Source organism: Salvelinus alpinus, chromosome 25 (genome assembly GCF_045679555.1).
Source record: "Salvelinus alpinus chromosome 25, SLU_Salpinus.1, whole genome shotgun sequence".
In the NCBI taxonomy this organism is placed as follows: Eukaryota; Metazoa; Chordata; class Actinopteri; order Salmoniformes; family Salmonidae; genus Salvelinus; species Salvelinus alpinus.
The window spans coordinates 15,073,380-15,217,558 of record NC_092110.1 but is presented as its reverse complement, the minus strand read 5'-3'; the positions used below and the strand labels follow the sequence as shown (position 1 = coordinate 15,217,558).

Here is a 144,179-nt window from a genome sequence, read left to right as displayed (position 1 = left end):
TATAACCAATACTCAACTTCCAAGGAAATAGGGTATTTGATGCAAACATAAGTATACTTTTCCATTGTATAAATTTCCATTAAAGTATTTATAGATACAAAGTGCTTTCATTTCTAAACGGTAAAACAAAGTTGTATGAAAATACCCTCAAATAAAAGGTCACATTCTGTACTATTGCCTCAGATGAAACATTTTATTTCAAATCCAAAGTGAGTATAGAGCCAAATTAAACATTTTAGCTACACTTTCCAAATAAATAGAGGGGAGTGTATGTTCGCTGTCAGCTGGTGGCTACTATAGGGAAGTTACAATCTAATGAAGCATTTTGTTAAATAACAAATTATTTTAGTCCAGGGGTCATGTTAACCCAGGATTCTGCGTTTTTTATGCAGAAAAGGAAAGAAACTGCTTTTACAAAAAAAAAGGGCTTTTCTCCGTTAAAATGGAAGATTAACATTAGGAAGTGTAGCTGGCTACATTCTTTCTATGATTAACATTAGAATTATAATTGCCATGCATTGTTTTTACAAAAATACTAATTAACTTGTGTGGCACATCTGTCTGTTGTCATTTGATGAAAATATTTTTTTGCTGAAATGTGTTTCACAAAATGAAAAGATGAAATGTCTTGTCAATAAGTATTCAACCCTTTTGTAATGACCATCCTAAATAAGTTCAGTAACAATGTGCGTAACAAGTCACATAAGTTGCATGAACTCTGTGTGCAATAATTGTTTTTAACATGATTTTTAAATGACTACCCCATATCTGTACCCCACACATACAATTATCTGTAAGATCCCTCAGTTGAGCAGTGAATTTCAAGCCCAGATTCAACCACAAAAACCAGGGAGGTTTTCCAATGGTTCGCAAAGAAGGGCACCTATTGATAGATGGGTAAAACAAATAAAAAAGCAGACATTGAATATCCCTTTGAGCATGGTGCAGTTATTAATTCACTTTGGATGATATCAATACACCCAGTCACTACAAAGATACAGACACCCTTCCTAAATCAGTTGCAAAAAAATATATATATATATAAGGAAACCACTAAGGGATTCCACCCTGAGGCCAATGGTGATTTTAAAACAGTTAGAGTTTAGTGGCTGTGATAGGAGATAACTGAGGATGGAACAACAACATTGTAGTTCCTCCACAATATAGAAAATAAATAAATAATAATACAAATATTCCAAACCATGCATACTGTTTCCAATATGGCAAAAAAATTAACTTTTTGTCCAGAATACAAAGCATTATGTTTGGGGCATATCTAACACAACACATCACAGAGAACATATTTTCAAGCATGGTGGTGGCTGCATCATGTTATGGGTATGCTTATCATTGGCAAGGACTAGGGAGTTTTTTAGGATAAAAAGAAACAGAATGGAGTTAAGTACAGGCAAAATCCTAGAGAAAAAAAACATGGGAATTGCAAAGGAAATTCATATTTCAGACTGTCCAATAAAAATAAAAGATAGGCAAAAGAACAGACACTGGACAGAGGAACTCATCCTAGAAGGCCAGCATCCCGAGGTCGCCTCTTCACTGTTGACGTTGTGACGGGTGTTTTGTGGGTACTATTTAATGAAGCTGCCAGTTGAGGACTTATGAGGCGTCTGTTTCTCAAACTAGACACTCTAAAGTACTTGACCTCTTGCTCAGTTGTGCACCGGGGCCTCCCACTCTTTCTATTCTGGTTAGAGACAGTTTGATCTGTTCTGTGAAGGGAGTAGTACACAGCGTTGTATGAGATCTTCAGTTTCTTGGCAATTTCTCGCATGGAATAGCCTTCATTTCTCAGAACAAGAATAGACTGACGAGTTTCAGAAGAAAGTTATTTGTTTCTAGACATTTTCAGCTTGTAATCGAACCCACAAATGCTGATGGTCATAGATACTCAATTAGTCTAAAGAAGGCCAGTTTTATTGCTTCTTTAATAAGCACAACAGTTTTCAGCTGTGCTAACATAATTGCAAAAGGGTTTTCTAATGATCAATTAGCCTTTTAAAATGATAAACTTGGATTAGCTAACACAGCGTGCCATTGGAACACAGGAGTGATGGTTGCTGATAATGGGCCTCTGTACGCCTATGAAGATATTCCTTAAAAAAATCTGCTGTTTCCAGCTACAATAGTCATTTACAACATTAACAATGTCTATACTGTATTTCTGATCAATTTGATGTTATTTTAATGGACAAAAAATGTGTGTTTCTTTCAAAAACAAGGACATTTCTAAGTGACCCCAAACTTTTGAATGGTAGTGTATGTTCCTGAGTGGCCTAGTTACAGTTTTGACTTAAATTGTCCTGAAAATCTTCAGCAAGACTTGAAAATGGCTGTCTAGCAATGATTAACAACCAACTTGACAGAGCTTGAATTTAAGTAATATTGGGCTAATACTGTACAATCCAGGTGTGCAAAGTTCATAGACTTATCCAGAAAGACTCACAGCTGTAATTGCTGCCAAAGGTGATTCTAACATGTATTGACTCGGCGGTTTTAATCATTATCTAATCAAGATACTGTATATTAGTGTTTTATTTTCCATACATTTTGTTAGATTTTTTCCCACTTTCACATTAGAGTATTTTGCGTAGATCATTGACAAGAAACTACAATTAAATCCATTTTAATCACACTTTCTAACACAAAAACAAAAAAATGTGGAAAAAGTCATGGGTGTGAATACTTTCTGAATGCACTGTATGTGACATCGTGTTCACTTTTCAGATACCCTTTTTGGCTCTTGAGTGCTACTTTTAAAGCTACTGGCTTAAAGTATACACTACCTCTACATCATTCTTTTTTTAAGTGACACTACTCATAATGCAAGATGTTGCATCCAGTTGCATGACCTCGTGCCTTCCATGTCATGTGTCGTGACTCATGATGACTAACTATTGTATTGTACTCACTGACCTTTGCATTTGCATACACAATCATATGTGTGTAGACACACATACTAAACCTAACCCTAGCTCCTAACCCCAACACTAATTCTAACCTTAACCCTAAACCCCTTAGAAATAGCATTGTGGGGACTAACAAAATGTCCCCAGTTGGTCAAATTAGTGTTTGTTTACTATTCTTGTGGGGACACGTTCACTCAGAGAAATCTCTGCTGGGTCACCTCATTTGCTCCTTTCACTCTTTCTGTACCACAACCCCCCTTTTCCTCTCTCTCCTTCTGTCTCACCCCCTCTTCCCTGTCAGAGGGTGGGCTCATTAGCACCTGGGCCGGAGCACTGATGGGGGGATTGATTGATACCTCTAGGGGAATGTTCTCCCCCCTTCTGACAGCCAGCATTTGTAAAATGTCTCCCACTCCAGTGCCCAATACTGATGGCTCACCAGGGAACTAAACATAGAGAGAGGGCCAGAGCTGTACAGAATCAGAGAGATGGAGAGAGAAAGACAGAATCAGAGAGAGTGATAAAGACCGACAGAGAGAGAGAGAGGCCAGATACACAGCTGTATTGCAGGGTAATGGGGACCCTGTAGAGGGAGGAAAATGGAACAGAACACTCAGGACAATGGGCGTGTTAGGGGCGGGAACGCCTCAGCGAGATGGCATCAGTTGCTATGCAACCGGGTGCCGAAGCTATTTATACACAAGTCCCCTTTTTCCTCTCCTGGCGAAGACGCTGCTTATCATGAGTTGTAGATCTAAGGCAGAGACGGGGCGAGGATTCTGTAGGGGTCCTAGGGTGGGGTGGGAGGAGTGGTGAATATCGTCAGAATAGCTCCTAGTGCCAACATTATTATTTAGCTGCATTTGTACAGGATGTACTCAATATCCTTTACTTTTGCTGCAGTAACAATGTGTTTGGTATATTTGTACCAAGGTTACTATTTGATGTAGGGAGTATGAACATATAAATTATTAAACTGTTTTGAATGTTGAATCCAATAATCAAATAGGCCTATTTTGAATGTAAGGTCTTAAATACATCTTGTTAAATTAGATCAATTGTTCTCAACATTTAGGCTGTCATTTTCATCCCTAACATGAATTGTCTGTTAAAACGTCTACAGCAACACAATTGAATCATGTGTGTGTTAACAATAACATCAATGCAGTGTCAGGGATTGAAATGAAAGACATTGCCAAATGTTCTCCTCTCCACAGAAGGGGGACAATAGATATGATTGAGCAGACAAATAAATTACATTATTGCATTTTAATAACAACTCTCTCTGAGCAACTGTAGAACATGCAATTACCTGCCGTTAGACAAAGCACGTATGTGTACGGCTATACGGCGTAGTATGGGCAGGAACAACTAGAATTGACAGACGACTGGAATTGAAATGTCTTATCAGGACTGTTTCACACCGGCTGAAAGATGGTCCTAAGTGGCCATCAGCGCACCCATCCCTGGCTCCCTCCACAGACAGATCCCCCTGTCTGTCTCGCCCTGGCAGGCTCAGCCCATATGGAGAGGGACGTAATTATCCACCCGCAATGAATGAATCAACATTTGATTATAGGCTTCCTCAGGCCAAGTTCAAAAGCTCCGTTCAAAAACCAGTTGAGCGTCTTTTTTATGGTAATCAAGAATAGCACTGAGTAAAGGCTTATTTTTTTCTCAATAATGGTAAACATTTTTCTCCAGGTTATATAAAATCTATTTAAAAATAATCTCTGAAAAATCGTCTAATTTGTAGGATGTGTGAACGTGCTTTGGTGATGAAATTTCACTTCCTTATGCTATAAAATACATTTTACCAAGACAAATGATAATTATTCATGTTCGGAATCGTTAAGTGATGTTTTGTCTCTAACGTAACATTAACATATCCAAAAAGTCAGATTTCGTAAACTAATACATCCGATAATAACCACTGAGCGCTGTTGATATAGCGGTGAAGGTCTCTCGTAACAGCTTTTGAGAATTTTACATTTTGTGGTCATCTTCAAAGTAATATCAGCGGGTCGAAAAAACTAACATTATCATGACAGAGCTAAATTAAATTAAAGACTTTGAAAATAAAAAGCTTTCTTATACGCTGAGTGCTCTGTTGACATTTCAGAGTTAAGTTTGTTTTGGTGAGAAATCTTCGAAAACGAACAGGAATTTCAAATTAATATGCTAATCGTATACTAAAATACTACGTCGTGTCTCAAAATCGATATCCTTCCGATTCGAGAAGAAATATGACCAGTTCAATGCGAAAGTGTCAGTGCCTGTCAGGTAGCCAGTAGCCTTAATACTAGCACATAATCCAGCCTGAAGCGATTACATTTTCTGATTAATTCTTTTTTTTACCACTTTTTTCCCCGTTTGGCCTCTTGATTTAGTCACCCTAATTCTGGCCACGCTACAATGGTAAAAACTCCAATAACTTTTGAACGGATTATGATAGAGAAATGAGGTTGGAACCTTTGATTTTCTTAGAGGATTGTCTACACAATTTGTCATTGGTCAAACTGTGTTTTTGATTAGACACCCTATAATTTGCACTTTTGATCTTTAAACCATTGTAACTCATAACATTTGATACATGCTTTTGTAGAAGTGAATGTGAAATAGAATGAGCTTCAAAAGTATTGGGAAAGTGACATATTTTGTTGTTTTGGATTTGAAATGATACAATGACTGAGGTTAAAGTATAGACGTCAGCCACTCCTCAGCTTTAGAAATGTAGAAATTACAGCTTTTAAAAAAAATCATAGTCCCCCGCCCATTTTAGGGGACCGAAAGTATTGGAACAAATTCACTTATGTGTATTAAAGTAGTAAAAGGTTTAGAATTTGGTCCCATATTCATTGCACGCAATGACTACATAAATATTGTGACTATAAATTGGTTGGATGAATGCTGTTTGTTTTGGTTGTGTTTCTGATTATTTTGTGCCCAATAGAAATTAATGGTAAATAATGTATTGTCATTTTGGAGTCACTTTTTAAAAATGTTATACATTTTTTTTTTTAAATGTAGCCCCCTTTTTTCTCCCCAATTTCGTGGTATCCAATTGGTAGTAGTTACTGTCTTGTCTCATCGCTGCAACTCCCGTACGGACTCGGGAGAGGCGAAGGTCGAGAGCCATGCGTCCTCCGAAACACAACCCAACCAAGCCGCACTGCTTCTTGACACAGCGCACATCCAACCCGGAAGCCAGCTGCATCAATGTGTCGGAGGAAACACCGTAAACCTAGCGACTTGGTGCACTGAGCCAGGCCCGCCACAGGAGTCGCTAGTGCACGATGAGACAAGGATATCCCTGCCGGCCAAACCCTCCCTAACCCGGACGACGCTGGGCCAATTGTGCGCCACCCCACGGGCCTCCCGGTCGCGGCCAGCTACAACAGAGCCTGGGCTCGAACCCAGAATCTCTGGTGGCACAGCTAGCACAATTGGGTGATGCATTTTGGAGTCCCTTTTATTGTAAATAAGAATATAATATGTTTCTAAACACTTCTACATGGATGTGGACGCTAACCTGATTTTGAATAATCCTGAGCGAGAAAGTTAGACGCACAAATATATATGCTAACCTCCCCTCTTATTGTAATGGTGAGAGGTTAGGATGTTTTTGGGGTATGATATGTGTGGCTGTAACTTTTGGTCCCCTAAAATGGGGAGACTATGTACAAAGAGACTGTCATTTCTTAACGGTTCACCCGATATGGATGAAAATACCCTCAAATTAAAGCAGATATCCACAGACTTCCAGTCATTGCTCTAACGCTTGTTAGTATTGGCTCATGAAACTACCTTTAACTTGCTTCATACTGGAGACATAAAAATGGTATCCACTAGTTCATCTGACTAGGGAAGTAGATAAAGGGCCTCATTGCCAAAATCCCAAAGTATCCTTTTAACCTCGTTGTATCATATTTAAATCCAAATTGCTGGAGTACAGAGTCAAAACAACAAAATGTGTCACTGTCCAATACCTTTGGAGCTCACTGTATGTGTTAAATTGGATGTTTTATTGATGTCATAAAGTGTGTTTTTCTCCTCTGCAGCCAGCGGAACCTGGCTGAAATCACAGAGCTCATCCACACGGCTTTCCTGGTGCACCGTGGGATTGTCAACCTCAAGGATTGGACCACCTCAGACGGACCCCTGAAGGACATGCAGTTTGGAAACAAGATGGCCGTTCTCAGTGGGGACTTCTTGCTCGCTAACGCCTGCACCGGACTGGCCCAGCTAAACAATACTAAGGTATGAAATAGTCATCATATAACAAATTCTGTTGGAGATAGAAAGATTTCTTGCCCTGGAGCTTTTTTGTTCAGCCTTCAAATGAGTCTTCCAAAATGCAATCTGAATTCAGCATTTATATGTCTGAGGTCTCAATAGTTTTTCAGTGAGATGAAATGATACTTGACAATGTTGAGGTTGTTGCAGTATGGCAAACGATATTGATGAGAACACAAACCGTCTAAGCGGAGGAGTTTAAACACCACTCAATTTTTCCTGGCTGTTGTGGATTGATTGAATCAACAAATCTATTCTCTCACTTAGACCTCTGGCAGGCAAACAGATACTCACACACATAGATAAATAAAAATATGTTTGGGTGGGAATAATGCACCCGCATATACACAGTATGTAGAAGAGGTTGCGTTCTCTTACGGCCTTCTACTTATTCTTACCAAGCACTTCTGCAGATTATGTGTGTCTGTGCGTGCATGTGTCCGTGTCTGGGTGCAGGCATGGGTGTCACAGATCACTTCCAGTGTGTACGCTGGCAACCCATTGCTGACATAATCTGTGACCAAGCTCAACTGTCAGAATGTGGCTGCACAAAATAATCTAAATAACCTATTTTCTCTCTGCTTTGCGATCTTACAAAATTCTCCTCCCTGCATCAGCTCAGATGGTTCATGCTCAGATAGAAAAACGGGCATTTAAAATGCCACCTCAGGTCATGGTGATCATGATCAAAGGGATAGTAGAAGTACTTTTTCCCCCCTCAAATACATGTGGGCATATTACAGCAAAAACATCTGGCAGCTTTCAGAGGTTGTCAGTGACAGTAAACATAGGCATTATTACACCTTCACCTTATTACACTTTCATGTGTTTTGCAGTGTTCTTAATATCTTATTTTTCACCATTTCATCACATTCTAGAGCTCCCCCTGCTGGACAGACATGCATGTCAAAAATATGTTTGGGTGGGAATAATGCACCCCTATATACACAGTAAGTAGAACAGGTTGCTTACTCGTATGGCCTAGTACTCATTCTTACCAAGTAACCACTCTTCCCCTCAAATGAAATCAAATCAAATGTTTATGGTCGCATACACATATTTAGCAGATGTTAACACAGGTGCATCAAAATGCTTATGTTTATAGCTCAAAGTGCAGTATACCTAACAATATACCTAAATTAAAGAATGTGAAATGCCAGAATAATAGTAGAGAGAATTATTTATTTCAGCTTTTTTTTCTTAGATCACATTCCCAGTGGGTCAGAAGTTTACATACACCCAATTAGTATTTGGAAGCATTGCCATTCAATTGTTTAACTTAGGTCAAACGTTTCGGGTAGCCTTCTACAAGCTTCCCACAATAAGTTGGGTGAATTTTGGCCAATTCCTCCTGATCGATCTGGTGTAACTGAGTCTGGTTTTTAGGCCTTCTTGCTCGCACACACCTTTTCAGTTCTGCCCACAAATTTTCTATAGGATTTAGGTCAGAGCTTTGTGATGGCCACTCCAAAATCTTGACTTTGTTGTCCTTAAGCCATTTTGCCACAACTTTGGAAGTATGCTTGGGGTCATTGTCCATTTGGAAGACCCATTTGCGACCAAGCTTTAACTTCTTGACTGATGTCTTGATGTTGCTTCAATATATCCACATAATTTTCCATCCTCATGATGCCATCTATTTTGTGAAGTGCACTAGTCCCTCCTGCAGCAAAGCACCCCCACAACATGATGCTGCCACCCCTGTGCTTCACGGTTGGGATGGTGTTCTTCGGCTTGCAAGCATCCCCCTTTTTCCTCCAAACATAACGATGGTCATTATGGCCAAACAGTTCTATTTTTGTTTCATCAGACCAGAGGACATTTCTCCAAAAAGTAGGATCTTTGTCCCCATGTGCAGTTGCAAACCGTAGTCTGGCTTTTATATTGACAGTTTTGGAGCAGTGGCTTCCTCCTTGCTCAGCGGCCTTTCAGGTTATGTTTATACTTGCGTACTATTGTTTGTACAGATGAACATGGTACCTTCAGGCATTTGGAAATTGTTCCCAAGGATGAACCAGACTTGTGGAGGTCTACAATTTTTTTTCGGAGGGGTTTTCTTTTTGATTTTCCCATGATGTCATGCAAAGAGGCACTGAATTTGAAGGTAGGCCTTGAAATACATCCACAAGTACACCTCCAATTGACTCAAATTATATCAAATAGCCTATCAGAAGCTTCTAAAGCCATGACAATTTTCTGGAATTTTCCGAGCTGTTTAAAAGCACAGTAAACTTAGTGTATGTAAACTTCTGAACCACTGGAATTGTGATACAGTGAATTATAAGTGAAAAAATCTGTCTGTAAATAATTGTGTCAGTACAGATCTGGGGAAGGGTACCAAAACATTTCTGCAGCACTGAAGTTCCCCAAGAACACAGTGACCTCCTCCATTCCTAGAGCTGGCCGCCCGGCCAAACTGAGCAGTCGGGGGAGAAGGGCCTTGGTCAGGGAGGTGACCGTAGAGCTCCGAGACAGGATTGTGTCGAGGCACAGAGCTGGAGAAGGGTACCAGATCTGTGTCTCCCCAAGAACACAGAGGCCTCCATCATTCTTAAATGGAAAAAGTTTGGAACCACCAAGACTCTTCCTAGAGCTGGCCAAACTGAGCAATCGGGGGAGAAGGGCCTTGGTCAGGGAACTATCTCTGTATCACTCCACCAAACAGGCCTTCATGGTAATGTCCAAACGGAAGCCACTCTTCAGTAAAATGCACATGACAGCCCGGTTGGAGTTTGCCAAAAAGGCACCTAAAGGACTCTCAGACCATGAGAAACAAGAATCTCTGGACTTTTGAAACCAATATTGAACCCCTTGGCCTGAATGCCAAGTGTCATGTCTGGTGGAAACCTGGCACCATCCCTACGGTGAATCATGGTGGTGGCAGCATCATGCTGTGGGGATGGGACTGGGAGACTGGTCAGGATCGTAACAAAGATGAATGGAGCAAAGTACAGAGAGATCCTTGATGAAAACCTCATCCAGAGCTCTGTCTGCCCTCAGACTGGGGTGAAGGTTCACCTTTCAACAGGACCAGAACCCTAAGCACACACCAAGACAACGTAGGTGTGGCTTCGGGACATGTCCTGAATGTCCTTGAGTGGCCCAGCCAGGGCCCGGACTTGAACCCGATCGTAGAAACCTGAAAATAGCTGTGCAGCAACGCTCCCCATCCATCCTGACAGAGCTTGAGAGGATCTGCAGAGAAGAATGGGAGAAACTCCCCCAAATACAGGCGTGCCAAGCTTGTAGCATCATACCCAAGAAGACTCGAGGCTGTAATCGCTGACAAAGGTGCTTCAACAAAGTACTGAGTAAAGGGTCTGAATACTTAAGTAAATGTGATTTCGGTTTACTTTTTTCCCCTCTAAAAACCTGTTTTTGCTTTGTCAAAATGGGTTAGTGTGTAGGTTGATGAGGGGAAAATGTATTTAATTAATTTTAGAATAAGGCTTTAACGTAACAAAATGTAGAAAAAGACAAGGGGTCTGAATAATTTCCGAAAGCACTGTATGTTGTGGGTAAAACATAATGTAAACATTATTAAAGTGACCAGTGTTCAATGACTATGTGCAGCAGGGTAGAGTACCGGGTGGTAGCTGGCTAGTAACAGTTACTAAGTTCAGGGCAGGGTACTGGGCAGAGGCCGGCTTGTGGTGACTATTTAACAGTCTAATAGCCTGGAGATAGAAGCTGTTTCTCTCTGTCCCAGCTTTGATGCACCTGTAACGTCTCCGCCGTCTAGATGCTAGCAGGGTGAACAGGCCGGGTGGCTGAGGTCCTTGATGATCTTGTTGGTCTTCCTGTGATACCGGGTGCTGTAGATGTCCTGAAGGGCATGCAGTGTGCCCCCTGTGATGCGTTGGGCTGACTGCTCCAACCTTTGGAGAGCCCTACGATTGTGGACAGTGCAGTTGCCATACCAGGCGGTGATACAGGCCGACAGGATTCCCTCATTGGTGCATCTGTAGAAATGTGTTTGTCTTAGAGACCAAGCCAATTTTCTACAGCCTTCAAAAGGTTGAAGATGTGCTTTCTTCACCACACTGTCTGTGTGGATGGACCATTTCAGGTTGTCAGTGATGTGCACACCGAGGAACTTGAAGCTTTTCACCCTCTTCACTGCGGCCCTGTGGATGAGGGGGGGTGCTTCCTCTGCTGTCTCCTGAAGTCCACGATCAGCTTCTTCTTCTTAAACCACTCCCCCAGGGCCCTCACCTCCTCCCTGTAGGCTGTGTCATCGTGGTTGGTAATTAGGCCTACCACGGTTGTCTTCAGCAAACTTCATAATTGAGTTGGAGACGTGAGTGGCCACGCACTTATGGGTTAACAGGGAGTACAGGAGGTAAAAGTTTCACAAGCATGGGATAGCATAGCCTAGGTGAAATGTTGAAATCAAATTTTATTGGTCACATAACATCTGCAAAATGTGTATTGCAGGTGTAGCGAAATGCTTGTGTTCCTAGCTCCAAAAGTGCAGTAATATCTAACAATTCACAACAATACAAACAAATCTAAAAGTAAAAGAACGGAATTAAGAAATATATAAATATTAGATCGAGCAATGTCGGAATGGCATTGACTAAAATACAGTAGAATAGAATACAGTATATACATATGAGATGAGTAAAGCAGTATGTCAACATTAGTAAAGTGACTAGTGTTTCATTATTATAGTGACCAGTGATTCCATGTCTATGTATATGGGGCAGCAGCCTCTAAGGTGCAGGGTTGCGTAACCTGGTGGAAGCCAGCTAGTGATGGCTACTTAACAGTCTGATGGCCTTGAGATAGAAGCTGTTTTTCAGTCTCTCGGTACCAGCTTTGATGCACCTTTACTGACCTCGCCTTCTGGATGATAGCGGGGTGAACAGGCCGTGGCTCGTGTGGTTGATCTCCTTGATAATCTTTTTGGCCTTCCTCTGACATGGGGTGCTGTAGATGTCATGGAGGGAAGGTAGTTTGCCCCAGTGATGCGTTGGGCAGACCGCACCACCCTCTGGAGAGCCCTGCATTTGAAGTTGCCATACCAGGCAGTGATACAGCCCGACAGGATGCTCTCAATTGTGCATCTGTAAACATTTTAGGGGCCAAGCCAAATTTCTTCAGCCTCCTGAGGTTGTAAAGGCTCTGTTGCACCTTCTTCACCATACTGTATGTGTGGGTGGACGATTTCAGATCGTCAGTGATGTGTACGCCAAGGAACTTGAAGCTTTCCACCTTCTCCACTGCGATCTGGTCGATGTGGATAGGGGCGTTCTCCCTCTGCTGTTTCCTAAATTCCACCATCAGCTCGTTTTGTTGAGTGAGGTCTCGTCATTGTTGGTAATCAGGCCTACTACTGTTGTCGTCTGCAAACTTGAGTTGAGTTGGAGGCGTGGGTGAACATGGAGTACAGGAGGGGGCTGAGCACGCACCCTTTCAGCGAAGTGGTTCAGTTACCTTTGCTTTCTTGGGTACAAGAACAATGGTGGCCATCTTGAAACAAGTGTGGACAGCAGACTGGGATAGGGGAGGGATTGAATATGTCCGTAAACACTCCAGCCAGCTGGTCTGTGCATGCTCTGAGGCTAGGGATGCCGTCTGGACCGGCAGCCTTGCGAGGGTTAACACGCTTAAATGTCTTACTCACGTCGGCCATGGAGAAGGAAAGCCCACAGCAATACCCTTGGTAGCGGGCCATGTCAGTGGCACTGTGTTATCCTCAAAGCGGGCAAAGAAGGTGTTTAGCTTGTCCGGAAGCAAGACGTCGGTGTCTGCGACGTGGCTGGTTTCCCTTTGTAGTCCGTGATTGTCTGTAGACCCTGTCACATGCGTCTCGTGTCTGAGCCGTTTGATTGTGACTCCACTGTGTGTCCGTACTGACATTTGGCTCTTTAAAAAATGTTTGCCTTACGGAGGGAATAACTACGCTGTTTGTTTGTATTCGGTTATATTCCCAGTCACCTTGCCATGGTTAAATGCGGTGGTTCAGTTTTGCATGAATGCTGCCATCTATCCAGGGTTTCTGGTTTGGGTTGGTTTTAATAGTCACAGTGGGTACATCATCTCCTATACATTTCCTGAAACTCAGTCACCATATCCGTGTATTCGTCGATGTTATTCTCAGAGGCTACCCGGAACATATCAAAACAATTAGTACTCACACTTGTGTCTAAACTATGTTCATGACACTGCCTATTAAACCAAAGGACAATGACAAATAGAGAACCCTATTCAATCCTTAAAGGAGAATAAAATGTTTTAAACTCACCAATTGCTTGAGGTGTAATGATGTTAAATTGTATTTTTTTGTTTTGTGTTTGTGTTTCACCAAGACAGACATGACTGTAGTAGCAGTCGTAGCATTAGCACTGTGGTTTGGCAAAATATATTTTTTTAGGAGAGCAATTCATCTGGATTATGTGTCCCGGCTTTGAGAGGAATCCTAGGCTGGTACTTGTATAAATGGTAAAGTGATCTCAGAGCCCAGCTCCGGTTTCTCTCCCTCACAGACCTGTCGGCAAAACACGATCCGCCTGGATTTGGGAATAGAGTAAGGGGGAGGCGGGGGCTTATCTGATACTTTCCCCAAAAATGTTCCTCATACCCAGCCTAACAAAGATAGCACATCTGGTAGCACTTTAGGTGCATTGTCCTTTGGGGCCTTTTGTGAGGCTGGTTACCCAGAGGTCACTACTAAGACTAGAGACAGACAGTGCAACCACTTTTAAATTATGAAAAAACGACTTGAATGTATTGAGGGAGTACAACGTATGAATTCTCTTTTTCTTATCATCTACGTAGACCTGTAAATGTTTGCCCATACACGGTCCTTTCTGAAATTGGTTGTGAAAGATGATAAAGCTAACCTTTGTAAAAATCATGGTTTGAGATCTAAACTCAGTCACTGGTTTGAACAATCATAAATTAAGGTGTCTGATTGATTTTTACTTTGGAGGATTAGTATCACGTGTGAGCAAGGGTGCTATTTAAAATGTAGTCATGGATGCCCCCTGCAAGAGGGATATTGCAACTGCAGACAGATGACACAAAAGTTTAGTGGAGCTTAATGAGACAAAGCTGTTCAGCCTCCCAAAGATCTTTGACTTGGCACCCCAAAGGTCACAATTTTACCTGGGGCAAGTTGAATCTTAAATAAGAAAATAAAAAATGAAGTAAGAAGAACCTTTTAATTTTGGACCATTTATTCCACTACATGCCCGCACACCTGGACCTAGTAGAATTCCTCGAAGGCGAGGGAGGGTGCTAGTGAAGAACATCTTGATCATGATGAACGTACGATACCACCCAGCAACACACTGTTGAACAGAGTGAAGTTATATCTAAAACAAGAAGAAGGTATCAATACCGAGTTAGGTTTTTAATGACAAAGATCCACAGCAACAGATGTCAGACCACTGCTCAAGAGCCTCATCCATCCTCACAGCCCCCATGACATTTCCTGATTTCTGCCTTGCCATCTGCCTTTCAGCTCCTCAGACTTGACACCTGATAAAGCCTCATAATTCAGTTTAAACTGGAGGTCGCTATAAATAAAATAAAAATGGAAAAAGCTCAGTCTGGGTGTACTTAAAGAAAACAGCAGGCAGTCCTCAGCCAGTCCACACTGGTCTGATAATGTGAGGAGTTAGAGCTGGTCAATTCACAGCCCAGACACCCACTAAGTCTCAACCCTTATGTTTACAGCCACCCCCTTAGTCTAGAGGATGGGAATCCTCTATACTAAGGATCAACAACTAAATTCAGCCGTGGGACAATTTTTTTCTTGATGATGGTCAGGGCACCGGAACATAATTACAAATAATTTGTAGACTGCACATTTTCTGCAAGAAGCCCAAACAGATTTAATATTTGGGTAACACTTTACTTGACACCCAGCGTCATAACACATTGACACGTCATAACACTGTCATGACCCATATATTTACAACTTATGTGACATATTGCATTATTTTATGGCTGGTTATGACACCTGCATAAGTGTCAAAACCCACATTTATTCAAATGTGTTTTTTCCCTTTTTCCCTTGTGCGCAATTACAATTTAATATGGTCAATTTCATGAAATGTTGTGCGACATAAACGTACTGTTGACATGTAGGCTATGGTGTAATGGAATATTTTGCGTTGTGTGGTAGGTTTTGACACTCTTATGAAGGTGTCATAACCAGCCGTAAAATAATGCAATATGTCACGACAATATTATGACGCTGGGTGTCAAGTAAAGTGTTACCCAATGACTAAAACAATCATTTCAAACCTTGCTTACATTTGTATACGAGCACACATCTCTTTATGCGTGGAAATACTTTGGGGAACAGATTTCCAACATTAAAACACCAGCTCCAAGTGATTTTAGTCTTTTATGTCCAACAATAAAAATGTAAAAAATACATATACAGTACCAGTCAAACATTTGGACACGCCTGCTCATTCAAAGGTTTAAATTTTTTATTATTTTCTACATTGCAGAATAATAGTGAAGACATCAAAACTATGGAATAACCAAAAAAGTCTTAAACGAATCAAAATACATTCTCTCAACCAGCTTCACCGGGAATGCTTTTCCAACAGTCTTGAAGGAGTTCCCACATATGCTGAGCACTTGTTGGCTGCATTTCCTTCACTCTGCGGTCCATACCATCTCAATTGTGTTGAGGTCGGGTGGTTGTGGAGGCCAGGTCATTTGATGCAGAACTCCATCACTCCTTCTTGGTCAAATAGCCCTTACACAGCCTGGAGGTGTGTTGGTTAATTTGTCCTGTTGAAAAACAAATTATAGTCCCACTAAGCCAAAACCAGATGGGATGGCATATTGCTGCAGAATGCTGTGGTAGCCACACTGGTTAAGTGTGCCTTGAACTCTAAATAAACCACTGACAGTAACACCAGCAAAACACCATCACACCTCCTACTCCATGCTTCATGGTGGGAACCACACATGCGGAGATCATCCGTTCACCTACTCTGCGTCTCACAAAGACACGGCGGTTGGAACCAAAAATAAAACATTTGGTTTCATCAGACCAAAGGACAGATTTCCACCAGTCTAATGTCCATTGCTCATGTTTCTTGGCCCAAGCAAGTCTCTTCTTCTTATTGGTGACCTTTAGTAGTGGTTTCTTTGCAGCAATTCGACCATGAAGGCCTGATTCACACAGTTGATGTTGAGATGTGAATGTTACTTGAACACTGAAGCATTTATTTGGGCTTCCATTTCTGAGGCTGGTAACGCTAATGAACTCTGGGTCTTCCTTTCCTGTTGCGGTCCTCATGTACTTTAAATTTGTGTGTATTGCTGTGAAATTGTTAGATATTACTGCACGGTTAGAGCTAGAAACACAAGCATTTCATATCTGCTAAACACGTATGTGAAATTAAATTTGAAGGCCAGTTTCATCATAGAGCTTGATGGTTTTTGCGACTGCACTTGAAGAAGCATTAAACTTTTTTGAAATGTTTCGCATTAAGACATGAAGGTCAGTCAAAGTAATGATTGTCATTTCTCTTTGCTTAGTTGAGCTGTTCTTGCCATAATATGGACTTAGCCCTATTTGGTAAATGACCATCTTCTGTATACCACCCCTACCTTGTTACAACACAGCTGATTGGCTCAAATGCATTAAGAAGGAAAGAAATTCCACAAATTAACTTAAGGCACACCTGTTAATTGAAATGCATTCCAGGTGGCTACCTCATGAAACTGGTTGAGAGAATGCCAAGAGTGTGCAAAGCTGTCATCAAGGCAAAGGGTGGCTACTTTGAAGAATCTCAAATATAAAATAAATACAAATTGTTTAACACTTTTGTTTTCTACATGATTCCATATGTGTTATTTAATAGTTTGTCTTCACTATTATTCTACAATGTAGAAAATAAGAAAAAGTAAGAAATACCCTTGAATTAGATTTTTTTTGCTGTTGTTGCTCAGAAAACTTGGGGTCCAAATACAATCCTGTTGGGGAACCCTGCCCTATACCATCTCTCTTTAGAGCAATTTCAATACTACATAAAGTGCTTTCAAGGTGGTTAACCAAAGCTTTTTTATTTTGCATTTGACAGGTTGTGGAGTTGATCTCAAGTGCCATTGGTGACTTGGTGCAGGGAATCTACCATGAGATGCCCAACAGTTTGGAGGTAAGACCATTTCCATACCACTACCAGGGACAGTGTAGCTAGTTAGCTGTAAACTCACCTAAACAAACTGCACTGTCAATTTAGGAGTCTACAATCTCACCATGTTCAACCTGCAGATCGATGTGCCTCACAGAGTGGAGTCTTAACATACGCAACAGCAGATACACTTTTGAGGAGATAGGGAGACGTTGTCCATGCTACATCAATGGGCCACACAGTGCATTCTGGGACAAGGAGCAAATGGGAGTCTATTGGTCACTAGCTCAAAAACCCAACATTAGCTTGAATTTCGTCAACAAGAAGTACAACATTACAAACCTTTTCTGAGATGTTAGATAATTAACTTGCTCTCTGTAATATCGAATAGCTTTGGAATCATGACATTACGTACTTTCGAGGAACATAGGCACGTTTCTTCGACATATACACCGACTTTGAGAAGGGATTGCGTGACGATTAGCAAACACGTGACGTAGCATGACAATGTGAACGTGATTGGTCGACAGTCTGCTGTGTGTGGCTTTATACTTTCCTTCATACCTCTGGCAGCGCACCGTGGACTAAAGAGGCAAATAGGAAACATGCTAGACCCTCCATTAAATTACACATTTCTCAAGGTAGGAATATCGCAAAAATATGATCAATGGCTCATTCGAGAGAAGACATCCTCCTGTGTTATGACATCGGACAGTATTGAAGTCTGACATGTATGGTAAATGTTTTCATGATCTAGAAGTTGTATTCCTATTAACTTCCAGTGTAGTGAGAGCGAATTTATCACAGTGCTACGTCATACTGGCCAGATTTATGCCTGCTTGAACGCCAATAAGTCAGATGCACATGAAATGAGAGTTGCACAAAACATTCAAAGTGGGTGAACCTTTCCTTTAAGTATGTCTTATATAATCATAAACATAACATCATACTAATTTGAGTGTCTCATATTGAGCTTTACTATGTTACGTCCAGCCTGTGAGACCAGGCTGCCAGAAAGGTACATTAGCAGGCCACTCATTATGTATTTTGTCAAGATGTAGCCCAGTGTTAAGATTGGCATATAGGAAAATATGGGCTTCTCCTCTCCAACTTCCCGCCCATTCTTAATGCTGTAGGCTATTTTACATTCAGCAAGCAATAGCAATCATGCGTCTATCGTCCAATAAGCTATTAGTAGGTTAAAGAAAATAAGTCAAAATAAGTGTCCAACAAGCTTTTGTAGGCTAGTATAGCTTTTCCTGGGACTCCACAATATTTAAGAAAAGCTGTGTAAATGTAACGCTAAATATGTGTGCTCACAAAAATTGAGATTTATTAACTTGGCGCAGGCCATACATACACACGTTTCACTTTATTAATCAGACCTGTTGTGAAAGTGTGCACACGTGAACTAGCATTATAATTCCACCTTAAAAACACCCATCATTCACCTTTTATGGTGACAAAGCCCTTATTTGCTGTATACAGTGCATTCGGAAAGTATTTAGACCCCTTGACCGTTTCCACATTTTGTTACGTTACAGCCATATTCCCCCAAAAATCTACACACAATAACAAAGTGAAAACAGGTTTGTAGTTATTTTTGCACATAAAAACTGAAATGCATTATTTACATAAGTATTCAGACCCTTTTGATATGAGACTCGAAATTGAGCTCCGGTGCATCCTGTTTCCGTTGATCATCCTTGATGTTTCTACAACTTGATTGGAGTCCACCTGTGGTAAATTCAATTGATCGGACATGATTTGGAAAGGCACTAATTTAATCCTTTTTAGAAATAGGCATCTATTTCCTATTATTTATTTAATTTCCATGAACATTGCGGAATAAATATCTCACCTTTTCTGTGATGGTTTCCTATTGGCAAAATAGCCTATAGGCCTAGAACAAGTTAGGATAGGCTACCATTCGTCCCATCTTTCATTTAATTGGACACACTTCACAGTAGTAAATAGATAAGCTATTTCAAGTATTTTGCTCTATTTGATACGATCCGAAGCGCAGTTTAAAATCCTTAAGAGCCTTGATGCACCTGTGCGTCAATCTAAGTAACATAATAAAACAAATGTCAATTTAATCTAAAAATATTTTTTTTGCATGGGCTGCGTCTCAATCCATCGCATCCGTTTATGTCGGCCTTCGCATCTGCGGTGGAAGGTGGCCGAGCTACAGCAGTGTTAATCAGACCATCCCGAAAATCCGCAGTGTCTTTGTGAGACGCAGAGTAGGTGAACGGATTATCTCCGCATGTGTGGTTCTTACCATGAAGCATGGAGCTGGTGGCGTGAGGGTGCTTTGCTGGTGACATTGTCAGTGATTTATTTAGAATTCAAGGCACACTTAACCAGCATGGCTACCACAGCATTCTGCAGCAATACGCCATCCCATCTCGTTTGCGCTTAGTGGGACTATAATTTGTTTTTCAACAGGACAATGACCCAAAACACACCTCAAGGCTGTGTACGTGCTATTTGACCAAGGAGAGTGATGGAGTGCTGCATCAGATGACCTGGCCTCCAATCACCCGACCTCAACCCAATTGAGATGGTTTGGGATGAGTTGGACCGCAGAGTGAAGGAAAAGCAGCCAACAAGTGCTCAGTATATGTGGGAACTCCTTCAAGACTGTTGTAAAAGCATTCCAGGTGAAGCTGGTTGAGAGAATACCAAGACTGCAAAGCTGTCATCAAGTCAAGGGGTGGCTACTTTGAAGAATCTCAAATAGAAAATATTTTGATTTGTTTAACACTTATGGTTAATACATGATTCCATATGTGTTATTTCATAGCTTCGATGTCTTCACTATTACTGTACAATGTAGAAAATAGTAAAAATAAAGAAAAACCCTTGAATGAGTAGGTGTCCAAACTTTGCAGAATAAATTCCTTACCTTTTCTGGCTATGATGAGTTCATATTCCCGAAGAAGCCATAGAACATATTACTATGCACATCTCTCATTGTGCCTATTGTATATTATAATTTAACGTTTCCTCAAAAACTGGTGACAATGTAGGCTATTTATGCCACCTGTTGTTTTTGCAATCTCTTGATTTGTGATGATTTTGGTGCAAAAATCTTATGACCATTCCCATCACTCATGTTTGCATATTTGATGTATTTTCCAGACATGTTACTGTTAATATATACATACAGTACATTATACACACACATATACAGTACCAGTCAAAAGTTGACACCTACTCATTCAAGGGTTTTTCTTAATTTTTTATTATTTTCTAGAATGTATTCAGACCCCTTGACTTTTTCCACATTTTTTTTGTGTTACAGCCTTATCCTAAAATGTATTAAATCGTTTCCCCCCTCATCAATCTACACACAATACCCCATAATGACAAAGCAAAAACAGGTTTTTAGAAATGTTGGCAAATTTATTAGAAACAAAAATACAAATGTACGTAAGTAGTCAGATCTTTTACTTAGTACTTTGTTGAAGCACCTTTAGCAGCGATTACATCCTTGTGTCTTCTTGGGTATGACGCTACAAGCTTGGCACACCTGTATTCGGGGAGTTTCTCCCATTCTTCTCTGCAGATCCTCTCAAGTTAGATGGGGAGCGTCACTGCACAGCTATTTTCAGATCTCTCCAGAGATTTTAGATTGGGTTGAAGTCCAGGCTCTGGCTAGGCCACTCAAGGACATTCAGAGACTTGTCCCGAAGCCACTCCTGCGTTGTCTTGGCTGTGTGCTTAGAGTTGTTGTCCTGTTGGAAGGTGAACATTCGAACCAGTCTGAGGTCCTGAGCGGTCTGGAGCAGATTTTCATCAAAGATCTCTATGTACTTTAGTCAGGATCGAGGGAAAGAGCAGTCTCCCAGTCCCTGCCGCTGAAAAATATCCCCACAGCATGATGCTGCCACCACCATGCTTCACCGTAGGGATGGTGCCAGATTTCCTCCAGACGTGACGCTTGGCATCCAGAGAATCTTGTTTTTCATGGTCAGAGTCCTTTAGGTGACTTGACAAACTCCAAGTGGGACTGTCATATCTTTTACTGAGGAGTGGCTTCCGTCTGGGCACTCTACCATGAAGGCTTGATTGGTGGAGTGCTACAGAGATGGTTGTCCTTGTGTAAGGTTCTCCCATCTCCACAGAGGAGCTCTGTATGAGTGTCCATTGGGTTTTTGGTCACCTCCCTGATGAAGGCCCTTCTTACAGTGTATTCAGACCCCTTGACTTTTCCCACATTTTGTTACAGCCTTATTCTAATTATTTTAGAATGCGAAGATAAAATAAATGTTTTTGCTCTTCTCACTAACAGCAAATGATTGCATCTTATTCTATTAAGCTACTTGTTTATTTTGTCATGAATAAGAGCGTCATCATATATTCCTGCAAAAGACTACTACTAGGATAAAAATGTACTTCCACACAATGGGAACAGACAGAACTGAATACATAACGTTTGATGTAAACTGCTATTTTCAGGACAAGAGCCTGACTGATGACATCAACATGGTTACGTGGGAGGAGCAGAGGTTCTTGTCCCATGGTGCCTTGCTGGCGAAAAGCTGTCAGGCAGCGATGGAGCTCGCCAAACATGACAAAGATGCCCAAGGACTGGCCTACAAATACGGCAAGCATCTATCACTGGGCCACAAGGCAAGTACTGCATGTTATGTCTCGTGGGTTTTGTCTTTATAACAATTCAATAATGATGAGACAGAAGGGGCCTCCTGAGTGGCGCAGCGGTCTGAGGCAGTGCTAAAGGCATCACTACAGACCCGGGTTCGATCCCAGGCTGTCACACAAAGGGCCGTGATTGGGAGTCCCATAGGGCGGTGCACAATTGACCCAGCCACATCCGGGTTAGGGGAGGGTTTGGCCGGAGGGGCTTTACTTGGCTCATCACGCTCTTGCGACTCCTTGTGGTGGGCCGGGCACCTGCAGGCTGACCTCGGTCTTCAAGGTGAGCGGTGTTTCCTCCGACACATTGGTGCAGTTGGCTTCCGGCTTAAGCGGGTGGGTTTTAAGAAGCGTGGTTTGGTGGGTCATGTTTCGGGGGGATGCATGACTCGTTCTTTCGCCGCCCAAGCCCATTGGGGAGTTGCAGAGATGAGACAAGATCGCAACTGGGGATGGGCAGAAAATTGAGACCGAAGACCGGAATCAGTTCAACCATTATCTAGAATAGGGATGGGCAACTTTTAAAGGGTGGTGGGGGCCACTCATCATGAGGGTCTGCAGTGGCTCGGGGATCCATACACACACATGCAGTCAGAGCCGGCCTTAGCCTTTTGGGGGCCCTCCCTCCCCCACCTAGAGGAGCAAAACTTTTTAGCTGCCCCCGTCTTGACAGCGGAGATACTTTAAAAGAAATTGAGTTAATTTCCTGCAATTCTACTAATTTTGCCATGGGGCGGAGAGAACATGTTTGCAGTTTAATATCATCTGAGTATCTTTTTGTAGAGGGTACTATGCTGCATACAGACCCCGCTGCGCACTCAATGTTGCGGGGAAACTGAAGTGAGCTTTAGCCTATTGTCTGAGTCTTAGAAAAAAGAAAATGTAACATCGTCTATTTTCTGCTTTTCAATCAATCATGTAGCTGTTCTTTAGGCTATGGCCTAAGATAAATGTGTTCATATGGGCAGAATATTATATTTTGTAGCGTAGGCTACCGCATTTATGAAAATAACCAGTTCATGTGAAAATATTCGGATCTGGTAAAAGGCTGACATTTGCTTGTTTCAATAAAATAAAAAAGACTGTCACATGACAATGGAAACTGATTTTAGAGACAAAGTAACAATAGCCTCTACAATTAAAGGGATCAGAGTCCATCTTATTGGGCTCTTACCATTATTTATATCTTTCAAATTCACCAAACAATTTTGTTTAAAAGCCCTCTAGGCTACTCATTTGTTAAATGTTTTTGGATAATAGAAAGGAAAATGCTGTTGGGTGTTAATGTAATTGCCTATCCTACACAGTACCCTACTGTACCTCAGTGTCCAATCCGATACACAGAAACATATGAAAACATTACCTTGATGCTTTCTCTGTTAAATCTTCTAGACCCTGCTGTACCTCAAGGAGACGAGCAGATAATCAACAAATGTAGGGGTATTGGATCCAACACGGATCACAACTCCCTTCACTGGCGCAACAAACGAGACAACATATTCTGGACATTCTTCTGAACGCTGTTTTGGCATCATGTGCTATATCACAACAGCTGTGTGTCACTCGACTGTCATTCAGAAACATATTTCCTGGATTAGCTGATGATGGCCTAACTAAACAGCTGGATACTAAATGTGCATCCAACAAGTAGGTCTAGCCTACCATAGCCTATAGAAGAACCACAAAAGTTAGGTGACTTTCGGTTAGAAGCATTCGATTTTGCAACCGCATACATTTTGGATTTACCAACCCTGTTTTATTTATTCTGTCTAAAAGGAATGCAACACATTTTTATTTATACAATATTCTGCCCATATGTTTTTAAATTATTTTAGTGCATAAGGGAACCAATATATGAGAACCTTCAGACCGGTTTAAACAAGTTTCCTCATGGAGCCATTGCATTTTTATTTATTTTACTCAATATTCTGCCCATATTAATTAATTTATATAAAATATTTTGCCCATTTTAACAAATTTATTTTAGGGCATAAGTGAACCAATATATGACTGGGTTGCGCCGTGAGGAAACTTGTTTAAACCCTTCAGACGGGTTTAAACAAGTTTCCTCACGGCGCAACCCAGTTGTTCCCCAGCCTGCGTGTGTGAAAAAGTCGCCGACAAAGGAGTTTGCTTCTGCCTCAGCCTTCGCTGTAAAATATTACTCATTACGGCGGTGGTTCGCACACTCCGAGTAAGAGTGACTAACAATGGGGGCCCCCTGGTCGGTAATTCGACCATGATTACTACAAATTGAGATCGCTGGCCGCTAGACTAACTTGCCAGTCAAAAAAATGTAGTTGACATGGGCTAATTGAGTGACTGACATAAGAGGAAAAACTGCTGATGCACAATCAAATTTAGAAATTGCACCTTGTGTATTCTGCTATTCTAAGTTGAGACCAGACTTCCCAAAAACCATTTTACATTTTTACTGATCTGCGGGCCTACAAAAGGGGCCAGTTGCCCATCCCTGATCTAGAAGTGCTTGGTCTCAACACATACAACCCCCATGATGCTCCGCTGCACAACCCCAATACACCACATATCTTCCCCTCCTACCTAAATTGTCCCCATTATGAACAATAGTCCTGAGAAGCTGACTGAGCCCCTATAGGTGACTGCTGGGTCAGGGTGTCAACCAATAACAGTTCCGGACCACTCCTGACTGGTGGTTCTGTCGGTGTTGCGGGACCAGTTTGAGCAATGCCTGTAGCAGGAACCCACTTTGGTCCATTGAGGTAGTTCCTAACTAAGACAGTTTCTCCAGGATTGAAAGCTCTGTCTTTTGTTCTCAGTTCACGACTTGACTCTCCTGTTGACGTCACACTCCTTTTCCTTCTGAGGTTTGAGTAGGTCGAAGCTTGTGCTTAGCACCCTCTGAGTAGCAAAGCAGGGAAGCCTTGTTTGTTGCATGAGGCTTGTTCCTTTAGGATAGCAGGAAGCTGTTCAAGCGTTGGTGCAACGTCCCTTGACCATAACACTTTCAATGCATGTTTCATGGTCTGTATGAACCTCAACGCCAGCCAGTTTATAGATGGATGATACGGGGCGGGCCTGATGTGCTGTACGCCATTCACCTGTAGGAACGTAGCCATTTATTGGGACACTAGGTGTGGTCCATTGTCGCTAACGAGTTGGAGTGGCGATCCGAACCGACTACACTTCCCCAAGTTTATCGATGCTGTTCTCTGCAGTAGTAGACCTCATGATGGCAACATCTGGCTACTTGCTATGAGCATCCACAACCACAAGAAACATGGTCTTCAAATGGACCTGCGAAGATGCGTTGCCACGCCTCCTCTGGCCAATCCCACAGATGAAGAGGTGCAATTTGAGGTATGTTTGCGAACCTTCTGACATGAGGAACACGCTTTCTCCTCCATCCAATCCATCAGAGGTAGCTTTGTGCAATTACCTGAGTGTAGCTGGTAAATTTTCCACTTGTCTGGAGTAGAAGTCCACTTGGCGGGACTCTGGCTTGACCACAGGTAGTGGTAACCTGGAAGAACTGCAATGCAGATGGATTTAACTTGCGGCTTTTGATGTCCTTTGCAGCAAGTGACTGAATCCCAGTATGCAGTCCAAAGATGCTCGTCAGCGGACGATGATCTGTAAAACTCCTGTACAGCTACTAGTGAAATTTACGCCCTCCAAAAACAAATGCCTAGGGATTCTCATTCTATTTGTGCATAGTTCGTTTTGGCTTTGTTTAATGTCCTTGACGCGAAAGCGATAGACTTCACCTGAAGGCATGATATGGGACACGACTGCACCCGCACTATAGGTACTAGCATCACAAGCTAGTTGGATGGGCAATGACAGGTCGAAGTGCATCAGATTTCAGAAGTGTTTCCTTGGTTTTCACGAATGCTTCCTCGGATTGTTCTGTCCATTTACATGTTTTGTCTTGACAAAACAACTAATGCAGCAGCTTCAGCTTCATTGCTAAGCTCGGAATAAATCGTCCTTAGTAATTCAGTAACCCCAGGAAAGAACATAGTTGGCTTACGTTCTGAGGAGCTGGGGTCCAAGATAGTCTTGACCTTGGACGGAGCCCTGTGAAGGCCCACTGCGTTGATGACGTGTCCAAGGTATTCAACCGGTGATTGAAAGAATGCACCCCCCCTCCCATCAATCTTTTTTTTTTAAATGTCACCTTTATTTAACCAGGTACGCAAGTTGAGAACAAGTTTTCATTTACAATTGCGACCCAGAAACTCCCCAAATACAGGTGTGCCATACCCAAGTAGACTCGAGGCTGTAATTACTGCCAATGGGGCTTCAAAGTACTGAGTAAAGAGTCTGAAGACTTATGTAATATTTTTTTATAAAGTCTAAAAAACTGTTTTTACTTTGTCATTATGGGTTATGTGTAGCTTGATGAGGACAAAAAATATATAATAAATTTTAGAATGAGGCTGAAAAGTCAAGGGGTCTGAATACTTTCTGAATGCACTGTATATCCAAAACTAGGTGGACACCCCTTCAAATTCGTGAATCCGGCTATTTCAGCCACACCCGTTGCTGACAGGTGTATAAAATCGAGCACACAGCTATGCAATCTCCATAGTCAAACATTGGCAGGAGAATGGCCTTACTGAAGAGCTCAGACTTTCAACATGGCACCGTCATAGGATGCCACCTTTCCAACAAGTCAGTTCGTCAAATTTCTGACCTGTTAGGCCACACAAGCTCACAGAACGGGACCGCCGAGTGCTAAATCGTGTAGCGTGTAAGAATCGTAGGTCTTCGGTTGCAACACACACTACCGAGTTCCAAACTGCATATGGAAGCAACGTCAACACGAGAAATGTTTGTGACACTAAGATCACCATGCGCAATGCCAAGCGTCGGCTGGATTGTGGAGCAGTGGAAACACGTTCTCTGTAGTGATGAATCACGCTTCATCTGGCAGTCTGACGGACAAATCTGGGGTTGGCAGATGCCAGGAGAATGCTACCTGCCCCAATGCAAAGTTTGGTGGTGGAGGAATAATGGTCTGGGGCTGTTTTTCATGGTTCGGGCTAGGCACCCTGTTCCAATGAAGGGAAATCTTAATGCAACAGCATACAATTACATTCTAAACGATTGTGGGAATCCAACTTTGTAGCAACAGTTGGGGAAGGTCCTTTCCTGTTTCAGCAGTGCACAAAGTCCATACAGAAATGGTTTGTCAAGATTAGTGTGGAAGAACATGACTGGCCTGCACAGAGCTCTGACCTCAACCCCATCAAACACCTTTGGGTTGAATTGGACCGCCGACTGCGAGCCAGGCCTAATCGCTCAACATCAGTGCCCGACTTCACTAATGCTCGTGTGGCTGAATGGAAGCAAGTCCCCGCAGCAATGTTCCAACCTCTAGTGGAAAAACCTTTCCAGAAGAGTAGAGGCTATTTTTGGGGACCAACTCCATATTAATGCCCATGATTTTGGAATGAGATGGTCGACGAGCAGGTGTCCACATGCTTTTGGTTATGTAGTATATGTTCTTACGAACTCGTCTGTAATGTAGTGTATGTCCTTACGAACTCCTAGTCCGTAGTACTTCAATCTCTGTAAGGTCTTCTTCGTCTTTCCCGGTAACGAGGTGTCATCCAGGTAGCATTGTACTCCTGGCAAGATCTTGTCATTCGCCCTCTAGAACAGCGCTGGCGCACTTGGGATTCCAAATGGTACACGAGAGTACTTGAAGAGCCTCGTGTGTCACGATGGTCAGAAGCTCCATTGACTTTTCATCCATGTGCATCTGCAAGTAGGCCTGGCAGAGGTCGATCTTGCTGAACTTTTGACCCCAGATAATCCTGTGAAAAGGTTGTGTATGTGTGGTAGCGGATTCTGCTTAGTGGACAACACGGGGTTAACAGTAAAGTTAGTCTCCACATATCCTAATTCCTCCACCTTTTTTTAAGGACTGGTACGATGGGTGTTGCCCATTCACTCACGCTGACCGGCTACAGTGTCCAAGTCAGCCTTGACTTTTGGTCTTATAGCATAAGGTACGAGTCGTGCTTTCAGAAACATTGGTGTGCTGTCTAGCTTAATGCTAAGCTTCAATGTAATGTATTTCATGCTACACAACTCTCCATTAAAGACCTCTCTGATTTTCAGTTGCAACTCCCTGCACTTTTCCTGATGAACTCAACTACTGAGCCTCTTTAGCAGCTAGTTCCATGGACACACGGACTTCAATGTCCTTTGCCAGTGTCAGATTACATGCAGTCAATAGTCTCTTTTGTGTAGCTTCACGCCATAGCCCACATACTATGTCTCTAATGGTGTCATTTAGAACATCATTAAACTCAGTACTCTGATCGCTTCTTTAACGAAGCAGCAAACATTATCACTGATTCTCCCTCTTCCTGATTTCTTCTGTGGAACCTAAACTTTTCAGCAATAACTAGTGGTTTTGGTGAAAAGTGTCCTTTCAGTATTTCCACAATATCCCCATATGTCTTATTATCTGGCCTGTGTGGCTGTAGCAGACCGCATAGTCAATTAAATGTCTTTAAACAAAAAAATGTAGGCACAATTTTGTCCTCAATGTCATTTGCAAGAACTAAATATTCAAACCGTTGTGTATATGAGCTCCACACGTTCATTAAACTGTCCAATGTTTCCAAAAATTCGAGGAATTTTTCATTTCTCAATTGGCTCCTGATTGTCAATTACTTTAATATTTTCCTCAGTCACGTGATCTTCATCCACTTCACTTGACGTTTCATCCTTAATTTCCCCAGTTCTTCCTCGCATGTCCATTCCTCCCTTTTTAATCACTTTGTTTCCTCGCTTCGACGTCCGTCTCAAATCCTTTTCTGCCGTCCATGACAATGCAAACTCTCTCTCTCTTAGCTAGCTCGACTATGCACTTGCCTCTACTAGCAATACACTGTCCTAACATTAGCCTTAAACTTGTTAAAACCGACTTCTTCCAGACAGAATAGTTCCCATAGGTTGACTCGTTGCCAATGTTTTGTTATTTCTCGTGAGTTTCATAATAATGAGACGGGAATCAATTCAACCATTTATCTAGAATATGCTCAGTCTCAACACATAAAGCCCCATGATGCTATGTGGCACAACCCCAATACATCACACTGCAGAAAACCTGAAAGATTGGCTTTGCTGAAAAGGAATCATGCTGAAATGTGAAAATGTGAGTGAAAAGGACATAATAGTACAGCTGATTCAAATAGTCAACTCCTCATCAAGCGTTGATTATTTTAATCAGCTGGGTAACACTAGGATAACAAAACATCCACCCCTTGGGGTCCCCAGGACCAAGTTTGGGAAACGCTGTAGTTGGTGAGATGTAACATGTAAGGATCATGATTAGGCTGTCATGACTGACTAATGCTGTCATTTCCCACTCTTTAGTTGAACTCTGACCTGCAGCCATTTGTGAAGAACAGTTCAGCAGGCCCAGTAACATTCAGTTTGAACTCTGCTCCTGTGGTTTTCCACCGGCAGATTGTGGGGCAGGAGAGATGGCGTCATCAGCTGCAACAGGTACTGAACCACTTATCCCGTGCCATTACTTTTTCCCTGACAGTTTAATTGGTGTATATATATATAGCCACAAGGTAAAGATCTACACCGAGTGTACAAAACGTTATGAACACCTTCCTAATATTGAATTGCACCTCTTTTGCCCTCAGAACAGCCTCAATTCGTCAGGGCGTGGTCTCTACAAGGTGTCAAAAGCGTTCCACAGGGATGCTAGCCCATAGTCTCCAATGCTTCTCACAGTTGTCAAGTTGGCTGGATGTCCTTTGGGTAGAGGACCATTATTGAAACATACGGGAAACTGTTGAGCGTGAAAAACCCAGCAGCGTTGCAGTTCTTGACACCTACTAACATACCCCGTTCAAAGGCCCTCAAGTATTTTGTTTTGCCCATTCACCCTCTGAATTGTACACATACACAATCCATGTCTCAAGGCTTAAAAATCCTTATTTAACCTGTCTCCTCCCCTTCATCTTCACTGTTGAAGTGTATGTCACAAGTGACATCATTAAGGGATCATAGCTTTCACCTGGTCAGTCTGTCATGGAAAGAGCATGTTGTATACTTAAATGTCTTTCCCTTTTTCTCGCTCTGTGAACAGGCAAAAACTATTGGAACTATTGACTATACAAAGGTAAGCAGGGTGGATATCCACTGTATGTATGTTTATTATTGTGGTATGGTAGCAAGGTGGGTTGCAAGACTAAGATGCTTAGAAACGGTTGACATCCGCTCTATAACCAACTGTAAGTTAGAAATTTCCTTCCCAAAGTCAGTTGGAGGGAAAGGAGGGGACAGACGGGGCGCAGGAAGAAACAGAGGTGGTGGTGGGGGGAAATCTCTGGTCACGTCTGAAACCAGATCGTGGAGGATTAGGTACCTAGGACTATTTGTGGAGGAGACAGCGACATTGTCAGAATCTCCTTCATAAGGACAGGAGGGGGGATATGGGGAGAATGTATCCTCCTTAACTACACCCCAGTTATTGTAGTTACTCTAACTCCCATTTCCATATAGATTAGTACTTAGAATAGAATACATTTGTTCTGCTTGCCTGGGCTTTTACTCTGAAATGTATATTGTGTCAAACACTAGGTGTACCCTGTGCACTGCTCCTCTTAGTCTTAATGTAATGCAGTCTGAAACCATGAAGATGGTCTGTCAGACCATATTTTGGAAATATCTGCCACCTGTTGTTCGACATAGGAAAGAAAGTGGTGGACAGGGCCTTTCTGGGAAGTAATGGAGTGTGGAGAAGACCCTTGGAGTGTGCTGTGTCCCTGTTTTGAAACTGACAAGTGTGCACACACATTAGCGCAGTGGAGCAACGCTCCTTGCCTGCTGTTTTTTTAAGCGAAGGCCCACAGGGGTTTTTCGGTCTCAGAATTCATTAGGTAGAACGCCCTGAGCAAAAAATATGCCCTGACAGAGCTAGAGCAGCAGGGGGGATAGACACCTAAGATTACTCAGTGTGTCTGAGATGAGGGGTTCTAATGACCAATGTACAGTTTTGTTATGACCGCTGCTCATTTCAACATTTGCTTACATAAAAAAATGCTGTTGTCCTATGGTCTCTTCCTGCAACAGCTGCGGTCCACGATCAAGTTGGAGGAAGGTGTCACCTCGACAATGGACCTGTGTCGTTACCACGGCAACAAAGCTCTGGAGTCCATCCAGTGTTTCCCTTCCTCTGAGGCACGCTCAGCTTTGGAGAACATCGCTAGCACTGTTACAAAGTTCTGACCACCCCCCCATTACCCTGTGGCCTCAGGACAAATTGCACAATCAATTGATGCTCAAACACACAAAAACAATCTTTGTTCTATTTAAGCCAATCAGTGAGCAGAACTAAGTCCTATAGACGTTTACCAGAAATGAAACTACAGATTGCCCTTTTCAAAACGCCATTTAACTGTTTGCTATTAAAACAGTTCCCATCCAGTCATCTGAGTTATTTTATTGTGTTTGCTGCTATGTCCCTGTGCAATAGCAAAATAAAATCTAGGTGGGGAAAAATGTCAAAGCTTTCCTTGGCCCTGCCACGAGAAGCACACTTGAAGCTCCGCAAGCAGTAATTATTAATGAGGTCCAATCCCGTGACCTGCAGCAAATGGACAGGAAATGCAAGGGTATTGATTGGGCCGCTGTGCGCTGCGGGCTGGCGCCAGGGTGGTGGCCTGTGGTTTCCCAGGCACTCTCGGCGGGGACAGCCAAGGTGTGAAACTGGGTGGAGGAGCGTCACCACTACCAACAGTGTCTGTCACATGCGGCCCGGCCTGAAGGGCACGCGGCACAGGGGAAGGAGGGGGAAAGGTCTGAGGCTGATCCAGGAATGCAGAGGGCATTTCAAATACAAATTTGGATCTCATTCGATGGTAGTTTGTGTCCACTCCCGCTATGTTTTTGGCTCTGTTAGGTTCCTTCATTCAGTGTGTACAAGGGCAAGCCTCCAGCCATTGATGAAATATTCATCCATGCTGTGCGCAGACAGGAGGAAAGAAACATGGGAAGTTAAAGGTACCTGTTTTGGGTCTTCTTCAAATAACTAAAACTAAGAACATCTTTGACTGAGAACATTTACCTGTTCTTGAGATCCTTGCTACAGGGCCTGAATTACATGTGTGGATCTCTAGTTAGAATTGGGTCCTTACAGATTAGTGATAACTTCAAGGCAGGGAGGTTGCATTTTAGAAGGCTCCATACAGAGCCACAGCTCCATGTACAGTATCATACATCTGAAACCCAAGACTGGTATTATTCATAGAGAGGATTTTTGTGGTTTGCTGTCTGTCACACCCAGACTGCTCGGCTGTCAAGAGGGCTGAGTTTACATAAATGTTGGCGGGGGCATCAGCTACCCCCCGTGGGTGGGTGTCTGTGTTGTAATTACAGATGGGGCGCAGTGGAGAGCTAGCCAGCGCAGCAAAACAGATTCCATTACAGCGTCCCCACATCATGCTCCTACAGACAGAGGACAATACCACTTCAAAGTCCACAAAACAGAGAGACTTCAGACTTCAGTGAGAGTGTCTTCGAGGGGCAGAATCTTCAAATGCCACTCAAATGAAGATGAGTACTCTGGCCTTGTCTACTAACGTCACAGCATATTTGAAGGAAACCTCTACTCTGACAGGTGTGTCCCAAAAAGGGGGGGGGGGACATCCATCCATTGGTTTGCCTGCATTCTAGACACACTGAAGACCTAGGCTACCCCTTTGCCTTGCATTTATTATTATATTTTGTGTGCATTGAAAACATGATATGTAAAAAGAAATCTGATCCATAACAGTGGGATATTAGACTTAATTTGTATATATTTTTTTACAAGTGAACACCTGTTAATAACATCACATGGCTGACTGATGGATGAAATCACTCAGCGCAATAGGAGCAATATGGTATTCTCTCTTCTACAGAAATGAGCATATTGTCCAAAAATTGCATTTTAACGAGCACTTCTCAGTGTTAAGTGCTGAATCCCAGACCCTCTTTGCAAGCCTTCGCTTCAGTGATCCGACTCTGCTTTCCAGCACAGGTCTCGCGCTTATTGGCTGACAGATCAGACTGCTGCGCCACACACTGCCACTGAACCAGCTCATTACCCAAATAATGACTGTCGCACCATCTCGGTTGCAGTGTCTTGTTATATACCCAACAGACACATTTGTGACCAGTCAGTGCTAGAACATTGGGTACTAGAGTGCGCGTGGATGTTAGATATATGTTCTCTACAGAAAGAGATCAAGTTGTGCTCCCTACATTGTGACGGCACCAATTAATTACATTGCTTTGTTAACTTGCAGAATCCATATGTAATGCCATGGAATTTGGGTCTGGGATTTGGAACCTGTCCAATATGGTCATTTCTGGACAATTATTTATATCCATTAGGTGACCCATTTTGCCTCGAGCAACCCAGGAGTGATAGGTTCTTATGGGGAGATTAATTGGTATTGCTTGCCTCTTCATCTCGCCTCCTTTTGAGGAAGGTCAAAAGGTAATCGAGGGGAGGAAACGTAGAAAGAAAAGCACTTGTGTTAAATTACTCCTTGTCCGCTAGCGCGTCATCATGCAAATACATTTTTTACAGAGAAGGAATCCCAAAATATGAGTCGTGGTCAAAATAAATGTAGCTAGTTGTGCCAGACATTTTAGAGATTAAAAATGATAGGGTACTTATCTTTTTTAACATGCACATGCTTTTCTAATCCGATATAACAACCGCAGTTTCAAAGGGGGTGAGGTAGATTTCAAAACTCTTGCGCATCCTCCGCCAGAGGAGGTAATTGAGGAGAGGAGCAAACTTCTCCGTTCGCCTATTAATGAATTTACACTTCTACATATGGCTTTCAGTTTCCGGGTAACGGAGGATGGACTTTTATCCAATTGAGAATCTCCCATTGCCTCCTCTTGTATAGCCTCTTTAGCTTTAAAGGGGAGTTCAAATAATTTAAAATGGTAGAATAGTAGTTGCCTTTGTCTACATAATGACTTAGGGCTCTATTTGATCTGAAGCGTTATAGATTCCGCTATAGAAAATTAAAGCCAGTGTTTACTGTGAATGCAGTCACCGCTAAAACAGGAGCATTGCCTTTAAAATTCAAATCACAGATTTCAGTGATGCGGATTGAATAGAGCCCTTAAAGCCTCTTGTCCTCAGAGACAGGTTGCTGTCCACATGCATGAATGACCTTACAAAACTGGATTTGTATTGTTAGATGCTGACATATTCCTTAGATCAAAGGGTAATGATGTTGGATTTCGGGCATTTTAAGTGAGAAATAAATAAGTTAAACAGCACATATCCCTGACCTAACAAGTATAATAAGATATTTAAGTTCGGCTGACTTAAAGGGCCATGGGAATCTAACGTGGGCCATGGGAATCTAACGTGGACCCCATAGAACCATTTCATTACCTCCACCCTCTGTTGTAAATACAATTTTGTTTAAAACCACAGTAGGGTCACACACCATATAGTACTGTTCAATTTGCAAGTGGAGCTGAAAAGGGGGTTGTTGATTGCAATGTGTATTAAAGGGGTTTATAAATCAATTTCATTGATGTTTTCATTGTCGTAGAATGGTTTATAAACAAATGATGCATTCGATCACAAATGTTTAGGTATGCTATATAGTATCATGGAATGTCATTCCATAATAACACTATAATTTACTTTGTGCAGGTGAAAATGTCATGGGATGCATTTTCTCCATTGTTTACATTTAGTTTGTGGCCCACTCTGTGAAGGAAAAGGTGTTTAACAGTTTTTATAGACCCCCACCCCAGAAAATAATAGTAATCGAATACGTCAGCCACTCAGCCAGACTTCCGATCACTGTCCATGGTGCTGAAATTGCTACTTTTATGCGGCTGCTTATCGAATTGATGATAGGCTTTCTGTGGTGCCAGGGCATGTAGCCTATAGCTTTTCTTTAGCTAATGGATAATTGGTAGGCCTATTTGGTCGTCATTTTCTCATGTTAAGCCTAACATTTCAAGAAGCTGTTCACGGTGTCGTAATGCTGGCTGGCGGCAATAATGTAATTACTTGTTCAGTAATTAAAGTTGGATAAAAAAAAAAAAATTAAATGTACTTTTTACACATTCTCCTCCCCAATTTTCGTGATATCCAGTTGGTAGTTAGTTGTGTCCCATCGCTGCAACTCCTGTATGGTCTAGGGAGAGGCGAAGGTCGAGAGCCATGCGTCCACCGAAACACGACCCTGCCAAGCCACACTGCTGGCTTAACCCAGCCGCACAAATGTGTTAGAGCGCGATGGAACAAGGACATCCCGGCCGGCCAAACGCTTCCCTAACCTGGATGACGCTGGGAGAATTGTGCGTCGCCTCATGGGTCTCCCGGTCACGGCCAGCATGGGTCGCCTCATGGGTCTCCCGGTCACACAGCCCGGGATCAAACACGGATCTATAGTGACTAGTGACGCCTCAAGCACTGCCTTAGACCACTGCGCCTCTCGGCAGGCCCATAAAGTTGGAAATTCAAACAATGTAGATTGTAAAATACATTTCATGCAACAGCATACTAATCAGCTACTGTACCAATTGTCCTGTATAGCATATCTGAACCTGCATGACATGAGCCGTCCTCGCGCTCTCGCCCAGCTTCCATAGAAAGGTGTGGTGCATAAAACAAGTCTAACGCCAACCAATAGTCAGTCCACCCTCAAAGCACTAGCTTGCTAGGGATTATTTCATTATGCAGTGTAGCCTACTATCTATATAGCTATATAAAGTATTAAGCTGCTATATAAAAATGACATCAAATAGCCTAAAAATGATCCTGAAGTGTTTCCTTTTGTTTCTTTCTCTTAGAAATACGTTTGTGTCTTTGCTCTTTTTTTTCGCTCCTACGTGGAGAGCTACAGTATGCGACTGCATTGCCTTACATTTTTCTGTGCAAATGTTTTCACTACGGCCTGTAGGCCTAGGTTGCGGTCCCAACTTTTCTATAACAATTATTGATAACTGTGTTTTTTGATCAGTTTAATAACATGCTTAGGGAATGTGATTTTGGAAAGAGGTCATCTTAATGGGAGATTTTAATATTAATTATGAAGACAAGTCTTGTAGGAAAACCCTGAAATGGATCACTAACACCTTTGACCTTTCACAGCTAGTTAAAGGGCCAACCAGGGTGACTTGTTGCTCTAAAACACAGATTGATTTGGTGTTCAGTAATAAACCATTCAATATGGTTACTGGGCTATCTGATCATAATCTGACACTTATAGCCAGAAAGCTGTCTAAGAGCAGGTTTAACCTCTCTACTGTTAGAAAGCCGGATCAACTAAGAATAATTAAGAGTGAATTAAACTATTTTGAAAACGCAATTAAGGGAATTAACTGGAATGATCTCTTGTCCTATACAGACGTGGAAGCTGATAGTCAGGTTTTTCTATCCACAATCCAGACTACAATAAATGGTTTCCTAAAGAAAATCAAATCCAAACCTGGCCAAAAGAGCACTCTTCCTTGGCTAAATGGAGAAATCTGGAAATTGATGAAAGAACGAGATTATGCTCTAAAAATAGCCCTAAGATCCAAATTAGAGCATGACAGACGTAGGTTTACCATGTTGAGAAACAAGGTGATGAAAGAAATCACAGGCCAAGGCAAACTTTTTTTATTAAAATAATTGGTGAAGCAAAGGGAAATTCTAAAAAAGTTAACAGGGAAAGACCATAGTAACCCTGCAAAAAGACTAGAAATCATGGTGAATAACAATCTAACACAGGATGCAGTTGAAACAGCAATAGCCTTCAATTCCTACTTTATTGACTCTGTCAGGGTACTAACACAGAACCCCTCCACTGGTTTCTTGGGCTCAGTGCTAGTAAATGACACTAAACCTGTCTTCATCATAAGGGAGGTTTCTGAGTCAAAGGTGAACAAGGTGATTAGCTCACTGAAGAACTCTAAAGCCAAAGATGTGTTTGGGCTGGACTCTACCTTTCTTAAAAACTACAAAGAGTCACTCATTGGCCCCATTACTAAGGTCACCAACACATCTATTGGTCTCGGGGTGTTTCCAAGGGTATTGAAGTCGGCCATAATAACGGCTATCTTTAAATCGGGCGACCCTGCTGACGTGAGTAACTACAGGCCCATTAGTATACTACCTGTGGTGTCAAAGGTTGTTGAAAAGTGTGTAGCAGAACAACTGATTGCCCACCTCAACAGCCCCTTCACATTACACTCCATGCAGTTTGGCTTCAGAGCGAAACACTCTACAGAAACGGCCAACTGCTTTCTTCTGGAAAATGTGAAGTCCAAGATGGACAAAGGGGGTGTTGTTGGGGCTGTGTTTCTGGACCTAAGGAAGGCTTTTGATAAGGTTAACCATGAGATTCTCATCACAAAATTGTCCAAGTTCAACTTTTCCCCCGATGCCTTGAGATGGATGAAATCATACCTTGAAGGCAGAACTCAGTGTGTCAGAGCTATGATGTGGGCGTGCCCCAAGGGTCAATACTGGGGCCCCTCCTGTTCAGCCTGTACATTAATGCCTTCTGTCTGTACTGGGTCTGAAGTTCAAATGTATGCAGATGACACAGTGATATGTGCATGCAAAGAGCAAACAACAAGCTGCACAAGAACTCACTACTGTAATGGTCCAGGTTACAAAGTGGCTCAGTGACTCGTGTTTGCATCTCAATGTGAAAAAAACTGTTTGCATGTTCTTCACAAAGAGGGCAACAGATGCTACGGAGCCAGATGTCTATGTGTCAGGGGAGAAGCTCCAGGTGGTATCTGATTTTAAGTACCTTGGCATCATACTTGATTCCAACCTCTCTTTTAAAAAGCATGTGAAAAAGGTAATTCAGATAACCAAATTCAACCTAGCTAATTTCCAAATTTATACGGAATTGTTTGACTACAGAGGTAGCAAAACTGTACTTCAAATCTATGATACTCCCCCACTTAACATACTGCTTGACTAGTTGGGCCCAAGTTTGCTGTACAACATTAAACCTATTCAGTCTGTCTACAAACAGGCTCTCAAAGTGCTTGATAGGAAGCCCAATAGCCATCATCACTGTTACATCCTCAGAAAGCATGAGCTCCTGAGTTGGGAAAATCTTGTGCAATACACCGACACGTCTTGTATTCAAGATCCTAAATGGCCTGGCTCCCCCTCCACTCAGTATTTTTGTTAAACAGAAAACCCAAACATATGGCAGCAGATCCACAAGGTCTGCCATGAGAGGTGACTGTTAGTAAATCCGCTTTCTCTGTGAGAGCTTCCCATGTCTGGAATACACTGCCATCAGACACACATATCACACTTTCACAAAATGCATGAAGACATGGCTAAAGGTCAATCAGATTTGTGAACATAATCCCTAGCTGTGTATTGCCGCGTTCCATGTTGTCTGTTGTCTGTAGCTTGTGAGGTGTGGAAACACTTTGTTGCTTTTATGAATTTTGTCTTGCTGCTTTTTGTTCTATGTTGCTCTGTCTGTATGCTACGTCTTGCTTGTCCTATGTTGCCCTGTGTGTGCTCACTGCTCAATGATTGTCTATATTGTAATTGTTTTTAATAACCTGCCCAGGGACTGCGGTTGAAAATTAGCCGGCTGGCTAAAACCGGCACTTTTACTGAAATGTTGATTAATGTGCACTGTCCCTGTAAAAATAAAATAAACTCAACTCTTTCCTGAGACACTATGCATTATATTGTGCAAGTGTTCCAAAGGCTTGCTGGCCTATGTTGACTCCAATGCTTCCCACAGTTGTGTCAAGTTGGCTGGATGTCCTTTAGGTGGTGGACCATTCTTGATGCACATGAAACTGTTGAGCATGAAAAACCCAGCAGCGTCTGGCACCTACTACAATACCCCGTTCAAAGGCACTTAAATATTTTGTCTTGCCCATTCACCCTTTAATGTCACATATACACAATCCATGCCTCAACTGTCTCAAGGCTTAACAATCTTTCTTTAACCTGTCTCCTCCCCTTCATCTACACTGGTTTAACAAGTGACATCAATAAGGGATCAAAGCTTTCACCTGGTCAGTCTGTCATGGAAAGAACAGGTGCTCATAAGGTTTTGTGTACTCAGTGCATGTCCATTGCGCTGCACACAAGTTATGCATGCTAAGGTATACCAGAGACTGTTGATATTGCAACCACTAAACTCAAGCGCCGGTTCACCAGTATGAACGAAATCGGAAACCGCTTGTTTTGTTTGAGCCCTCAAGAACTGTTGTCCGCTAAAGATGATCATCTGTTTGCATCTGCCACTTTATTGGCTGTCCAGTATCCAAACGACCTGTCCCCAGAGTTTCCTATACAGTTCATTGGTTTCTGTAACGTGGTGAGGCCGGCAATTAAGAATAATGAGAGGCTCAATTAAAGATGTTTCAGAACTGCTTATTTGAAGTTTCCCTGATGTTGCTATGGCAATCATGCTGTTTTTAACCATCCCTGTAACTTGCTTCTGCTGCGAGACCATTTTCTCAACTAAAACTTAAGAACTAGGCCTACCTAAGAAGCATTAGGCTCTCGGTCTGATATGCACTTTTGTATTGCTGCCACTCAAACAAATATTTTAAGATAAGCTCACGTTATTACGAAATAATTCTTATGAGAAAGATGTCAAAACGAAATAATCCGGTTGCATGTCATGAGAAATAGCCTTTTATGCTGAAACGGTAGCATATGGTACTTGGCAAGCAAGGCATCCTCTCATGCACAGGTTGACATTATGGCTGGTTTGCTTGAGTTGATCAACTTTTATTTTCTCCTCCGTTTGAGGCATTGGGAGATATGTGTCGTTGAGCAATATAGATGGTGTTATAATTAGTTTACGGAGAATTCTGAGTTCCAGGCTCTACAGCAGACGGAAAAAACTAATCTGACCTCCTTGACCGACATGGGAAGCTTCATGGATACAAACTGATGCGGGATATATGGTTACCCAAAATGCAGTCTGGTGTTCACATCATATTCTAGACCCCCATGGAGTGAGTATTTGGGCGGAAGTCTTACTTTCACAACCATGATGACAGAGGAACATCTTAGGTAGGTGTCCTTTTTGTCTTGTAATTTCACATTTGGAAGGAGCATTGAAATAATTAGCTAGCATGATATAATTTCTAGAACAGACATATCTAGCTAGCAAGCTATATGAATGATGCACTGAAATTAACTACTCGAGGGGGATCACTATGATAGCTATTCTCAAGAACAAGCAAGCCCCTACCTGAGAAGCATGTCCGCAATGCATCAAGCATTCTACTCAATGTATTGTCAATGAGCGCTGATTATCAAAAGTGCATTATAGTGGCTTGGAAATAAAATGACATCGCAAAAGGAGGCATAAAATTAGTAAGAAAACCTTTTTGACATCGTCAGATTGACAGTATAACTAACCCAAGATTAGACCACAGACTGTAATTTCCAATGTGAACAAATGGGTCATAGTGGACAGAACAAGCAAGGAGGGGGGCAGAGACATGCACGAGCTAGCAAGAGCCTATTGGTGCATTCTAGCATGTACAGTATTTGCATATTTCCATATTAACCCTTGCACTCCTAAACAACTTAAATTATTTTATGTTGGCAAAGGGTCACATCTACAAAATATAGTCCACTCTGTTTGTAACAGATTCTAGTGTTGGGAAAGGAAAACAGTATTAAGATCAAATGTTTCATCAATGAAAAAATTAGCATAATGCCAGGTAAAACGGTAAATTTCTCAGGCTCAGATATTAGAATATACATATAATTGACAGATTAGGATAGAAAACACTCTAAAGTTTCCAAAACGGTCAATATTGTCTGTGAGTATAACAGAACTAATTTTGCAGGCGAAAACCTGAGGAACTCCAACCCGGAAGTGCATTTATTTTTATTTTTATCCCTGTTCCATTGCTTGCCCCTCCATTTAAAGGGGTATCAACCAGATTCCTTTCCCAATGGCTTCCTCAGGCTGTGACCAGGCTTTAGACATAGTTTCAAGCTTTTATCTTGAAAAATGAGCGAGATTTATCAAAACGCGTCAGGTGTCCTTTGTTTAGTTCCTGCGCAGGAGAGGTGTGGCTCGACATTTTCTTTCTCTGTAGTATTGAACACTTTACCGTCCGGTTGAAATATGATCGATTATGTATGTTAAAAACAACCTGAGGATTGATTATAAAAAACCTTTGACATGTTTCTAGAACATTACGGATACTTTCTGGAATTTGTGTCTGCCCTTCAGGACCGGAACGAGCTTGTGGTTTTCTGAACATAACGCGCAAACCAAATGGCGGTTTTTGGTTATAAAACTAATCTTTATCGAAGAAAAATAACATTTATTGTGTAACTGGGAGTCTCGTGAGTGCAAACATCCGAAGATTATCAAAGGTAAGCGATTCATTTTATTGCGTTTCTGACTTTCGTGACCAAGCTAATTTAAGGCTAGCTGTTCTAGCAGTGATTGATACACTCACAAACGCTTGGATTGCTTTCGCTGTAAAGAATATTTTCAAAATCTGACACGATAGGTGGATTAACAATTTGGTATATTTCACTTGTGATTTCATGATTATAAATATTTTTAGTATTTTTTTTTTTTAATTTGGCGCGCTGCAGTTTAGCGGTTGTTGTTGATAAATGATCCCGGTAACGGGATCCGTAGTATCAAGAAGTTAACTGACTTTCCTATTTAAATAAAGGTTAAATAAATAAAAAGTGAGTGGAAACGCCAACCAGATACTTCCCACTTAAACATCCGGTGAAATATCTGGCTCATTGTTCTGTGGTATAACGTTTATAGCTAGCTAACATTGAGGGGACACCACTGGATGTTAGCTAGCTAACATTCCTAGCTATTTTTGACAAATTTGTCACCCCTCCCTAGGATGTCTGGAGAATTTTGTACTGCAAAAATGGGTTGAATGGTCCGCTGGGAGTGATTTTGATTGGATGTTACATTTAAAGAACCCCCCTCCCCCACACGCCCGTAGAAGGTGTGCTGTGTGTTATATAAAGTTGAAGTCGGAAGTTTACATACACCTTAGCAAAATGCATTTAAACTCAGTTTCACAATTCTCGACATTTAATCCTAGTAAGAATTGCCTGTCTTAGGTCAGTTAGGATCACCACTATTTTAAGAATGTGAAATGTCAGAATAATAGAGTGATTTATTTCAGCTTTTATTTCTTTCATCACATTCCCAGTGGGTCAAAAGTTTACATACACTCAATTAGCATTTGTTAGCATTGCCTTAAACAATTTAAACTTGGGTCAAACGTTTAGGGTAGCCTTCCACAAGCTTCCCACAATAATTTGGGTGCATTTTGGCCCATTCCTTCTGACAGACCTGGTGTAACTGAGTCAGGTTTGTAAGCCTCCTTGCTCGCACACGCTTTTTCAGTTCTGCCCACAAATGTTCTATGGGATTGAGGTCAGGGCTCTCTGATGGCCACTCCAATACCTTGACTTTGTTGTCCTGCAGCCATTTTGCCACAACTTTGGAAGTATGCTTGGGGTCATTGTCCATTTGCAACCAAGCTTTAACTTCCTGACCGATGTCTTGAGATGTTGCCTCAATATATCCACATAATTCTCCTTCCTCATGATGCCATGTATTTTGTGAAGTGCACCAGTGCCTCCTGGTTGGGATGGTGTTCTTCGGCTTGCAAGCCTCCCCCTTTTTCCTCCAAACATAACGATGGTCGTTATGACCAAACAGTTCTATTTTTGTTTCATCAGACCAGAGGACATCTCTCCAAAAAGTATGATCTTTGTCCCCATGTACAGTTGCAAACCATAGTCTGGCTTTTTATGGCAGTTTTGGAGCAGTGACTTCTTCCTTGCTGAGCAGCCTTTCAGGTTATGTCGATATAGGACTCGTTTTACTGTGGATATAGATACTTTGTACCTGTTTCCTCCAGCAACTTCACAAGGTCCTTTGCTGTTGTTCTGGGATTGATTTGCACTTTTCGCACCAAAATACGTTAATCTCTAGGAGACAGAACGTGTCTCCTTCCTGAGCGGTATAATGGCTGCGTGGTCCAATGGTGTTTATACTTGCGTACTATTGTTTGTACAGATGAACGTGGTACCTTCAGGCATTTGGAAATTGTTGGAAAAATTACTTGTGTCATGCACAAAGTAGATGTCCTAACCGACTTGCCAAAACTATAGCTTGTTAACAAGAAATTTGTGGAGTGGTTCAAAAACGAGTTAATGCTCCAACCTAAGTGTATGTAAATGTCCGACTTCAACTGTAAGTCACCGTCCGGGTAGGACACATTTTGTAGAGAATTGATGCATATGCTCATTTCAAGTTATCAAATGTGGCCGACAGTCTGCAATTAATATTTATTGAAAGTGGATTATGCTGGTGAAGTCAAACGTCACAACAGGTTCTAAAACCGCTCTTGGTTCTATTTTTTGACACGCTGCAAGTCCCGCCTCTCCCATCTCCTCATTGATTTTTAGAAGCATATACCCACGTGGGTGATTTTAAGATGAACTGAGGTCCACACTCCAGTCCAGTTGGTGATGGTAATGCACCTTAAAGTTGGTTGCAACTGCCATATAAAGTCCAAGAAGAAGACCGAACGAGGAAATATTACTAGAAACTAACTCAGTTTACCCTTTTATCTGTGGAATAATTGTCAGAGTAGAGGACCTTGTGCATTTCAGGTAAAATAGCAACCCAATGTTTAAATTCTATGAAAAATTACCTAGCAACAGCAAGCTAGCTAAATGGCCCTGAGTGTTTCGCTCTTTCCCCAAATTAATTTAGTTGCTTCAGAGTTCGTTTTGATATTTCAACATGCGTGTCCTGATCGTGTCTGGTGTGAATGGACAAAATCGACATGCACATGCAGACGCTCGCCCAGTCTAGTCTAGTCGGCATGTAATGAAGCCTGTTTTTTGTCCTCAGATATGGAAAGCTGTGAGACTGTTTGCAGCTGAAGAGAGGTCCCAATGAAAAATCTAATCAAACTATTTGTCACATGCACCGAATACAAGTGTAGACCTTACCGTGAAATGCTTACTTACAAGCACTTAACCAACAGTGCAGTTCAAGAAGAGTTAAGAAAACATTTACCAAATAGAAATTATTTAACTTTTGCTTAAGTAATACAATAACATAACAATTGTGGAAGGATCACCAGAGGGCAGGCTGGGCTCACGGATAGTAGCCCAACAAGGCATGGGAGACAAGGTAACCAGAGGCAATTAAGCACAGCTGATGGTACTAATGACATATTCCCCTTCCCCTATAAGAGAGAGTATGGAACCAGCAGAGATGGGGAAAATACTATCTCTGGAAGATGGCCACCGAGACAGAGGAGCTATCCATGAAGAACCACTAAGTCGGTGACAATCCCGTGACTTTTGTTGTAGTTTAAAGATAATCGTATTGTGTTCCTGTTTGATCTGGAGAAGAAGATGTATGTTTTTTTTCCTTGGGAGATTTTCATTGATTATGTTGGAGTGTTTGTGTTGACCAAATACCCTCAATAGAGAACTGTGTTCAATCAAGAAAACCTACTCCTGACTCATTTGTTCCACCTTTCCGCTTTAGAGTGACGCCCAATTACTTGGTCCGCTCACACAATAATGAGGCTATATACAGGGGGTACTGGGACCGAGTCAGTGTGCGGGGGTACAGGTTAGTTGAGGTAATTTGTACATGTAGGTAGGGGGAAGTGACTATGCATAGTTAATGAACAGCGAGTAACAGCAGTGTACAAAACAAATGGAGGGGGGGGTCAATGTAAATAGTCCGGTGGCCAGTTGATTAATTTTTCAGCAGTCTTATGGCTTGGGGGTAGGAGCTTTTAGGTCCTAGACTTGGCGCTTTGGTACCGCTTGCGGAGCGGTAGCAGAGAAAACAGTCTATGACTTGGGTGACTGGAGTCTCTGACAATTTTATGTGCTGTCCTCTGACACCGCCTATTATATAGGTCCTGGATGGCAGGAAGCTTGGCCCCACTGATGTACTGGGCCGTACGCACTACCCTCTGTAGCACGTTACGGTCAGATGCCGAGCAGTTGCCATACCAGGCGGTGATGCAACCGATCAGGATGCTCTCGATGGTGCAGCTGTAGAATTTGAGGATCTGGGGACCCATGCCAAATCCTTTCAGTCTCCAGAGGGGGAAAAGGTTTTGTCGTGCCGTCTTCACAACTGTCTTGGTGTGTTTGGATCATGATAGTTTGTTGGTGATGTGGACACCAAGGAACTTGAAACTCTCGACCCGCTCCACTGCATTGCCCTCCGAGGGGTGCACGTTTTGGTTTGACCACGTCATTTGTTCATCAAACATCTGCGACTCCTACAAAACCATCCACCACCCCCACTTCGGCCAATCAGATCACATCTCGGTTCCTACTCCCCGCCTACAAGCAACAACTCAAGAGGGAGCCACCAACACAGAGAATAGTGAGGTGCTGGACAGAGGAGGCAGACTTAATGCTGCAATCAAAAGATTGTTTTGAGAATACTGATCGACTTTGGTCACATCTGAAAATATGGCGACGTACTGGATGGCCGCCGTTTTGCTAGCGCAGACCCAAGTTCGCTATTTTGTGATTATTTTGTCATTTATTTCGTACTTTATTTTTTCAATCTATCCGCTACTATTTCTTACAACCGATATTAACTTTTGAAAATAAGATTGGCAGTTACCTCAATTCTGGCTTCAACTTCGACTCATCTGCCCTGGGCTCTTTCTGTAATTCCGACCCAAGAGGAAATTTGACGTTAGAGGCAGGAGAGGGGGGATTCCTGCAAGATTAAGGTGAAGGGAGAACCGTCCACCTCTTCCCTCCATTCTACTTGCCAGTCACTTGATAATAAGATGGATGACCTCCGATTGCAGATTTGCTATCAACAGGACTCTCAAACTGCAATATTCTCTGCTTTTCTGAAACATGGCTCTTGGACAAGATATCCCCCATGGCTATCCAACTCGAATTCTTAATTAACCGTGCTGACAGGACAGTGGAGTCTTGGAAATCGAGGGGAAGGGGTTTGCCTCTTCATCAACAACTGGTGTGCTGACTCGAGAATGGTGGAAGTGTCGACCCATTGTTCACCCGTCTTGGAATACCTGATGGTCAAATGCCGACCCTTTTACCTCCTGAAGGATTTTTCAGATGTTATCGTGACTATTGTACACATTCCATCTCAGGACAAGAAAAATTATGAACTGGCACTTAAACTGTATGAGGCTATAACTTTTCTGGTTGCCGGCAATTTTAATTCCACGTCATTAAGATACGTGATGCCCAACTTCCATCAACACGTCTCCCTGGCCACTAGGGGCAATAAAGCCGTAGACCACTATTATTCTACCCACAAGCAAGCATACAAGGCCCTCCCACATCCGCCATTTGGCAAATCAGATCGTGACTCTGTACTCCTGCTTCCTGTTTAAAAACAGAAACTCAAACAGAAATTACCTGTGACTCGCTCCGTTGAGAAATGGTCTCCAGAATTAGATATACAACAGGACTGCTTTGCTCGCGCTGTTTGGATTATGTTTCGGGACTCCGCCGATAACATTGACGAGCTAACCACCTCCGTCAATGGCTTCATTAGGAAATGCATTGGCGACGTTGTCCCCACAGTTAAGGTTCGCTGCTTCCCCAATCAAAATCTTTGGATTAACACTGAGGTTGGCACTAAACTAAAAGGATAGGGCTACTGCACACAGAGCTTTCGCAGACAACCCTGAGGCTACAGCTGAGGACAGGAACAAGTACTGCTATGACCTACTCACAATACTCACCAAGACAACAGCTGAGATGGCATCCCTGGCTGTGTCCTCAGAGTGTGCTGACAAGCGTCTTCTCGTATATCTTCAACCTGTCTCTGTCCCAGACAGTTACGCCAGTTTAAATGTTATGCCAGTTAAAGGGCTCTGGGCTATTCCTGTTGATGCACTGGTCTAAGAGTAAAATAATCAGGTAGCTTTTGAGTGGACATTGTTACTTTTTGCTTTAAGGAGACCACCATTGTCCCAGTGCCAAAGAAAAACAAGGTGACATGCCCAAATGACTTTCACCCAGTCGCACTCACCTCGGTCATCATGAAGTGCTTCGAGAGGTTGGTCATGGCTCACATCAAGGCATGCATGCCAGACACACTGGACCCACTCCAATTTGCCTACTGCTCCAACAGATCCATGCAATATGCCATTTCCATCGCCATTCACACGGCTGTAACACATCTGGACAAGAGGAACACCTATGTGAGAATGCTGCAAGCTCGACAAGCTCAGATCCCTGGGTCTGGACAACACCCTCTGCAACTGGATCCTGGACTTCCTGATGGGCATCCCACAAGCGGTGAGGATTGGCAACAACACCTCCACACTGACTCTTAAGTCCTCAGTCCTCTGCTGTACTCCCACGACTACGTGGCTTTACACGAAACCGACTCCATCATGTTTGGTGACGATACCCCGGCTGTAGGCCTGATAACCAACAACGACAGTCAGTCTATAGGGAGTAGGTATTTGAACGGGCATTGTAGTGTCATGACAAAAACCTCTCCCTCAACATCAGCAAAAGAAAGTTGTTGATGTTGACATCAGGAAGCAGAGGAGGGAACATGCCCCGATCCACATCAATGGGACTGTAGTAGAGAGAGTCACACATTTTTATTTCCTATGCGTCCACATCACCCCAGCCACGAGCTGTTATCTCCCTTACCATCGGGCAGACGGTGTCAGAGCATGAGGTCTGACAAACTGTCTCTGAACCTGTTGGTATATACAAGCCATCAGACTGCTGAACACTTGAACTGGACTGACCACCTGTCCTTCACCTGCTCTGATTCTCTGATTCTCTGCACCTTAACACACATCACAACTGCAGCTATCAGACTTCTATTATATTGCTCAATTTATACACTTGCCCCCCCATTTCGCCCTTCCCCAATACACATGTAAATATTGCCTTCCTGTATTACACTTATGCTAAAATGTTTATTCTATTGCTGCCATTTACTTTGTATACTCATGTTTTAAATCAAGAATCAAATCAAATTGTATTTGTCACATGCGCTGAATACAACAGGTGTAGACCTTACAGTGAAATGCTTACTTACAAGCCCTTAACAAACAATGCAGTTAAGAAAATACCCCCAAAAAGTAAGAGATAGAAAAACAAATAATTAAAGAGCAGCAGCAAATAACAATAGCGGGGCTATATACAGGGGGTACCGGTTCAGAGTCAATGTGCGGGGGAACCGGTGTCGAGGTAGTCGAGGTAATTATGTACATGCAGGTAGGGTTATTAAAGTGGCTATGCATAGATAACAGTGAGTAGCAGGGGGTGCAAATAGTCTGCGTAGCCATTTGATAAGCTGTTCAGGAGTCTAATGGCTTGGGGGTGGAAGCTGTTTAGAAGCCTCTTGAACCTAGACTTGGCACTTCAGTACCGCTTGCCGTGCGGTAGCAGAGAGAACAGTGTATGACTAGGGTGGCTGGAGTCTGTGACAATTTTTTGGGCCTTTCTTTGACACTGCCTGGTATAGACATCCTGGATGGCAGGAAGCTTGGTGCCGGTGATGTACTGGGCCGTAAACACTACCCTCTGTAGTGCCTTGCGGTCGGAGGCCGAGCAGTTGCCATACCAGGCAGTGATGCAACCCATCAGGATACTCATGATGGTGCAGCTGTAAAACCGTTTTAGGATCTGAGGACCCATGCCAAATCGTTTCAGTCTCCTGAGGGGGAATAGGTTTTGTTGTGCCCTCTTCACGACTGTCTTGGTGTGCTTGGACCATGCTCATTTGTTGGTGATGTGGATGCCAAGGAACTTGACAAGCTCTCAACCTGCTCCACTACAGCCCCGTCGATGAGAATGGGGGCGTGCCCGGTCCTCCTTTTCCTGTAGTCCACAATCATCTCCTCTTGTCTTGATCGCGTTGAGGGAGAGGTTGTTGTCCTTGCACCAAACGGTCAGGTCTCTGATCTCCTCCCTATAGGCTGTCTCGTCGTTGACGGTGATCAGGCCTACCACTGTTGTGTCATCAGCAAACTTAATGATGGTGTTGGAGTCGTGCCTGGCCATGCAGTCGTGGGTGAACAGGGAGTACAGGAGGGGACTGAGCACGCACCCGAGAGGGGCGCCTGTGTTGAGGATCAGCGTTGCGGATGTGTTGTTACTTACCCTTACCACCTGGGGGCATCCCGTCAGTAAGTCTAGGATCCAGTTGCAGAGGGAGGTGTTTAGTCCCAGGGTCTTTAGCTTAGTGATGAGATTTGAGGGCACTATGGTGTTGAACGCTGAGCTGTAGTCAATGAATAGCATTCCCACATAGATGTTCCTTTTGTCCAGGTGGGAAAGGGCAGTGTGGAGTGCAATAGAGATTGCATCATCTGTGGATCTGTTGGTGCTGTATGCACATTGGAGTGGGTCTAGGGTTTCTAGAATAATGGTGTTGATGTAAGCCATGACCAGCCTTTCAAAGCATTTCATGGCTACAGACGTGAGTGCTACGGGTCAGTAGTCATTTAGGCAGGTTACCTTTGTGTTCTTGGGCACAGGGACTATGGTGGTCTGCTTAAAACATGTTGGTATTACAGACTCGGACAAGGAGAGGTTGAAAATGTCAGTGAAGACACGTGCCAGTTGGTCAGCGCATGCTCGGAGTACACGTCCTGGTAATCTGTCTGGGCCAGCGGGCTTGTGAATGTTGACCTGTTTAAAGGTCTTACTCACATCGGCTGCGGAGAGCGTGATCACAGTCGTCCGGAACAGCTGATGCTCTCATGCATGTTTCAGTGTTACTTGCCTCGAAGCGAGCATATAAGTTATTTCGCTTGTCTGGTGGGCTTGTGTCACTGGGCAGCTCTCAGCTGTGGTTCCCTTTAGAAGTCTGTAATAGTTTGCAAGCCCTGCCACATCCGATGAGCGTCGGGGCCGGTGTAGTACGATTCCATCTTAGTCCTGTATTGATGCTTTGCCTGTTTGATGGTTTGACCAACTGGCAAGTGTCTTCTTATAAGCTTCCGGGTTAGAGTCCCGCTCCTTGAAAGCGGCAGCTCTACCCTTTAGCTTAGTGGGAATGTTGCCTGTAATCCATGGCTTCTGGTTGGGGAATGTACGTACTATTTCTTATTGTTGTTGCCTTGTCAAGAAGGAACCTGCAAGTAAGCATTTCGTTGGATGATGTATCCCATACATACTAGTAAACCAACTTGCGCACAATTTAGGCCATCGTTTCTCGGTCATCATGCACACGGCCACCTTTGTGACGCTAACCACAATAAGTATAAATCACAATAATGGAATTTGCGGTTCGCCTTCTAAATAAATATCCCCCTTTGAAAATGATCCAAATACTGGAATAATGCTAAACAAGGTTGGAATGTTATATAACTTAAAAATGAATACAATAATTAATTAATTTCACAAGAAACTGTAAACAACGTTCAAATCCCACTGTGAATGTATAAGACTGCATAATTGTATTGGGGGCATACATACAGTTATTCAATATACAGCCTAGCCCTCAAACTCAAGGTGGCATTCTGCCTTATCCCTACAGTTTTCATCCATTAGCTTTTCCCACGACTACAATCCCAACACTGTGTTTTAACGTTTAGAAATGCCAATAATCGTTGCTTGCGGTACGTCTTTAGAAACATATGGGCCTCATCTTTCATCAGAAAGAATCCTTTAAATAAAAATGATTAACTTACTGTAGTAGTTTTGCACATATCCATAAAGCTATGGGTACCTCCATCCACGAAACTACGCTTCTGCTACACTCCCCGAGTTATGCTTACACACAGGTGTTCGGAGCATGCTAGATAGGTAATTAGCACAGGTGGTCGTTCGCCTCATGTCTTCCGTAAACAAGCATTGTAACATGAAAATATGGCCGTGTGGGAACACTAACCCTATCAAGGTGTGTATCAATTTAACTTTTTTTTTTTTAAATATATAATTTCTCGCTGATATGAAATATAAGGTCCTTATGCTTTCAAAACCGTACCGCAAGCGACAGTTGTTAATGTTCAGATTGAGCGTTGGGGCTCTTAACAAAACTCCCCGTACAGAAGACGCCTTCGTCCAATGACTCTTATGTGTAACGTAATGGAACTGAGTCATATCAAGGGCTATGTGCAGCCTTAACTATGGAAATGAGGTATCAGCCTTGTCAGTGACACACACAGATTACAATCCCAAAGAGTTTACACAAATATTAGCATCATAGTTTATTGCAAAACACAACACAATTATGCAGTCTAATACACTTTGAAGGCAAATCGCAAATTCCTCTTTTGTGGCTAATCCTTATTGTCGCTAGCCTCACAGGCCACACCGCCACACAAGACACATCCACAGCTGTGCGGAAATGACACTGCAGGCGCGCGCCCCGACACGTCACGCGAGACGACAAAGACCCCCCCCCCTCCAAAAAAGGAGAAACACGAACAGTGTGAAATTCCCACGGCAGAGATGTTGACCACGTCTTCCATTACTGCAAAGGACTACATTAAACCGTAAAGGTGAGTTCGAGCTAAAGCATCTGTGTTTTCATTTTGACAATTCCACGAAGAGTGGGGAAAACTCGTACAAGGATATACACTGACGCGTCACGAAATGATAAGCTAGCTGTAATGCGAAGTAGAAATATATATTTTCTGTGTATTCAAATACATGTCATAGCGTTTTTTAATTGCCACGAAAGGCTGAAGTTTTTATTTCCAGTGGGAAAAGTAAAACAGTTGTGTGTGTGTGTGTGTGTGTGTGTGTTCATGTTTTGGTTCATGGGCTTCTAGTGTAGAAGAATGAGGAAGTGGATGGGACAGAAACCGAAGGGGGCGAGTGAAGCAAATCATATAAAGCCTCCACAGACTGAGTCCTCTTGCATCAGAGAACACAAAACTCACACACTGTTAGAAGTTAAACAAAAGAGCACAAGTTAGTGTCTTATATTGAATTGTAAAATTAACGTAGCTTACTGCGACGCTGTCCAATATTTTCGTTAAGTAAACATGCGCCCAAGCAGCTGATCAAATAGCACGGGTTCAGAATATCATCCATGTATGCCTATGAACATATAAAGCGGTGCAGTAGACAAGGGCCTGATTGATTCCAACAATATTACATCAAATGCTTTGCTTTTTCTATGGAACAACAATCACAGTTGTTGTTGAAGCATAGAATGTGACTTTTAATTTGAAAGATGAAGTCTCCAACAATATAACAACATTAGGACAATGCAATCAAAGTAATGTGCCTATTTAGAGAAATTACCACAGTCAAGGTTATTTTCCAGTGCAGTGACATTGGAATTCTGAAAATGGCATAAACAGTGATGTTGCAGGTTTTATTTATTTTGATTCTATTGTTTTACTATAGGATATGAATTCCTCTGACCATAGGGAAAACTCAGATGGCGAAATGCTTGAGATAGGTAAGTATAAACCATTTAATATTCTACTGTTATTGCAACTATTCACTTCCAAACTGTTTGGATTTAGCAACAGCTAAAGTGGGGAAATCTAATCAAGCTGTATATTGGAAATAACAACAATGATTTGAAATGTTTATTTTCTGCAGAGCGAGAACCCATTCAAGACATCAAGACGGAGACAGATGAATGTACTATTAGTGAGACAACTGAAGGACCCCGAAGATGGTACCTTGGAACTAGTGAGGCCACCAGGAAACGTACTGCCAAGGACATGGGCTGTGACGCACACAATTCTGAATTGCTTCAGTCTACCAGCGGGAAAAGAGTCAGGGTCTCTAGGGAGGTAAATTAATGAAATGGCATAATCTATGATTATGACTAACTTAATTTGGTAAATAGACAAATGTCATCAAATAGACATAGGCTTGCTTATTCCTGTTTTTATTTACAGGACATTAAAAATACATTCTTTTTTTATTTGAGATAAGAAATGCATAATGTTGTTGTTGTCTCTGTGTAGGCAGGGCGGCGCTTGCTGAGGAGATTGCCTGAAGAGTCCACGAGGCCACAATCCCTCTGCCTGACATCTGCGGAGAAGGACCCTGCCCAGGAGAAGACTATAGCCTCTTACAGGAAGCCTCTCTACAGCATCTCTCACAGAATCACAGAGAAGAAGCACACATCAAGCCTGGACCAGCAGGCTCAGCATGATGGAGGAGTGCAGCTAAGCTACAGCAATCTCTTATCCCCTCAACTGGTCAATACAGGGGAGCACAGCCGAAGTGAACCCCTCTCTGCCCTGGGGGCAGCAGGGTCCATGTCTTCAACAGACTCTAATCTATACTCCCTCATTGAGAAGATGTTTTTCATCCTCAATACGCTCAACTCAAGCATGACCCAACTGCACAGCAAGGTGGATCTACTTTCCCTGGAGGTCACTCGCATCAAAAAACAGATCAAACCCTCAGAGATGGCAACTGAGTTCCAGCCTCCTCCAGAATACCTGTTGACAAGTGAGGAGCTGAGTCAACTGATGGAGCAGACATCAAATGCTGGCGAGTTGGGTTGTCGACTGCTAGTACATCTCTTCCCAGAACTTTTTAAAGCCAAGGAGTGCACTCCTGGTTGTATCGCCAACAAGAGAACGTTGGATTCCCTACAGCTGCAGCTAATACGCAACTATGTGAAGGTGTGTTTTCCTCTGGTAAAGAATAACAACATTTGGCAGGATGAATGCCTATTACAGATTAATAACTTCTTTAACCGCTTCTGGGCTCAGAAGGATATGGAGAGTGGGCCACAGTCATGTGGGAGACAGACTATTACAGACTTGGGTTTAAAAGCTGAACGGAACCAGCCCTGCCATTTTATAAATGAGGGGCAAGAAGTGCACCTCGAATTAGACTCCAATAGTGACCACACCAACAATAAAGTAGTAGTGCCAGACCTTGTGTTTGACACTCAGGAGGTTGGAGAGGATCTTGATAAACTCTCCTCCCCTGAAGACTTTATGTTTCTTGTAAACAGAGTTTTCCCAGAGGTTTTTGAGGAGGGGAAATTCCTAGAGGGTAGTGTGGGAAAGATGATCCTGGACTCGGACAGGATAGAGATTATCCGTAAGTACATGGAAGCTAATTTTCCTGACGTCCCAGAGGATAGTTGGCTGCATGTGTGTGTGCAGCACATAGAAGATGCAATAGAGGGTTATCACAATAACAGTAATGGCAGTGAGCCTGAGAACATGAATGATGAGAGCTATGACTCCACAAGCCTCCCTGATGATGTCTCTATCATCAAGATCAGTGACATGTGTGACTACGAGAGACCAGGTCGTAGGTCAAAAAAGTCGTTGCTCGTGCCAGTCGATTTTGAACAACTTGAGATCCCCCTACCAGATTTCAGTGTGCCTCAAGAGTATCTGCTCTCTAGGGAGCAACTGAGGAACAACTATGACTGTAGCTTGTCAATTGGGAACTTTGCCTCTCGCCTCTTGGTACTTACATTCCCTGAGCTCTTCACCTACGAGAACACACGGAAGCATTACAACTGTAGTGGCTCTCTCGGGAAGAAACAGCTTGACCCTGTGCGGGTCAACCTTATTCGCCACTATGTACAGCTACTATATCCACAGGCCAAGAATGACAGAGTGTGGACCCTGGAATTTGTGGGTAAACTGGACGAGCGGTGCAGGCGACGAGACACGGAACAACGGCGGTCGTACCAGCAGCAACCCAAAGTCTATGCTCCTGAGTTGGAGCAAGGGCCTGTGGACTTTGTGGCTGCTTGCCAAGTGAACCAGCTTAACACAGAGCACTTGGAGGACTTTGAGATCCCTCCACTACCCCCTGAAAAAAGTAGCAAAGACTTCTGCATGATCCCCCTGGAGGAATTGACGGTGTCGATTCCAGACTTCCCAGTGCCTTTGGTCTACTTGCTCTCAGACACTGAGGTGCGAGAGATTGTCCAGCAGAGCCTTTCAGTGGGAAACTTTGCCGCCCGCCTACTGGTGCGCCTCTTCCCTGAGCTCTTCACTCAGGAGAACCTGCGGCTTCAGTATAACCACTCAGGCGCCTGCAACAAGAAGCAGCTGGATCCAGTGCGTCTCAGGCTCATCCGCCACTATGTAGAAGCCGTGTACCCAGTTGAGAAGATGGAGGAGGTCTGGCATTATGAATGTGTGCCAAGCATAGATGAGCGATGCCGGCGGCCCAACCGCAAGAAGTGTGACATACTGAAGGCCAAGAGATCAAATACTGTGTCCTAGTAGCAAAGCTAAAGACAATTTTTATATTTTATTCTAAATATTTGCACAAGTACAGAAGCTGAATAGCATAGTGGAGCCTTTGCACACTGTTCTGTGTAGGATATGGCCAACTTGTAAAGGCTTTTCATTAGTACTCAATGTATTTGTAATATTGAACTACAGTATTAGACAGTTTAGTTTTTCATCGTCTGCTTGTTTGAGATTATAGACTGTATGTATACACCAAAACAAGTGTCATAGCTCATCTAATTTACCCTGTATATAAGATGTGTAGCCTTAAAAACAATAACCATGTAAATATTACAAAGACAGTAGATCACAGGCAAAGATGGATAAAAATGGTGATCGTTTTTTCCATTGCTTATTTGTCGCATTGTGGCACTACTTGTCTTTTATAACAATGTTATACCTTCTTATAGAAGTTTGTATTATAAATATGTATTAAACCATGGCAACAGATCCCATTAAGCCATTTGTAATCAAGTCAGTCGATTTTCAGCATTTCACTTTATTAGCATTTAGCACTCCATAACTTATCCATCCCCTTGCATCTGATTCAAACCATGACCATCCATTTCATAATTACATAGTAATATTGAGAATGAGTCTTACTAATATTTGTTAATAGAAAATTGTGTCAAGGCCCAAGGCCATTTGAAACCAGATAAGCCAATGATGACACATACCAAGAAGACTATGTTTAAAAAAAATGCACCATTACTTTGATGTAACATCATGCATAGACATAGATATTCCAAATCCCTTGTCAATGAATGGTATATTCAGTATTGTACACAAACTCATTGTTTAAAGGCATTCTGCTTGGGAAGTTCTATGTTTTTCCAGCGCCTCAGAACAACTTTGTACCGGTCTCCATCCTTGGATTCACCCAATTCCTTCTTAATGATGACTCTCAAAAGCATGACAGTGTCTGTTTCTTTGTTCTCTGACAATACCAGGTCCAAGGTGTCCCCAACTTTAACCTGAAGAGAGAACCAAAGATGGGTACAATTAAGAAAGTTAGGGTTTGATTCAATCCATATTGCTGAAGATCTGCGTTATCTACTGATCAAAAATATATAACACAACATGTAAAGTGTTGATCCCATGTTTCATGAGCTGAAATAAAAGATCAGAAATGTTTCATACACACAAAACACTTATCTCAATGTTTACATCCCTGTTAGTGAGCAATTCTCCTTTACAAAGATAAACCAGCCAGCTGACAGGTGTGGCATATCAAGAAGCTGATTAAACACCGATCATTACACAAGTGCACTTTGTGCTGTGGACAAAAGGCCACTAAAATGTGCAGTTGTCACAGCACAATACCACACAGATGTCTAAAGTTGAGGGAGCGTGCAATTGGCATGCTGACTGCAGAAATGTCCAGTGGTGTTGCCAGAGAAGTGAAAGTTAATTTCTTTACCATAAGCCACCTCAAATGTAATTTTAGAGAATTTGGTAGTACGTTCAACTAGCCTCACAACCATGTGTAACCACGCCAGCCCAGGACCTCCACTTCCGGCTATTTCACCTGCAGGATCGCCTGAGGGGGTGCCGAGGAGTATTTCTGTCTGTAATAATGCCCTTTTGTGGGGAAAAAACTAGTCTGATTGGCCAGGCCTGGCTCCCAAGTGGGTGGGCCTATGCCCACCCATGGCTGCACCCTTGCCCAGTCATGTGAAATTAATATATTTGGGCCTAATACATTTATTTAAATTGCCAGATTTCCTTATATGAATTGTAACGGGTAAAATCTTTGAAATTGGTGCATGTTGTGTTTTTATTTTTGTTCAGTATAGATTTGTTTATATAGCGCTTATCATACAGAATCTGTCGATTTAAAAAATAAAATAAACTTCAGGGAGCTGGCAGTTCATGGGAGATGGTCTTCTACAGCTGGATGATGATGCAGTTCATTAAAGAAGTAGCTTGGGTGGAGGTGGTGTCGATGGTCAGGGAGGGAGAAACATGAATCAGGCAGGCAGGCCCGGAGCTGTTTCTGAAGTTCAGTTACTCCTCCTCTCTAGGTAGGCTTTAACAGCTACTCCATGAAAAGTGCAGCACCCATATGGGTGATGCTTCGGCTGGTATTACAAGCACAATTTAAAAATTAAGGTTATTTACCGTAAATGCAGTCTCCGAACGAGGAAACATTGCCTTTAAATTTCAGTCGCGCTATAGTGCGGATATTCAGTGCTACGGATTGAATCGAGCCCTTAGACTTGTCCCTGAAAATCCAGTTGGTTAGACTGCTCTACCACTTCAGTTCACAGGGGGTGGGTTTGGATCCTAAGAGTCCTGTAAGATGTTGAAGGTTGACAGAAATATTGTTTATTTTATACATCATTACTAGGCACAAAAGTAACTCACCAATTTACTTTTCTTGACAAGTTTCTGTCCATTTAGCCAAAGCTTGTTGCCATAGAATGCATCCTCCACTTTGCTGAAATAAAGACAACAAAAAAATCAATTGGCCACTGAGGATAGGCCTAGATTAGAGCCTTTTAAGTAATTCCATATCAATCAAATAATTTGACCTCATCTCTTCATTGAAGCTTTCAGGAGAGGTGCTCAAAGTCGACCCATTTGGATTCCCTCAAATTGTTATCAATATTGATGCCAAATATTAATGATACAATAACCCAACCCTCTTTATCTCCTTGAGTGCATCCATTTGAAAACAAAGGCATATCTCTGTAACAACTCACTTGCGTGCTATGTCAAGGCCAGCTTTCATGATAACATCATATCGAAAGGACTGCACATATTTCTCTATGTCTTTGTAGTCTTTTGGCACACTGGGGTCATCCTCAGGTTCATCTTCATAGTCACTGTCCTCCAGGTCCTTTTCATCATCTTCTTCCTCTTCCTGTACGACCTTTGCGCCTCCTTTCTTCTTGCTGCTTTTGAACCTCACGTGATGAAGAACCAACTTGCTCCTAGCTGAATTCCAGCGTTTAGGAAGCTTGTGTGTCCCAAGGGTCAGGAAAGAGGGGGAACCACACAGCTGGCGGGTGTGTAGTGTCCTTGGGCACCATTCTGTCCAGTAAGGTCCCAGTCCAGGGTTCAGCAGCTTTCGGGTACTCAGCCTTCCCAACTGTCTCAGGGCCAGTGCCTGTATCAACAATCCCTGCATGCTGTAGCTCCTCCTTGTGACTTGAAAAAAGTAGACAGTCGTTTACAACAATAGAGTTATAAAGAGCAGTTGAATGTGGATTTTTGGTACAACAAGCCTTTAGGAAATCAATAACTATATATGTAATATAGATAGGATACATTGTCAAGTTATGTTGGTGGCCCACTATGGTAATGGTATGCCTCCAGAGTCGTGCAGCGGTCTAAGGCACTGCATCTCAGTGATGGAGGCGTCACTACAGACCCTGATTAAATTCCAGGCTGTATCACAACCGGCCGTGATTGGGAGTCGCATAATTGGCTCAGCGTTGTCCGGGTTAGGCCGTCATTGTAAATAAGAATTTGTTCTTAACTGACATGCCTAGTTTAATAAAGGTTAAATTAAAATGTATGTGGGGGTGGGGCCATAAGAGCAGCATTCATTAGGGTTGAATAGCTTTAACTAGTGCACAAGCTACTGTTACCTCGTTTGTTTTTAACTAAGGTTAACTAGTTGACATGCAGTAGCTAGCTACATAATCACATTGTTTATATTATGCAGTGTACTCAACCTCTTCTCGTCCTCAGCTAGGGTACATGATATGTAGCTAGCTAACATAAGTCTAAAAAAAAATAACACTACAAATAATTGTTTTCTTCAACCTAGGCTAAAGTGAGCTTACTTTGTAATGTGTCACATTAGTTTAGCTAACGTTGCTAACTGAAATAAATACCTTGCTATAGAGATAAGCAATACAGCTAGTAGCTAATAAACGTTGTTTCCCCTCATGATTACTGGTTGTAGCTAAGCCCATTCATGTCGTAGTTACCTTAATTTTGAGATGAGTCTCCTTCATTCAGTTAGCTTGATAGCTAGCTAGGTACTTATAACATGACCCGCGTGAAGGTCAGCAGCAGTAATATCACTTCCACGTCAAATTAGACAATCCTTCAAATTAAAGGTCCGCTGTATTTTTTTAATTTAACCTTTATTTAACTAGGCAAGTCCGTAAGGAACAAATTCTTATTTACAATGACGGTCTACCAAAAGGGGACGGGGACGGGGGCTGGGATTAAACATGAATAAATACAAATAAAGGACAAAACACACATCACGACAAGAGAGACAACACAACACTACATAAAGAGAGACCTAAGACAAGAGACGTAAACAGTGAAAATTAATTGTGAAGGCAAAAAAGATGGACCATTGGCACCATAATCATCATATCTGACTAGTAATCCAACACATACATTTCTACGAGACATAATAGAGGAATATACAATCTGCACAAAAGCAAGAGCTGTCATTGCAAATAAGAATTTGTTCCTAACGGACTTGCCTAGTTAAAGTTGGAGTTTGTTGCATTTTATTGAAAAGATGGTGTACACGTGGATTTACACCTCACGAAAACTATTATTGTTTGCGGCATAACTTTTACATCAATAATTTCCAGTATTTCAATGAAAAAACCTTCATCAGTGTTTGTTAATGATGGTTTTTTAATAATTCAAAGTATTTGAGGTTCCTCAAAAACTGGTGACAATGTAGCCTATTTATGCCTCCTGTACCACCTGTTGTTTTTGCAATCTCTTGATTTGTGATGATTTTGGTGCAAAATCTTATTTACATTGCACAATAATTACCTTTCCCATCACTGTCATGTTTGCATATTTGATGTACTTTACAGACATGTTATACTGTTAATATATACATACAGTACATTACACACACACACACACACACACACACACACACACACACACACACACACACACACACACACACACACACACACACACACACACACACACACACACACACACATATATGTATATATACAGTACCAGTCAAAAGTTTGGACACACCTACTCATTCAAGGGTTTTTCTTAATTTCTACTATTTTCTAAATTGTACAATAATAGCAAAGACATCAAAACGATCAAATAACACATTTGGAATCATTTAGTAACCAAAAAAGTGTTAAACAAATCAAAATACATTTTATATTTGAGATTCTTCAAAGTAGCCACCCTTTGCCTCGATGACAGCTTTGCACACTCTTGGTATTCTCTCAACCAGCTTCATAAGGTAGCTCTTCCAACAGTCTTGAAGGAGTTCTCACATATGCTGAGCACTTGTTGGCTGATTTTCCTTCACTCTGCAGCCAACTCATCCCAAATCTATTTAATCCATTTTGAATTGAGGCTGTAACACAACAAAATGTGGAATAAGTCAAGGGGTATGAATACTTTCTGAAGGCTGAAGGATTAAGACCCCTTGACTTGACTTTCTCCACATTTTGTTGTGTTACAGCCTTATTCTAAAATTGATTAAATCGTTTTTTTACTCTCATCAATCTACACACAATACCCCATAATGACAAAGCAAAAACAGGTTTTTAGAAATGTTTGCAAATTTATTAGATATAAAAACTGAAAATATAAATGTACGTAAGTATTCAGACCCTTTACTCAGTACTTTGTTGAAGCACCTTTGGCAGTGATTACAGCCTCAAATCTTCTTGGGTATGACGCTACAAGCTTGGCACACCTGTATTCGGGGAGTTTCTCCCATTCTTCTCTGCAGATCCTCTCAAGCTCTGTCAAGTTAGATGGGGAGCGTAACTGCACAGCTATTTTCAGGTCCCTCCAGAGATGTTAGATTGGGTTCAAGTCCAGGCTCTGACTGGGCCACTCAAGGACATTCAGAGACTTGTCCCGAAGCCACTCCTGCATTGTCTTGGCTGTGTGCTTAAGGTTTTGTCCTGTTGGGAGGTGAATCTTCGGCCCAGTCCAAGGTCCTGAACGCTCTGGAGCAGGTTTTCATCAAGGATCTCTCTGTACTTTGCTTCGTTCATCTTTCCTTCATTCCTGACTAGTCTCCCAGTCCCTGCCACTGAAAAACATCCCCACAGCATGATGCTGCCACCACCATGCTTCACCGTAGAGATGCTGCCAAGTTTCCTCCAGACGTGATGCTTGGCATTCAGGCCAAAGAGTTCAATCTTGGTTTCACCAGATCAGAGAATCTTGTTTCTCATTGTCTGAGAGTCCTTTAGGTGCCTGTTGGCAGACTCCAAGCGGGCTGTCATGTGCCTTTTACTGAGGAATGGCTTCCGTCTGGCCACTCTACCATAAAGGCCTGATTGGTGGAGTGCTGCAGAGATGGTTGTCCTTCTGGAAGGTCTTCCCATCTCCACAGAGGAACTCTGGAGCTCTGTCAGAGTGACCATCGGCTTCTTAGTCACCCCCCTGACCAAGGCCCTTCTCCCCCGATTGCTCAGTTTGGCCTGGCGGCCAGCTCTAGGAAGAGTCTTGGTGGTTCTAAACTTCTTCCATTTAAGAATGATGGAGGCCACTGTGTTCTTGGGGAACTTCAATGCTGCAGAAATATTTTGGTACCCTTCCCCAGATCTGTGCCTCAACACAATCCTGTCTCGGACCTCATGGTATGGTTTTTGCTCTGACATGCACTGTCAAATGTGGGACCTTATATAGACAGGTGTGTGCCTTTCCAAATCATGTCCAATCAATTGAATTTACCACAGGTGGACTCCAATCAAGTTATAGAAACATCCTCCAGCCTCCAGTATTTATGCTGCAATAGCGTATGTGTCGGGAGGCTAGGGGGTCTGTTATATCTGGAGTATTTCTCCTGTCTTATCCGGTGTCCTGTGTGAATTTAAGTATGCTGCCTCTAATTCTCTTTTTGGTAACATCTCCACATTTTTGTGTTATCACAGCCAAAATGTAACCCCTAGAGATTACTAGTTAAAAGGTACTGAGGGACTAATCACCTACGATTTACATACAGTGGGGAGAACAAGTATTTGATACACTGCCGATTTTGCCGATTTTCCTACTTACAAAGCATGTAGAGGTCTGTAATTTTTATCGTAGGTACACTTCAACTGTGAGAGACGGAATCTAAAACAAAAATCCCGAAAATCACATTGTATGATTTTTAAGTAATTAATTCGCATTTTATTGCATGACATAAGTATTTGATACATCAGAAAAGCAGAACTTAATATTTGGTACAGAATCCTTTGTTTGCAATTACAGAGATCATACGTTTCCTGTAGTTCTTGACCAGGTTTGCACACACTGCAGCAGGGATTTTGGCCCACTCCTCCATACAGACCTTCTCCAGATCCTTCAGGTTTCGGGGCTGTCGCTGGGCAATACGGACTTTCAGCTCCCTCCAAAGATTTTCTATTGGGTTCAGGTCTGGAGACTGGCTAGGCCACTCCAGGACCTTGAGATACTTCTTACGGAGCCACTCCTTAGTTGCCCTGGCTGTGTGTTTCGGGTCGTTGTCATGCTGGAAGACCCAGCCACGACCCATCATCAATGCTCTTACTGAGGGAAGGAGGTTGTTGGCTAAGATCTCGCAATACATGGCCCCATCCATCCTCCCCTCAATACGGTGCAGTCGTCCTGTCCCCTTTGCAGAAAAGCATCCCCAAAGAATTATGTTTCCACCTCCATGCTTCACGGTTGGGATGGTGTTCTTGGGGTTGTACTCATCCTTCTTCTTCCTCCAAACACGGCGAGTGGAGTTTAGACCAAAAAGCTCTATTTTTGAATCATCAGACCACATGACCTTCTCCCATTCCTCCGCTGGATCATCCAGATGGTCATTGGCAAACTTCAGACGGGCCTGGACATGCGCCTGCTTGAGCAGGGGGACCTTGTGTGCGCTGCAGGATTTTAATCCATGACGGCGTAGTGTGTTCTTTGAGACTGTGGTCCCAGCTCTCTTCAGGTCATTGACCAGGTCCTGCCGTGTAGTTCTGGGCTGATCCCTCACCTTCCTCATGATCATTGATGCCCCACGAGGTGAGATCTTGCATGGAGCCCCAGACCGAGGGTGATTGACCATCATCTTGAACTTCTTCTATTTTCTTCTATTTTCTAATAATTGCGCCAACAGTTGTTGCCTTCTCACCAAGCTGCTTGCCTATTGTCCTGTAGCCCATCCCAGCCTTGTGCAGGTCTACAATTTTATCCCTGATGTCCTTACACAGCTCTCTGGTCTTGGCCATTGTGGAGAGGTTGGAGTCTGTTTGATTGAGTGTGTGGACAGGTGTCTTTTATACAGGTAACGAGTTCAAACAGGTGCAGTTAATACAGGTAATGAGTGGAGAACAGGAGGGCTTCTTAAAGAAAAACTAACAGGTCTGTGAGAGCCGGAATTCTTACTGGTTGGTAGGTGATCAAATACTTATGTCATGCAATAAAATGCAAATGAATTACTTAAAAATCATACAATGTGATTTTCTGGATTTTTGTTTTAGATTCCGTCTCTCACAGTTGAAGTGTACCTATGATAAAAATTACAGACCTCTACATGCTTTGTAAGTAGGAGAACCTGCAAAATCGGCAGTGTATCAAATACTTGTTCTCCCCACTGTATATACAGACCCATTTACAATCTTATGCCATGAGGTTTTCAGTAGTTGTTAGTTTCCTGCGGACATACATCTTTGTTCATACACAAAGTCATGGTATCTGTGAATACACTGCATTGTCATAGGGAGGTCTCCACATTGGAGCCATTCCTATGGAAGGACCTGTGATTGTGGTAGTTCTCCCTGCAGTGGACATGATTGTGGCATTTCTCACTACAGTGGACAATGAGCACTGGGAAGCAGAGAGCATCCTGGTAATCCAGGGGGGTCCTCGTCGTCAGTGCTTAGGCGTCCGGACAGGCAGCGGATGTTCTCACTGGGACTCAACTGCTCATCCAAACTGTTTCTACTCCTCCAGAAACAGCTGCGCTGCGAGCCATAACGCCAGCCCAAGGAGAAGCGGTTGTCGCTGTAGGACACCTGGCCGACGCGCGGGCTACTGCTGGTACATAAGCTGAGGGCATTGCCGGAGAAAACGGAGGAGCTGCTCATTGCCCAGTGACAGCGCTTGCAGTTCTGTCTGAAGCCACCAGAGGAGCACTGGGCCATTTCCATGAGACAAGCCTCAGAGTAGCTAGGCACCAGCTGCTGGTTGGAACGGATGTGCCACTCCAGATCTGTTCTGTCGATTGTGTTAACCCGGGGGATCCGGTGGCTGTAAGGTCATTCGTTGAGAGGGGTCACAGGGACGTAAACCGCCCAGAAGAGCTTCTCCACACGGTAATGGACGTAGGTAGTGTGGTACTCTGTGACAACCCTCAGGGGCCATGAGAAGGTGAGAAAGGATGCCGCCCAGAACACATGATGAGACACCATACCATGGACGGTGGTCAGGGTGAGAAAACACAATCACATACTCCTTTAAGTTGATGTCCTTCAGGTGCATCCCCCCGTACCTCCATACAGTCGTCTAGCTCCTCGTTGTGAAGAACTTTGCTCTTTGGGTGAGGTAGGAGTTCTCAGACTCCACATTAGCAAAACTAAAACACTCAGTGAACCTCAGTTTTGTGAGTGGGGCCATGCAGTTGTTTTGAGACTGTCACACCCTGGCCTTAGTTATCTTTGTTTTCATTATTATTTTAGTTAGGTCAGGGTGTGACATGGGGAATGTATGTGTTTTGGTTTGTCTAGGGGTTTGTACGTTTAATGGGTCAGTGTCTTGTCTAGGTGTTTGTATGTCTATGGCTGCCTAGATTGGTTCTCAATTAGAGGCAGCTGTGGTTTATTGTCTCTGATTGAGAGCCATATTTAAGGCAGCCATAGGCATTTGGGTTTTGTGGGTAATTGTCTATGTTGTACGTTTGTAGCTTGTGTGTGCACTTACGTTTATAGCTTCACTTTTGTTTAGGTTTATAATAGTGTTTGTTTCGTGTTTTTCTTTATTCTCAAATAAAAGAGAATGTATTTTCCACACGCTGCGCCTTGGTCCACTTCTTCCACTGAAGACGATCGTGACAGAGACGTCCTTCACCCCACAGTGAACGTTGTCATATTCCGCCTCAGCCACATGGGCGTTGACCCATTATTGGTAGACCTGGGTGCTGGTGTAGGCGTCCTCATTACGGTAGCATGTGACCTGCCGGGTCTGTCTAACATAGTGGTAGCTAATGGTCTTCCACCAGATGCAGGGTTTAGCTTGCTGCATCCTTTGAACACGTTCATAAATGCCTTCCACGCCCCATTTTATGCTGCAGCTCACTCTTGTCATGGTGCTAGCACTCCACTAGGTAGAGTAGGTAGAGCATGAGTAGGAAGGCCAGAGGGGTGTAGACGTAGCCATCAGAACAGGGGCTGTCATGGTACATCATGGAATTCCCTTTAAAGGCACTGTCAAAGGTGAGGCGGGTCACCTTGGTGAAATGACACCACACCATGGCTCCTTTGCAGCTGTACATGAGCATGGAGAGCAGCAGGCCTTTCCAGATGCTCTCTTTACACAGGGACTTGATCAGGGATTGTTTCAATGTCACGGCTGTTGAAAGGAGAGGACCAAGGTGCAGCGTGGTGAGCGTACATTTTCTTTATTTAATCAAAATGACGCCGAACAAAACAATAAACACTACAAAAACAAACCGTGAAGCTCAAAGGCTATGTGCCCTAAACAAAGTCAACTTCCCACAAAGACAGGTGGAAAAAAGGGCTACCTAAGTATGGTTCTCAATCAGAGACAATGATAGACAGCTGCCTCTGATTGAGAACCACACCCGGCCAAACACAAAGAAATAGAAAACATAGAACATAGAATACCCACCCCAACTCACGCCCTGACCAAACCAAAATAGAGACATAAAAAGGATCTCTAAGGTCAGGGCGTGACATTCAAGTGCTTCTGCTGTTAATTCAAAGCATACAAAAAAAGGGAGGATAGTGTAAGTAAATGTAAATGGACACAGCATTTTGAATTTCAAACCATTCAACATTTCATGACCATTGTTGAGGTCTTCTGATGTTTTATTCACAATGTTTATCCTTCCCCCCCCCCACATCTATGAAGCTCCTATTTAATTCACTGCAAGGTTGCTTGACTCATATTTTATATATATATATATATATATATATATATATATATATATATATATATATATATATATATATAAATCTATATATATATATATATATATAAATCTACCTAAACCTATAGGCAATTGAAACAATTTGCTTCATTCTTGATAGGAAAATACTATAAAAAATACTATTAAATAACAGGATAAAAGGAATCGTCATACCCCCTTAATGTTTTAATGTTTTTTTAATATAGCTTTATTTCCACCTTGTTCATCCTAGGCTACACCTGAATACAGTAAGGTCTGAGTAAAAGCAGGCATCTGATGTACGAATGTACATTTTGAATCTTTCGATTGCCATCAATATTCGACCATGTATTGCTTTTATTATAGCAAGACTTGTGGAAATTGTATGGCAGCATAATATGAGTGGTACCTCTTCTCTGGTGTCATCCTCAAACGGTGGTTGTACTGCTCTCACTCGCTGAAGCAGCCGAATTTCAGAATTGAGTTTACTTAGATTGCTTGCTCCAACGTAGAGATAGTTGCTTGTGTCTATCCAGTTTCCTTTGTTAATTTTGCACATAAAAAGCGTGATTTATTTGCTTTTAATCTATAGGGTATGTATTTTAAATAAAGGCATTCAGCAGCGGAGAGAGCTGATGGCAGACATTTAATCGAATAAAACATACAGGTAACAGACTAAAACGTCGCGATCAAGAAAGCATTTACACCAGCGGCGTCTTCCAAGAGATCAGGGTATTTAGAATCGTGTTTGAATTCTCCCTCACCCAGATTAAGGAACGTGACCTTGTCGGTATGCTGAAGTTATCCTCTCCACTAAGCATTTTATAGTCAACCTGAGCAAATTGGGTCGAGTCATACACACCTGTTATAAAGACTTTATAATATGAACAACAACCTAACAATAATAGAATGACAAATTGCCTAGTAACAATACAACTGATTCAGCCTACTAGCCTAATACTTGCCTAGGCTACTAATAACAATAGTATGTACTATAATTGTATTTATAAATAAACACTAAAGAATGGTAAGAAAACAAAAAGCAGACGGGCAAGACATGGTGAAATTGTTATGCGATATGTCTTGAGTTTGTTCAGGTTAAAAGATTGTTCTGAAATGCAAACCCTCAATGAAACGGCAGATGGCAATGTAGGCCTACACACGTACAATATGAGTAAAAAACGAAGGCAGTAAAAAGTGTTAATTTGTTGTGTAGGACTATTTTTTATTAACATCCCTACTGAAAGTAGATCAGGATCTTTATGGATCATTTCCTCTCCAATATGTCTCAGCATATGAATAACTGAAAATGGCTAACTATTTACATTAAGGTATAGGGCCTACTTGAAATTATGTATAAAAGAGTTTACGTAGGTATACTGTAACGGTTAATGATTAGATTAATCCAATATAATTTATGCATCTATAAATAAACACATTGATATGTGTCCTTGTCATTAGCTGCATGCACTGGCAATAATAACAGGCTAATTATCAATGGGCTACAGTGAAGTCACATAAACTCACTATTTGGCAAGGAACAAAAAAACAAGCACACAATTTTAACCTATGTGTTTTAACGGTTTATTACAGATTCATAAACTATTCATAAACCCCATATACAATAATTTGTAACGGTTTATGAATAAATCCTATTAAGCAGACTAGTTACCGAAATATATGTAGGCTAGCCTATACTTTGGCTGGGAAAGATGGTGAGACTCAAAGCATCTTGATTGAAAAAGTATCCTACAATTGTTGCTCCTCGCTAGGGGCGCTGGTTGAACACAGTGCAATAGAGAATACAATGTAGCCACTCAGTGTCAGCCAAATCCATGATATTAACACAATCTAAAGAGCAAGGGGAGTTTCCAAAGTCATCAAACCCGTCCAACTTTCTCATTTACAGCTATAGACCACTGAAAATGGATCCTATTAGGGCTGCTGTTCCTTTGCTATGGCTTTCCCTGTGCTTTGGGAATATTCTGGAGGCAGCGGTACTTGGATCATTGCAGTACCCCTCCGGTGCGGATGATAACGGGCTTGTTTCACATCTGGATGAGCGGAGTCGCAGAGAGCCGACAGCGGTGTCCAGGAAAGACCCTCCGATAAATGATACTATCGTCCCCCATGAGTATATGGTATCTCTATACAGGACACTATCTGAGATAGAGAGCAGAGGGCTTAACAGCAGTGTTCCTCGCACCGCAAGACACGCCAACACGGTGACCAGTTTCGTGGATCAAGGAAAAGGTGGGTGAAAGTGAAATCAGTAGGTTTATTATTATCACTCAAGGTATACTTAATCATGGTGGTTGCCATTTATTTTGGGTTTGAAGGCAATTCAAATAGCTGACTCTACTGGACGTAATAAATTAATTGTGATTAATGGGTTACAATCAATCAGTTATCCAAATATCCATAGGCTACTGCAAATTGCTGTATTATAGGTCAACCTATTTGGACAAGTCTGTGTTGGAAAATTATATGGTAAATACGAGACAACTGATTTGGGAGTATTTAGAAAAATGTCTGTCATTGGGTTTAAAAAAAACTTTTTTGCCATTTAAAAAAACATGATTTCCCCTCATTAATTAAAATAGAAACATTGAATTGCAATATCTTGAAAAACCTGATAACCTTACAGCGAATTGCTTGACAATTTCCTTCTCCAGCAGTCATTATTTTAAGATGAATGCATTCATTTGAAATGCTCCCCTACGCCACATCCCAACATCTGTCACGTTGGCAACAATGCGTTATTGAAAAGTATTAAGGAGTCTAAAGTAGGCTACCTACAACTGAAACATTAGTCTATTTGGGGAGGTAGCCTACATTTGTTTCACATTTATATGGGAGTTTTCTAAATACTCTAAATACTTCCAACGAAATATGAAGTCAAATGTCTCGTATTTCTAACATCTGTGATGTATAAACCTCACTGGCACCTTGAGCTAAACACTTCGAAAAGGCCTGCTTTCCCCGAGTCCAGGTGTTGCTGATAAAAACATACTTGTAATTTAAAACGGGTGTTCACATAGAATATTTGTTTGAATAAGTATAGTCTGTCAGTAGGCCTATTCCATCAAAGTAAATAGCAGGAATACAAGTACCTAAACTATGTCCAAAACTGTTTTTTATTGGGCATAGTGCAATTTGTTAATCAGGATTTTTAAGGAATACGTTTTCATGTAAATATAATAACAATGACACTGTTTTAGGTTCATGTAAACCTATACATTATAACAACAACAATAATAGTAACTATAATAACAACAATAACAATAACAGCAAGGATTATTCAACATTTTGGTTTGTAGACCTATGGCAAGGAATTATTTCTCTACTTCCTCTCAAAACATGTTATAACTGTGTGTTATTCTTGTGTGTTAAGAAATGTGTTATTATTTTCAAAGGACTATAGTCATTTTACATAATCTTTTTGATGATTCCAAACTTGTTTTAAAGAACAAACACAATTAGAAGGTAAAAGTGGAGGTAATTAAAACATTTTTTAAACTAGATTCCAAAACAGGCATGAACATCTTTTCGGTCTTAATGCACAATCATTTAAATGCATCAGAGATGAGAAGTATCATTTCCTTGTATTTTGGTTTCAAAGTCAGCAATTAGTAGTAGTCTTAAGAGACAATATTATAGTTTTTTATTGATGTAATTTAGTTTTGCCAACAAAGTAATCTAGTCAATGTGCACCTATGTGTGAGTTTAACTGTGTGCACTGACTTTCCTATTCACTTGCCCCCATAAAGCTCACAGAGCAAGTTCACGTCAGGTACATGTAGACACAGAATATATGAAAAGAATGCAGCTTTATCTTTTATTCACTGAGATTACAACATAGTCTGGGTTATGTCATTGTTTTGTTTTGCAAGCGGATATTTGCTAGGATAGTGCTGCTCCCTTCACCTTTCATTGTCTGGGTATTCCACTTAAGCCTGCCTGGCTGGTCTTTCTCAGAGGGGGACAAGGGGTAGAGATCATCTGCACTCAACAAAGGCTTGAATGTCCTTTTCCAGCAGGAGCCTCACTGTGCACAATTCCATTTATTTTGAGGTCCCTTCCATAATGCATCGATGACACGACACCACAATCTGGCCTTGGATTCTTATGCTACCCATCTGTATTGGAGAAGAAAGCCCCTTCATGTTTTAACCATGGAACTGCGGTTTCGTCCTCAGGTTGCACCGTATCCCAAGACCTCTTGCTTGGGTTGAATGTCAACATGAAAACTTTTGAAAGTTAGGCGATAGTCTGTTCCCTCTTAGCAAGCTTTCCCCCCTGCCAATTGCCACATCTCCGTCATGGTTGCAACTGTGGTATGGCTGATGCTGTGAATAGCTGTTACGTGCCAAACTGAATTCTCTGGGGAGGGAGGACGTAGACGTGACTAACATATCAGATGCATAGAAATTATTTAAATATTATTTTGTTTGTCTTTCTTTTTCATGTATGTGATACTTCAGGTGAGTGTCAGGTTTCTGTTTGTTTGTGGACTATAGCTGTTTGTGCACCCATCACTATATGAAATCCAAACATTCTACTAAATATACATTACATCCCCATCACTTTGGTGTGTTCAAATCTCTAAAGCCACCACTTTCTCTCTATGAGAAATATGGACCGAAGGAGGAAGAAAGGAAGGGAACTGAGGCCACTTCAGTTTCAGTTTCTCCAGTGTCTCGCCAAACCCTCCTCTCACTCAATCAGTGTAATTAGCACATACTGCCAAGGACTTGAGCCTGCCTACAGGTCAGCCAAGTGCTTTCCTCCTGGCCTGCTCCTGCAGCTTTTGTCAGCTCTGTTGCTTGCATGTGGAAACGGTATTCCCACCGAGGGGGAGACACACAGACAGGGCTTCATGGCCACAGGCTTTCTGTCTAGCGTAGAGAGCCACTGCACTTGACCAAAGGGGAGTTCCTGCCAAACGTTGAAGACTTGTTTACATATGGCCGCAGACACTCAAAGAGATTTAAGTCAGCTGACGTCCAGTGCTTGGTTTGCGTTCCCCACCCTCTTTTGGAATAGGTGTGTTTTAATAACTGTGTATGTGTGTGTTAGTGTTAGATTCAAGTGACTAGCCTGTGTTTGATTCCACTACAGATCACTCCTCCTGGGGAAGTGGCCAGCGCTATCTCTTCGACCTCTCCAGTCTGTCCAGGACTGATGAGCTTGTGGAGGCAGAACTGAGGATCCTGAGAAAGCCACTGTTGGATCTCCTTCCTGTGCTGACATGGGGCAGGAATCTTTATCGCCTCCTCCTCTACACTTGTTCGTCTGAGGGGAACTCTGGGAGACGGCTGCTGGATTCCAGGACAGTCGACGTTCTGGATGGCGAGCCTCCCAAATGGGATGTATTTGACGTGTGGGCAAGCGTGAAGGCTCGACGAAGGAGCCACAGGACAGCAGCGAGCAACGACCTCCTTGTGGCCTGCTTTGACCTGCTGGTCGTTTCGGAGTTGACCAAAGAGGCAGCCAACCCTCTTACAGTAGGGCTGGGACGCCGGTCTCGGCAGCCCCAGGAGAGGGCCTTGCTGGTGGCTTTTTCTCGCACCCGCAGGAAAGAGAACCTGTTCAAGGAGATCAGGGAGCAGATAAAGGCAGTGCGAGGAGACATGGGTTTTCTGGATCCTTTGGACCTCTCTGGTGACGTGGTTGGTCACCTATCCAGGCGTCGCAGACGCCGGACTGCCCTGACCAGCAGATCTATAGGTGGAGCTGGTGGGGGAGGAGGAGGCGTCGGTGCTGGAGGAGGTGGAGGAGGAAGGAGTGGTGGAGGCAGCGGGCGCAGGAAGACTCGATGCAGCCGCAGGCAGCTCCATGTCAACTTCAAGGAGTTGGGCTGGGACGACTGGATCATCGCACCGCTGGATTATGAGGCGCACCACTGTGAGGGCGTGTGTGACTTTCCGCTGCGCTCACACCTGGAGCCAACAAATCACGCCATCATTCAGACACTTATGAACTCTATGGACCCTGACTCCAGCCCTCCCAGCTGCTGTGTCCCCTCCAAACTCAGCCCCATCAGCATCCTCTACATTGACTCTGGCAACAATGTGGTCTACAAGCAGTATGAGGACATGGTGGTGGAGAGCTGTGGCTGCAGGTAGCATTGCGACAGAGGGGGATGTCTGATTGTCTTGTCGGAAAATCAATTGGTGGTTTGATGCGCTTGTTAACGCAGGCCTCCCCTATTTCTTCCCCCTAAACCAACTGTATTTTGTGATTTGCTGAAAAAAGTCCCGACAAGTATGCTCATTACTGATCTGCCTTAACTTGAGTGGAACATAATCTAATTTGCTGCTTAATTTATTAGAATTTGTCATTGAGCTGCTATTTAATTTCATGAGCTCTTTAGCATTTCTTTACTCATAACATGCTCCGTCTCTCTCTCTCTCTCTCTCTCTCTCTCTCTCTCTCTCTCTGTCCCCTTGGCTCTGCATGTTGTTCGATGCTGTCAACCTTAGTAAATATCCCATTCTTAAACAACTGCTATGCTTCTGACTTTGGTTCTAATACATTACTTTAGTAATCCATTTATGATAAAGTGTATAAAACATCAGCCCTAGCTTTAAATTTGCTGAACAGCAGACAGAATGAATTGAAATGAACAAAACCCCAGACTTCTAGCGTTATGACAACAGCGTTAGAGTACATGTGTGTGCCTATAAGAGAGGCATGGGAGTAAATGATTTGATATCTTTAACTATCAGAAGACATTGTAAGACAGTTTTAGTTCCCTGAACTGCTCCCACTGTGCTTGCTCTTAACTAAAACAACATTTCAAATGTATGGGAGGACACAATCAAAAAGGACTTTTGAATATTGCAGTTTGCATCACACAAGACCCTACCGTCATCTCTTGGACATGTTTTAGATAATGCTGCTGTCAGTATTGAAAAATCTGGACATTGTTATGCATCTCTTTAGCAAGACAGAAAACGTCTCCCATTTATGGAGCTGTCTGCTGTAGAAACCTCTGTCTATCAGCCCAACTTGGAGGAACCGTGATCTTTAGTTAGGGATATGCTATAGGACCCATTTACACAGTTAACTTAGAAAAATAGCTGTGTCACAATGCATTTGCTTATATCACTCTATATCATTACTATGCAAAGATCAGAGGTATATGATATGGAACATTTAAGGTATGAATGAAGGCGGTATGAATGAAGGGCGACAAGGTGAATTTGAAGCAGATTTTTATGGCATGACTCCGATTTATTATTGCTTGCAACTGAGAAATTTCGTTTTTTTGCAGTAGGCTTTCTACTACAGCTGGTAATGTACATGACTTAAACAAGCAGATCCCGTGCTAACTTTGATTGATATGGCGATTCATTTCCCTGTCAACAGCACAGAAGGCTATATAATGTCCATAGGAATTCCTTGTCAGGGAAATGGAACATTGGAATTCACCATTTAACACTCCAGGTACTGAATTATAAGAGCACATGATTTTGCTAAATACTATTGATCAAACAGCAACATGTGTTGGTCTTTGGATGTAATTTCCATCTATTCCATTTTATTTTAGAGTTCAGTCCAGAGTGGCATGTTAGCCTGCTGGTCCAAATACACTATATATACAAAAGTATGTGGACACCCCTTCAAATTAGTTAACTTGGCTATTTCAGACACACCCATTGCTGAAAGGTGTATACAATAGAGCACACAGCCATTCAATCTCCATAGACAAACATTGGCAGTAGAATGGCTTTACTGAAGAGCTCAGTGACTTTCAACACGGCACCGTCATAGGATGCCACCTTTCCAACAAGTCAGTTTGTCAAATTTCTGCACTGCTAGAGCTGCCCCGGGTCAACTGTAAGTGCTGTTATTGTGAGTGGAAATGTCTAGGAGCAACAACGGCTCAGCCGCGAAGTGGTAGGCCACACAAGCTCACAGAATGGGAGCACTGAGTGCTGAAGCGCGTAGGGCGTAACAATCGTCTGTCCTCGGTTGCAACACTCACTACCGAGTTCCAAACTGCCTCTGGAAGCAACGTCAGCACACTAACTGTTTGTCTGGAGCTTCATGAAATGGGTTTCCATGGCAGAGCAGCCGCACACAAGCCTTAAATCACCATGCGCAATGCCAAGCGTCGGCCGGAGTGGTGTAAAGTTCGCCGCCATTGGACTATGGAGCAGTGGAAACGTGTTCTCTGGAGTGATGAATCACGCTTCACCATCTGGCAGTTCGACGGACAAATCTGGGTTTGGCAGATGCCAGGAGAAGGCTACCTGCCCCAATGCATAGTGCCAACTATAAAGATTGGTGGAGGAGGAATAATGGTCTTGGCTGTTTTTCATGGTTCGGGCTAGGCCCCTTAGTTCCAGTGAAGGGAATCTTAATGCTACATCCAACAATGCCATTCTAGATGATTCTGTGCTTCCAACTTTGCGGAAAAGCGAGGTCCATACAGAAATGGTTTGTCAAGATCGGTGTGGAAAAACATGACTGGCCTGCACAGAGCCCTGACCTCAACCCCATCGATCACCTTTGGGATGAATTGGAACGCCGACTGCGAGCCAGGCCTAATAGCCCAACATCAGTGCCCGACCTCGCTAATGCTCTTGTGGCTGAATGGAAGCAAGTCCCTGCAGCAATGTTCCAACATCTAGTGGAAAGCCTTCCCGGAAGAGTGGAGGCTGTTATAGCAGCAAAGGGGGTACCAACTCCAATTTAATGCCCAAGATTTTAGAATGAGATGTTCCATGAGCAGGTGTCTACATACTTTTGGTCATGTAGTGTATGTTTGTGCTTTAGCCAACTCTTCCCTGCCGTGTTTGTTCATTGTCATTCCAAACATACAGGTATCACAGCAAGAAATAAGTTATTACCTGCTTTTCAAAGGTGGTAATTAAGTGTAAATTCCCCACTGTATATTATTTCGCAAATCCCAGTGGAATCACATTAATACAAGGTAACTAAATATGCACAGTCAACACATAGGAAACAAAACCACTTGCAAAGTGTAAACTAGGCACAGATCATATGTGGTGTCCTTAGGAGAGAACTCCCTTGCAGATATTTCATAGTATTGGTGAAAGAGATCAGCCTTTTGCATCACACTCTCTCTGTAATATATTTAACACTGTTTGTGGTTACGTCATATCACTGAGTCTCAGTTTAAATGTAATTATATTTCCTGTAATTCCAAGTCAAATTCAAACAAAGATTCTTGAATATAATTTGAAATGACCAAACCATTCTGTCTGCATTGACTCCCGTGTGGTGTACCAACATTTATGTACATTTAGTTGTATTTCTTCAAATAGATATATTCCCATGTTTTTGCACAAAAGGCAAATAGTCGATAATTTATGACTACAGACTAGTGCATTTCTAAGTACAGGAGTATTTGTACTGATATACAATATGTGAGTCAAATGTAATGTACTAATTATCATATTTGAGTGTTTGCTTCTTTTGTTTGGAATTCTGTTTGTTAAAATATTTCATTTCATTTCTAACCAAAATCCAAAGCAGCTTTCATGCATTTTGTTCCACATGTTTTAGTCCAAACCAGAGATTGTTTACTTTTTACGGTTTTCTTTTACGATTATGTTAAACCGATTTGGTTCTTTATGAATTAAAACAAAATCCTGCAAAACGGACTATAGTGGCATTTTGAACTAAGGACTACGCTCAAAAACAAACAAGAAATTCTCTGCTTGTGTTATATTTTCAAACAGCAGAGGAGATTTAGTGGCACATAATTTCCAGGAGGCCGATACATGGCTATAATGCAACTCTCCAAACATTGAATTCACCTAACATTCATTGATCAATAGCAATGTTTGAATCAATTTTCCAGAGTTTTTATTTAAATGTAAACATGAAACTGCCCAAACATTAAGAAAAAGGGGGTGTAATGATACAACTTCCTGTAAATTCCTGTTGCACATATTTTCGATGGAAACATGATTACTATCAAAGTTACCCTCCTTTTTGAATATCTTTTCAACTGCAGTGACATTCTGCTCAGTGGAAAATAGTTACCATAAGAGCTTCTTGATTAGCGTGTATACCCTTTATCTAAATTACATCAATACGGCAAAGGATAATAAAACAAAAGTGGCAGGCAGAAAATAAACCCCAAAAGCTAATTTAGTCCAGAGAGTAGCTCCTCTGGTATGCTATGCCTTGATATTAGATACATTTGTATTTTTTCCACTTTGTTTGTGTGCGTGTCCTATTACAGCTACTTTGTATGACTGGTTTTTTTCTGCTTCTTTGTGATCCATAATGCCAAACACATTTTCATGAAAATGGCAGGACAAGGAAGTGATTGAGCTGTTCCATACTTCATTTCATGTTTACTTCAGCAAGCTTGTCTTAGCATGTCCATTGTCTTGAAATAGTATTCCCCTGCACAGTTGTTACATTTTGTTGCACATTTTGCGACTGAAAATCTGTGGCAAGACAGAGTTTGCTGTAAATCAACGATCCCCATCCAACTTGACAAAGCTTGAGCAATTTTGCCAAGAACAATGGACACATGTTAGGATTTGGTGTTGAGTGTTGTAAAGATCATTGGGGGAAAATGCCTCAAAATCCTAGACTCTAACGCAACAAAAGGTGAAAGCTGTGCAATGGTTAGGATGGATGTTGTTTCAAGACTCATGGATGCTTCACGAGTACAAAGTGTTGTTGTGAACATCTGACCGACTCCCGGGTCGGCTTATCCAAGGATGGTCTCTCTTCCAAATGCACTGTGGGAGGTATTCTGACTTGAGATCTGCATGCTCTATTCTAATTTAACAATATCATCAGTTGCGGTTTGACCTGGGCAATGTTAAAGTTAGTAGCTGTTAACACTGACAAAATATATTTTGAGTTTTGTTTGTGTAAGAGCATTGGTTTGTTATTGAATTGGGATTCTGATATGAAATTCACAGATCTTAACAACATCTATGCAATGTGTATTTCGCCATAATTCTGCTTTAACCTAATCAAATATGATGTCTTCCCCATGCTTTTCAAGGGAAATTCAGATAAAGGTAACCTTTTCCTTTTCATTCTCCTCCTTTCCACATTTATTGATTGGATTTATTGAATATTAGAGAGCATTTGATTTCTGGCAAGAAACACAAATTGTATGAAAGTCCCCCACATATTTTTTAAAGACATGTAAGCTTCTGTATAAAGATCATTGTACAAGTGAAAGCTTGTTGAAGTTCATATTTTGTTGAGAAGGGAAATGTTTGAGATTTAACCGTTAGACGGCCATTAGTTTTTTATGTGTTCATGTAAAATGCACTGTGTGTATGTATGTATGTATTCTATGGGTTATAAAGGTCTGTACATAATGTAAATTAACTGTAAACAGCTCTTTTCTCTTTTGGAAATATTTTATAGTAGTATATATTTGAAAAAGTATATGTAAGCACACTTTTTATCCTCATTTTATGTTCACCAGTTTTTTTTGTAAAGATTATTTTATTAAATATTGTATTCATAATAATATGAATAATCTTCCTTTGAGTCTTCCTGTAAGTGACTTTGAGAGCCTTAGTAATACAGGTAAGAGCAAAAACTGTGACAACCACGGTCTTCCCTGTATAGCACTAGCTAGATTTGAAACACAGACTTTTTGACCTTGGGACAAAAAGAACCCACACAGTGCCTTCAGAAAGTATTCACACCCTTAGACTTTTAAAAAGTTTTGTCGTCTTACAAAGTGGAATTAAAATGGATTTGTCCTTTTTTGTCAATGATCTACACAAAATACTGTCAAAGTGGAAGAAAAAATATATTATTTGTAAAAAAAATGCATGTAAAATAAAACATAATATATCTTGTTTAGATAAGTATTTAACCCTCTGAGTCAATACATGTTAGAATCACCTTTGGCAATGATTACAGCTGTGAGTCTTTCTGGGTAAGTCTCTAAGAGTTTAGCACACCTGGATTGTACAATATTTGCACATTATTCTTTTTAAAATTCTTCAAGCTCAGTTAAGTTGGTTGTTGATCATTGCTAAAGAGCCATTTTCAAGTCTTGCCATAGATTTTCAAGCCGATTTAAGTCAAAACTGTAAGTAGGCCACCCAGAAACATTCAACTCCAGTGTATATTTGGCCTTGTGTTTTAGGTAATTGTCCTACTGAAAGGTGAATTTGTCTCCCAGTGTCTGTTGGAAAGCAGACTGAACCAGGTTTTCTTCTAGGATTTTACCTGTGCTTAGCTCTATTACGTTTATTTTTTATTCTAAAAAACTCCCTAGTGCTTACCGATGACAAGCATACACATAGTATGATACAGCCACCACCATGCTTAAAAATATGAAGAGAGGTACGCAGTGTTGTGTTGTGTTGTATTTGCCCCAAATAGAATGCTTTGAATTCAGGACATGAAGTTAATTTCTTTGCCACATTTTTTGCAGTTTTACTTAAGTGCCTTATTGCAAATAGGATGCATGTTTTAGAATATTTGTATTCTGTACAGTGTTCCTTCTTTTCACTCTGTCATTTAAGTTAGTATTGTGGAGTAACTACAATGTTGTTGATCCATCCTCAGCTCTCTCTTATCACAGCCATTAAACTTTGTAACTGTTTTAAAGTCAACATTGGCCTCATAATGAAATCCCTGAGCGGTTTCCTTCTTCTCCGGCAATTGAGTTAGGAAGGACGCCTGTATCTTTGTAGTGACTGCGTGTATTGATACACCATCCAAAGTGTAATTAATAACTTCACCATGCTCAAAGGGATATTCAATGTCTGCTTTTTTAATAGGTGCCCTTCGTTGCGAGGCATTGGAAAACCTACCTGGTCTTTGTGGTTGAATCTATGTTTGAAATACACTGCTCGACTGAGGGACCAAACAGATAATTGTATGAGGTAGTCATTAAAAAATCATGTTAAACACTATTATTGCACAAAGTGTTCATGCAACTTATTATGTGACTTGTTAAGCACATTTTTACTCATTAACTTGATTAGGCGCGCCATAACAAAGGGGGTTGAATACTTATGGACTCAAGACAATTCAGCTTTTCATTTGAATTAATTTGTAAACATATCAAAAAACATAATTCCACTTTGACATTGTAGGCACAACATAATGTGGAAAATGTTGAGGGGTGTGAATACTTTCTTCAGGCACTGTAGTTGTTGTTGTGGGATTTGGAAATGAAATGATGTAATTTAGTTATAAACATTTGAGGAAGGCTGAAAAGAAGCTACTGTATCAATGTCAAAACAAAACATAACAAAGGGAAACAATAAAGGGACTTTGTAAAATTATGATTTGTTGCAGACGATGGTGGAACAGGAGAAATACAGAATATTTCTGGATATTTTTTTGTCCCCGCAAGGGGACCTGCACCACTAAAGACACATAACACAGTAATGCTTGTTTGATTTTGCCACAGTTTAAACCACCAGGGCAGGATTACTCTATTTCCCGCCACAAAATACCCTTGTCTCATGGTTTAAATCAAGGATAAGTTAATTAAGGGGTTTTGTCATTCCTTTTGATGGGGCCAAAGAGGGAGATTAAAGTAGGCTTGGTTTACACAGGGATTCTTTCCTCCAATGTCTCCACAATGCAGCTGGTGATGGTTTTCTCTAGGGAGATGTTTCCCTCTATGTTTTCCATAAGTAAAAACTAGCATGGGGTTTGGGTAGGGTAAGATATGACATCTACCTAAAGCAGATCTTTGATAGAGCATGCACAGGCACCTTGGCCGTCAGTCCATGGTCAATGCCAAGTCCATTCACAGAAAAATCTAAACGATGACCACGAGGGATATAACAATGTGTAGCCAATGCTCAGACCAAGATTTAGTCCTCAGAACTTCAATGGAGTTCAATCCATTGGTGTCATTCCTGAGCTTGAGTTGATTTAAATCAAGCAAAAACAAAATATGGACTCCTTCAAAAAACATTTAGATTTTAGATGACTTTGTCCAAAGGCAAATTAAGAACCTTTTCTTTTTTACAGTCCTAGAATTTGAAAGCCTTCAGATGTCAGCAAGCTCAACACATCCTTCCTGACCCAAAAAGGGTTGACCGCTTACTCTGACAAAAGCAAACTCTTACTTCCAAGATTAGTATATTTTTGTCAAATAATTGATTTTGTATTCAAAACTCAAAGAGATCGCCTTCACTTAAGCAGTCAATAAATTGTTAAATTCCAATAATTGTCCAGGTTCAGAAAAACTTACATTAAAGTACTGCAATTCTGGCAACGTTGATACACTGTGAGAAACTCATATTTTGAGATCAGGTCCCCTCTGTCCATATAATCATATTAATTTAAGATTTAAAAGGCAAAACCGATCAGAACTCCTACTCTGAGACTCTTTATAGAGGCCCTGGAGTGTTTTTGGTGCCTGCCTCTGTAAAACACGACTGAGGGAAATGCCACTTCATCTTCAGAATGGGGATAATTGTCCTGAATCAGCTCTTGTGTGTTTTGGCTGCACATGTCTGTCTCTATTGCCATCTTGTTGTACTTTTATGGAAGAAATTGACTATTTAACCCCTCCTTCTAAGAGGCGGAAAAAAGTCACAGGATTTTCTGAACTGTGGGCAATTTGATATAAAGGGACCATGCCATGGCTTTAAAAGGGTATGCTGAAATGTCAGAGCAAATATTAACTCACACACCACTACATTGTCTTTCTTTGTGGAGCTGGGAAATAGAATTTAAAAACCCAATAGTTAGTCATCAATGATACATTACTTTGTCTCACAAATTATATATATTTTTAAGGAAATGTGAAAGTAGAGGCACTGCAATCACAAAGCAAGTCAATGGATGTGAAAGAACATACATTCCCCAGATAAATACTTTTCCTTCATTTATTTCAATTCGAAATATTTACATAGAACAAAAGCTGTCACTTTTTAATAATTATATATATATTACACATACATACACACACACAGTACCAGTCAAAAGTTTTGACACACCTACTCATTCCAGGGATTTTCTTCATTTTTTACATTGTAGAATAATAGTGAAGACATCAAAACTATGAAATAACACATATGGAATCATGTAGTAATCAAAAAAGTGTTAAACAAATCAAATATATTTTAGATTCTTCAAAGTAGCCATCCTTTGCATTGATGACAGCTTTGCACACTCTTGGCATTCTCTCAACCAGCTTCATGAGATAGTCACCTGGAATGCATTTCAATTAACATGTGTGCCTTGTTAAAAGTTAATTTGTGAAATTTCTTTCCTTCTTAATGCGTTTGAGCCAATCAGTTGTGTTGTGACAAGGTAGGGGTGGTATACAGAAGATAGCCCTATTTGGTAAAATACCAAGTACATATTATGGCAAGATTAGCTCAAATAAGCAAAGAGAAACAACAGTCCATCATTACGTTAAGACATGAAGGTCAGCCAATCCGGAAAATTTCAAGAACTTTGAAAGTTTCTTCAAGTGCAGTCGCAAAAACCATCAAACGCTATGATGAAACTGGATCTCATGAGGACCACCACAGGAAAGGAAGACCCAGAGTTACCTCTGCTGCAGAGGACAAGTTCATTAGAGTTAACTGCACCTCAGATTGCAGCCCAAAGAAATCCTTCACAGAGTTCAAGTAACATATACTATGCCAAGAGTGTGCAAAGCTGTCATCAAGGCAAAGGGTGGTTACTTTGAAGAATCTAAAATCTAAAATATATTTTTGGTTACTACATGATTCCATGTGTGTTATTTCATAGTTTTGATGTATTCACTATTATTCTACAATGTAGAAAATAGTAAAAATAAAGAAAAACCCTGGAATGAGTAGGTGTGTCCAAACTTTTGACTAGTACTGTATATATATTTGATTTCATATTTTTCATGACAATTACAAAACATTTAGTTAATACAGGGTACATAATGATTAGTAATTTAAAGTAATATAATCTAAAGTAATGTAAAACCAAATTTACACATGAGCACAACTCAATTTTTTTTTGTAGAGGATCAACCACCAATTGCTTTGTTTAATGAATTTATGTTAGTCTCTGTATCTGAAATCCTTTCTATTGCATTGCAGTCATGACAAGGATGAACGAAACCCCATCTAGTCTGTAACTCTCTCTCCCTCTCCGCCCAGATCTCATCCATCACACTGGTATAAACAACATTAGTCTCAGTGTGTATTCAACAGGAGCCTAAGCCTCAGATAACACTAAGCCTTCCATATTCATTTGCATTTCAAAATGGGCAGATATCAAATGCATCCAGACAACTAATAAACCAAGATTCCCCATCAAACACATAAATTAAGGAAGGCTTTTTGAAGAGCTTTCCTGTAAATGGTTACATCACCAGTGGCTGGTGGCCAACAGTGGAAGGAGTGCTCGGTCAGAGGTTGGAGGTCAAAGATGAACACTAAGTCTGCAGATTCCTTTGTCAGAAATAGACTTTCTTAGATTTCCAAAATATAGGAAATCCAACTTTAGTTGGAGTTAACCTTTTGGAATGATGCGCATGCCTTGTTATTTCATCACAGATGTATGGCTAAATTCAATCAAACATGCACTAAAAACACATTGTTCCGGCACTGCACTGTAGGGCAGGAAATGGAGACAAGTTATCTGTATCAGGCTGTGTTGACAGAACACAGAAAAATATAAATCAAATAAAACCATCGAGTTGATCTGCCAACACATTTTGCCATGTGCAATCAAACATGTTCAACACGTGTCTGGGATAATTCAGAAACAGCATTCTTTTTTTCCATGCATCAGGAAAGCATGGTTGAGTTAATATGTCTTTGAGTTTGTTTGACACTAATGTGCATTTTTGCAAAACAAAAAGGATGCTGTTTTTGATTGAATAGTGCCATATGTTACATTACATTACAGGGTAATTAAGAACCTATGAACTAATCAAATGTATAAATAGATTCCAGCTGATTTCTCTTGGTCCTCTTCAGCAAACACATACCATTACTTTACAAAGTGAAGTATCACAATTTCCTGCCAACCCAACAAAAATTTGGTAACAACAAATACATATTTATATGATTGGTGGTCCAATAAAGATATAACGCGATACGCAAATCAATACAATTAGAATTAATAATCGTATCAAAGTTTTGGTCATTATACATTACTTAGCTATACAGTATATTGAAATAAAAACTTATTTTAAAATTTTAAATCGGGAAAGAAAACAGACAGAACAAAGTTTGGGGTCCAATGTCAAAATACAAGTCAATTTTGGGATTTTCATAAAAACTATGTGGTTGTTGAAGCCTACCTGATATCTCTGTAACTATAAGGCAGTGATGGTACTGTAGTGGCTATAATCACACGTTATAGCCTAGGGAACTAGTTTAGTGCTTAAAGAGCTTTGACAATGATTTGGACAAATATCTCATTCTTTCATTTCACTACCAGATGTCATCACTCCTTAAAAGTTTTACATTAATTTAGGTAACATAAACCCGACAACATCATTATCCAATTGATATTTCGATGACAATTTCCTTAAATCACGGTCACACTGTCATGCTGCTTGGAGCGTATTTGAAACTAGCTCCATGTTTGCAAATCTTTGCGGATCCATTCAAAGATCATACCAGCCACTTCCTTTCCTGCGTCCAAGACGAAGGCATGACGAATTCCTCGACTACACAGTCTGATGTCTCCCTCTGGAAACTTCTTCTTGATCTCCTGATAATACTGCACAGGGCACCAGTGGTCACTGGCTCCATAGTAAAACACAAGCTGAACAGAGGAATGACAAAATATCCATAACTAACATAGCATTAACACTTTTCATTATGAATTTACAACTCCATTTGATCTGTGGATACACTTGGCACTGGAAGATTCAAAGGTTTTCATTCACTTATTTTAATTCTCCTTTTTAACCGACAATAGATGAAGTCCAAAGACTGTCAACCAGTGCAGATCCATCGCCTCCGCCCATCCTCTGTGAGGATGGGGATTCTGGTTAATATCACAGAGAGAGAAGGAGTACACTAGCGAGAACACATACACGCATGCACACACACTGAAGGGGATACACATTATTCTTGATGAAAAAATGGATAAGAATAAAGTGGGAGAGAGAGAGAGAGAGAACGTTGGGCTCAATTCAGAATTTTGGAATTGACTCGCATTCACCTCATGAGTTGAAATCCAATTGAATTGGCCACACCACATGGGATGTAGAATTTTAATTTGAGTGAAAGGAAGTAGAATTTAATTCAGTGCAATTCAAATAAATTCTACTCAGTCATAAAACATGAGAGTTTCATTGAATCTGACAGGTCACACTTCCAGATACCAAAGAATACATCACTTTTCTCTGGAAACAAGGTTCCTTATACTCCTTTAGCCTTAGTGCTAAAGAATAGGCAATTATATTTCCATTAATAAAAACTTAAATTCAAATTCAGTTCAAATACAAGAATTTAATTGGAATATGTGAGGCATCCTCAATTTAATTCTGATTTGAGCCCAACCCTGATAGAGACAGTGGAAGGGGGATCCTTACAGTGACACCTGCTATTATAATCTGACCACACCCTCTGCACATTAACTATGAAGCTTATCTCCCTTTGATCAGCTTGAATGTGACACTCACCTCTCCACTCTCTTTGAAAAGGAAGAAAAGGAGTATCTGCCATTTAATGTCTGGCTTTTGTCTACTGTGTATGTGTGTGTGTTCGAGAAAGAGAGAGTGTATGTGTGAGAATGTTATAGCTACAGAGAGTGTAACCCATAAAATATTCACATCTGCCAACAAGGAAACATTAAAACGTGAGGGTATATGAACAGCAGATTTATGAGGCTTATAAAATGGATCAACTGAGACATCTCTTAACTGCAGTTTGTAAGTGTTCCACTGCATTGGGCCAAGAGTCCTCAGGAGTTCAACACCTCCCTGTGAATAGGTAATGGGAAGGTAAATGGATGGTGTGTAGGAGGATATGTTGCAGGTCCTCCAGTAGTTTAAATGGGTCAGAGAGGGACTAACACTTTGAAGGACTGGCACATGGGAGAACTTCTGTCACTGTGTTTCAAACAACACCTTATATTAACATGCTGACTAGACCGGGCATGTGCGTGCGTCCGCATATGCCATTAGGCGCATTTTGATTTTGTCCATCCCCAACAGACGTGATCAGGACAAGCATGTTGAAATATCAAAACGAACTCTGAACCAACTATATTAATTTGGGGACAGGTGGAAACACATGAAACATTAATGGACATTTAGCTAGCTAGTTTGCTGTTGCTAGCTAATTTGTCCTGGGATATAAACATTGGGTTGTTATTTCACCTGAAATGCACAAGCTCCTTTTTTGGGGATATTTGTAGAATTTTTTCCCATTTTGAGTCACACAAAATTGTGAGTTCTCTACTCCAACTAATAATCCACAGATAAAAGGGGAAACCTAGTTAGCTTCTAGTAATCTCTCCTCCTTCAGTCTTCTTATTCTTCTGTGGACTTTATATGGCGGTTAGCCACCACCTTTGACTGGAGTGTGGACCTCATTTCATCTTTCAATCACCCATGTGGGTATATGCTCCTAAAATCCAATGAGAAGATGGGAGAGGTGGGGTTTCCCAGGGCGTCAAGCATTAAACATAAAACCAAGTTCTATTTTAGCACCTGGCTGTGCAGACGCTCATTGGCGTGCGAGCAATTTGGATGAAATGAATGAATAACATGTATGTGTACATTTATTTTGCAACGCTCGCGCATGCACCGCTCGCACACGCAAAGCGGGTGGTGTGGTCAGCATGTAACATGTCAGTCCATTTCTCAATATGTCCACCAGAGATGGTTTGTTTTACCGTCTGTATTCACCCTGTATCTATGGGTAAACCTTATCAAGCCCATATCGGGATGGAGTTATAGTGCATTCTTCAGACCACTTCACTTTTTCCATATTTTGTTACGTTACAGCCTTATTCTAAAATGGATTCAAAAACAGTTTTTTTTTTACATTTTAGCAAACATATTAAAAATAAAAACGCAAATATCACATTTACATAAGTATTCATACCCTTTACTCAGTATTTTGTTGAAGCACCTTTGGCAGCGATTACAGCCTCGAGTCTTCTTGGGTATGATGCTACAAGCTTGGCACACCTGTATTTGGGGAGTTTCTCTCATTTTTCTCTGCAGATCCTCTCAAGCTCTGTCAGGTTGGATGGAGAGTGTCGCTGCATAGCTATTTTCAGGTCTCTCCAGAGATGTTCGATCGGGTTCAAGTCCGGGCTGGCTGGGCTACTCAAGGACATTCAGAGACTTGTCCCGAAGCCACTCCTATGTTGTCTTGGCTGTGTGCCTAGGGTCTTGTCCTGTTGGAAGGTGAACCTTCGCCCCAGTCGGAGGTCCTGAAGGCTCTGGAGCAGGATTTTATAAAGGATCTCTCTGTACTTCGTGCCGTTCTTCTTTTCCTCGATCCTGAATAGTCTCCTAGTCCCTGCTGCTGAAAAACATCATGCTTCACTGTAGGGATGGTATTGGCCAGGTGATGAGTGGTGCCTGGTTTCCTCCAGACGCGATGCTTGACATTCAGCCCAAAGAGTTCAATCTTGGTTTCATCAGACCAGAGAATCTTGTTTCTCATGGTCTGAGAGTTCTTTAGGTGCCTTTTGGCAAACTCCAAGCGTGCTGTCATGTGCCTTTTACTGAGGAGTGGCTTCCGTCTGGCCACTCTACCATAAAGGCTTGATTGGTGGAGTGCTGCAGAGATGGTTCCATGACCAAGGTCCTTCTCCCCCGATTGCTCAGTTTGGCCGGGCGGCCAGCTCTAGGAAGAGTCATGGTGGTTCCAAACGTCTTCCATTTAAGAATGATGGAGGCCGCTGTGTTCTTGGGGACCTTCAATGCTGAAGACATTTTTTGGTACCCTTTCCCAGATCTGTTACCCGACACAACCCTGTCTCTGAGCTCTACGAACAATTCCTTCAACCTCATGGCTTGGTTTCTACTCTGACATGCACTGTCAACTATGGGACCTTATATAGACAGGTGTGTGCCTTTCCAAATGTCCAATCAATTGAATTTACCACAGGTGGACTTTAATCAAGTTGTACAACATAAGGTCTACCTGTTGTATTCGGCGCATGTGACTAATACATTGTTTTTGTTGTTGATTTGATCTCAAGGTTGATCAATGGAAACAGGATGCACCTGAGCTCAATTTTGAGTCTCATAGCAAAGGGTCTGAATACCTATGTAAATAAAGTATTTCTGTTTTTGTTTTTTTATAAATTTCTAAAAACCTGTTTTTGCTTTGTCATTATGAGGTATTGTGTGTAGATTGATGAGTAAAAAAATATATTTTATCGATTTTAGAATAAGGCTCTAATGTAAAGAAATGTGGAAAAAGTGAAGGGGTCTGAATACTTTCCGAACGCACTGTATATTCCAACAAGATCACAATACATACTGTATGTTTCCTACCTTGTCAAGGTTTTGATTGATGGTGAAGTTGTCTCTCTCCAGAACTTCCAACATCTCTTGACTCCCCATGTACATAGCATTGGCTGAAATAAAAGAGGTGAAAAAAGTCATATAATTAAGCTGTTGTTATCATACTCGATGGCCAGTTTATTAGGTTATGGTTAGGTTCATGAAACTAGGGCATGGCTCGCTATATAAAGCAGGCAGACAGGCATTAAAGCATTCAGTTACTGTTCGATTGAACGTTAAAATGGGCTAAACGAGTGACCTAGGAATGGTATAATCGTTGGTGCCAGGTGCGCCGGTTCCAGTATCTCAGAAACGGCCGGCCTCCTGGGCTTTTCACAAACGACAGTGTCTAGGGTTTACTGAGAATGGTGAGACAAACGTAAAACATCCAGTCAGCGGCAGTCCTGTGGGCGAAAACAGCTTGTTGATGAGACAGGTCGAAGGAGAATGGCAAGAATCTGTGCAAGCTAACAGGCGGGCCACGAACAAGCAAATAATGGCGCAGTACAACAGTGGTGTGCGGAACGGAATCTCGGAACGCACAACTCTTCGGTCCTTGTCACGGATGGGCTATTGCACAGCGTTCCACTCCTATCAGCTAAAAACAAGAAGAAGCGGCTCCAGTGGGCACGCGATCACCAACACTGGACAATTGAGGAGTGGAAAAACATTGCCTGGTCCGATGAATCCCGGTTCCTGTTGCGTCATGCTGATGGCAGAGTCAGGATTTGACGTAAGCAGCATGAGTCCATGGCCCCATCCTGCCTGGTGTCAACGATACAGATGGTGTAATGGTGTGGGGAATGTTTTCCTGGCACACGTTAGGTCCCTTGATACCAATTGAGCAACATTTGAACGCCACAGCATATCTGAACATTGTTGCTGACCAGGTGCATCCCTTCATGCTACAAGGGTCCGACCGGGTACTAGATGGGTGTACCTAATAAACTGGCCACTGAGTGTATAACACTGTTCCTTCTATTTTCTCAAGCTGTAAAAACACACAGACAGACATGTAGTATCACACAGGCATGTGTAGTATCATTGTTTTAACATTCAACAAAAATTCAAAGGAAAGAGTACGAGGACTAAGAAATCAGAGATTAATGTATCTCACCCCCCCACTAACTCCCAATTATCCATCTCAATCTTACACAGCTGGAAAATATAATGGGGAAGAAGGGGGGGACATGGATGGCTCATTGGATACCAGAAATGATAACGGTAAAAATGTGAGTGAAAGATGGGGAAAACCCTCCCCAGAGAGCAGTGTAACTCAATGCCTTTGATTCTACGTTCCATTACATTTCCCTTTCAGCAGCATGTACTTTTTATTAAAAACATTAGTCGAGAGACAATTATTATTATTTTTTTTAAAGCTGCACTCGCTGGTAAATATTGCTATTATTTCAGAAGTTTTGAGAGTCCATCAATAATTCAGACACGCAAGCAGCACGCACACAAACACACACACACAAAATCATAGAACCGAATAGCTAATTTCTGCTCAACACAATGATTCAAGGAAATGTTCAGTGAGAGTAATCTCTAGGCTGTACTCAGTGGGTGGTTGGGGAGGAATATATGGATGAGAAAACTGTTAATATCTGTACAAATATCCTCCTGTCCTGTGAGTGATCACTCACGCCTATCTCCTCACTGCCACGGTCCCTTTCTGGATGAGGTGGTGGCAGTGGGGGGTTTGTGTGTGTGTGTCTGTGTGGGTGTCTGTGTGTGGAAGGGGGAGGGGGGATTCAGGTCCCCGTAGCAAGCCACTCATATTTCCATCTTTTGCTGTTCTGAGGAGGAGGAAGCGAGGGTCCGTTTGCAAATCTGCACCACTTGTGCGCATATTAATCATAATCTGTGAGCGGCGTCGCCTTGTATTGTGGAGTGCCGGCTTTGAAGCGCTTTGTACCTGGCACAGGATTGGAGAGAAAGAATGCTTTTCTTACTCCAAAGGCCAAGGGTGAGAGGCAGAAAGAGTGAAAGACGAAAAGTTCCAAGTCAGTAAAGAGGGTGTGATTCTTTCATATAGCACTGGTTTGTTTAGTCTTTGAGGTAATTTCCTACATTTTGAGAGCTTAGCCCAGGGTTGTAAGGCAGCTTGTACGTCTCTCAGAGATCCCGGTGAGTTGGGGGTTTCAACAGCGTCACAGCAACAAGAGGGACACACTTAGCTCTCTGATTTATGCTGCAGAGGGATGGCCAACAGGAGAGAACGGCCTAGTGAATGCAGGCATTGTGTGTGTGTGTGTGTGTCAATTTGTGCAAAAACTGTGCGACACACTGCAACCTGAAGGATCTCAACAGATGTGCTGCACATATGTTTCTAAAATACAGTCTCCCTTGAAAATGAAATCAAAATGTGATATTATATTACCATCTGGCTATTGAATAAGCAATTCAATTGTACATCCAAGATGAGTCAATCACAGCTTCTGTGAGACTGTGCTTCCAGACACTCAAAAGACAGGGGGGAAACTATTATAGATCGAATGATAGGAAACATTGAAACCTCACCATAACCCTGTCTCAATCAACATCTAGCTGTCTAGAAAAACTCAACCAGTAACTCCTGTTTGTGAGCCATCTTGAGGTGCTACCCCGGGTCTTTATGAGCTACTTCCTACATTCCACACACATTTTTAACTATCTCCGTAAATCTTCACTCTCTGTAAAATCCAGCTTTTTCTGAGTGTGTAAATTACTTCATGATAGCATCCCCTTGGTTCCAAAGGTCTTTAACCTTGTCAAGCTGAATAATTTCTCTTCCCACCATTGTGTAATTACTCATAAATGGTTATTCTACTTCCATTTAGTTACACAGCCTTACTGTTGCCTATGGAGCAGTACTACATCAAAATAAAGGTTTCCAACGTATTCCTCTTTGATGGTATGCACATTTGACAGTGTGGCTTTAAGTAAAATATTTATTGAGTATTACACCAACTAGATCCTGTTTCAGGTAGATGTTTTACTATTTTGAGAGAATATACAGTACTGTATATGGTGATATAGGAAAAACCAACCTCAACGCAAATACACCTTGATTTCAAAGCCTTTAGGCATTTGGGTTGGGTGATGTTTGATCTCTCACAAATGGCCAGTTATCTGCGTATTATGACAGAAAACAAAATCTGTACCCCCTTCCTCCGTGCGTAACCATGGTGACTCATGTATACCCGCCGATATCAGCAATATTATGTTTAAAGTATTCTGTTTACCCCAGTCAAGTTTGAACATAGTAGCCTCTAGGCTACGTTCCTGGTCTTTCTGTAACACATGACTGAGGACAGAATCCTAACTTGAGGAAGTCAAGGTAAATCATGCATCAATGTCAATGGAAGACATGTGATGCAGCTTGAGTTGCATGTAAGTAAAGATAAATTAGAGCACAGTAAGGAAAACAGATGGGATGACAAAGAGAGTAAGAGTAATAGGAAGTTAGGAAGAGATAGATGTGAAGAAATTCATGTAAGGAACTTAGCAAGAGAGAGAGAGAGAGAGAGTGTGTGTGTGTGGGGGGGGGGGGGGGGGTGAGAGCAAAGGGGAGGGAGAATCCAACCTGTCCATGAGATCTGTTGGGGGAGACATCCCCAGCTGTAGCAAGCTCCCTTATCTCTAGCAGTGGAGTTGGGGGGTGGATGGGGGGGTTGTACTTGGTAGGGCATGGCATTCCAGCCCAATATACAGATCCTCACACATGTGGCTCGTTAGTGACTGGCTGAGGAGATAAGACCAGAGAGAATCAGCAGCACAGATCCCAGATCAGATTGAAACCACTGTCTCACTGCTGCTGCCAGCACTAATAAGTAGCTACAGTGCCTTACTATAGCGAAACACTCCCACCTGAAACAGGCTGAAACAGGCTATCATCTTGCTGTTTTTGTGAGGTTTTAATCTACTTGTAGCATAACATCGATTTTATAACGTAGAAAATCTCATGCAATCAGCAAAGACCAGTACGATGAGGAAGTTGATAAGTCCAGTCACATTTACCCTGTGTTTAGGTAATGATGGCAAAACATTACACATATCAAAGAAAGTTAGTGCAAGACTTTCTCTTCGTGCTGCATATCCCTCTTCCCAGTATGGAGTACGTGGAGAGGATATTGTTCACTGTGTTACTTGGACTTCCTTAAGAAGAAAAAAGGCCCGTCTCCCTCCAGCTGAGTGATGACATTGCTCTACCTGGTGCAAGGTTGCCTGCTTAGAGGAGTTTAATCCCCTTCCTGCTGTGCTCCTGATGTATATGCTGCTAACTCTGTTCCACTTGGCCCCTGAGTCTGAAGAGACAGGCTGTGGAGTCAGTCTCTGACTAGATTGCCAACTCACCAGCAAACAGAGGATGAATACCAACAACAAGCAAAGGCATGCAGGAATGAGAGAACAATGAGATGTGTTCAAATAAGCTGAAGAACAAACAAATATTGTATTCCAAGAGACAGATGGGTGGGATGGAGTGTCTGTGACACAGTTCAGTTAATAAGTAAGCTATACTTACTAAATAAATCAAATTAATACTTCAAACAATAAAGTGTGAACAAAATTCTATATATTTCGTATTGTATAATAATTGGCATTAGGCTACCATTTATGGTCAACTCAATTGTCTAGAGCAGTACAAGCTAAGAAATGGGGTACAGACTATTGCTTTCCCTTCAAAGCATTATAAGAATGGTGGCGGCCTGTGACTGCTACTGCTATTGAGCACCCAGAACCCTCCTTCAGCACCAAAACATCAACGTTCTCTGCTTCTTTGCGAGGGATTTCAGAAAAAATAAACGCTGAAATGTACGCAGGAAATTCCATCTAATCGCAACATGTTTTGTTAATTAGGCCTGTCAACTGGCCATTTATTATATACTGTATGTAACACATGACAGAGAACCATCTGTAGGGCCAATGTTCAATAGCGCAACACCAATAAGGAGCAACTCTATTCCACCTTGCCTTTAGAAATCAAAGAAAAATTATATTCTCTTTTCGAAAAAAGGTATAAAACTATTAAGAATTTAGGTTGTTTAAAGCCTTATTTAACTAGTCCGAAAATAATTAATTGAGCAGGAAAACGCAAAGCATTTTGACCATGAGGGAATAAAAATTCCAAAAGCAAATTAAAGGGAAGTGCTAATGATTAAAAACATGCTCAGCTGAGGCAAGAAGAAGAAGAGGCTTTCTGACCTCACAGGAGAGACTGAGGGCATGGCTACTTGCTGTAGAGACCTTTTTTGGCATAGGCCCTCGGGCCGCCACAACATCAATCTCTCCCCTCCCAGGACAGACGGTGGGGGAAAACACAGCGCACTTCAAATCCGAGGGAAAGAGAGAGTGAGCTTTCCTCCACTCTGTGCAGGAAGGAGGGATGGCTGGCTCTTCTCCTCCTCCAAAGAGCAGTCTTAATTACTCCCGCTCATACCCATACCCCAGCAATCATCTGGCAAATAAAGAGGAGGGGATATATTCTAGGAGTTCTAATAAATAACATATAATCTCTGACAGTGAAATATGCCATCCTCCTCTTGGCAGCCACTCCCGGCTGGGATTATCTTCGCTTTATATAAACCTAATTACAAACATCGTATCTCCTGATGCTACAGTAATGTATGCCTTCGTTTGCCAAAACGGAGATACTTTCTTTCTTCTTTCAAAAGACTGGATAAAGCAACATGAGATTCACACGCAACGTTTTATGGGGGAAGTCACTACTGGATAAAAGAGAACACTGTAGGAGAATATACACATACAGTTGAAGTCGGAAGTTTACATACACTTAGGTTGGAGTCAATAAAACTCGTTTTTCAACCACTCCACAAATGTCTTGTTAACAAACTATGGTTTTGGCAAGTCGGTTAGAACATCTACCTTGTGCAAGACACATGTAATTTTTCCAACAATTGTTTACAGACAGATTATTTCACTTATAATTCACTGTATCACAATTCCAGTGGGTCAGAAGTTTACATACAGTAAGTTGACTGTGCCTTTAAACAGCTTGGAAAGTTCCAGAAAATTATGCCATGAATTTAGAAGCTTCTGATAGGCTAATTGACATAATTTGAGTCAATTGGAGGTGTACCTGTGAATGTATTTCAAGGCCTACCTTCAAACTCAGTGCCTCTTTGCTTGACATCATGGGATGTCACCTCAGTGAATGGGAAATAGATCAAGTAGTGTATGTGATTTTAGAGTGTGGGTCAGAACATTCTCCTGGTGAAACTTTTGTCAAAATGACAAAAGTTTCACCAGGAGAATGTTCTGACCCACATTCTAAAATCACATACACTACTTGATCTATTTCCCATTCACTGATTGGAGGGAAAACTGTTGGAATGTTAATTTAACAAAATAATAGCAAGAACCCCCTCTGCAGTTTAGAAAATGCTGTCATAATGCTGTGGTGATAAACATTTACAATACACCTCAGAAAAACAATTCTAGACCTCCACAAGTCTGGTTCATCCTTGGGAGCAATTTCCAAATGCCTGAAGTTACCACGTTCATCTTTACAAACAATAGTACTGTCACGCCCTGACCGTAGAGAGCTTTTTATGTCTCTATTTTGGTTTGGTCAGGGTGTGATTTGGGTGGGCATTCTATGTTCTTTTTTCTATGTTTTGTATTTCTTTGTTTTGGCCGGGTATGGTTCTCAATCAGGGACAGCTGTCTATCGTTGTCTCTGATTGGGAACCATACTTAGGTAGCTTTTCCCGCATGGTTTTTGTGGGTAGTTAATTTCTGTTTAGTGTTTTCACCTTACAGGACTCTTTCGGTTATTCTCTTGTTTATTTTTGTTATAGTGTTCAGTTTTAATAATAAAAGCATGAACACTTACCACGCTGCGCTTTGGTCCGATGATTCCTCTTTTTCAGACGGCGAATACCGTTACAAGTACGCAAGTATAAACACCATGAGACCACGCAGCCGTCATACCGCTCAGGAAGGAGACGCGTTCTGTCTCCTAGAGATGAACGTGCTTTTGTGCGAAAAGTGCAAATCAATCCCAGAACAACAGCAAAGGACCTTGTGAAGATGCTGGAGGAAACAGGTACAAAAGCATCTATATCCACAGTAAAACGAGTCCTATATCGACATAACCTGAAAGGAAGAAGCCACTGCTCCAAAACCGCCATAAAAAAGACAGACTACGGTTTGCACCTGCACATGGGGACAAAGATCGAACTTTCTGGAGAAATGTCCTCTGGTCTGAGGAAACAAAAATAGAACTGTTTGGCCATAATGACCATCGTTATGTTTGGAGGAAAAATGGGGAGGCTTGCAAGCCGAAGAACACCATCGCAACCGTGAAGCACGGGGGTGGCAGCATCATGTTGTGGGGGTGCTTTGCTGCAGGAGGGACTGGTGCACTTCACAACATAGATGGCATCATGAGGAAAGAAAATTATGTGGATATATTGAAGCAACATCTCAAGACATCAGTCAGGAAGTTAAAGCTTGGTCGCAAATGGGTCTTCCAAATGGACAATGACCCCAAGCATACTTCCAAAGTTGTGGTAAAATGGCTTAACTTCTCTAGGGTATGTGGGACGGTAGGGTCCCACCTCGTCAACAGCCAGTGAAACTGCAGAGCGCCAAATTCAAAACAACAGAAATCCCATAATTTAAATTACTCAAACATACAAGTATTTTACACAATTTTAAAGATACACTTGTTGTAAATCCAGCCAAAGTGTCCGATTTCAAAAAGGTTTTACGACGAAAGCACACCAAACAATTATGTTAGGTATTAGCCAAGTCACAGAAAAAGACAGCCATTTTTCCAGCCAAAGAGAGGAGTAACAAAAAGCAGAAATAGAGATAAAATTAATCACTAACCTTTGATGATCTTCATCAGATGACACTCATAGGACTTCATGTTACACAATACATGTATGTTTTGTTTGGTAAAGTTCATATTTATATCCAAAAATCTGAGTTTAGGCGGGACGCTACTGTCTCACTTGGCAAAAAGCCTGAGAAAATGCAGAGCGCCAAATTCAAATTAATTACTATAAAAATTACTATAAAAATCAAACGTTCATTAAAACACACATGAAAGATACCAAATTAAAGCTACACTGGTTGTGAATCCAGCCAACATGTCAGAATTCAAATAGGCTTTTCGGCGAAAGCAAACGATGCTATTATCTAAGGATAGCACCGTTGTAAACAAAGAGAGATAAGCATATTTCAACCCTGCAGGCGCGACACAAAACGCAGAAATAAAAATATAATTCATGCCTTACCTTTGACGAGCTTTTGTTGTTGGCACTCCAATATGTCCCATAAACATCACAAATGATCATTTTTTTCGATTATTTCTGTCTATATATATCCAAAATGTCCATTTATTTGGCGCTTTTACATTTACATTTACATTACATTTAAGTCATTTAGCAGACGCTCTTATCCAGAGCGACTTACTTTTGATCCAGAAAAACACCGGTTCCAATTTGTGCAACGTTACTACAAAATATCTCAAAGGTTACCTGTAAACTTTGACAAAAAATTTCAAACTACTTTTGTAATACAACTTTAGGTATTTTTTTATGTTAATAATCGATAAAATTGAAGACGGGATGATCTGTGTTCAATACAGGATTAAAACCAACTGTAGCTAGCTTTCTGGTCTCGCGCCTCTATCTAACAGGACACCTCGAGTGACTCTCGTTCAAGATGGCCGTACTTCTTCATTACACAAAGGAATAACCTCAACCAATTTCTCAAGACTGTTGACATCTAGTGGAAGCGGAAGGAACCGCAAGCAGGTCCCTTAGAAATCTGGTTTCCCAATGAAACCTCATTGAAAAGAGAGTGACCTAAAAAAAATTATCTGAATGGTTTGTCCTCGGGGTTTCACCTGCTAAATAAGTTCTGTTATGCTCACAGACATGCATGATTGAAACAGTTTTAGAAACTTCAGAGTGTTTTCTATCCAAATCTACTAATAATATGCATATCTTATCTTCTGGGGATGAGTAGCTGGCAGTTTAATTTGGGCATGCTTTTCATCCAAAATTCCGAATGCTGCCCCCTACCCTAGAGAAGTTAAGGACAACAAAGTCAAGGTATTGTAGAGGCCATCACAAAGCCCTGACCTCAAACCTATAGAAAATTTGTGGGCAGAACTGAAAAAGCGTGTGCGAGCTAGGAGGCCTACAAACCTGACTCAGTTACACCAGCTCTGTCAGGAGGAATGGGCCAAAATTCACCCAACGTATTGTGGGAAGCTTATGGAAGGCTACCCGAAACGTTTGACCCAAGTTAAACAATTTAAAGGCAATGCTACCAAATACTAATTGAGTGTATGTAAACTTCTGACCCACTGGGAATGTTATAAAAGAAATAAAAGCTGAAATAGATAATTCTCTCTACTATTATTCTGACATTTCACATTCTTAGAATAAAGTTGTGATCCTAACTGACCTAAGACAGGGCATTTTTACTAGGATTAAATGTCAGGAATTGTGAAAAACTGAGTTTAAATGTATTTGGCTAAGGTGTATGTAAACTTCCGACTTCAACTGTAGTTGTGAGCATGTACAGACTATGGAAATGATAATATAGACAGACATGGACAGACCAAAGTTTGATTGTCTTTACATGGACAGGTTAATCATTTTAGTTTGACAAAGCTTGAGTTCACTGGTTTCCCCTTCTTATTTGGCTCTGAAGTGAAATTAAACTGAATAGAACAGAGGGAGAGACTCACCAGCGGTGTCCACGTTAATGAGGCTAACAGCAGGCGGCACGGTCGAGTGGTCCAGTGAACGCAGCCCTCCGAAGACCAGCTTAACCATGAAGGCCTTGAGTACATCAGGTAGAAGAGAGAGGAGGAAGATGGGCAGGTAAGCCACATAGCGCAGGCGGCACAGCACCGGGGTCATGACCCTTCCCTGAGGGGTCGCAGCCATGCGCTCGATGGTGGGGAACAGCATCACTGACTTCACCACCTGCACAAGAACGTGTAGAAGAAAGGATGTTAGCAATACCCAACTTAAACCTCCTTCTTCTATGCATTCATTCAGTGTGTGTCTTACAATAAATATAGAAGCATAGATATTCCATGACATTCACAGACACCTGACTTCAGCTTTTTATGGCTTCAGTTTTAAAGATGGACTATTGCACTTTTTGGGCATCACGTTTGAATAAATACGATGAATTAGATTTTTCCAAACTTTTTGACAATGTGCAGGTATCTTATTGCAACATTCAGTCTTGAGTTAAAAGTTGTGTGCAACTCTAATGTTATGCTACACTAGTGCTGCCAGGGGGCACTATGTGAAGAAGGAGTTGCTTACGTGGAGGAGCAAAGACATAAAAGACAAAACAGATGGAGAGAAAGAGAGACAGAGACACAGAGAGAGAGAGAGAGAGAGAGAGCGAGAGAGAGAAATAAATAAATAAATATATTGTTGGTGAGAGCATGTGTGTGTCGGAGTAGTAGAATGAAAGCGGTAAAAGCGATGATAGGTCCAGGAAAAGAGAGGGCGTGACATGGGCAACGCATGTGCTTACATGAGCTGGAGAACAAATAAAAGAGGAGAAAGAAAAAGTGAAAGAGAGAGAGATAGATATATAGATCATTAGATAAAAATAGAGAGTCAAAGAGAGAAAAGACACCAGTCCTAGGAAACAGGAAGCACCTGCCCCTGTTTGGCCAGCAGCAGGCTGGAAGAGTGATAAACCTCAACATAACAGTCAGTCATCGACCCAGAGAGAGCAAGGATGTGAATATTATCCATCCTTTGTGGTTGCTGTATTTCTCGTTTTCTTACCAGTTCAAAGCAGGGATTGATTAACTAGATCCAGAGATCCTTATGGGGACCCGGAGGTTTAACCTCTTTTCAAGGACTGCACCAGGGACATAAGGGATGGATGGAGAGGTGGGCGGAATGATAGGTTTAAATTTAGGGGTAAAAGGGGTGAAGAGGGTGAAAGAGAGAGACAAGGAGTGAGGAAGAGAGAAAGTGAGTGAAACAAACTCACTAAAAGACGAAGGCATCCCTTTAAGACCAGGTAGTAGGAAGAAAGGCGGGTTTTTTTTACATGGGGAGGGGGACGGGGGCAAGCAACCACATATTAAGACATAACATAATAGCATGCTTTAACAGTGATCTACTACTGTGAAACCTGTGACGTTCATAGTTTACCACAGTATGAGTCATAATACCCATAAAACCTAGCGGTCAAAAACGGAAATGGTTCCAATAGTTTTTCCATCTATTGTGGATTTTACAAACACTTCAAATAAGTGTAGGCTTATTTCGTGTAGGCTTACCCTGGCATGACGTTTTGATAACCACGTAAATCTGACTCGGGCAAGGTGACTTTTATCAATATATTAGCCTATATTTACCACCACCAAAATGAAATGCTAATTAGCTGCTAATGTGGCTATCATACAGAACTAAAAAGGAATGTCTCAAGCTTCACATGACTAGGCTGGACAATAGAACGAGTCAATATTCACCCAAGGCTGAAAAACGGCAAAAGAACATTGGCTAAGCTGGAACACTAGCGCGAGCCCATAGCAAATGAATGGGATCGAACATTCACAGAGCCTGTTTTGACTGGAGTGATGCTTGGAATTCCATTTTGCCTAAATTGCACAATTTTTTTTAAATCCCTTTTTATTTGACCACCACTATCTGTTCGTCGGACGAAACTGGAAAAAAACTACTTAAACATCAGCACCTCGATGGTGTCAACTGTGCTAATGTCTGCATAATGAGAAAGTAGGGAAAAAATGAAAACTTCTGACTATTTCTGGTCTAGTGATTGATGACAACCGAGCTCGCTGCCCAGACTTACATAATTACAAAGAGGAGATTCTCATGACTAAAATGGTGCCCGACTTGAAAAAATCTAAATATACACAGTGAGATATTTGGTTAAATAGACCGGCATGCCTTTCCATAGGAAAACAATGGGGAGAGCTCAGCGTTCCAAGGGCAAAAAGTTTTTTTGCGTCCACCGGACGTGCTACCTGTCCCAGACTTGACGTTTTCAACTCTCTAGAGACCGCAGGAGCGGTAGAGATACTCTTAATGATCGGCTATGAAAAGCCAACTGACATTTACTCCTGATTATTATTTGACCATGCTGGTCATTTATGAACATTTGAACATCTTGGCCATGTTCTGTTATAATCTCCACCCGGCACAGCCAGAAGAGGACTGGCCACCCCTCACAGCCTGGTTCCTCTCTAGGTTTCTTCCTAGGTTTTGGCCTTTCTAGGGAGTTTTTCCTAGCCGCCGTGCTTCTACACCTGCATTGCTTGCTGTTTGGGGTTTTAGGCTGGGTTTCTGTACAGCACTTCGAGATATTAGCTGATGTACGAAGGGCTATATAAAATAAACTTGATTTGATTTGATTTTGGGGCTAGCATTTGATGACAACCAAGCTCGCTGCCCAGACTTACATAATTAGAAAGAGGAGATTCTCATGATTAAAACGGCGTCCGACTTTGATTTTTTTTTTTTAATATACACATTGCGAGATATTTGGTGAAATAGACAGACATGCCTATAATTCCCCTATAGGAAACAATGGGACGACCTCAGAGTTCCATGAGTAATTTTTTGTTGTTGTTTACATTTTAACTACCAACAACGTGAGCAGGTCTCACTGCCAACAATAGCGAAGCAGGCATTGTGACGTAGAACATTAAGCTGGGAATAGAATGTTCGGAAAGCGAGTTGGTGCCACGGTGCTCAATAGAACTAATGGGAGCTGGCAGGGTGAAAAATGCCCTAAAATAAGGCCTGTGATTGCTTCAAAACGACGGCAAGCAGCTGAGAAATATGGTCATATTATGAAACTGGGCTCCACGGCCGATGCAATGAACTAGTTTTTAATCAGAAAAAAGCGTTGTAATGTGTCCAGCCTAACATCACTCACCAGGGCCATGATGATCTGGAAGAGACTGCCGAATCGAGGCAAACATAAGAATCTTTGGATTAACTATCTAATGTTAGCTACATTTTATAATGAATAAATTGGCTAAAGTTGTTTAAATAGACAATTCTGTGAACTGTCTTGGGCAAGTTCTACATTGAAAATGCCTGTTATTTAGTTAGCTAGCTCATGGTTAGCTAGTTAGCAACATTAGCCTGGTTACATGACTACATTTACGTACAAAACAAGCTTTTTTTGGAGCCAATGGGTGTGCCTGAGTCTTATCACCTCTCAACTAAACTGAACAAAAATATAAACGCAACATGAAAGTTAGTGTTGGTCCCATGTTTCATGAGCTGAAATAAAGGATCCCAGAAATGTTCCATATGCACAAAAAGCTTATTTCTCTAAAATGTTGTGCAAAAATGTGTTTACATCCCTGTTAGTGAGCATTTATCCTTTGCCAAGATAATCCATTCACCTGACAGATGTGGCATATCAAGAAGCTGATTAAACAGCATGATCATTACACAGGTGCACCTTGTGCTGAGGAAAATAAAAGGGCACTCTAAAATGTCTCAAAAGGGCACACAATGATGTCTCAAGTTTTGAAGGCCCATGCAATTGGCATTATGACTGCAGCAGAGCTGTTGCCACATAATTTAATGTTCATTTCTTTACTATAAGCCGCCTCCAATGTTGTTTTAGAGAATTTGGCAGTACGTCCAACCGGCCTCACAACCGCAGACCACGTGTAACCACGCCAGCCCAGGCCCTCCACATCCGGGCTAACTCACCTGCGGGATCGTCTTGAGACCAGCCACACAGACTGCTGATGAAACTGTTTGTTTGCACAACCCAAAAAACTGTCTCAGGGAAGGAAGCTCATCTGCGTGCTCGTCCTCCTCACCAGGGTCTTGACCTGACTGCAGTTCGGCATCGTACCCTTCAGTGGGTAAATGTTTACCTTCGATGGCGACTGGCACGCTGGAGAAGTGTCCTCTTCACGGATGAATCCTGGTTTCAACTGTACCGGGCAGATGGCAGACAGCGTGTATGGCGTCATGTGGGCGAGCAGTTTGCTGATGTCAACGTTGTGAACAGAGTGTCCCATGTTGGCGGTGGGGTTATAGTATGAGCAGGCATAAGCTACAGGCAACGAACACAAAGATACTGTGATGAGATCTTGAGGCCCATTGTCATGCCATTTATCCACCGCCATCACCTCATGTTTCAGCATGATAATGCACGGCCCCATGTCGCAAGGATCTGTACACAATTCCTGGAAGCTAAAAATGTCCCAGTTCTTCCATGGCTGCATACTCACGAAACATGTCACCCATTGAGCATGTTTGGGATGCTCTGGATCGACGTGTTCGACAACGTGTTCCAGTTCCCATCAATATCCAGCAACTTTGCACAGCCATTGAAGACGAGTGGAACAACATTCCACAGGCCATAATCAATAGCTTGATCAACTCTATGCAAAGGAGATGTGTCACGCTGTATGAGGCAAATGATGGTCACACCAGATACTGACTGGTTTTCTGATCCACGCCCCTACCTTTTTTTTGACCAGCAGATGCATATCTGTATTCCCAGTCATGTGAAATCCATAGATTAGGGCCTAATAAATGTATTTAAATGGACTGATTTCCTTCTATGAACTGTAACTCAGCAAAATCTTTGAATTTGTTGCATGTTGCTTTATATTTTTGTTCAATGTAGGTAAGCTCTTTCAACCTGAAACACAATTATGTATAAACGCATGCATCAGTCAACAAGTTCAACTCCAACTTGAGAGTGGAGCATGCATTTTCCCTCTCGCTCTCATCCAACACTTCCCACACTGCCCCTACTCGGATGGTATCGCGCCGTCCCAACCTTCGCTCTCTCTCCCCCGCTACTCTCTCCTCTTCCATCCTATCATCTCTTCCCTCTGCTCAAACCTTCTCCAACCTATCTCCTGATTCTGCCTCCTCAACCCTCCTCTCCTCCCTTTCTGCATCCTTTGACTCTCTATGTCCCCTATCCTCCAGGCCGGCTCGGTCCTCCCCTCCCGCTCCGTGGCTCGACGACTCATTGCGAGCTCACAGAACAGGGCTCCGGGCAGCCGAGCGGAAATGGAGGAAAACTCGCCTCCCTGCGGACCTGGCATCCTTTCACTCCCTCCTCTCTACATTTTCCTCTTCTGTCTCTGCTGCTAAAGCCACTTTCTACCACTCTAAATTCCAAGCATCTGCCTCTAACCCTAGGAAGCTCTTTGCCACCTTCTCCTCCCTCCTGAATCCTCCTCCCCCTCCCCCCCCCTCCTCCCTCTCTGCAGATGACTTCGTCAACCATTTTGAAAAGAAGGTCGACGACATCCGATCCTCGTTTGCTAAGTCAAACGACACCGCTGGTTCTGCTCACACTGCCCTACCCTGTGCTCTGACCTCTTTCTCCCCTCTCTCTCCAGATGAAATCTCGCGTCTTGTGACGGCCGGCCGCCCAACAACCTGCCCGCTTGACCCTATCCCCTCCTCTCTTCTCCAGACCATTTCCGGAGACCTTCTCCCTTACCTCACCTCGCTCATCAACTCATCCCTGACCGCTGGCTACGTCCCTTCCGTCTTCAAGAGAGCGAGAGTTGCACCCCTTCTGAAAAAACCTACACTCGATCCCTCCGATGTCAACAACTACAGACCAGTATCCCTTCTTTCTTTTCTCTCCAAAACTCTTGAACGTGCCGTCCTTGGCCAGCTCTCCTGCTATCTCTCTCAGAATGACCTTCTTGATCCAAATCAGTCAGGTTTCAAGACTAGTCATTCAACTGAGACTGCTCTTCTCTGTATCACGGAGGCGCTCCGCACTGCTAAAGCTAACTCTCTCTCCTCTGCTCTCATCCTTCTAGACCTATCGGCTGCCTTCGATACTGTGAACCATCAGATCCTCCTCTCCACCCTCTCCGAGTTGGGCATCTCCGGCGCGGCCCACGCTTGGATTGCGTCCTACCTGACAGGTCGCTCCTACCAGGTGGCGTGGCGAGAATCTGTCTCCTCACCACGTGCTCTCACCACTGGTGTCCCCCAGGGCTCTGTTCTAGGCCCTCTCCTATTCTCGCTATACACCAAGTCACTTGGCTCTGTCATAACCTCACATGGTCTCTCCTATCATTGCTATGCAGACGACACACAATTAATCTTCTCCTTTCCCCCTTCTGATGACCAGGTGGCGAATCGCATCTCTGCATGTCTGGCAGACATATCAGTGTGGATGACGGATCACCACCTCAAGCTGAACCTCGGCAAGACGGAGCTGCTCTTCCTCCCGGGGAAGGACTGCCCGTTCCATGATCTCGCCATCACGGTTGACAACTCCATTGTGTCCTCCTCCCAGAGCGCTAAGAACCTTGGCGTGATCCTGGACAACACCCTGTCGTTCTCAACTAACATCAAGGCGGTGGCCCGTTCCTGTAGGTTCATGCTCTACAACATCCGCAGAGTACGACCCTGCCTCACACAGGAAGCGGCGCAGGTCCTAATCCAGGCACTTGTCATCTCCCGTCTGGATTACTGCAACTCGCTGTTGGCTGGGCTCCCTGCCTGTGCCATTAAACCCCTACAACTCATCCAGAACGCCGCAGCCCGTCTGGTGTTCAACCTTCCCAAGTTCTCTCACGTCACCCCGCTCCTCCGCTCTCTCCACTGGCTTCCAGTTGAAGCTCGCATCCGCTACAAGACCATGGTGCTTGCCTACGGAGCTGTGAGGGGAACGGCACCTCAGTACCTCCAGGCTCTGATCAGGCCCTACACCCAAACAAGGGCACTGCGTTCATCCACCTCTGGCCTGCTCGCCTCCCTACCACTGAGGAAGTACAGTTCCCGCTCAGCCCAGTCAAAACTGTTCGCTGCTCTGGCCCCCCAATGGTGGAACAAACTCCCTTACGACGCCAGGACAGCGGAGTCAATCACCACCTTCCGGAGACACCTGAAACCCCACCTCTTTAAGGAATACCTAGGATAGGATAAAGTAATCCTTCTGACCCCCCCCCCCCCCCCCTTAAAAGATTTAGATGCACTGTTGTAAAGTGGCTGTTCCACTGGATGTCATAAGGTGAATGCACCAATTTGTAAGTCGCTCTGGATAAGAGCGTCTGCTAAATGACTTAAATGTAAATGTAAAATACTATTATTGCACAGAGTGTGTCAACGCAACTTATTATATGACTTGTTAAGCACATTTTTACTCCTGAACTTATTTTGGCTTGCCATAACAAACGGTTGAATACTTATTGACTCAAGATATTTCAGCTTTTCATTTTTAAATAATTGTGTAAAAATGTCTAAAAACATAATTCCACTTTGACATTTTGGGCTATTGTGTTTAGGCCAGTGACACAAAATCAAAATTTAATACATTTTAAATTCAGGTTGTAACACCAAAATGTGACCTGTTCCAGGAAGCTAGGCGTATGTCACACATCACTACTTCACAGGAGAGGCATTTGAACATTTTGGCAGAAATTCCTTCTGGAACAAGAACTGTGAACTTTAATGTGCCTTAATAACAAACTTGCATGCCATCTGTAAATATGAATAAAATTGTTAAGCTACAGAAAAAGTCAGGAACCTTCCTGCTAGCCATGATTGATTGAGATAATGGATTGGCTGGACATGCCGAGAGATGAGTTCGGATAGGTCTGCCATGTCGCATGCTTCTGTCTATAACATGAGCTGCTCAGTATGTGTAGATAATCCATTCTACCGTAGATGTTTTGAAAGATATCCCGAAGAACTGCAAAAGTGTTGCTACTGCTCACAACTGAATTTAAAAGGCACTATCAACAAAGATTTTGTGGGAAAAGTTCTGATGGACTATTCTGGAGGATGATTGTGCAATGCTGACTCTCTCTGGCTCTGAAAATGAACTAGACATTGTAGAGTCTTCTGATGAAAGTGATGGGGAAGATACGGCGATCATCAGTGCTGTTGTCACGGAAGAAGTTGACAGAGTTTTGAAAGTGGAATGTCCGGTGGAAGCAGAGTATGGTTGCAAATGCGGTGGGAGTCGAAAAAAGAACAAGGATGGCTAGACAGGATTACATCTTCAAACTAAGGGCAACCATGGCATCCATGACAGAGAGGGCGAAGCATTCATTCATGTGTACGGGTATAAGTCTAGCTACATTTTCAGCTATTTTAAGTTTGACATTTTGTCAGAAAGTCATTTTCATTGCAAGTTAAAGCATACTGTTAGCTAACTAGCTAACGTTAGCTGGCTGGCTCGCTAGCTAACGTTAGCTAGCTGGCTCGCTAGCTAACATTATGTGTATGAGCTGTGTAGTAATATTATTTGCATTTCATTTGCTAGTGTTAGCTAGTTAGCTAGCTGACATTGATCATAGTTGGTTAGCTAAGGGCAACCAGGGAGAGGGAGAAGCGTTCATCCATGTATACTGGTAAAAGTCTAGCTACATTTTCAGATATTATGGTGCTTTCAAGACAACTGGGAACTCAGCAAAATACGAGGTCAAATCATGACATCAGTGATATTCAGGTTGGAAAGTGGGAGCTCTAGAATGAGGCCCGAGTTCCCGAGTTGGAATTCCAAGTTAGATGACAGTTCAAAACAACTTTTCCCAGTCAGGGCTCATTTTTGGCCAAGTTCCCAGTTGTCTTGAATGCGGAATATTACATTTCTAATTTCGTCAGAAAGCCATTTGCATTGCAAGTTAAAGCGTACTGTTAGCTAGCTAGCTAAGGTTAGCTGGCTGGCTCGCTAGCTAACGTTACGTGTATGAGCTGTTTCGTATCTCTGAAAACTATTTGCATTTCTAGTTATAGCCTAATGTTAGCTAGCTAGCTAACACTGAACCTAGTTGGTTAGGTTTAGCTACCTGCAGATTCATGCATTGTGCATGGTACACTACATGACACCTGCTCATTCCAAAATCATGGGCATTATTGTGTTTGTACCCCCTTTTCTGCTATAGCAGCCTCCACTCTTCTGGGAAGGCTTTCCACTAGATGTTGCAACATTGCTGTGGGGACTTTCTTCCATTCAGCCACAAGAGCATTAGTAATGTCAGGCACTGATGTTGGGAGATTAGGCTTAGCTCGCTGTCGGCGTTCCAATTAATCCCAAAGCTGTTTGATGGAGTTATGGTCAGGGCTCTGTGCAGACCAGTCAAGTTCTTCCACACCGATCTCGACAAACCATTCCTGTATGGACCTCACTTTGTGCACGGGGGCATTGTCATGCTGAAACAGGAAAGGGCATTCCCCAAACTGTTGCCACAAAGTTGGAAGCATAGAATGGTCTAGAATGTCATTGTATGCTGTAGCGTTAAGATTTCTCTTCACTGGAACTAAGGGGCCTAGCCCGAACTATGAAAAACAGCCCCAGACCATTATTTCTCCTCCACCGAACTTTACAGTTGGTAATATGCATTTGGGCAGGTAGCGTTCTCCTGGCATCTGCAAAACCCAGATTCGTCAGTCGGACTGCCAGATGGTAGAGCGTGATTCATCACTCCAGAGAACGCGTCTCCACTGCTCCAGAGTCCAATGGCGGCGAGCTTTACACCACTCCAGCCGACGCGTGGCATTGTGCATGGTGATCTTAGGCTTGTGTGCAGCTGCTCGGCCATGGAAACCCATTTCATGAAGCTCCCGACGAACAGTTCTTGTGGTGACATTGCTTCCAGAGGCAGTTTGGAACTCGATAGTTGGTGTTGCAACCGAGGACAGACAAATTTTACGTGTTACGCACTTCAGCGGTCCCATTCTGTGAGCTTGTGTGGCCTACCACTTCGCAGCTGAGCCGTTGTTGCTCCTAGACGTTTCCACTTCACAATAACAGCACTTACAGTTGACCGGGGCAGCTCTGGCAGGGCAGAAATTTGATTAACTGACTTGTTGGAAAGGTGGCATCCTATGACAGTGCCACATTGAAAGCCACTGAGCTCTTCAGTAAGGCCACTCTACTGCCAATGTTAGTCTATTGAGATTGCATGGCTGTGTGTGCTCAATTTTATACACCTGTCAACAACGGGTGTGACTGAAATAGCTGAATCCACTAATTTGAAGGAGTGTCCACATACTTTTGTATATATAGTGTAGTATGGGTTGGGATTACAGGTCTAAACTGTAGTGTTTACACCTTCGGTATCCTGTGCATGTGACAAATAAACTTAGATTTTATTTGATATAGTGTGTGTTTACCAGAGACGGTAATGTGAAGAACAACATGACCTGCACCAAAGTCAGATTAGGATATAGGCCAAGGACTAAATAAAGACTATTTTTACTATTACTTTCAGCACTTTTAGTCTTAATCTTTGATTGTTTACTACACTACTTTACTCTGTTTAGCACATGGCCTCAAATGTGAATCCTAAAAGAGATGGGTGGGGCTAAGGCTTAAGAGAGTGTGAGCAATGCTGAATGGGTGTAGACAATGAAGAGCAGTAGGTGTACCAAAACATTCACGGGCCAAGTTTATCAACTTTCAAAGCAGAATTACTTTCCCATTATTCCTTAACTGCAATGTTTGATATAATATTTTCTAGCTCTGAGTCTATACTTTCATCCAATGTAAAAAACACAATTTAGAATGTTGCTACATACGACTGAATCAAGGTGTTGGGTCACAAATGTGGAAAAAGTCAAGTGGTGTGAATACTTTCTGAAAGCACTGTACACAAGCTTCATGTCTTCCCTTCAATCACTGCTTGTTTTCTTAGGACACACACACGACCAGTCCCTGTGGCCGGGTCAGAAGAGTCCTTGAACCTGCAACAGCATCTGGCTGTACTGTGCTGGACAGAGGATGGACGAACGGAGTGGACTTAAGATGTCCCAGTGAAAAGGGCTGATTTCTAAAGACCTGAGCTCTAAATGTGACAGAGCAGGAATGTTAATGTTTTACAGATGCACCAGAGCTGCAGCCAACAGGACACGTACATTTCACTTGGGTGTATGTTCAGTCTGTTTCGTGAAATAAAACACGCACGCATGCACACGTACGTACTGTTTACTGAAGTCAACTCCTGAAGTCAAACTCCTGAGACAGTGAAACATTTGTAAAGAACACACAAGCTCAGAGAGGTACAGCTTTACCCAGGAACTAAGGAAACCAAATGGTTTTCCGAAATGGGAACAATTTGTCAACGACTAAACCGTCCAGCATTAGTTGTTTTATAGATATATTACCTTCCTTTTTTATTGTTGCTGAGTTGAGAAATGAAAGGAGTAGGAAAGAGAGAAGGAAAGTTAACAGAAGTTTCTGGGAACAGCATGGAACGTTGGTCAGGGTCTTTCAGCCCGCCCTAACACACTCTGTAACGAGGTCCAATGCACCGACAGGCCACGCAGTGCCAGGCCAGACCCAGTGCACTGTTAGACAGCAGGTGTTCCTCTGGTCGTAAAACATTAGTGTACAGGCCACCTGGCCATGGAGCGTGTGGAGGGCCTTGTGCAGCCCATTGCAGCCGCTGCTGTTAAGTGACAGAGTGTGGGTTAAGGGCTGCACTAAAGCTCTCCTCGCGTACCTCTCTCGCACCTCATAAGAGAGAAGTAGCCTGGGGACTGCTCAGGCTCCATTGATATGCCCAAACTCCCTGCTATAGGCCTGCCCATGGATTTTCTGACTAGGAAAGAGGAGGGAGCTGGAGACTGGGAAGGATGGAGTTGACCTAAGGGCTCACTCTCCAGTCTCCATGGTGTATGATGTGGTGTCTACGTGTGTCAGCTGTCTCTGCTGGTAAGTGACATCAGGTGGAAAGTACAGTTATGGAAAGCTGGAACAGAGAACGTATGTGGGGATGACAGGTAGATTTGTGACGACACACTTATGGTGACGGTCATAATTTAATGAATAATCCTGATCACAGAGAAAGATAATGAGAGGTCAACCTTTTTCTTGCTCTATAGAAACACCTTCATTATCAAGATGAAAGACAAAAGCAGATTAAAATGTTTCAATATGTATTCATTTATTTATCATTTGTAGATGTAATATTCCCATCAGGCTGATGAAAATGATCCAGTTTGTAAAATTTGCCAGAGCCCACCCAAACAGTTAACAAGCCATCAATATTCTCCATTACACTATTAGACTCCATTACACTATATAGGGTGTGTACATTGTATATAGAACCTCTAGAGCAGGGGTCAAACATGAGGCTCAGGGGATATTTTAGGACTCCACTTGTTTAAACTGCTTGTTAATGCAGTCAAGGCAATTGCCAGATTACAAGTAAGTATATAGGCTACATAAGTGTGTAACAATGTACTTTTTTGTCGTCACCAATATGCAGCCCTCCTGAAATTTGGCTTTACAGAAATGGCCCCATTGGCAAAATTACTTTGACACTCCTGCTGTGAGGCACTGGACAGCTACAGAGCTGCATTAATGATACACATATCTCCATTAAAAGCCATTCAAAACATTTCTATCCATGTCCAACCCATGTCTCCAGTCACTCAACATTTGAGGCGTGGTACACAACCTTGGCCATTACTCTCTTAGCTTCAGCATCCACCCCAAAACAGTGACAAAGACTTCATAGGGCTACTACGGTACTGATGATAACTCAGTCCCATAGGAAAGTACATTTCCATTTCTAACTACCGCCTCACATTCCCATGTGAAAGATGTTCTGAGCCTGGTGGAGATGTATAGCCTGGCTTTGCGATGTCAAAACCATGAATAATGGGTGTGATAAAATGTTGCCATTCAACAGAAACAGCTGGGGCAGTTTGAGCACCTAGGAAAAAGTGAGATTTTAAGGGCCTCCCAGATCTGACGTCTTTCCAGAGGCTTGTGTTTTGAGGCCTTGTCACCATTTGTCATCACACCATAGCTTCTATAAGAAATTCTGAAGATTCATTTTTCCCATCATTATACATGTTAACTAATATTTGTTACTCGTTTCAGGAAACTAGGCGCATGTCTCGGGTCACTACTTCACAGGAGAGACATTTAAACAAACTTTTTTTTAAATTAAAATACGTTTTTTTGGCAAAGATGCCTTCTGGAACATGTGAAGTTTCATGTGTCTTAATAACAGACGTGTATGCCATCTGTAAATACAAATAAAATTGTTAAATTACGAGCCTAGTTGGTTTAGCCACAGAAAAAGCCAGCAACCTTCCCGCTAGCCATGATAAGCTGAGATAATGAGCGGGCTGGACATGCCGAGAGATGAGTTCGGATTGGTCTGCCATATAGCACATTTCTGTCTATTTGAGCTGATCAGTATGTGTACAGTAGGTAATCCTGTCTAACGCAGCTTTAAAAAAAAATTTATCACGTAGTAGAACTGCATAAGTGTTGTTCTCTACTTTCTGGAGGACCGAGGTTTGAAATCAGTGGAGTTAGAGTATAATAGCTAAGGAGATGGAGAAAACACCTGTATCCGGATTACATCTTCAAACTAAGGGCAACCATGGCATCTGTGACAGGGAGAGGCATACATCCATGATATTACACTTTTCTAAAGTAATTTTCATTTCAAGTTAAAGTGTACTGTTAGCTAGCAAGCTAACGTTAGCTGGCTGGCTCGCTAGCTAACGTTACGTGTATGATCTTATTATTCGTATCTCAGAGCCATTTGCTTTGCTAGTTATAGCCTAATGTTAGCTAGCTAACATTGAACCTGGTTGGTTAGCTACCTGCAGATTCATGCAGGGTAGAAACATCATGAGTTGGGATTATGGTTCATTGTTTACCTAGCTAGCTAGCTACATGTCTTAACAAAAGACTCCACTATACAAGTAACCATTTCAATAGAATGTCACCGCGACAACTGTTGATAGACGTAGCTGGTAAATTCGCTCTGGCTACCTACTCCGATTTCAGAGCACTCTCGCCTGAGTGTGCCAGAGCGCAAAATAACTGACACATTTACGAACGCTCAACACCTGTTGAATATGGCTGGTGTCAGTAAACTTTGGCAAAAAAGCATAAATTGTTGCCAGCAGCACAGTTGGAGTCACCAAAGCTCTGGATAACATAAAAACAGCCTAACCAGCTCTGCTAGGGCGAGTAAAATGGTCAGTGAACGGTTCTCTCACGTTAGCCAGTTAGCTTGAGTGCTTGACTGTTGTTGTTAGGACAGAACGCTCGGATCAAAACATTCAAAGGCCATTTTCTCAAAAGTGAAGTTACAAGTTTATCAACTTTCAAAGGAGAATTACTTTCCCATTGTTCTTCAAATGCAGTGTATGATATACCATTTTGTAGCTCTGTGTCTCTGCTTTTATCCAACGTAAAAAACACAATATCAAATTTTGCTACATAAGACTGAATCAAGGCGGTGGGTCACATTTATCATAACACAAGATTTATCATGTTAGGCTATCACAGGGATTCACAACCTTTTTCACATCAAGTAATTTGACTGCCATTTGAGAATGGCCTGAGACTGCTTGTTAATGTGTTAATGTGTAACGTCCTGAACTAAACTAGACACATTCATGGGGAAGTGTAGGCTACTGGCTGTTGTTATAATATTTATGATATTAGTGGTTATCGAGTTTGTGGCAGCTCAATTCTATGTGGCTATGGCTGGGTCGTGATAGCAGTCTCTCCTTATGGCGGGATGCGCTGTGGTCCCAATATTATAGTGTCGGGTGCAGGTCGGGGGAACTACTAAGCTATATGGAATTGTTTTAAGAAGGTCATACCAGATTAGAATTGTAAGACCCCTTGAAGTATCAATAAAACATATGAAAATAATATTTTTGCCATTACTGCTATTAGCCCACTACAGTGCCTTGCAAAAGTATTCACCCCCCTTGGCGTTTTTCCTATTTTGTTGCATTACAACCTGTCATTTAAATGGAATGGATTTTTATTTGGATTTCCTGTAATAGACATACACAAAATAGTTGAAATTGTTGAAGTGAAATGAAAAAAAGAACTTGTTTCAAAAAATAATAATATATAAACAGAAAAGTGGTGCGTGCGTATATATTCACCCCCTTTGCTATGAAGCCCCTAAATAAGATCTGGTGCAACCAATTACCTTCAGAAGTCACATAATTAGTTAAATAAAGTCCACCTGTGTGCAATCTATGATCTGTCACATGATCTCAGTATATATACACCTGTTCTGAAAGGCCCCAGAGTCTGCAACGTCACTAAGCAAAGGGGCACCACCAAGCAGGTGGCACTATGAAGAACAAGGAGCTCTCCAAACAGGTTAGGAAAAAATAAGCAAACATGTTTGGTGTTCGCCAAAAGGCATGTGGGAGACTCCCCAAACATATGGCCATCAAGGAAAATGCTATGTCTGGTGCAAACCCAACACCTCTCATCACCCCGAGAACACCATCCCCACAATGAAGCATGGTGGTGGCAGCATCATGCTGTGGGGATGTTTTTCATTGGCAGGGACTGGGAAAATGGTCAGAATTGAAGGAACGATGGATGGCACAAAATACAGGGAAATTCTTGAGGGATTTTTTTTCCAGTCTTCCAGAGATTTGAGACTGCGACAGAGGTTCACCTTCCAGAAGGTCAATGACCCTAAGCATACTGCTAAAGCAACACTCAAGTGGTTTAAGGGGAAACATTTAAATGTCTTGGAATAACCTAGTCAACGTCCAGACCTCAATCCAATTGAGATTGCTGTACACCAGCAGAACACATTCAACTTGAAGGAGCTGGAGCAGTTTTGCCTTGAAGAATGGGCAACATTCCCAGTGGCTAGATGTGCCAAGCTTATAGAGACATACCCCAAGAGACTTGCAGCTGTAATTGCTGCAAAAGGTGTCTCTACAAAGTATTGACTTTGGGGGGAGGAATAGTTATGCACGCTCAAGTTATCTATATATTTTTTTGTCTTATTTCTTGTTTGTTTCACAATAAAAAATATTTTGCATCTTCAAAGTGGTAGGCATGTTGTGTAAATCAAATGACACAAACCCCCCAAAAATCTATTTTAATTCCAGGTTGAAAGGCAACAAAATAGGAAAAAAGCCAAGGGGGGTGAATACTTTCTCAAGCCAGGAAACATTTGTTATTGTTTTGGACATGTATTTAACCCTTTATTTTTTACTGTCTAAGTCCCGTCTAAGCCAGGGGAGGGGGGGGGTCTACTAAGCTATATGGTATTGTTTTAAGAAGGTCATACCAAGGATAATTTTGCTATTTGATTTAGAATTTTAAGACCCCTTGATGTATATATAATGTTTACATACCCTACATTACTCATCTCATATGTATATGTATATACTGTACTCTATATCATCTATTGCATCTTGCCATCTTTATGTAATACATGTATCACTAGCCACTTTAAACTATGCCACTTTATGTTTACATACCCTACATTACTCATCTCATATGTATATACTGTACTCTATACCATCTACTGCATCTTGCCTATGCCGTTCTGTACCATCACTCATTCATATATCTTTATGTACATATTCTTTATCCCTTTACACTTGTGTGTATATGATAGTAGTTGTGGAATTGTTAGGTTAGATTACTTGTTGGTTATTACTGCATTGTCGGAACTAGAAGCACAAGCATTTCGCTACACTCGCATTAACATCTGCTAACCATGTGTATGTGACAAATAAAATTTGATTTGATTTGTATAAGTATATAAGAAAGATCAGGAAACATTTACAAAAATGTTTTGTCTTTAACCCCTTATTTTTGTCACTAAATACACATTCAATTTTTTCAGCTGGTACCGGGGGACCTTCAGATGAGTCTTGAGGCCTGTGGGAATCCTAGAGCTTGTACAGTACCAGTCAAAAGTTTGGACACACCTACTCATTCAAGGATTTTTTAAAAACTATTTTCTACATTGTAGAATAATAGTGAAGACATCAACACTATGAAATAACACATACTGTATGGAATCATGTAGTAACCAAAAAAGTGCTAAACAAATCAAAATATATTTATATTTGAGATTCTTTGCTTTGATGACAGCTTTGCACACTCTTGGCATTCTCTCAACCAGCTTAACTTGTTTGGGATAGGGGACAGCATTTTCACTTTTGGATGAATAGCATGCCCAGAGTGAACTGCCTCCTACTCAGTCCCAGATGCTAATATATGCATATTATTATTAGTATTGGATAGAAAACACTCTGAAGTTTCTAAAATTGTTTGAATGATGTCTGTGAGTATAACATAACTCATATGGCAGGCAAAAACCTGAGAAGAAATCCAAACACGGAGTGGGAAATCTGAGGTTTGTAGTTTTTGAACTCACCCCTATCGAATACACAGTGGGATATGGGTTATTTTTCACTTCCCAAGGCTTCCACTAGATGTCAACCGTCTTTAGAACGTGGTTTCAGGATGCTCATGTGAAGGGGGGCCGGATGGGAGATGTTTTACTAAGGGGTCTGCCTACAGCCTTGTTCTCAGTCATGCGCTTTCACTTGAGAGGTTGCTCTCGTTCCAGTGCAATTCTACAGACAATGGAATTCTCCGGTTGGAACAGTATTGAACTTTTATGATAAAAACATCCTAAAGATTGATTCTATACTTAGGTTGACAAGTTTCTTCGACCTGTAATATAACTTTTTGAACGTTTTGTCCAAATGGACCAGATCGCGCTTTTGGATTGTTTACCAAACTCCCTAATTCTAAATAAATGGACATAAATGATGGACATTATCGAACAAAACAAGCATTTATTGTGGAACTGCGATTCCTGGGAGTGCATTCTGATGAAGATCATCAAAGGTAAGTGAATATTTATATATGAATAATGTTGACTACCCAACATGGCGGAGATTTCTCTGGCTGGTTTGGGCTCTGAGTGCCGTTCTCAGATTATGCTTTTTCCGCAAAGTTTTTTTGAAATCTGACACAGCGGTTGCATTAAGGAGAAGTGTATCTAAAGTTTCATGTATAATAGCTGTATTTTCATCAACATTTATTATGAGTATTTCTGTGAATTCATGTGGCTCTCTGCAATATCACTGCATGTTTTGGAACTACTGAATTTAACACGCCAATATAAAATACGATTTTTGGATATAAATATGAACTTTACCGAACAAAACATACATGTATTGTGTAACATGAAGTCCTATGAGTGTCATCTGATGAAGATCATCAAAGGTTAGTGATTCATTTTATCTCTATTTGTGCTTTTTGTGACTCCTCTCTTTGGCGGGAAAAATGGCTGGGTTTATCTGTGACTTGGTGGTGACCTAACATAATCGTTTGTGAAGCTTTCGCTGTAAAGCATTTTTGAAATCAGACACTGTGGCTGGATTAACGAGAATGTTATCTTTAAAATGGTGCCTAATACTTGTATGTTTGATAAATCTGATTTACGAGATTTCTGGGGGGATTTATTTGGCGCCCTGCAATTTTATTCGCTGTTGGCGAGGGGTTCCGCTAGCTAGACAGGTTAATGAGGAATGCTTTTCCAACAGTCTTGAAGGAGTTCCCAAATATGCCTATCCAACTCATCCCAAACCATCTCAATTGGGTTGAGGTCGGGTGATTGTGGAGGTCAGATCATCTGATGCAGCACTCCATCACTCTCCCTCTTGGTCAAATAGCCCTTGCACAGCCTGGAGTTGTGGTTTGGGTCATTGTCCCGTTGAAAAATAAATGATAGTCCCACTAAGCGCAAACCAGATGTGATGGCGTATCGTTGCAGAATGCTGTGGTAGCCATGCTGGTTAAGTGTGCCTTGAATTCTAAATAAATCACTGACAGTGTCACCAGCAAAGCACCCCCACACATCACACCTCCTCCTCAATGCCTCACGGTGGGAACCACACATGTGGAGATCATCCGTTTACCTACTCTGCATCTCAAAGACACGGCGGTTGGAACCAAAAATTAAACATTTGGACTCATCAGACCAAAGGACAGATTTACACCAGTCTAATGTCCATTGCTCATGTTTCTTGCCCCAAGCAAGACTCTTCTTCTTATCGGTGTCCTTTAGTAGTGGGTTCTTTGCAGAAATTCAACCAGGCCTGATTCACGCAGTCTCCTCTGAACAGTTGATGATGAGCTGTGTCTGTTACTTGAACTCTGTGAAGCATTTATTTGGGCTGCAATCTGAAGTGCAATTAACTCTAATGAACTTATCCTCTGCAGCAGAGGTAACTCTGGGTCTTCTTTTCCTGTGGCGGTCCTCATGTGAGCCAGTTTCATCATAGCGCTTGATGGTTTTTGCGACTGCACTTGAAGAAACTTTCAAAGTTCTTGAAATATTTTGTATTGACGGACTTTCATGTCTTAACGTAATGATGGACTGTCCTTTCTCTTTGCTTATTTGAGCTAATCTTGCCATAATATGGACTTGGTCTTTTACCAAATAGGGCTATCTTCTGTATACCACCCCTACCATGTCAAAACACAACTGATTGGCTCAAACGCATTAAGGAAATAAATTCCACAAATTAACTTCTAATGGGGACACCTGTTAATTGAAATGCATTCCAGGTGACTACCTCATGAAGCTGGTTGAGAGAATGCCAAGAGTGTGCAAAGCTGTTTTATGAAAATACAAATTTTCAGGATGTTTAGCTCTGTCACTATTCACTGCAAAAGTGGCAATGTTACATACATGTGGTGGATTGAGACGCATCCAATGCAAAAATAAACAGATCTCTCTAGTTTAAACTGACGGATTCCTTGGGGATTTTTGTATTATGCTAATTAGATCAGGGGGTTTTACTGCCCCCCTAGCAGTAAAGGTTTTCTATAAGCAATGTGGTTAATAACATCATTATTGTTATTCATTATTCACTGTATATTTATTCCTTGTGTCATAATTTATATTTTTTATTTTATCTTTAACTCTGCATTGTTGGAAAAGGACCCGTAAGTAAGCATTTCACTGTTAGTCTACATCTGTTATTTACGAAGCATTAGACAAATACAATTTGATTACATTTTTGATTTAAGAGGCTGTAAAATATAAAAAGTTTCTTTAAGAGGAAACTCTACACTGCAGTTAGAAACGTTGATTACACGCTGGATTTTTTGTCTTTGCCTTTTTCATGCCGTCGTTCAAAGAAGGGTGCTAAAAGAGAGTGAATGTGGACCAGCAGACCAGCCTCAGGTCAGGGCCAGCACTGAAGAGAAAAGGATGTTTCATATTGTGTGGACCGGAGTATCAACTTCCTCGTAACTGGATCCTCACTTCACCAGAACTTGGGAATCTTGCCTGTTTCTGGAAATGTATGACTTTAGTATTCTGATTCAAGTCATCAGGAAAGGTATTATTAAAGAGGGAAGCAGTAGCTTCCTAATTTTGTGCTTTGGGGACTGGCAGAATGTTACTGGCAGAATGGGTGTTCTATGTGGAGGATGAGGGTTTCAGTAGGTATCTCAGATTGGGTGGAGTGAGGCCTAAGGGTGAGGGTTTTATAAATAAGCATCAACCAGTTGGTCTTGCGCCACGTATACAGAGATGGACCGTTTACAGAGGAGTATAGAGTGCATTGATGTGTCCTATAAGGAGCATTGGTGGCAAATCTGATGGACGAATAGTAAAGAACATCTGGCCGCTCAAGAGCACCCTTACCTGCCGATCTATGAATTACGTCTACGTAATCTAGCATGGGTAGGATGGTCATCTGAATTAGGATTAGTTTGGCAGCTGTGGTGAAAGAGGAGCGATTACGATAGAGGAAACCAAGTCTATACTCCCAAGTTCTTGTATGAGGTGAGGGGGGCATTCTTCTTACCGAACCACATGACCTTTGTTTTGGAGGTGTTCAGAACAAGGTTAAGATTTAGAAGATGAAACTGAAGGCTGTTGTGTCAGTTACCCTGCTTGACAACACATAGGCTCTATAGGCTAGATGGCATACATATTCTTCCTCTAGACATAAACAACCTGGTCCAGATATCCAACAATCACTTTTCCACTCTGTCTTTATTTCTCTGCCAATCTGCTTCTGTCTGTCTGGCCTGATAATGATCCCCTGGAGATTAACATAAACAAGTCAGCGGTGGTTACCAGTGAAATCACTGTTTTGGCATATCATATCCAATGTTCTTCCAAACAGTGCTAAATATACAATCACAACGTAGCCTACTAAAAAGTACTGTTTATCGGGCGGCGCACAATTGGCCCAGCGTCGTCCGGGTTAGGGTTTGGCCGGGGTAGGCCGTCATTGTAAATAAGAATTTGTTCTTAACTGACTTGCCTAGCTAAATAAAGTTTCAATAAATAAAATAAAATACAATTAGTGTAGACAGAATTTAGAATGTATCTATATACTGTAAGCACAAACTCAGAACACATAGTATTGATCTATTGCAGTTAATAGCCAACATAGACAGACTCAAATATAAACTTCCCTGAACTGCGTGCGACCATTGTTTTCATAGCTTCCAGCACCCTCTGTTGCAGTGGGTTGTGAGGCTACATTCCTGCGGCATATTTCTCCTGACCCCTCAGGCTATCAGCTCTTCATGCCTGCACTCCAGCAGTGTTCCAGCTATCCCCTACTACTGGACCCCAATGTCTGCTTCTGAAGTTTGGGCAACAAAAACCCCAGTAGTATTTGCACAGTAGCATAAACATTAGACATGGGGGCAGGCAGCAAACAAATGCATAAATGTTCAACATGCTGGTTTGAATCTAGCCTTCCCCTGCCATTCAAAGATGGCGTCTCAATAGTGTAGTCTCCCACTTAAGACCACTCTTGGCAGCTGTGCTCTTAATCTTGGCCTTAGACAATGATCTCGGGGGAGACAGATGTCAATGTATATCATAGATCATTGTCTTCTGACAGGTGACGTCATTCTAATGTGAATCACAGCATTTACTCAGTGATGGGCAGCCAGAAAGCTCCAGCATAAGCCTCACTCAAGCCACACTCCATTGAACCAAAGTGCCATTGTGGAAACAGTGTGAGGATTTCCATTTGAAATAAGACAGACTTGGCTCCTTGTAGCCTGCTGTGCTGTGCCCAGTATCAGGGTATCACCCTCTCCATTACCACAACAAGCCTTGTGGTGAAAGGCGGTAGGAAGAGAGAGCTGCCACGCTAAACATATTTTGAGGCAGCTGGTTTCCTTAAAGTCATATTGGATGTATACAACATGATCTGATGGCTATCTCGCGCCAACATGGTCTAACCTATCATTTCACATTAATTGGATTCCAGTTAGAACTGCCAGCCCCAAAGCTGAAAATGATTTAGAACGCTCCTCTGACCAGAGAATCCCCAGAGACACCTTTCTTACATACTAACTGTATGAGCAAGATGGAAAGCCATCTGTTGTCAAGTCAACGGGAGATGGTGTTTGTGTGTAAATGACAGGTACAGAGATTGAAAAGGGATAGGTTAAGTGAGTTGGCTTCTAAAGAGCTTTTTGTTTGACTCAGTTCTCTATACCGGTAAAGAAAACATGATGGTGCTGCCCGAAAAATCAGACAGATCTTTTAACCAATATTCACAGACTATACCAAACATTAGGAAAACCTTCTTAATATTGAGTTGCACCCTCCCTGTTTGCACTCATAACAGCCTTAATTTGTCGGGGCATGGACTCTACAAGGTGTCGAAAGCATTCCACAGGGAAGCTAGCCCATGTTGACTCCAATGCTTCCCACAGTTGTGTCAAGTTGGCTGGATGTCCTTTGGGGGATGGACCAATATGATATCCGTGGCAGTTCTTTTATTTCTTTTTTATTTACAACTTTTTCTCCCCAATTTTGTGGTATCCAATTGGTAGTTACGGTATTGTCCCGTCGCTGCAACTCCTGTATGGACTCAGGAGAGGTGAAGGTCGAGAGCCGTGCGTCCTCCGAAACACAACCCAGCCAAGCCGCACTGCTTCTTGACACAATACCGGCTTAACCTGGAAGCCAGCAGCACCAATGTGTAGGAGGAAACACCGTGCACCTGGCGACCGTGTCAGCGTGCATTGCGCCCGGCCGACCACAGGAGTCACTAGTGCGCGATGGGACAAGAACATCCCTGCCGGCCAAACCCTCCCCTAACCCGGACGACGCTGGGCCAATTGTGAGCCGCCCCAATGGTCTTCCGGTCGCGGCCGGCTGCGACAGAGCATGGACTCGAACCAGGATCTCTAGTGGCACAGCTAGCACTGCGGTGCAGTGCCTTAGACCACTGCGCCACTCGGGTGCCCTTGCGTTGCAGATCTTGACACAAACCGGTGCATCTGGCACCTACTACCATACCCTGTTCAAAGGCACTTAAATAATGTGTCTTCACCCTTTGAATGGCACACATACACAATCCTTGTCTAAATTGTCTCAAGGCTTAAAAATCCATCTTTAACCTGTCACCTTCCCTTCATCTACACTGATTGAAGTGGATTTAAGTGACATTCATAAGGGATCATAGCTTTCACCTGTATTCACATGGTCATTCTATGTCCTGAAAAGAGCAGGTGTTCATAATGTTTTGTATGCTACCTTGTACACACACACACACACACACACACACACACACACACACACACACACACACACACACACACACACACACACACAAACAGACACACAAACAGACAGACACAAACAACAACTTCTCTCCAAATTGTGTCAGATGAAAAGCAAAGCTTGTAGTATTGTATGAACATGGTGTTAGAAAGACCAGGCCAAACATAAACTCTTCATAATGCACCTGGAGAAAACTCTGGGCATAACCTAGACATTCTCATCAGGCCTTCCTCCCAAATCCAATTTTCAGGGGCAGGCAGCGTGCCAGATGCTTTGCTCTGGAAGTGTGCTAACTCACCCCAGTCTGGTCCCTGCTACAAGCTGAACTCGGACTCCTTTTCTGTCCGTAAGTATACTAAAAGCCCCGCCACCACTTACCTAGGCCTCGTCGGTGTCCCAACCCATAAGGCAAGCCATTATTCCAACACAAATACCTGAGACCCAAAGGAACAGGAGTTTCTGATTATCACACATCATACGTTACAGGACATAATCGCTTGTGTTTTCTTCTTGGCAGCCTGCAATCTTCAGTGGGAAAGGAAGTATTTTTCTCCTCATTCTTTTTTTACCGACAAGAATATGGCAGAGCCGGCTGGACCACAGAATGGGCTGTGCCAAATCTCAGGAGGAGATACCAGCTCAAGGAGAGACAGAGAGGGAGAGTGACGCAGCTCAAGGTTGATGCATAAACGTGTAGCCTATTTAAGTGGTCGTGGGGTATTTGGGTAACACTACCGTACTTAAAGCCAACTGGTTGTTTAAGTTTTTTACTTGAAAACATGAGATCCAATAAAAGAACCTGATAGAATTAGCTATTTTTATGTACTACATGTTTTCAGACTAATCACTTTATTATTCATTCCTTGACTATTACAGATCTGTATATCTATAAAGGCCTACATACAGTTGAAGTCGGAAGTTTACATACACTTAGGTTGAAGTCATTAAAACTTGTTTTTTCAACCACTCCACACATTTCTTGTTAGCAAACCATAGTTTTGGCAAGTCGTTTAGGACATCTACTTTGTGCATGACACAAGTAATTTTTCCAAAAATTGTTTGCAGACAGATGATTTCACTTATCATTCACTGTATCACAATTCCAGTGGGTCAGAAGTTTGGAAAATTCCAGAAAATTATGTCATGGCTTTAGAAGCTTCTGATAGGCTAATTGACATCATTTGAGTCAATTGGAGGTGTACCTGTGGATGTATTTCAAGGCCTACCTTCAAACTAAGTGCCTCTTTGCTTGACATAATGGGAAAATCAAAATAAATCAGCCAAGAAAATAATTGTAGACCTCCACAAGTCTGGTACATCCTTGGGAGCAATTTCCAAACGCCTGAAGGTACCACGTTCATCTTTACAAACTATAGTACGCAAGTATAAACACCATGGAACCACGCAGCCGTCATACCGCTCAGGAAGGAGACGTTCTGTCTCCTAGAGATGAACGTACTTTGGTGCGAAAAGTGCAAATCAATCCCAGAACAACAGTAAAGGACCTTGTGAAGATGTTAGAGGAAACAGCTACAAAAGTATCTATATCCACAGTAAAACGAGTCCTATATCAACATAACCTGAAAGGCCGCTCAGCAAGGAAGAAGCCACTGCTCCAAAACAGCCATAAAAAAGCCAGACTGTGGTTTGCAACTGCACATGGGGACAAAGATCAAACTTTTTGAAGACATGTCCTTTGGTCTGATGAAACAAAAATAGAACTGTTTGGCCATAATGACCATCACTATGTTTGGAGGAAAAAGGGGGAGGCTTGCAAGCCGAAAAACACCATCCCAACCGTGAAGCACAGGGGTGGCAGCATCATGTTGTGGGGGTGCTTTGCTGCAGGAGGGACTGGTGCACTTCACAAAATAGATGGCATCATGAGGATGGAAAGTTATGTGGATATATTGAAGCAACATCTCAAGACATCAGTCAGGAAGTTAAAGCTTGGTCGCAAAGGGGTCTTCCAAATGGACAATGACCCCAAGCATACTTCCAAAGTTGTGGTAAAATGGCTTAAGGACAACAAAGTCAAGGTATTGGAGTGGCCATCACAAAGCCCTGACCTCAATCCTAAATGTGTGGGCAGAACTGAAAAAGCGTGTACGAGCAAGGAGGCCTACAAACCTGACTCAGTTACACCAGCTCTGTCAGGAGGAATGGGCCAAAAGTCACCCAACTTATTGTGGGAAGCTTGTGGAAGGCTACCCAAAACGTTTGACCCAAGTTAAACAATTTAAAGGCAACGCTACCAAATACTAATTGAGTATATGTAAACTTCTGACCCACTGGGAATGTGATGAAAGAAATAAAAGATGAAAGAAATCACTCTCTACTATTATTCTGAAATTTCACATTCTTAATATAAAGTGGTGATCCTAACTGACCTAAGACAGGCAATTTTTACTAGGATTAAATGTCAGGAATTGTGAAAAACTGAGTTTAAATGTATTCGGCTAAGGTGGGGACCTTAAACTTCCGACTTCAACTGTATCACTAAGCAGTATTTGCTTGAGGATATGTTAAAGATAGCACGATTAAGATTAGACAGAGCAGTTACCAATGTTTCTACATTTTGGTCTCTACAACACATAGGACATAGGAAAAAGCCCCACAGAGAAGGGAAATTACAGACAAGTAGAGAAACAAGACAAAAACAACCTGTAAAAAGGCTCTATCTGAAATAAGAGCTGGAATGCCCCCCAGAAAAAAAATATGATTTCTTGTTATTCAATCCATTAACCTTTAACGTTGCGAGCGGATTGGGAAAGTTCCAGGGGGAGTCCTATCTCGGCCTAGGATGTTTTCACAGGCCGTCTCTAACATGCACCTCTCCCATGCTGAGGCAGTGTTTTCACTGCACTTCGCAATGTGCCATGCTCCCACCCTGAATCAGCCTAACCCATCACTGGACAGCAGAGTGCCATGAAGCAGAGGCAGCTATATGGGAATCAATGCTCAGAGGCCCATATGCACCAATTTGGCTAACACATTTAGGCAGCCTAAAGACATCCTTTATCATGGTGTTAAATGAATGTCATAATTCTCAAAAATTAATGCAGTAATTCTAACGTATGAACATTAAAAGCGGGTCAACTGTTGGTCAAGAAGGTTGTAGAGATCTATGAAAACCTTCATAGATCACTTAAAGCTTGACAAATCTCCATGTTATAGACATTACACTACAACCTCACTTCTACAGTAGTACTTGAATCAAAGTGGGGACTCACCTGCAGCTCAGGAGCCCTCTTCATCATCTCCAGGATGAGGTAGCAGCCAATGGAGTGGCCCACCAGGACCAGGCGAAAGTCCCTGGGAACGTGCTCCGTGAGGAAGGCCAGCTTGTGCTCTATCTGCCCGTTCAAACCAAACACGTCCCCCACTGCCATTACTGTTGGGTCTGCAAAGATCAAGGTTCATCATTAGTATTCAGTATTACATCAGTATGACATCATCTATTCAAGCACCAAGGACATGGACATGAGTACTTGAGCCAGCATCATTCATCAATGTCCACAAGATAGTACACAAGATAGTCTTTATTTACATTTGGCACATGGATCACCCCAACATAGGCCCAGGGACATCATGCTATGGTAATGTCCACTGTTTCATTCACTGATGTCCTCTCATTAGTAGTACTCAGGACCCTTTGACAACAAAATTAAAACAAGAACATTCAAATGGCAATCGAAGTTAGGAAGTATTCTAGAAACATCTTGATTTCATTTCTGTAATCTTTTTGGAAAGATATTTAACGATATTTTATCATATAATGCTGTAAATCTAGGGACAGAACAAAGCTTTGAAGGAAGCGGTTAACAATTCTCTACCTGTGCAGAGCAGTCAAATCCAAGACAATGTTACGATTAGAGGGTATGAGAAAAGGAGATGGAGAGATGATGAAAGAGAAGGTAAGAAAGACCGAAAGGAAGAATATAATGTGTCTATGGTGATTTAGCGGGCGGGAAAAGACAAATTCAAAATTAATTTCATAACGAAAAAAATCAATCCGCTTAGAATTGAGCATAATTGGTGAGGGACTTGATGTTTGATTCTTTCAGAGTGGAATTTGGAGCAGCCGTTCTGTGTAGACAGCATAAGGATCGGGTAGGGAAGGTTGTGGGGGTTGGGGATATGCTTACTGTATAATGGAAAAAACTAAATGAGTGCAAATTGTGATTAATGGATCAATAAAGAATAACATATGGCAAAGACAAATTCCCCCACACAACATAATGATCCTCTTGGCAAGAGAAAGAACATCCCAGGCTGGGGCGGCCCGTTAAGCGATTAAAGCCTTCTCACAAATGTGCAATAAATGTGTGCTGCATTTTTTCTTCTAGGGAAAAGGTAACTGATTTCCTATGTGTCAAAAGAAACCTAACTTGTGGTGTTACTGATTGCAACATGGGAGGTGTAGGCTCTTTTCTTTCTTTTTTACTCTCTCCTCTGTAATTGGGTGTGGTGGCACCATAAATGAAGCTGACGAGGATACGGAGAAAGAGATGAGAAGGAGATTAGCAACAGCCTAGGTCCTGTACTGCATTGTGCATACTTCCTCTCAGAATACAAACTTCCTTCTCAAAAGGGTTTGTGAAGCTGGGTTCAACATCTGTACCACAGTGGTAGCCCACAGTTGTCGACCTTGCATAAAAAAACGAGAGATCAAGAAACAAGATAAAGTGAAGGTTGTCTTGAAATTATTTGATCAGATTGAAAAGCTGGGCATCAGACCAAAATGTCATAAAGTGGTGGTAAACAAAAAGGTTTAAGTCATTATTGCAAATTTCTACTGCTTTATGCCATTTCTCTCCAAAATGTATTTTCAAAAGATATGCGCAAACAATCAACAAACCAATATCCATGGCACAAATCACATGGAGTTGTAGACGTGACCGACGATAGCGGTGGGAGGTGGGAGCATAATTGGAATCAGAAAGACTCCATAAAAACCTCTCGTGATATTAGACCTTGGCTGGTGTAGCATTTTTGGGGGGGATTGCATTTTCTGAATGCATGTTTTAGTACTCTGGACATTAATAGTGTGCAATTTAGCCATATCAAAGTGAGAAAGTTGCTGGTGAAAAGTAGTGTTGCAAACTCATTCTGACAAAATGAATGAGATCTGAGGCCCCTGGAGGATCCCGTGACCCAGGAATGGATTATTGATGCTGGCACAGGGAGAATGTTCCCTGTGTTTGCATTAACAGATATTTTTACAGTCATCAAAACCATCAAGGAAAACTTGCCTTGCCACAGGAACACTTCTACCACTGGAAGATTTGGAATAGAACCTTTAATGCTGCACTTTTTTTTTTAACTCTGTTTGTTTTTCCAAAACTGGAAAACTTTTTTTCAACTTCATCAAGTATGCATTAGCTGTTAATAATAATAACTGCCAGTCTTTAATTTGCACAAGTCACTGGAAAGTCAGAGGAGGCCCAATCAATGCTGTATGGGTTTCTCTGTATCGGCGAGGCCTTTCCTTGGACGTCCCAGAGGTTTTAGAAGCTGCTGCTCTACGATGCCACCCTATCCCTTAGCAAACTGAATGCTCTTTGACGAGTTGTAAATCAATGGCAAGCATTCAAGGGGTTGACCAGGGTGGTAAATCCCCAAAGGCTTGGATTGTTGCCGCAAGAAGAGAGGTGAAAAGGAAGCTGATATGTCAGACATGTTTGTGTTTCCATGTTGGATGTGGGTAATAGTCGAGTGGATATGGAAAGTGCCATCCAAAGAATGAACACCTAGTTAGTAATGCTGGAATAATACTGCATGATAACCACATGAGCGTGCAGGTCTAGCCTGGCTATCATAGCCACAAGCAGATAAATTATTTAGTAGTATTTACAGTAAATCCTAATCATAGTGAGCAGATTTCCTTGGATAAGGGCATCTCACCAAATGGAAAGACATGATGAAGGACTATTGAGATGAACACAGGACTTGCTGCTAGATAATTTGAGCCTTTCTCTGGTCTTAATCAGGGCCGTTGTTGAGGTTTTGGGATAAAAGATGAGTCCTTCCCTGCCCATCTTGAGATAGGGCTGCTGCTCATTGTCACCCCCTGGAACACCAGGCTGAACAGAGTGGTTTTCATTTATTCTCTCTGATGATCGGATGACATGCTACGAATTGGCAGGGTTGTCTGATTTTATTTTTACTGTATCTATTGACTATCTCCAGACTTTGCCTTGTGTGTTCCATGAATCATTTATGAGTTGGAAGTTTCGACAAGTGTGTGCCATGTGTTCACAATAAAAGAGGAACTGTTCAATGCTTGACTTTGTTACATGAATGTCTATTTAATCTAGACCAACTATACCAAACCTCTGGAAAAGACTAAGTATTACATCATTATTTCTCATTATAATAAAAAATATATATATTGTGTCATGACCATAATCCTCTGACATCAACATTGGTATCTATATGGTCAAAATAGGTTGTCTGATTACGTGACTTTGTCATGTCAGTCTCCAGGCCTTTGAGCTACGTAAAGAGAAGCCTGGAAATCAAGGCTTCCGTCAAGTTATCATCAGAACTCATGCTAGTTATCGCACATCCAAATGAGGCTACCTACCAGGGTACACTTTGACAGAATGTTAACTTACACCTACACACTTATCTGTCCTTTACAAACCCTCAAGATGGATATATTTGTCATTTGTCCTTCTCAAGGTGGACAGATCCAAACTGTATCGTCCAATGTATCTCATGAGCCCTCAGAGAAGGGATTTAACTTACTACATGTGAGGGCTTGGTAATGTCTTTCCCATGTATCAGGCACAATAAAAACGTCCTCACTGCTTTATGAATGAATATTACAGGGCTCATATGGTGGTGCTGGCTAGAGAGGGAGAGGGAGAGGCCCCTTGGCTCAGGCTAACTCGTCCAGCTCAGCTAACATTCCTCTTCTCCTGCGCCATCCTTAGCATCGTCTTTAGTATTGGAGAGTGAGCTAACAAGGACGTGCCCATTTCAAAGCTAGCTAATCAGTCATTAGTGGTCAGGAGATGTGCTGTTGATGTGAATAAATGGAAGTGGATCAGTGTGGATACACCAGCAATAAGGACTCATAGAAAGTCCAGCTGCACAAAGCACTCTCAATAAGAGATATGAATTAGCTATGTACCTTCAATCATGTCCATAGTATCAGGAGGCACACAGTGTCCAGCATGGCTCACTGCCCAGACAGGGTAGCGCCGCCCCAATGTCTGGTGAAGCGTCTGCATGAAGGTCTTGTAGAAGCCAACCACACCTGGGTTACCTGCAAAGATGCCGAAAACACTATAAACATCATAAAGTGCTCTGCAAATGTAACACCACATGATAAAAACTAGGGATGTAGCGATTCACAGATTCACAAGCTGGGGCGGCAGGTAGCCTAGTGGTTAGAGCATTGGACTAGTAACCGAAAGGTTGCAAGATCGAATCCCCGAGCTGACAAGGTAAAAATCAGTTGTTCTGCCCCTGAACAAGGCAGTTAACACAATTACCTGTTCCTAGGCCGTCATTGAAAATAAGAATTTGTTCTTAACTGACTTGCCTAGTTAAATAAAGATAAAAGATAAAAGACACGACTGCTTCTGTCCGTGGACCACAAACCGCAGTGTTGTAGTACTCAAGACTGGTCTTGGTCTCTAGACCACATATTCAGTGTCTTGGTGTTGGATACATAGACAAAAAACATAGGCTACATTGCCCTCCCCTAATCTGATAGTGGTAGATGCCTAGTCTCCATTATGGCTCAGATCAGGTGCCTATAGACATACATAATTACTTACACAAGTCAGCTCATGAGCTCCAACAGCAGCAGATTTTTATTTAGAATGGAAAATGAATGTGTTTATGAACCAAATGTTAGTGCATCGAATCATATCGCACAGAATCACTTTGATTCGTTCTCTAATCAAACCGAATCGTTTTATACTCAAACATATCATTCCTGTATTGTATCGGAGCCCATGTCTCCAGATATGTATCAAATCATCTTGAAAGGGAAAGATGCACATCCATAACAAAAACATAAACTACACTTTATGGAGGTAGGCTACATGACTAAATGCTATAAAACAAACCATATAAAACATATATTGACAGCCAACCTTACCAACTTCTTAGTATGTTAATCATTTTCTTCTCTACTCTTGAAGATGTCACGCATGACAACAAAGTGTTGGCCATGTAATGGTTGTCATTCCCTGGCCTTTGCCATCAATCTCATCAGCCCCCATACAGCAGCATGTCATAGGTAGCACTGTCAGCTCAGCTGCTAGCTAGGAACTTTATTTAGCTCATGGTACTGATGTCTTTACACAGAACAAAGAGGGACTTTTATTCCATAGGTAAAAAAGGAGAGTTTATCCTGGGTGGGGGTTTATTTCGGACTATCAGGGTGCGATAAAAGTGCAGAAAAACTGTATAGCAGCTGCTAAAGAACAATGGCTACTCTGTGTGGTCTGTCTTTTTTTGTACAACAGGACAAATGTTTGTCGATGTTTTGTATAGAGCTTGTTTGAGTTGCTTGTATGCATATATATGGTATTTTGATGTATACTGTAAGCGTGAGTGCGTATTATCCGGATGTGTGTTAACTGCATTCTTTTGGAATCTTTGTTATGATGATTTTGCCTGTATGTGTCATTTCATGAGTGTTCAATGTATAACTGCCTCCGTGAGAGGGTGCTGAGAGAGAGCCACAGGTGCAATCTTTGGAAGAACACTCCCATTAGGAGTGTTACAAGAACACATAGACAATCATCGTTCAATAACATGCCACATTTAGGCTAAAGCATGTGGAACAATTAGCTAAAGCAATCTAACACTTTGGATAAAATTCACCTGGGTGATTTGTTTGTTAAAATGGTGTTGAGTTGTTTGTTGGTTGGATAGTTCTTATGCCACTGTTAAAAATTGAATGTTGGAACATTTCTTGGTGGGAGAAAATACAGCCAATGAGTGAACACATTGCTTCTGTTACATACATTTTTGTCTATTATCCACAAAATACATCCAATTAGTTTTATGCATATTGGGTGTGTATAAAATGCATAAGAAATAACTGGCAACACGCAGACCCCATACTTTTCCCCCTGGTATGTTCTCAGGACGAAGTAAAGCCATTGCAACACACAGATGTGAATCTAGATGTTTTTGTATTTAAGAGCTCTACCGTCTTGGATTTGAATCCACATGTATTGCATTCTGAAATCAGCTAACCACATGCTCCCATCAAGTTAACAAGCTAATAAGTAACAATCACTCATAGTTAATATCAGCAAAATAATTAACTTGTCTTATTTTGCCTGGCAGAAGGGCTTGGATTCCTTGTGAAAGCGGATGCAATCTTGAAACAATCATAAACATTTACTATGAGTTCAACTCTATTCTTCTAAGGTGGATGACGGCAACCATAAAGTACATGAACCTACCATAGATGAGGCTTTTGTGGGAAATAATGATAAACAGTGGTTTGAGGGTGAGGGATATGGGATATGGGATAAAACCTGTAGTCGGAGTCTGAACTCTCACTACAGTGGGCCCGAGTTCAGAACACTTGCCGCAGTTCTCGGTAGTGTTTCCATATTTTCATTCACATATCCTGAGTCATTAATCAAGAGCCAAATGCAGCTGAAGATGTTGCACAACACTTTGTGTGAGAGCAGGCAAGCTTCTCTGCTGAGCCGAGGGTACAAAAGTAAATATGGGAGGCAAATAGACTTAGAAGAGTACAGATACAGTGCCTTCAGAAATAATTAATACCCCTCGACTTATTCCACATTTTGTGTTACAGCCTGAATTCAAAATGGATAAAAACATTTTTTTAGACTTTTTTGCAAATTTATTGAAAATGAAATATAGAAATATCTAATTTGCATAAGTTCACACCAATGAGTCAATAATTTGTAGAAGTACCTTTGGCAGCAATTTCAGCTGCAAGTCTTTCTGGGTAAGTCGCAAAGAGCTTTCCACACCTGAATTGTGCAACATTTGCCCATTATTCTTTTCAAAATTCTTCAAACTTTTTCAAATTGGTTGCTAATCACTGCTAGACAACCATTTTAAGGTGTTGCCATAGATTTTTTTTCAAGCAGATTTAGGTCAAAACTGTAACTTACCCACTCAGGAACATTCACTGTCTTCTTGGTGAGCAACTTGGCCTTGTGTTTTATGTTATTGTCCTGCTGAAAGGTGAATTCATCTCCCAGTGTCTGGTGCAAATCAGACTGAACCAAATTTTCCTCTAGGATTTTTCCTGTGCTTAGCTCCATTCCGTTACTTTTTTATTCTGAAGGTGCCCTTCTTTGCAAGGCATTAGAAAACCTCCCTGGTCTTTGTGTTGAATCTGTGTTTGAAATTCACTGCTTGACTGAGGGGCCTTACAGATAATTGTATGTGTGAGGTGCAGAAATGAGGCAGTCATTCAAAAATCATGTTAAACACTATTATTGCACACAGAGAGTCCATGAAACTTATTATGTGACTTGTACACATTTTTTTCTCCTGAACTTATTTAGGCTTGCCATAGCAAAGGGGCTGAATACTTATTGACTCAAGACATTTTTCAGCTTTTCATTTTTTATGAATTTGTAAAAAATTTGAAGAACCTAATTCCACTTTGACATTAAGTGGTATTGTGTGTAGCCCAGTGACAGAAAAGTTTTATTTAAGAAATGTTTAATTGAGACTAACACAACAAAATGTGGAAAAAGTCAAGGGATGTGAATACTTTCTGAAGGCACTGTATTTATGAAGCACACGTTATTAGAGGGACAATTCCCCCTAGTAAGAGTTCAGGGAGGTGGAAACTTATTCAGTCTTATTCATTTAATTGACAGGAGTAAGCCTAGGTTGTGATGATCAGTGAAAAAACAACTAATTTGAATCTCATGAAAGCTCATGCCTCTACTGTGGTAGATTCCGTTAGAATGGACACCATCACTTTGTTTTGACCTTTTTGAACGTGAAATCCAACTTTCCCCTTTAACCGACCATGACAGATAAGGCCCCCTCTTTTCCCTCATCGCTGGGCAACCTTTCTCCATATCTGCCAGGCTCCCGCAGTTGAACATTGTGTTGACTCTCTCCTGCTCTCCACAAGCTGAGTAAACAGTCAACTCCCTCTTTCTCCCAGACAGTGGGGAGTGTGCAGGGGATGGGCTTTCCTTAAATGCAGCACCCTTTTCTAGACTCCGTCCACAGCCCCTCCTAGCCTACTGATTAAATACATTTGTATGTTTTTATTCACGCTGGGTTTCCAAATCTCTCCCAGATGGCCCCAGACATGCTCAAGAAGCAGGTTTTCAGAAACCTAGCCCATACCAGAGATGTGCCATTGGAAATGACAGTGCTATTTTTGCTAGGCACCACAAACGCCCCCATTCTCCCGTTTGTGGCTTGCACTCCCAAGAGAAGTAATGAAGGCCCCCTGAATCCCACTGTCACACAGCTTGAATCAGTTTGAACTCGAGGCAAGTGTAGAAAAGAAAACAGCTTTATACTGTAGCAGTCTGGGACCACACCTCAGGCCGCGCTTTTGCAAGAAGTAGACAGGTACCCAAATCTGAACACATAATTGGGATGTGAACAGATGAACTTTCAACTGATTCTTGGTCTTTATGAACATAAGCTTCAGTATTTGCATGAGTTTTGGGCCCAACATCTGTCTCTATCAGCAAAGCTGAGTTTGGAATGTGAATCGCTGGAGGTTACATCTGTCTGGTGTTCACAGCCAATTGATGGACCAGGGGCGGATTACATGGGTTCTATGTTGCGACGAGTGTACCTCTCACTCAAGAGAGGTCATGAAGGAGATTGCAGAAGTCCCCTTTTGTGAAAAAAATAGGACAAAAACAAATGAATAGAACAAATGACATTAGTACACAATGTTAAGTCTGTGGGCTGAAAGAGACAGAGCACATAGTAAGAAACCTGAACTAACAATGGGTTACAAATGAGTTGATGGAGAGAGATGGCTGAGGTCTCACAGAGTCATGAGTCAGTGGTTGAGAGGGAAAAGCCTGAATACTTAACTCCACAATAAGACTCTTCAGAATAGGTGGTCGTAGTAAACACCTGAGTACTGAATGATCCATGACAGAGGTATTGAAGTAGTGGGAGCAAAGAGGGTTTCCGATTGTTGTACTCAGGTACTGTAGGTAAAGCACAATAGCAGGACGAAATTCAGATGTCATTGTTTTCGATGAGACAGCGATGGGAAATTCCGACGAAGTTACACCATCTACCGCAACAGCAAAGGCCACACCAGATGTCGGCTAGCCATCAAACAAGTCATAACTAATTTAGACTACAATGAGGATTTCACAAGCACACTGTACCCATATGCACCTAAAGAAATTGGGAAATGTAAAACAATTTTTGATTTCAGCAACTGGTACCAAAAATGTAACTGATACAATAAATATTACAGACTGCAGGGAGATAAAATGATATACAGGGAGATGAAGGATAAGCAGCATGCTAGTCTTCACTGGTTAGGCCATTCTTCATAGCTGTCTGTGACGACGCTGCACATTGCAGGCAAGCGGTCTTGATTTGACAGTCATCATTCACTCTCTCTTTATTAGTCAATCTCCTCTCACACCCTGCTCTCTTGGGGTTCTCACAGATAGCCTTCTTAAAATGTATTTTAAATACATAATTCTAACTCTTGACAAAAAAAAAATGGGAGAGAAAAACTTGAAAGGGTGAGCAGCCAGTTAGTAATGTAATGTCTTACTACATATAAATAATATCTGTTTATTTAACCAGTCAGAGTGAACTACATGCTACTTAAGTCTGCAGGGTCGACCCAGACAAATTATGAGGCTATAATGGTATTTCATTCAGCCTAAGGAAGAAGGTGTTTACTTTATAATGCTTTAAAGAGATCTGTGGGTCAAAGTATCAAATACCAGGGGAGGTCCTGCATCTGTTCAAACTGCAGACAATGGGTAGAGAGAGAGCTGTCAGGCTTGAATCCACACTTTAATATGTTTCCCTTCCCCAACTAGCACTGTGTGACAGTAACACCACTCCCTCTATAGGAGGAACGAAGCAGACAGCCTATAGAGGGAAAGAAAAGTCAGAAGTCTTCTTGATTAGGGAATAAGTTAGTAAGAGATTAAAGTTAGTAAAAATGTTATTTCATTATTATTATTATTATTATATGTTACATTGTTGGAAATATCCATTATTTAATCAAATATTCCTTGGTTCTAAGATATAATAACTCAATAAAAGTACATTCTTATTGTTTTAGTGTGTCTGTCGCTTTAAAGCTTCAATATGTAACTATTTGGGCGACCCGACCAAATTCACATAGACATGAGTTATAGATCTGTCATTCTCATTGAAAGCAAGTCTAAGAAGTGATACATCTGTTCTATGTGCATATTGTTTTGCTTCCCATTCTAAAGTTTCGTTTTTGCGTCTTTTACTTTCAGTCTTGTACACCAGCTACTGATATTTTTGGTTATGGAAAATATATTTCACAGCGGTATAGATGGTACAATCCTCTACACTATACTTGCTTGCTTTGTCACATAAACTGAAATTAGGCGATCAATTAAAATTTTAGCAACCAGGAAATGGCAGAGCAATTTCTGAATAGTGCACCTTTAACGGAATTCCCTGTTAGCCACAGTTCAGGTCCAAAATCACCTTATTAATGGCAACAGCAGTTAACAAGTGCGCAAGTGCTTCTTGAGGTATATAGCAGACACTGGCAATAAGAGAGTGACACATGATGATGCACTATTAATGTAGTGACATAATGTAACTACCTTAATGTGAGACTGACTCATTACACAATAGTCCATTGGGTATCTATTAGGCCTAATTCTTTAAATACGGATGTCTCATGACCAAATGTATCAGTTTTTGAAGAGGACAACTCCTGAATCCCTCAAGCTTGAGTAATTCAAGGAAAAGTCAAACCAACCCCTCCCAGTCTTTCCCACTTGTTATCTTTCCTCCCTTCGTCCCTCACCAGAAAGGGCGCTTTTCTAGTGCCTATAAATTTGGGCCTGCTGAGCTGAACACTGTGCAGACCTCCCTCCCTAGCGTCTTTGACCTCTCGGCTTGGTGCCAGAAGTACCGCAGCAATGACGTAGTCCCGCACCTGCAGTGCACTTAGAGCTTCCACTGCACTTCCAAAGATTGAGTTATACTTCCAAAAACACATTTGCCTTGTAGGTTTATTCTGCGAAAATCAAGCAGTTTAAGTTATCAATGAGCAGTGGTAAATATTACAGACTGCAGTCACTGCACCTTAAAATTTGTATTTTAACTCACTTTAATCACGGTGGTATTACAGGGGCACAATTCAGACGTTTATCTAATAGTGACATGCCTGGTACTGCTAATAGCATTGTGGCATGTGGATTGAGGGCTAGCACTGGAATGTCAGCCCAAGTTATTGGTTTAGCTTTTTTCATACATTGCTGAAATATTTGGTGGAATGATTTTGGAATGTAACCTGGAGGTAACATTTGATTGCCATTCCCTCCCTTGATCTTGCTGACCTTTTTAACTCTCCTCCATCTGTTGAGAATGGAGTGATGCCTGGAGGGAGGGTGGAGGGATATCGATGGAGTGTGGCCGATGAGGGTGGCCTATGTATCAAGTAGGCTATCCTACCCATTTACCCTTGAGGCTAAAGAGAGCTACTCTTGGTTACTTTTTCTATACGTTTTATTTAATTTAACTTTATTGATCCTCAGGAGGAAATCAAGACGTCAGAGGCACACACACACAACACAATCACACAGAATACAGAACATTCGCCTACACATTACAAAACATATTAGGTGCTGGTATTAAAAGTTTTCAAACTTTTTACGAACAAATTTTTCATGTAAACATTTTACAAGGAATATACACTACATGACCAAAAGTATGTGGATACCTGCTCGTCAAACCTATAATTCCAAAATCATTGGCATTAATATGGAGCTGGTCCCCCCTTTGCTGCTATAACAGCCTCCACTCATCTGGGAAGTCTTTCAACAAGATCAAAATCAAATGTTTTATTGGACACATAACCATATTTAGCAGATGTTATTGCGGGTGCATGTTGGAATGCTTGTTGGATGTTGGAATATTATGTTGGAACATTGCTGCGGGGACTTGCTTCCATTCAGCCACAAGAGCATTAGTGAGGTCGGGCACTGATGTTGGGCAATAAGGCCTGGCTCGCAGTCGGTGTTTCAATTCATCCCAAAGATGTTTGATGGGGTTGAGGTCAGGGTTCTGTATAGGCCTGTCAAGTTCTTCCACACCGATCTCAACAAACCATTTCTGTATAGACCTTGCATTGTGTACGGGGCATTGTCATGCTGAAACAGGAAAGGCTTTCCCCAAACTGTTGCCACAAAGATGGAAGTAAAGAATCATCTAGAATGTCATTGTATGCTGTAGCATAAAGATTTCCCTTCACTGGACCTAAGGGGTCTGAAAAACAGCCCCAGACCATTATTCCTCCTCCACCAAACTTTACAAATCAAATCAAATGTTATTGGTTACATACACATATTTAGCAGATGTTATTGCGGGTGTAGCGAAATGCTTGTGTTCCTAGCTCCAAAAGTGCAGTAATATCTAACAATTCACAACAATACACAAATCTAAAAGTAAAAGAATGGAATAAAGAAATATATAAATATTAGGACTTGCAAAATCGGAGTGGCATTGACTAAAATACAGTAGAATAGAATACAGTATATACAGTTGAAGTCGGAAGTTTACATACACCTTAGCCAAATACATTCAAACTCAGTTTTTCACAATTCCTGACATTTAATCCTAGTAAAAATTGGTCAGTCTTAGGTCAGTTAGGATCACCACTTTATTTTAAGAATGTGAAATGTCAGAAAAATAGTAGAGAGAATGATTTATTTCAGATTTTATTTCTTTCATCACATTCCCAGTGGGTCAGAAGTTTACATACACTCAATTAGTATTTGGTAGCATTGCCATTAAATTGTTTAACCTGGGTCAAACATGTCGGGTAGCCTTCCACAAGCTTCCCACAATAAGTTGGGTGAATTTTGCCCAATTCCTCCTGACAGAGCTGGTGTAACCGAGTCAGATTTGTAGGCCTCCTTGCTCGCACACACTTTTTCAGTTCTGCTCACAAATTTTCTATAGGATTGAGGTCAAGGCTTTGTGATGGCCACTCAATACCTTGACTTTGTGGTCCTTAAGCCATTTTACCACAACTCTGGAAGTATGCTTGGGGTCATTGTCCACCAAGCTTTAACTTCCTGACTGATATCATGAGATGTTGCTTCAATATATCCACATCATTTTCCTCCCTCATGATGCCATCTATTTTGTGAAGAGCACCAGTCCCTCCTGCAGCAAAGCACCCTCACAACATGATGCTGCCACCCCCGTGCTTCACGGTTGGGATGGTGTTCTTCGGGCTTGCAAGCCTCCCCCTTATTCCTCCAAACATAACAATGTTCATTATGGCCAAACAGTTCTATTTTTGATTCATCAGACCAGAGGACATTTCTCCAAAAGTACGATCTTTGTCCTTATGTGCAGTTGCAAACCGTAGTCTGGCTTTTTTATGGCTGTTTTGGAGCAGTGGCTTCTACCTTGCTGAGCGGCCTTTCAGGTTATGTTGATATAGGACTCGTTTTACTGTGGATATAGATACTTTTGTAGCTGTTTCCTCCAGCATCTTCACGTCCTTTGCTGTTGTTCTGTGATTGATTTGTACTTGTCGCACCAAAAAAACATTCATCTCTAGGAGACAGAACGTCTCCTTCCTGAGCGGTATGACGGTTGCGTGGTCCCATGGTGTTTATACTTGCATACTATTGTTTGTACAGATAAACGTGGTACCTTCAGGCGTTTGGAAATTGCTCCCAAGGAAGAACCAGACTTGTGGAGATCTACAATTATATTTCTGAGGTCTTGGCTGATTTCTTTTGATTTTCCCATGATGTCAAGCAAAGAGGCACTGAGTTTGAAGGTAGGCCTTGAAATACATCCACAGGTACACCTCCAATTGACTCAAATTATGTCAATTAGCCTATCAGAAGCTTCTAAAGTCATGACATCATTTTCTGGAATTTTCCAAGCTGTTTAAAGGCAAAGTCAACTTAGTGTATGTAAACTTCTGACCCACTGGAATTGTGATACAGTGAATTATAAGTGAAACAATCTGTCTGCAAACAATTGTTGGAAAAATTACTTGTGTCATGCACAAAGTAGATGTCCTAACCGATTTGCCAAACGATAGTCTGTTAACAAGAAATTTGTGGAGTGGTTGAAAAACAAGTTTTAATGACTCTGACCTAAGTGTATGTAAACTTCTGACTTCAACTGTACATATGAGATGAGTAAAGCAGTATGTCAACATTAGTAAAGTGACTAGTTTTCCATTATTAAAGTGGCCAGTGATTTCATGTCTATGTACATAGGGCAGCAGCCTCTAAGGCTAGTGATGGCTATTTAACAGTCTTATGGCCTTGAGATAGAAGCTGTTTTTCAGTCTCTCAGTCCCAGCTTTGATGCACCTGTGCTGACTTTGCCTTCTGGATCATAGTGAGGTGATGTCCTTGATTATCTTTTTGGCCTTCCTGTGACATCGGGTGCTGTACGCGTCCTGGAGGGCAGACAGTGTGCCCCCGGTGATGCGTTGGGAAGACAGTACCACCCTCTGGAAAGCCCTGCGGTTGTGGGCTGTGTAGTTGCCGTACCAGGCGGTAATATAGCCCGACAGGATGCTCTCAATTCAAATCAAATAATTTTATTCGTCACATTCGTCGAATACCTTACAGTGAACTGCTTACTTACGGGCCCCTAATCAACAATGCAATTAAAAAATTTTGGGATAAGAATAAGAAATAAAAGTAACAAGTAATTAAAGAGCAGCACTAAAATAACAATAGCAAGACTATATATACCGGTACAGAGTCAATGTGCGGGGGCACCGGTTAGTTGAGGTAATATGTACATGTAGGTAGAGTTATTAAAGTGACTATGCATAGATGATAACAGCAGAAAGTAGCAGCAGTGTAAAAGAGAGGGGGACAATGCAAATAGCCTGGGTAGCACTTTGATTAGGTGTTCAGAAGTGTTACGGCTTGGGGTTAGAAGCTGTTTAGAAACCTCTTGGACCAAGACTTGGTGCTCTGGTACCGCTTGCCGTGCGGTAGAAGAGAGAACAGTCTATCAAATCAAAGTTTATTTGTCACGTGCGCTGAACACAACAGGTGTAGACCTTACAGTGAAATGCTTAAATACAGGCTCTAACCAATAGTGCAAAAAAGGTATTAGGTGAACAATAGGTAAATAAAGAAATAAGTTACAAATAACACATAAGAGAGAACAGTCTATGACTAGGGTGGCTGGAGTCGTTGAAAATGTTTAGGGCCTTCCTCTGACACCACCTGGTATAGAGGTCCTTGATGGCAGAAAGCTTGGCCCCAGTGATGTACTGGGCAGTTCGCACTACCCTCTGTAGTGCCTTGCGCTCGGAGGCCGAGCAGTTGCCATACCAGGCAGTGATGCAACCAGTCAGGATGCTCTCGATGGTGCAACTGTGGAACCTTTTGAGGATCTGAGGACCCATGCCAAATCTTTTCAGTATCCCGTGGGGGAACGGGTTTTGTCGTGCCGTCTTCACGACTGTCTTGGTGTGCTTGGACCATGTTAGTTTGTTGGTGATGTGGACACCAAGGAACTTGAAGCTCTCAAACTGCTCCATTGCAGCTCGGTCGATGAGAATGGGGACGTGCTTGGTCCTCCTTTTCCTGTAGTCCACAATCATCTCCTTTGTCTTGATCACGTTGAGGGAGAGGTTGTTGTCCTGGCACCACGCGGCCAGGTCTCTGACCTCCTCCCTATAGGATGTCTCATCATTGTCGGTGATCAGGCCTACCACTGTTGTGTCATCTGCAAACTTAATGATGGTGTTGGAGTCGTGCCTGGCCGTGCAGTCATGAGTGAACAGGGAGTACAGGAGGGGACTGAGTACACACCCCTGAGGGGCACCAGTGCTGAGGATCAGCGTGACGGATGTGGTGTGACCTACACTTACCACCTGGGGGCGGCCCGTCTGAAAGTCCAGGATCCAGTTGCAGAGGGAGGTGTTTAGTCCCAGAGTCCTTAGCTTATTGATGAGCTGTGAGGGCACTATGGTGTTGAACACTGAGCTGTAGTCAATGAATAGCATTCTCACATAGGTGTTCCTTTTATCCAGGTGGGAAAGGGCAGTGTGGAGTGCAATAGAGATTGCATCATCTGTGGATCTGTTGGGGCGGTATAAAAATTGGAGTGAGAGAGAGCCATGATTCTGTGAAACAGAGTATGTTACAGTCCCTGATGTCGCTCTGGAAGGGGATCCTCGCCCTGAGCTCGTCTACTTTATTGTCCAGAAACGGAACATTAGCGAGCAATATACTCGGAAGCGGTGGATGGTGTGCCCGCCTCCTGAGTCGGACTAGAAGTCCACTCCGAATACCTCTTCTCCGCCGGCGGCATCTTGGAGCAGCCTCTGTGATAAGTTCAATTGTCCTGTGGGTTACAAACAAAGGATACAATTCGGGAAAGTCGTAATGCTGGTGAGTTACCGCCGCTCTGATTTCCAAAAGTTATTTCCGGCTGTATGTAATAACACAAAAACGTTCTGGGCTAATAATGTAATAAATAACACACACACAAAACAAAATACTGCAAAGTTGCTTAAGAGCTAGAAGCAGACTAGCCATGTCTGTTGTCACCATATTTTATCGTTGGCACAGTTGGCATTGCATTGGGGCAGATAGCCTTCTCCTGGCATCCTCCAAACCCAGATTTGTCTGTCGGACTGCCAGATGGTAAAGCCTGATTCATCACTCCAGAGAACATGTTTCCAGAGAATGCGTCTCCACTGCTCCAGAGTCCAATGGCGGCGAGCTTTACACCACTCCAGCCGACGCATGGCATTGTGCATGGTGATCTTAGGCTTGTGTGTGGCAGTTCGGCTATGGAAACCAATTTCATGAAGCTCCCGACGAACAGTTCTTGTGTTGACATTTCTTCCAGAGGCAGTTTGGAAATCGATAGTGAGTGTTGCAACCGAGGACAGAAGATTTTTAAGTGCTGCACGCTTCAGCACTCAGCAGTACCGTTCTGTGAGCTTCTGTGGCCTACCACTTCACGGCTGAGCCGTTGTTGCTCCTAGACGTTTCCACTTCACAATAACAGCACTTACAGTTGACCGGGGCAGCTCTAGCACTTGTTTAGCACTTGTTGGAAAGGTGGCATCCTATGACGGTGCCACATTGAAAGTCAATGAGCTCTTCAGTAAGGCCATTCTACTGCCAATGTTTGTCTATGGAGATTGCATGGCGGTGTGCTCGATTTTATACACCTGTCAGTAATGGGTGTGGCTGAAATAGCCAAATCCCCTAATTTGAAGGGTGTCCACATACACTATATATACACAAAAGTATCTACTGAATGTCTATAATTCTAGTCGGCTACATGCATTGACGTTTTAGAATGATTGGCTGTCGCACCTGTGTTCTATCGAAACAGTCAAAAAAACATACGTTTCATTGGAGGAGGTCATGGTTTCCATTCGTCAATCAAAACACACACACCTACAGAGAACACAGAGGCACCTGTGAGTGCTTTAGGGTATGAAACACCGGTTGGACACAAAGATCAGTGCTCTGATCACAGGGAAAAGGGCAGCTGGTCTACAATAACAGGGCCTTCGCAGTGTCTCTGTCAGCCATAAAGGGTCCATTGAGCCCCAAGTTCAGTGATATTCAGAGGGCAATGAACGAGCTCCAGTCACTGCGACCTTTCAAAGGTCACTGGCATGACTGAATCTCCCCCTGACTCTATGGCTCATCTTTCTCAAAGTTTCCAAATTTAAACACAAATAAGTGGGTGACATAGGCAGAGTTGTATCGAGGCATACGAGACCCAAATGATGTTTGTGTACTATTTGGTCCAGAGAACATAGTCTCAGACTCTCAGGATAGTGAGTAAGGCTTAACACATTTAATATCAACATCACATGACATGATGAGACACCAAGGGTAAATTACAGCAAACTGCTTAGTCAGGAATATAATTTAATTTGTAGTATTAACAATACCACTTTTATATCTCCAGTTTAAAGGGATAGCCCACTCAAAATACCTTGGGTGTAGTCGATTTACCAATACAGATTTAGGATGAAAACTACAGGCATCTCACAATAATCTAACCAGGGATAACATAATGCATTTCCCTTGAATTAAGAAAATGCTTTAAATGACACTCACCTGGTATGATGAGAAAAAGCACTTTAGGTTGATTGCCAGAGTGTAGGTTACGGGTGCCGAATTTGAGGACTTCTGTGACAGCACCACAGCAGTATAGGTGCTCTGTGCAGGCCTCATCCTTATCCTCCATCACTGAGGATCCCATCTCAAAGGCTTAGCAAGAGAGAGGCATAAACAGGGTTATGTATTGTTATTTCATACTGTACATCTGGAAATGTTACATTATGTTTGTTACGCAACAAAAAATGTTTTTTATTCATAGGATGAATATTGGCTACTAGCTTTCATTATTATGGAGATAATCAGACATTCACCCTATGAAATACATCCTATCCTTAGTAATAGCTTTACAGAAGTAGCCTAATATTTTCTATGCATCTCAACTGCACAGCTACTGTAGCTAGTAGAGGCTGTCCTTTCGAGAATGATCCAATTTCACTGAGATTAATAGAACACACTACACTCAACCTTTCACCTATTTGTTATCAGCTAAACGTGTTATGAACTTTGACACCCAGTCAGTGTAATACATTAGCTATATGATACTATACGCATTAGTTGAGCATTTAAGGAATAGTTTTTAGGTTGTTTGACATGACATGTCTTGCATTTGAAGTCTAGCTAGCTAATTTGTTAGCTCATTACATATGAACATTTGTCTGTGAGCTGGCTAGCTAGCATTATGTTGCTAATGTTGGCAATAGGTCAACTAGCTAGATTTTCACAGCGATAATTACATACCAAATTACTTCTCGAAATAAAAATGTTTTGCCGCAGCTACTGTATTCCAAATGCTTTGCTACACAGAAGATGGTGATGCCTTAGTAGTGTGTGCCAGTGAGACTGAAGAAGCACGAGCAATAGCGCGCACCCGGCTTCGTGCTGGTCCAGTCTGACAGTCTTCGGTGTCGTTCCAGATTAGCTAGCTACATTTTAACCCTGTTCAGCAAATTATCACACCGTGAAGACACGACCGCATTTGTGGGGACCTGAGACCATTCAGCTGTGTATCAGATCTTTTAAAACATGGGAGCAGCGTTTAATATGGCTGAAATCCCATCAATACTTAACGATTTGATATTCTGCGCAACACAACTACAAAATAAGTGGTCTGAAACGTCGCCGTTTGCTTCGTCTTCTTCTTTCTCATTGAGATTCAATACCAGTGTGCAAAACCTTGTTTAGGTGCATTACCGCCACCTTCTGAGCTGGAGTGAAAACATTGTTCTTCAAACAAACAAAGCTATTTTGTTTCTGTCACATGCGCCGAATACAACAGACCTTACAGTGAAATGCTTACTTACAAGCCCTTAACCAACAATGCTTTAAGAAGTTTTTAACAAAAATAAGTGTTAAGTAAAAAATAGAAAATAAAAAATCAAAGTAACAAATACTTTAAAACAGCAGCAGTAAAATAACAATAGTGAGGCTATATACAGGGGGTACCGGTACAGAGTCAATGTGCGGGGGCACCGGTTAGTAGCAGCAGCGTAAAAGAGGGGTCTGGGTAGCACTTTGATTAGCTGTTCAGGAGTCTTATGGCTTGGGGGTAGAAGCTGTTAAGAAGCCTTTTGGACCTAGACTTGGCGCTCCGGTACCACTTGATCACGTTGAGGGAGATGTTGTTATCCTGATACCACACGGCCAGGTCTCTGACCTACTCCCTATAGGCTGTCTCATCATGGTCGGTGATCAGGCCTAACACTGTTGTGTCATCAGAAAACTTGATGATGGTGTTGGAGTCGTGCCTGGCCATGCAGTCATGAGTGAACAGGGAGTACAGGAGGGGACAGAGAATATTTAATGTTGGTTGTTGATGGGAATGCAGATGCCTCTGTGTGTGTGTGTGTGTGTGTGTGTGTGTGTGTGTGTGTGTGTGTGTGTGTGTGTGTGTGTGT

At 42.0% G+C, this 144,179-nt stretch overlaps 5 protein-coding genes and 1 pseudogene across 10 annotated transcripts in view; 3 read left to right on the top strand and 3 right to left on the bottom strand.

Moving 5' to 3' along the window:
* The window catches only part of pdss2 (prenyl (decaprenyl) diphosphate synthase, subunit 2), a 60,464-nt gene extending 29,016 nt beyond the window's left edge, over positions 1-31,448 (top strand). For 3 of the 5 annotated variants that reach the window (XM_071365742.1, XM_071365744.1, XM_071365740.1), the window contains exons 3-9: positions 6,986-7,184; positions 17,282-17,356; positions 21,800-21,973; positions 29,375-29,506; positions 29,656-29,691; positions 30,105-30,137; positions 31,091-31,448. In XM_071365742.1, coding sequence (XP_071221843.1) covers positions 6,986-7,184; positions 17,282-17,356; positions 21,800-21,973; positions 29,375-29,506; positions 29,656-29,691; positions 30,105-30,137; positions 31,091-31,246 — 805 coding nt within the window. In that variant the 3' untranslated portion in view covers positions 31,247-31,448. The remainder of the gene's footprint in view (positions 1-6,985; positions 7,185-17,281; positions 17,357-21,799; positions 21,974-29,374; positions 29,507-29,655; positions 29,692-30,104; positions 30,138-31,090) is intronic. The other 2 variants (XM_071365743.1, XM_071365741.1) reach the window with 1 other exon arrangement.
* Positions 31,449-51,386: 19,938 nt separating this feature from the next.
* Positions 51,387-55,647, top strand: LOC139553423 (BEN domain-containing protein 3-like). Its single transcript, XM_071365723.1, has 4 exons — positions 51,387-51,508; positions 52,365-52,419; positions 52,566-52,762; positions 52,940-55,647. Exons 2-4 carry the CDS (start codon positions 52,368-52,370, stop codon positions 55,181-55,183), a joined length of 2,493 nt encoding a protein of 830 aa, XP_071221824.1. The 5' UTR covers positions 51,387-51,508; positions 52,365-52,367; the 3' UTR covers positions 55,184-55,647.
* A 26-nt stretch (positions 55,648-55,673) lies between these two features.
* Positions 55,674-59,259, bottom strand: mtres1 (mitochondrial transcription rescue factor 1). Its single transcript, XM_071365725.1, has 4 exons — positions 59,134-59,259; positions 57,898-58,345; positions 57,560-57,632; positions 55,674-56,166 (listed from the first exon to the last, which is right to left on the bottom strand). Exons 2-4 carry the CDS (start codon positions 58,323-58,325, stop codon positions 55,984-55,986), a joined length of 684 nt encoding a protein of 227 aa, XP_071221826.1. The 5' UTR covers positions 58,326-58,345; positions 59,134-59,259; the 3' UTR covers positions 55,674-55,983.
* A 4,580-nt stretch (positions 59,260-63,839) lies between these two features.
* Positions 63,840-66,564, bottom strand: LOC139553044 (transmembrane protein 151B-like; annotated as a pseudogene).
* A 1,507-nt stretch (positions 66,565-68,071) lies between these two features.
* On the top strand, positions 68,072-79,519 carry LOC139553420 (growth/differentiation factor 6-A-like). Its single transcript, XM_071365720.1, has 2 exons — positions 68,072-68,504; positions 71,373-79,519. Exons 1-2 carry the CDS (start codon positions 68,087-68,089, stop codon positions 72,377-72,379), a joined length of 1,425 nt encoding a protein of 474 aa, XP_071221821.1. The 5' UTR covers positions 68,072-68,086; the 3' UTR covers positions 72,380-79,519.
* Positions 79,520-81,068: 1,549 nt separating this feature from the next.
* On the bottom strand, positions 81,069-143,413 carry ldah (lipid droplet associated hydrolase). Of its 2 annotated transcripts, XM_071365721.1 has the most exons (7): positions 143,023-143,413; positions 142,282-142,434; positions 128,136-128,270; positions 124,228-124,397; positions 97,388-97,628; positions 87,664-87,746; positions 81,069-83,960 (listed from the first exon to the last, which is right to left on the bottom strand). In XM_071365721.1, the coding sequence occupies exons 2-7, from the start codon at positions 142,424-142,426 to the stop codon at positions 83,766-83,768; spliced, it is 969 nt and encodes a 322-aa protein (XP_071221822.1). In that variant the 5' UTR covers positions 142,427-142,434; positions 143,023-143,413; the 3' UTR covers positions 81,069-83,765. The 2 variants fall into 2 exon arrangements, with proteins under 2 accessions (XP_071221822.1, XP_071221823.1); XM_071365722.1 differs by lacking the exons at positions 81,069-83,960; positions 87,664-87,746; positions 97,388-97,628; ... (1 more) ...; positions 128,136-128,270; positions 143,023-143,413 and adding an exon at positions 138,752-140,536 and having other exon boundaries at positions 142,282-142,420.
* Positions 143,414-144,179: the final 766 nt, after the last annotated feature.

Coding starts and splice junctions, on each gene's coding strand:
- LOC139553423 (XM_071365723.1), top strand. CDS start 52,368: ATGAATTCCTCTGACCATAGGGAAAACTCAGATGGCGAAATGCTTGAG. Junction 52,420..52,565: donor TGGCGAAATGCTTGAGATAG/GTAAGTATAAAC, acceptor TATTTTCTGCAG/AGCGAGAACCCATTCAAGAC. Junction 52,763..52,939: donor GAGTCAGGGTCTCTAGGGAG/GTAAATTAATGA, acceptor GTCTCTGTGTAG/GCAGGGCGGCGCTTGCTGAG.
- mtres1 (XM_071365725.1), bottom strand. CDS start 58,325: ATGCAGGGATTGTTGATACAGGCACTGGCCCTGAGACAGTTGGGAAGG. Junction 57,633..57,897: donor GGCCTTGACATAGCACGCAA/GTGAGTTGTTAC, acceptor TCTTTATTTCAG/CAAAGTGGAGGATGCATTCT. Junction 56,167..57,559: donor TTGTCAAGAAAAGTAAATTG/GTGAGTTACTTT, acceptor TTCTCTCTTCAG/GTTAAAGTTGGGGACACCTT.
- LOC139553420 (XM_071365720.1), top strand. CDS start 68,087: ATGATATTAACACAATCTAAAGAGCAAGGGGAGTTTCCAAAGTCATCA. Junction 68,505..71,372: donor TTTCGTGGATCAAGGAAAAG/GTGGGTGAAAGT, acceptor ATTCCACTACAG/ATCACTCCTCCTGGGGAAGT.
- ldah (XM_071365721.1), bottom strand. CDS start 142,426: ATGGGATCCTCAGTGATGGAGGATAAGGATGAGGCCTGCACAGAGCAC. Junction 128,271..142,281: donor GCTTTTTCTCATCATACCAG/GTGAGTGTCATT, acceptor GCATCTTTGCAG/GTAACCCAGGTGTGGTTGGC. Junction 124,398..128,135: donor TACTATGGACATGATTGAAG/GTACATAGCTAA, acceptor TGATCTTTGCAG/ACCCAACAGTAATGGCAGTG.